This window comes from Paramormyrops kingsleyae, chromosome 4 (genome assembly GCF_048594095.1).
Source record: "Paramormyrops kingsleyae isolate MSU_618 chromosome 4, PKINGS_0.4, whole genome shotgun sequence".
In the NCBI taxonomy this organism is placed as follows: Eukaryota; Metazoa; Chordata; class Actinopteri; order Osteoglossiformes; family Mormyridae; genus Paramormyrops; species Paramormyrops kingsleyae.
In genome coordinates, this window is record NC_132800.1 from 40852353 (window position 1) to 40974485 (window position 122133).

The 122133-nt window shown below is 42.3% G+C and overlaps 4 protein-coding genes, 1 long non-coding RNA gene and 2 other non-coding genes across 7 annotated transcripts; 6 read left to right on the top strand and 1 right to left on the bottom strand.

Moving 5' to 3' along the window:
• Window positions 1-4779: 4779 nt before the first annotated feature.
• On the top strand, window positions 4780-13864 carry gars1 (glycyl-tRNA synthetase 1). Its single transcript, XM_072711340.1, has 17 exons — window positions 4780-5080; window positions 5652-5753; window positions 7108-7210; window positions 7402-7543; window positions 7972-8060; window positions 9567-9643; window positions 9730-9875; window positions 10346-10495; window positions 11104-11266; window positions 11413-11577; window positions 11718-11830; window positions 11932-12072; window positions 12165-12250; window positions 12519-12628; window positions 12889-12982; window positions 13113-13303; window positions 13572-13864. Exons 1-17 carry the CDS (start codon window positions 4835-4837, stop codon window positions 13692-13694), a joined length of 2241 nt encoding a protein of 746 aa, XP_072567441.1. The 5' UTR covers window positions 4780-4834; the 3' UTR covers window positions 13695-13864.
• On the top strand, window positions 5977-6112 carry LOC111849752 (small nucleolar RNA SNORA84). Its single transcript, XR_002839628.1, has one exon. It is a non-coding gene; the product is annotated as a small nucleolar RNA SNORA84 (small nucleolar RNA).
• LOC111849751 (small nucleolar RNA SNORA84) lies at window positions 7729-7864 on the top strand. The gene has a single exon (XR_002839627.2). It is a non-coding gene; the product is annotated as a small nucleolar RNA SNORA84 (small nucleolar RNA).
• Window positions 13865-15687: 1823 nt separating the features above from the next.
• LOC111849725 (protein-cysteine N-palmitoyltransferase HHAT-like protein) lies at window positions 15688-32176 on the top strand. Its single transcript, XM_023822838.2, has 12 exons — window positions 15688-15902; window positions 21041-21180; window positions 23266-23333; window positions 24616-24729; window positions 25401-25595; window positions 25831-26040; window positions 29809-29980; window positions 30287-30431; window positions 30861-30896; window positions 31054-31255; window positions 31443-31584; window positions 31723-32176. The coding sequence occupies exons 2-12, from the start codon at window positions 21075-21077 to the stop codon at window positions 31866-31868; spliced, it is 1536 nt and encodes a 511-aa protein (XP_023678606.2). The 5' UTR covers window positions 15688-15902; window positions 21041-21074; the 3' UTR covers window positions 31869-32176.
• A 1570-nt stretch (window positions 32177-33746) lies between these two features.
• On the top strand, window positions 33747-39915 carry LOC111849728 (kelch-like protein 40a). The gene is made up of 6 exons (XM_023822840.2): window positions 33747-35041; window positions 35793-35953; window positions 36356-36463; window positions 36683-36868; window positions 37076-37225; window positions 38638-39915. The coding sequence occupies exons 1-6, from the start codon at window positions 33929-33931 to the stop codon at window positions 38747-38749; spliced, it is 1830 nt and encodes a 609-aa protein (XP_023678608.2). The 5' UTR covers window positions 33747-33928; the 3' UTR covers window positions 38750-39915.
• Window positions 39916-45249: 5334 nt separating this feature from the next.
• Window positions 45250-80722, bottom strand: zbtb47a (zinc finger and BTB domain containing 47a). Its single transcript, XM_023822836.2, has 6 exons — window positions 80345-80722; window positions 52309-53673; window positions 51404-51551; window positions 48348-48463; window positions 47652-47796; window positions 45250-47553 (listed from the first exon to the last, which is right to left on the bottom strand). The coding sequence occupies exons 1-6, from the start codon at window positions 80345-80347 to the stop codon at window positions 47138-47140; spliced, it is 2193 nt and encodes a 730-aa protein (XP_023678604.1). The 5' UTR covers window positions 80348-80722; the 3' UTR covers window positions 45250-47137.
• On the top strand, window positions 79725-83571 carry LOC111849722 (uncharacterized). The gene is made up of 3 exons (XR_002839622.2): window positions 79725-80258; window positions 82902-82969; window positions 83197-83571. It is a non-coding gene; the product is annotated as an uncharacterized lncRNA (long non-coding RNA).
• The last annotated feature ends 38562 nt before the right edge of the window (window positions 83572-122133 follow it).

Genomic DNA, 122133 nt, shown 5'->3' on the forward strand with positions numbered 1-122133 from the left:
AGACTGAGTCATCTGAAGACCAAGGGGATCAGCAGGAATCTAGCTGAGAGATTCCTGTGATTGCAGCACCTGGACAGACAGTTGCAGGGGTGCAATGTAGGGGTGAAGTCTCTGCATTTTGTACCACAATAACGACCCTTATTTTTTACAGCTTTTGCTAATTTGGTGATATAAATCACACCATTTTCTATCTGAATGACATATGGCTCTTTATTAATGCCCTGCTTCCATTTTGAGGGTCTTGTATTTTGTCATAGCCTTACTATAATGTGCTTTCACTCTCCCAACATCAAGGAGCATGTACCCATTGGCTTCGAAGTTGCATAGCAGGTGAGAAAAGAGGACCAAAATAGCATTGAGTTCTCACATTTACCCAAACATGGCAATTCGAACCACAAAGCCAACTCTCCAAAAGGGTCGGACAAGCATTTGCCTGCGCCAATTCTGACGAGAGTCAACTTGGGGAATCCCTGAAGAGCTCGGCCTCCCGCTAGCCGAAGGCAGAGCGAGGGACTCAGCCATCTGAGGAAAGGAAATGGGCAGACAGGCCTTATCTGTCTGCTTTGACCAATTACGCTTTCAGTCAGGAGAAACAGTGTTTTACAACATTGGTGTGACATCATGTACTAGTTTAGTAGATTGACTCCTAACCAACCTTTATTGCCATGTCAGTAACTCAGTTACTGTACTTTGGTATTCCTCTACATAAGAAAATGTTCCACCACATAATAAGCTGACACTATATCCACATCTGCAGTGTTTATGCTATAAATTGAGACCAAATCAGTTCTCTGTGGGATCTGAAGCCACTCATGAGAGACGCCAGGCTCCTGTCGTGCTGGTGAAGGGCGAAGCGAGGGAGGCTTGCTGTTGCCGTGCCCTCTCCAAGGCCTGCCAGGCCCGAATAGTTGGCCCGCGCAGCCGCACTGAATTCTGAGAAACAAGGATGTTGAAAGTACGAGAGGCCAGATTAGAGGGTACACATATACTGATGTTTGTTTTGTTGCCGGGTAATTGGCAGGCGCTGCCAGACATTTTTTAGGCAAAGTGCTGCCACCTGCTGGCGAAAAAAAATTATGGCAAGAAAAACACATAAGATGCGAGGCTTGCGCTGTATGCAAAGACCGTTTCAAGGTTCTCTCCTTTCCAAAAGTGAGTCATCCATCAAACAGCAGATAGCAGCATACTTGCTAATTAAGGGTTTTTCATGGGGGTTTTCCGTTGTGAAGGTAATTTTAAGGAGAGGGGTATGTAATGATTCTGGAGAGTGACCTAAGGTGCACAGCTTTGAAACAACCCAAACACACACACATACACAGAGGTTTGTAATGATATCTTTGTGGGGACTCTCCATTCATTTCTATGGAGAAAACTGTAATCCCAACATGACGCCCTTAACCCCTACCCAGCCCTAACCTTAATCATAAGTAGCAAAAAGAAAAGAAAAAAAACAAACAAAATACAAGACTTTTGACATTTTAAGTTTTTTGATTGCTGTTACAGAATTTTAAACAACTGAGTTTTCCCTTGTGGGAACAGAAAAAATGGTCCCCAGAAGGTCAAAATAGGTTTTTATCACATTGTGGGGCAATTCAGTATGATACTGAGCAGTATAATAGAATCAAACATTAACAGAACTGGTCTTAATTGGATTTTTTGTTGTTTGTTTGTTTATCACACTGTTCTCTGTAAACTCTGGGGAAGGTGGCTGTTTCTGAGGTGCTGGAACCAAAACATATGGCACCAGCAGCCAAATCATTCAAAATCACTTTAATTAACAGTAAATGAACCTCTTGATCCTGTCTGCATGTGGTATGTATTCAATAGCAGCCAAATGATTCTCTGTTTGGAGGTTCAGACTTAACAAGCAGGTATACCTTAAACACAGGCCACTGAACGTGTATATATACACTATATGGACAAAAGTATTGGGACATCTAGCCATACACCTATTGGAAATTCAATAGGCATCAGTATGGAGTTGGTCCCCCCTTTGCAGCTATAACAGCTGCCACTCTTCTGGGAAGGCTTTCCACAAGATTATGGAATATTTGCCCATTCACCCAGAAGAGCATTTGCGAGGTCAGGCACTGATGTTGTACGTGAAGGCCTGGCTTGCAGTCTTTGCTCTAATTCATCCCAAAGGTGTTCGATGGGGTTGAGGTCAGGGCTCTGTGCAGGTCAGTCAAGTTCTTCCACATGGATCTTGCTTTGTGCACTGGGGCATAGTCATGCTGGAACATAAAAGGGCCTTCCCCAAACTGTTTCCACAAATTTGGAAGGATAGAATTGTCCAAAATGACTTGGTATGCTGAAGCATTAAGAGTTCCCTTCACTGGAGCTAAGGGGTCTACCCCAACCCCTGAACCCCATACCATAATCCCCCCTCCACCAAGCTTTACACTTGGCACAATGCAGTCAGGCAGGTAATGTTCTCCTGGCGTCTGCCAAACCCAGACTTGTCCATCAAACTGTCAGAGAGAGAAGCGTGAATCATCACTCCACAAAACATGTTTCCACTGCTCCAGAATCAATAATACCAATAATACCACTTGCAGCTGACCATGGAATATCTAGCAGGGAAGAAATTTTATGAAAATTGTCATAGGATGCAAAGGTGGCATCCTATGACAGTACCATGCTTGAATTCACTGGGTCTTCAGAACGACTCATCCTTTCACAAATGTTTGTAAACCTGACTGTATGGCTAGGTGCTTGATTTTATACGCCTGTGGCTATGGGTCTGAATGAAACACCTGAATTCAATGATTAAGAGGTTTGTCCCAATACTTTTGTCCATATAGTGCACATGCAGTGATATTGCTGATAAACAGTATATCAACAACCATGTGGAAATGTGTGAATGCTAATTACTGCAAACCATTACACATCACATTATGGCATAGCAGACACTGGGAAGGACACTGGATGGACAGTGCAACATCACTTAAAAAACAATACCTCCTTTTTCTAGGCGAAATATTAAATGACAAACAACTTCTTTCACTGGTGTCCTCAGCTCCTTTATATATTATGCTAATACAGGTAAATTAGGCTTCTTATTAATTAATGTACAGTTTGCCTCACTTGTCTGTTGCTTTGGCCAAAAGCTTCTGCTAGGCCTAGATAAGTGTGATGTACTTGCTCATAATTAAACATAGAAGTACATACAAGTCAATGTATTTTACATAAACTAGTAAACATTTATCATTAATAAATATGCGTGATGCATTATATGAAAAAAAAAACAGTAACGTAGATAGTGTTAGTTAATCAGTGTAAACCAGTGGTTTGCATCATTTTCAACATGTAGACTATTTAAAAATAATTACAGCTTTAATTACAGTCCCCATTAAGGAGGACATGTGCCTATTGTTTAATGTCTTTTCTATTATTCTGTACATCTAAGACTGGTGGGTTATTAAATTGTAGCTGTAGTAGTAAAATAGTTGATATTTATTATTACTTGCACTTTTTCCCACAACCCACTATCCATATTACATATTGTATATGGTTGTACATAGGCACTACTGTTGTATTTAGTATTTTATCTTATTTTATTTTTTTGTATTCTTATTCTTGTATTTTTATATATTTGTACTCTTTTCAGGCTATCTGTCTAGAGCTGTGGTAACGCACAAATTTCCCCACTGTGGGATCAATAAAGTCCTATCTTATCTTATCTTATCTTATCTTAGGGGACACAGACCTCATATTCCCTGCACCAGTATATAGGGACAGGCAGCAGGTGGAAACGAAGCCCTGCACAGCTACAGGGCATCAGCTTTATGTGGGATCAGGTGCAGTCAGCATGTAGAAAACAGCAGCATCCATTAACTGTGAAAGTGACTCAGGCTTTCATCTGTGCTCGGGTTACCTTACTGTCACTCTGATACCTTGTCCTTCTCTTGTGTTTGTTCCTGGGCCTTAAATGATTAATAAAAACTTTCAAATTTCATTCAGATTCCTTTCGTTGGTTCCTGAGTTGGACGTTTTTTGGAACTGTTTACCGAATTAGGACTGTGGAGAGATACAGTTTGTCCTCAGAAGCACAGTGGCCTCATCCTGAACAGGCACCAGTCTATCGCTACTACATACTGTACATTCATTCCTCCATACAGACCCTATAGGGCTATTTAAAGTCACCAATACAACTAAAATGTGGGTGAACTTAGAGAGAAAACTCAAGTATCAAGGGAGATACCTACAGGAAGATGGGGACTTTCCAGAAACTCCAGACAGACATGCAACCTGCATGCCTTGTTAAGGGAGTGGATGGATACTACCCAGTGCTACCCAATGTGCCACTGCCCTGGAGAAATCAAATTTTCTACTTGTATTAGGTTTAAATATGTCAAAAGTTGTTATATATAAGATGCAGAGATGTTATAAAATTTAAAAAATTATTGACTTTGTATAAAATTTTGTACTCAATGTTTGTATGCAATCAAATCCCTGTTATCTAACAATACTAACATATTTATTCCTGGAGTCAGATATTATTTTAACAAATTAATTATCGATAATCATGATATAGATGGATTCTGTTGTATATTTTGTTAGCATGTATTTTGTTTACGTACGCTTATGAAGTGGCTAAAATCGGTTAAAGTTAAACTAAATATGTTCTCCACCTGTTATTTAAAAAAAATTAAATTTCTTAAATGATTCATGGACACGGACTCTTGTGAGTCGGTCTTTTATAACGAATCTGCGAAATTGCACCGAGAGGTAACGCCACCGAGTTGCGAATGTACCGATGCGGAGCCGCCTGTGTCTTTACCTATTGCCGGAGATTTCATCATTCAGGCCCGTCCCGGCTCACCGGCGGTCCATGCTTCTTAGAGCACTACCCACCTTGCTAAGATCCGGCTCCGAGGCGACCGCCCTCCTGTTCACATCGGGGCTCCGAGCCGCACTAAACTCGCTCTGTCCGCCACCATTCCGGCTCCTCTCTACGTCCGTGCGCCTGTCAAAGAGGAAAAAGACAAATCTTTGGCTGCAGCTATCAGAAGGACGCAATATGGACGGCAGTATCGAGGAGGTGCTGGCTCCACTGAGGGTGGCCGTGAAAGAACAGGTGATTATTTTAGCGTAGCTACATATTAGGATATACAGCCACGCTTGCGCCGGTTTTACTTTAGGATCTGGAGAGTAAGTTGAATTTGCATTGTTATAGAGTGATTCTTTAGCTAGCCTTCTGGTGATGGTGTAGTGTCGCTGTCGTTGTCATTTGCCTTGCTGGTAGTTCATTACCGATCTAAACCAGCTTTTTTAATCTGAATGAGATTGCATAGCATATGGAATCCGGGAGACGATTCAGATGGTAGTTGGGTTGTGCAGATGGATGCTTTCTGATCACTCTTTGTGCTTTAGATAGCAGCGATTACGTATTTGCTGGTAGCGCAGCGCTTCTCGGTTCCGGGCCGGTTTGCATGGTGCCACGTTTGAGCTTCGCTGGGGGCTGCGGCGGCGTAATTGTTTCACTGTCAGAGCAGAAAGTGGATTGGTTGGATCTGGAAACAGCAGTATAAAGACACCCCCCAATTTAACTTTCGGTTACACACATGCCCCCCATTTAAATAGCGACTACTTCCCTTTCTAAAAACTTGAGGCATTTTAAGAACAGGAGCTCCGTTCATATTTTTTAGGGTGACTTGGTGCGTCGAATGAAGGAGGAAAACGCACCCGATGTAGACATCAGCAAAGCAGTGGCGGAGCTGAAGGCTCGCAAGAAGATGCTGGAGGCCAAGGTAAGCACCTCAAATCCTGCCCCCTCGTGGCACGAACTAGGTAAAGCATTTTGGTAAGATCTCTATAAATTTCCGGTGTTTGTTGCATACCTCAAGTCTGCAAGTTTCGTGGCCCTCGGTGAGACACTGATATATTCAGAACTTTCATTTTCAGCTTTCGATTTGACGTCGCATGCAATGTTGCACGTCTGGTTCTGCATCTTAGTTCCTCTGTTGAGACCGTGCCCTGTGGTTCCTGGAAACTGCAGCGTAGTGCAGTGCTTCAGGTTATTTGAAAGGGCCGACATCACCCCTGGGACAATTGCATGGGGCCTGTCATACTCCCGATCAGCCCCCACAGCCCAGTTACAGGCACATGCTCCTAGTGCATGCCTGTGAACGTGCATTACCAGCTTGCAGCACCTCCTACAGACCTCGCCCTACTCTAGCATTTGCTAAATTAATCCACTTAGGTTAGACTACCAGATAATGAATTGAAAAGACAAAGGCAGTTCATCTGGATTTCTGGTTTTTATCAGTGTTTAGTTTGTCAAGTTCTTGTTTTGTTTTTCTTTTCTATAATAAGTTGTTTTACTGACCAAATCATTTTGGATATGATACTGTTGATATCATGTTGGCAAGTAGAGGTCAACCAGTATTGGGTTTTTAGTGGCCGATGCTGATTTTTCCTTTTTCGTTTGTTTTTGGGGGCAGGGGGTGGTTTTAGCAGAGAAATAACAAATGAGTAGCATAATTGCTTAACTTTAAATATCTGTTTAACATTAATTACATACAAAAACAACAATAATTTAACTCTAAATATTAATCAGACTTTAAACAAGGGTATGCAGCATTCTAAAAGAACACGTTCGCTGCTATGTCTAGTGTTTCATGATTCCATTTCTGACAAAAGTAACAAAACAATGTTTAAAAATTGAGATGGTTCCAGCTTTGTGGCAAAGTTATTCATCAAATGAAAGTGATATAAGCGGTGGGAATTTAGAACTTTTACTTTTGGTTGAAGGTGTTGATAATCCACACGGCATTACTGGGGAAACGAGTGCTCGTGCAGCCGTCACAATATCAGCCACTAAAAACCCAATACTGGTTGACCTCTACTTGCCAACATTTTATCAACAGTATCATATCCAAAATGATTTTGTTTGATTAAGCGGCCGATGCCGATTGCCTGAAAATGCTTAAGATTTCAGGAATTTTTTTCTGGCCAATCAATCGGTCGACCGCTTGACAAGTTTTTGAGCTCCGTGTTTGAGTCTAATGTCTGAAAACATGCTAGCAATTCAAAATTCGAGGACCTTTTAAGTAAGCCTGAAGCACGGAGGCCTTTGAGTTTGAGTTCACTCTGTAAATGCAGGAACTGGCGCTGCAGCCTAAAGATGATATCATTGATCGAACCAAGATGGAGGACACTCTGAAGAGGCGCTTCTTTTACGACCAGGCCTTTGCCATATACGGGGGTAAGGCGGCAGACTGGGGCTCCGCTCTCCTAGGAAATTTTGTATATTAATTACATTACAGCAGTGGTAGCCACGGGAACACTTGCGTACATGAACAGTGGAAGGGTCCCTTGTGCTCAGTATCGCATACAGCTATGACATCAGTTGGGGATCCCTCCAGAGTGGGCGTGACTGGTGACTCTTCTTCCCAGGCGTCAGTGGGCTGTACGACTTTGGACCTGTAGGGTGCGCTCTAAAGAACAACATTCTCCAGGCGTGGAGGCAGCATTTCATCCAAGAGGAGCAGATCCTGGAGATCGACTGCACTATGCTGACCCCAGAGCCTGTCCTGAAGTAAGTTCAATGTCTGCTTCAGTAACTCTTATGGTGAGTCTCACTTTGACGGTAAAGTGGTTACTAAAACCATAATGCACGTTTTTGTAAGCTCGACCTGTAGCATGTGATGTTGACTGCCCATTGCTATGGGATTAGTGTAATTCCCTTGTCGTTAGCATACAGAATGTCTTAATGTGTTACTTGCCTGGTGGTTCCTGGAATCAGCTGTGAGGTGCTGAAATCTGGGGTGTTTAAACAGGCACATATTAACCCTCCGATTATATGCATGAAGGTTGTCTCTCCCCATACAGCCTCCATAGCCCGGTCTCAGGGACAGGATAGCTGTTAGCTGGTTAGTTAATCTGGTAGCTAGCTGCCACCCTGGCCTGGGATGCTCGTATTGGTCATACGGTCAGTGGTGGACCTTGGTGTTCTGTGTCCCGTAGGACCTCCGGTCATGTGGACAAGTTTGCAGACTACATGGTGAAAGACGTCAAGAGCGGGGAGTGTTTCCGAGCTGACCACCTTCTGAAAGGTATGTCCAGTGCTATGATGGCAAGCTGCTTTCTTCTGGAATTATAGGTCTAAGGTGGGAAGAACCTTATGTATAATTTGAAGATGCCACCCTCATGTTGACAAAAGAACCAGTCTTTCATTGTCCTGCCCTCATTGGAATGGGTAAAAATGGCTGTTTGAGGTCTTTCCAGAAGGCCTTTGATGTTGTCCCCCACAAACGGCTCATGCTAAAGCTTAAAGCTGCAGGGATTTTAGGAACTGTGGCAGCTTGGATCGAAAACTGGCTAACTGACAGGAAGCAGCGAGTAGTTATTAGAGGCACAATGTCACAGTGGGCCTCCGTTCATAGTGGGGTACTGCAGGGTTCAATTTTAGGACCACTATTGTTCCTAATTTACATTAATAATATTGACACAAATACAAACAGTAAACTGGTTAAATTTGCAGACGACACCAAGGTGGGCGGTGTAGCTGATACTGACCTAGCAGCAGAGAGGCTTCAATGGGATCTGGATTTAATTAGCGAATGGGCTGATACTTGGCAGATGAAATTTAACACAGATAAATGTAAGGTAATCCATGCAGGGAGCAGAAATATAAAGTACAGATATTTTATGGGTTCCACTGAAATAAAGGTAGCTGATTACGAGAAAGATCTCGGTATGTATGTTGATGCTTCCATGTCCCACTCTCGCCAATGTGGGGAAGCAATAAAAAAGGCCAACAGAATGTTGGGTTATATCTCTAGGTGTGTGGAGTTTAAGTCAAGGGAGGTGATGTTACACTTATATAATTCCTTGGTAAGACCCCACCTAGAATACTGTGTACAGGTTTGGTCACCATACCTCAAGAAGGACATTGCTGCCTTAGAAAAGGTGCAATGAAGAGCTACGAGAATGATTCCTGCTCTTAGAGGAATGTCTTATGAGGAGAGGTTAGCGGAACTGAATCTGTTTAGACTTCAGCAAAGGAGACTAAGGGGGGATATGATTCAGGTCTATAAGATTCTAACGGGTCTGGATGCTGTTCAGCCAAATGACTATTTCAATATTAGTCTAAATACTAGAACTCGTGCCCATAAGTGGAAATTAGTGGGAGAACATTTTAAAACAAATTTGAGGAAGCACTTCTTTACACAGCGTGTAGTTAGAGTATGGAATAGTCTTCCTGCTAGTGTAGCGGAAGCTAAAACCATGGGTTTCTTTAAATCAGAGCTAGATAAGATTTTAACAACTCTGAGCTATTAGTTAAGTTCTCCCCAAACGAGCTTGATGGGCCGAATGGCCTCCTCTCGTTTGTAAATTTCTTATGTTCTTATGTAGTCACCTGTTTTGATCTGTTTGTTACTTAAGGGTATAGAAATAGGCCACCAAAGTCTAAGAGGTGCCACAGATCTTCAGGGAATGTTCTTTTTATGACTTTAAATGCTTTGACTTTATTAACATACATCTTCTAAGTAGCTACGTAGCCATACTTCCAGGTTCTAATTTTGTTTTTTTTTTTTTTTTTTTTTTTTTAATCTAAGCTCACCTTCAGAAACTCATGTCAGACAAGAAATGTTCTGCAGAGAAGAAGGTTGAAATGGATCATGTCATCACTAAGGTCAGGGTCTTGGTGTTGCTGATCTCCATGGCAACACAGTTGTCTTCCCTCTGCCCCATACACTGACACCTGTTCTTGTTCCCCAGATGGACAATTACACTCAGCAGGAGCTAGCGGACCTCTTTGTGAAATATAACGTCAAGTCCCCCATCACGGGGAATGACCTTACTGCTCCCATCTCCTTTAACCTGATGTTCCAGACCTCCATCGGGCCGGGGGGGAATATGCCAGGGTAGGAACCACCATCTTACTTTGAATGATGCAGGAGAACAGTAACTAGGGCTTGTCTGTAAGGAGATGACCAGTAACTACAAACTGAAATACGATGTAAAGCAGGGGTGGGGAACCTGATCCATGGAAAACCGGTGTGGATTTTTAGGGTGACCCCCTCCATCAGCCAATAATAAAGCAGTGGTTTTCAACTCCAGTCCTGGGGACCCACTGTTATTGTCTGATAGAGAGGCCATCCCAAAAACCCGCACCGGCTCTCCATGGATCAGGTTCATCAACCCCTGCTGTAAGTTATTGCACATATTTGGCCAAAGATTACCCACGTCAATGTACAAACTCCTTGATATGGTAGTGAAATATGACTTATCATAGTCTTGGTAAATGGTGATGTCTGGAGACCTTGTGGTTTTTTTTCCGGAGGGCCTGGTGTTTGCCTCCCTAGTGAGACCTTCCTCCTTTCCTTCCCTGTAGCTACCTAAGGCCCGAGACAGCTCAGGGAATTTTCCTGAACTTCAAGCGCTTGCTGGAGTTCAACCAGGGCAAGCTGCCCTTTGCCGCCGCCCAGATCGGGAATTCCTTCCGGAATGAGATCTCGCCCCGCTCGGGCCTCATCCGGGTCAGGTGAGCCTGGGGGCCACGTTCCTGGGGTGGTGATCGAAGAGAGCAGATATAGTGAAGAGGCATGTGGCAGCCATCACACTGTGTACAGGGGAAGAACACGTTCAATCGGGTATTTACACAAGCTTGAAATTGCAGAGACTCCAGTAGGGACTGTATGCTAAATGATATTTCCCAAGGAAATATTTCAGAGTGAATTTCAGCTGTATTAAATGTATAAACTGGAACTTCTTACTCTGGATCAGAATGTTAAGTCTTTCTTTGAGATTCCAAGTCAGTATTTCTCAATCTGGTTCTCGGGGCCCCCAAGACTGCATTTGTGCTGCATCCCAGCCCCCCGGTAGGGATTTGGGAGGGAGCAAAAATGAACTGTCTGGCAGGGAGCTGAGAGGGAACTAAAACATGGACTATCTGAGGGTCCCTGAGGACCGGGTTGAGAAACACTTGTTTTTGTTACCTTTAACATATTGGATATCTACAAGGTGAATTCTGTGGATATATTAAAAGACGATTGTCATTGGTGTTTTATTTGCTGTCAGCATCTTTAATGAAGGAACTGAAAAGCAGGATTGTAGTTGTGGATTTTCACCGTGCCCTTTTCTAACACGCAGGGAGTTCACCATGGCAGAAATTGAGCACTTTGTTGACCCCAACGAGAAGGTCCACCCCAAGTTCCAGAATGTGGCCGATCTGGACGTTATGCTGTACTCATCCAAAGCACAGACCAGCGGCCAGTCAGCCCAACTGATGAGGCTAGGGGATGCGGTGGAGCAGGTATGGGGGGCTGGAGGGCAGGGTTAGTACCACAGGAAGCAGGAAGCCCAAGCCCTGTGGGAGGAGAAGGGTACATCTGTTATGAATGAACGTGCTCCTGAGATTCTACAGAGGTTAAACTGAGTCAGAACCCATCTGTGCCTTAGGGGGTCATCAACAACTCCGTCCTGGGCTACTTCATTGGAAGGATCTACCTGTACCTGATCAAAGTGGGTGTGGCCAAAGACAAGCTACGATTCCGGCAGCACATGGACAACGAGATGGCCCACTATGCCTGCGACTGCTGGGATGCTGAGACCAAAACCTCCTACGTAGGTCTCCCCTGAGCCCAAGGCTAGTCAGATGACTGGCAGAACCTCCTAATGTGGAGCCAAAAGCTAAACAGCTTGTGGTGTTGATTCTAAGGAATATATGACCTTAAGGCTTCACTGTACCTCTTGTTTTGGGACAGGGCTGGATTGAAATCGTAGGGTGTGCCGACCGCTCCTGCTATGACCTGAAGTGCCACGCCCGGGCCACCAAGGTGCCCCTTGTTGCCGAGAAGCCCCTCAAAGAACCTATATCCTTCCCAAACCTGACCGTTTAAAGCACGAACGCTGCTCTCTGTAGGCCATTTCTCAGCCATCTTGACCTGGGGCACTGACCTTAACGGCGCCGCACAAAACTGTAAACGTGGTCCAGTTCGAGCCCAACAAGGGTGCCATCGGCAAGGCTTACAAGAAGGATGCCAAGCTGGTGATGGAGTACCTGGCCGTGTGTGACGAGTGCTACATCACGGAGCAGGAGAACATCCTAAATGAGGAGGGGTGAGCCTCACCGAAGAGCCCGACAGTCGCAGTTCTCTATTTTGGTCTCTGGCCATATAAACAATCACTCTGTTATATCAAACTGCTCACAGTGAATTCACCATCGAGACGGAAGGAAAAACATTCAAGCTGACCAATGACATGGTTAGTGTGAAGAGGTTCCAAAAGACTCTGCATGGTAAGGGAACAAATCTTTTCTAACTGTTGGTAAAGGTCGCATCTCTTATTAAAGCTCCTTCCCTACTGAATTAGTGAGTCTGGGGCTCTGACATGGCGATGAGTCATTGTCCATATCTGATAAGCGTCATTGGGTCAATCTGCTTATCATATTCAGTCCTTCGTACCAGTAACATATATTTTAATAACGGAATAACTTGATAAGCACTTATCAAGAAGATCTGCTGTACTCTATATCCTTTTAAGTGGTCACTGACTTTCACCTACAGTGGAGGAAATCGTTCCCAATGTCATCGAACCGTCCTTTGGCATCGGAAGAATTATGTACTCTATTTTTGAACATACGTTCCGCGTCCGAGAAGGTGACGAGCAAAGGACGGTAAGTATCCTTGGAGAAACAGAATCTATATTCATCTTCTCCATCCATACACGCACATCTGACAACACTGGTATCGTGAAAGTAAATGTTCCTAACAGTTAATTTAACATCCGGGATCCTGAAGATGATCAGTTGAATCAGCATTAATCTTGGTTCACGTTGTACTTGACCTGATGGTTTTCCCACCACGGTCATGATCTTCTTGGTCATGCCTGTCCCTCCATGCCTGCTGTGACGGCCTCTCTCTCTCTCTCCTGCAGTTCTTCAGCTTCCCTGCCACGGTTGCCCCTTACAAATGCTCCGTCCTCCCACTCAGCCAGAACCAGGAGTTCATGCCTTTCGTCCGAGAGTTGTGTAAGAGCGTGTTTCACGGCTGCCTGTTGCACGAATGCCATACACGTTCCTGGTTTCAACAATGAAAATCGGGAAGATGAAGGCAAGCTGATTAAATCATCGTTTTTTTTTTGGTGTCATCTTGTCACAGCTGATGCTTTGACCAAAAATGGAGTGTCTCACAAGGTGGACGACTCCTCGGGCTCTATCGGGAGACGCTACGCCAGGACGGATGAGATAGGCGTCGCGTTCGGCCTCACAATTGACTTTGACACGGTTAACAAGACGCCACACACAGCCACTCTGAGGGACCGTGACTCCATGCGGCAGATCAGGGCAGAGGTATGACATAAGGGCTTTTTTAATGTGGTATCCAGCTGTCACCATGGACACTGTAAAAGTTTTTATCCATCCATCCATCCTATCAACTGTCCATCCATCAATCATCTTCTAACTGCTTATCTGTTATCATGCTTTTTGATGCAATGTGTTTTTTTCAAACCTTCTTTTTTAAGTTTCTGATTTTTGACCCCCAAACAGTCACAGTTGTGAATCATTTAGGCTTTGAGATTTTATCTGTACAAAATTCCTTCTCCTCTCGTCTCTGCAGGTGTCCGAACTGCCCGGGATCATACGAGACCTCGCCAATGGGGTCACCACGTGGGCCGACGTCGAGAACAGTTACCCCATCTTTGAGGGCCAGGAGACAGGCAAAAAGGACAGTGAGGAGTAAAACCGTCAACTGTGGGGGCCCGTCATTTTGGGGCCCTCACTGCAAGCGGTTGATGTTTATATTCATATCAAAGGGAACAATCTTATCCCAGCTGTGAAGGCCAGCCTTCCCTGCCTCATCTCATGCCTGCCCTCACCACTGTCAGAATAAAATGAATCATTGATATGTAATTGTGCTTTGTATCTAATAAACTTCCTACCCCCCCCCCCCCCCCCCCGTCTACCTGTGAATGGAAATAGGGAGTTAAGAGGCTTTTTTTTAAACCTTAAATTGGTTCAAGGCATCGAGGTTGGATAAGGGTACAGGGGTGTTCCAATTCCAGAACTTCAGCTCCTCCATACAACTGGATATTTTAGGATATTTTGGATAATGGTATCTCCTTACCCTAAGTGCTAACTTAATGACTCTAAAAGTACATGTTATGACTCACATTTCACCTCTACTGATCAATTAGTGACTCATTAATTTAGGCAATTTATCGTGTACTGATTGTGACACTTAATAGGTATCATGCCTATTACTTTTCCTGCAGTGGTTTACTGTAAGAGTAAGTTTCACTGCAGCTTTACATAATGAATTATAAAATATTGGTGTTTTTACCTCTGCCACCAAATACACTGCGGAAGGGCTGGTTGTGTCCTGGGTCTGTTCTGTGATGGGCTGACTGCTGCTGCTGAAATGAATAGTGACAGAGGCCATAACCACACCAAATAATGACAGAAATACGCCACATAGTTTAAAATATTAAGGAGTCTAACTGCACCATCTTATTCTGAAAGATAGCACAGATCTGGATCTTTTGGTGGGGCAAAGACAGGTCCATCAGTCCAACTTCCAATCCTGGACATGTGGGTAGGGCCTGAATTCTCTCCCAGAACAGGGCACAAGGCTGGTGTACAACCTAGCCAGGATGCAACTCAGTGATGTGCACATGCACACTCACATGCTGAAAGTTTAGTATTAAGTAGGTACTCTCAGGGGACAGTGTGGTGGCGCAGTGGTTAACGCTGTTGCCTCACACCTCTGGGATCTGTATTCAGTTCACTGCCAGGGCTCCGTATGTGTGGAGTTCGTACATTTTCCCTATTATTGAGGGGCTTCCTCCAGATCCTCTTCCCAGTCTAAATACCTGCTAAGGTGAATTCTTGGTGACCATAGGTTCTGGGATAGGCTCTGGACCCCAGCATAGGAAAATACTGTCAGGTCGATGTCCTGGCAACCATAAAGAAAGCATTCCTCCTGAATGTTGCATATCCAATCTAGATTTGCATAAGCCACTTAAGTATGCTGTAGATGGCTACAATCAGCTTGATGATCAGGATCTGTCGCCCTCTACTGGCTGACTCTAGTTAACTCAAGCGAAGGGGCACTGCAAGAGATTTTGGGCCCCATGAAAGCATATCATAACCCAGAGCAATACAATTATCTTACTATTTTTTTAAATCGCCTTAAAAACATCATGGACAATAGCTTGGTTTTATAGTCTAAAGTACCTTTACAGAAAATTCCATTCTATTATCCTGTACCAGTAACTATACCTGGCAGTCTGGTAATGAGTAACGCAAACCAGTTCATGCTGGTTGAGACCGGTCCATAATGACTAATGGTTTCAAATGGACGTCTACTGGGGTCAGTATTGGAAACAGTGTGTCCATCGATTGCACCAGTACAGTTCCGATCGTTATCTCTGCTTTGAAATACCATTTTGAATGAATTTAAGTATTTATGCAGCACTTTAGCTACAAATCCATCCATCACTCATCTTGGACGGGGTTGACTGGCAGGTCAAGGATGTACAGTGCTGAGAAAGCTTTCTTCATATTGATCCCGTCCAGAATTAATCGGTGGCTGCAAATAATCTCCTTATAATATATATATGTATATATATAAACGTTGCATCTCAAAGCGCTTTGCTGCCGGCGCTGGTTTTGACTGACAGTTTCGGAACCACCCCTCACTGCAGTGCTGGTCAAAATATAAAAATATCTCTTGTAACACCCGCTCCTCAGTGCACTCAACATCCTCACCGGCGCCCGGTGTCTTTCACGGCGTACCCCATCGGCACGGCATTGAAAACAACGGGACGGATGCTTTAAACAGAGGTCTTGTTTTTAAAAAAAAAAAAAAATTCTATTTTTTTTTTTAAAGAAGGGTAGCACATATAAACTGCTCTGCTGTGCTCCAAGACATCTTCACTGCTGATTCAAGGTCAGTATAACAAGTGCCGCTCATCTATACTGTAATTTACAGTATATATCAACATGCATTGTATAAATCACATGCAACAAAAACATTCCGGAAGGTACCGCTAAGCTGCACTATTTGCATTTCAAATCAGTCCTACTTAGCATGTATCACACTTCAGCTGGCACCATTGATTTCTCGGGGTGCTGACGGAAAGCCTGCCAGCATACTCTTAATTTTCTTAACCCTTTTTCTGCACTCCGCGCAGCTTGGAGCATAGATCGGATCAAAAGTGAGCAGAGCCTGGCGTATTTGTGAGCGGCCGCTCATTGGCATTTTGTGACGGTGCCGCCGCTTCTCCCTACGAAGCCATCCCCTCATACATCCCGGATCACATAGCGCTGCAGCAGCTGTACCTCGGAGGGCAACTGCGAAGTCTAAAATAGGAAGAGGTGGTACTGCGCAGCTGACTTGGCGATTTCTGGGGGGTCGGAGGTGTCGCGGTCCTATTTAAGTAACTGTACAAGTATCCTGTCATTCCTGGTGGCAGACATTGAAATGTCACATCGAAAAGTAAATACCGAGCTGCATTATAGGATTTTACGGATTCTCCTTGCTTATAGCAGCTTTTAGATGTTGGCTATGATGATGGTGATTCGTAGGATGGGAAATTAGTCTCAATGCTTTTTTTCCACACGCATGCTTAGTTAGCAGAACACGTTAAAGTTATTAGTAAAGATCAGTAATAAGTAGATAAAAAGAAAAGTTTCTTTGACTGTTCCATTATTAACAATGTGCTTTTTAGTTATTTCACATTTTCCATTTAGGAATTTAAATTAATACTTTCGGCTACAACTCAGAGTGTGAAGTGGCGCAGCTATAAAGGGATAATATTTATAGAACAAAAAATGACTTGCTAGTTCATAATAACACAGAATGCTGATACTGGTGCTGCTGATTCAGTAACAGAGCAAATCCAGAACTAAAAGTGGAGCCCTGAACTATGGTCTCGCTTACTTTACTTTCCTTGAGTCTTCGGTTTGGGTCCGGTACAGAACGGCACAAAATACAGCTGCAAAATTAATCTCACTTGTAAATTTGTAACAACTATACATGGCAGCCTTGCAAACTGTGCCTTGCGTAACGGGACAGTAATTACGTTGTGTTTCGTCAGACTATCAGATGCGATAAAACAGAAACGCCTGCGGATTCAGATGAGTGTGAACACATTTTAAGCACTTGAAAGGTCCTGCGAGAATCACTCAGCCCTTATATACCTCAAGCTGCAATCATACAGCATAAACTCTTGCTAAATCTCATTTCCACCTGACTTGTGCAGGATGTCTTGCAGGCGCCTGCCTCATGAGCAAAAGCAAAAAGAACATTAAACTTTGTTTTCCTTCTGTGATACATTCACAGTGATGAATCACTGAGCGCCCGGCTCTAGGAAGTTTGTCACTCCCCCCAGAGAGCAATGATGGTTTCGGGAATATGATTGAACTCCCATCGAACACCATTAGAAAGAAAATTAGCCAGTGTGGATTGGGATTGTGTAATCCGGCCCCAAGTGCCGCGCCGCTTATCCCCTCTGCCTTGTGTTTTGGCGTAAGGGACTGGACACGGGTCTGAATCTCAGATGTTTTATTGCTCAAGCGCTGAAATAATAAAACAAAACATGAGATGTGAGCAGAGCGTCCCGTACACCTGGCTCCCCTCCGGCCACGTTAGGAGAGGTTTTTTTCCCCTTACCTTTTTGCACTTTTAACATAACAAAATAAAAAAGACAATCTGGTTAAATAATTTCAGGTACAAACAAAAAAATAAAATAATGAATTGAGTTAAATCACTTGAAATTCTTATATAACAAATGCAAACATTAACATACATATTTACCTACACATACATAAAAAACATATAATTATCCAAAACCTTTTTATAATTACTACATGTCTATCAAATATTTAATAGGTACACATTAATCAATAGCTCAATTCTTTTGCTAGACAAAACAGACAGAGCCCCAGTTCAACTTTCATTCGAATACAGCAAATACACTTCCAGCAGGTTTTACGTTATTGAAACAAAAACTTCCCCATACCTGAAATAATAAAACAAAACATGAACTGTGTGAGCAGAGCGTCCCGTACATCCGGCTCCCCTGATGAAAGAGCGAAACGCACGTCATGAACGTGGAACCGCACCGTCTCCTTAGCATGCCAGTAAGCTAGTACGATAATATGCTATCGTGATTTATGAAAAGCTATGTTAACTAGGGGTGTCGTAAAAGGAGATAAAGTCAGGACAATTCCAAAGGCCCCTGACTGACTGCGGCCCTAAGAATTCTGGCACATTATTGAATTGGTCTGGGTTTGGGCCAGATATGATATGCCAGTGTGGGGCCCAAAATCTCTAGTGGCTCCCCCCACCATAACATCGAACTGTAATTTCAAGTAAAAGAGCGGCATGTCTTGTGTACAATATGATTATTGGAAATAAAAAGTCAAATTTCAGAAAGTTTCAGGTTTTGTAAAATGGGGTTGTTATGAAGCTTTTAAATGTAAAGTGGTAACACTTTACTTAAAGCAGTCATATAAATTCATTATACATACCTTCATAATACATTATGATGCATTCATAAAACATCTTCTTACTTAAACTCAAAGCGACAGGTATTTTAGGAACTGTAGCGACCTGGATTGATAACTGGTTAACAGATAGGAAGCAGCGAATAGTTATAAGAGGCACAATGTCACAGTGGGCCTGCGTTCATAGTGGGGTACCGCAGGGTTCAATTTTAGGACCACTATTGTTCCTAATTTACATAAATGATATAGACACCGATATATACAGTAAACTGGTGAAATTTGCAGATGACACCAAGGTGGGTGGTGTAGCAGATACTGAACTAGCGGCTCAGCAGCTACAGCGGGATCTTGATTTAATTAGTGACTGGGCCGATACCTGGCAAATTAAATTTAACATAGACAAATGTAAGGTACTCCATGTAGGGAGCAGAAATATAAAGTACAGGTATTTTATGGGACCTACTGAAATAAAGGTAGCTGATTATGAGAAAGACCTTGGTGTGTATGTTGATGCTTCCATGTCTCATTCTCGCCAGTGCGGGGAAGCAATAAAAAAGGCCAATAGGATGTTGGGGTATATCTCCAGGTGTGTGGAGTTTAAGTCAAGGGAGATAATGCTAAGATTATACAATTCCTTGGTGAGACCTCACCTAGAATATTGTGTGCAGGTTTGGTCACCATATCTTAAAAAGGACATTGCGGCCTTAGAAAAGGTGCAGCGTAGGGCCACAAGAATGATTCCTGGTCTTAGAGGAATGTCATACGAGGAAAGGTTAGTTGAGCTAAATCTGTTCAGCCTCAAGCAAAGGAGACTGAGGGGGGACATGATCCAGGTCTATAAGATTCTAACAGGTTTGGATGCTGTTCAACCGAATAGTTACTTCAGCATTAGTTCAAATACAAGAACTCCTGGCCATAGGTGGAAATTAGCGGGAGAACATTTCAAAGTGGATTTAAGGAAGCACTTCTTTACACAGCGTCAGAGCATGTGAGCGGAGTGGAGCGGTGAGAATTTCCGCTCCTCGCTCACTAGGCTGTTGACTCCGCCCGCTCCTCCGCTCTAATTCGAACTACGCCGCTCCGCTCAACACCGCTCCTCGCTTCACTAAAATTTCCTCCCGCTCCAGTGAAATCGCTCCACGCTCGCTCCAATTTAAAAGAGGGACAAATAATCTGCATGCCTAACAAATGTCACCTTAAAACGAAGCCTTATATCATAAAGACATATGAGCAACGGCAACATTGCCACTCAGAAAATATTTATTTTTAAGCAACATATATAGGCAACAACGGACACGCTTGGCAATGGGATTCCACACAAAAATAGGCTTAAAAATAAAGGAATCAATGGTCTTAATAGTCTAGAGAATATACAGGCTAAGCATCTACGTTTTAAATTCCTCAATTTTTTCTGTTGATGCTGCTGCTGCGTCTCTATAAAATAAAATTTCACGTAACAGCGTTACGTGAAATTTAAAACATCCTATTAGACCTACTTTGAATGACAAAACGAATTTATTTGATTACCAATATTTACCAATATAGGCTTATATACTTTAATTTATAGACTTGATATACTACAACCATATAAAACTTGCTCACGTTTTGCTCTGGCTTCCGTCTGTTCGCATAAAACACTCGTGTTTCTGAGAAAAATGATTGCAAAGTGAATCTTTACTCACACTGAAACAGTTTCACCACCTTGTTATTCTTGCTCTACATTATTGTCATCTATACGTTTGATAAGAATATTACACTTGTATGATATCTATCAGTTTCCTTTGTGAAATACTTTGCGAATTCCATCTCGGCCAATTTCTGTAATAGTCTTGATAATTGTACAGATGAATTCTGAGTAGATTTGGGCACGCCTCAGAATCTTAGTGTGAGCGATATCGGAGCGAAATTGGAGCGAGACAGAGCGACCGCTCCAGCCTTAATTAAAAAAAACCGCTCCGCGCTCTGACTAAATTCTGACCGCTCCGCTCCTCGCTCACGCTCCGCTTCGCTCACATGCTCTGCACAGCGTGTAGTCAGAGTATGGAATAGTCTTCCTGATAACGTAGTGCAAGCTGAATCCTTGGGTTCCTTTAAATCAGAGCTAGATAAGATTTTAACAACTCTGAGCTATTAGTTAAGTTCTGCCCAAGCGAGCTCAAATGGCCGAATGGCCTCCTCTCGTTTGTATAGTTCTTATGTTCTTATATTGTAAACATGGCTAAGAATATTTATAAAAAGGCATAACACATTATAGCCATGTATAGCCATTATGCTTTATGAATGCTCTATGAAGCTCTATGAAATACCTTCATAATGCATTATAATGCTCAGTATAAGCATTAAGGATGCTTTGTACTGCATTATGAATGTACTTCTAGTACATTATAGATGAGCTTCATAGAGCATTCATAATGCATAATAAACATGGCTTTTTATAAATAGTTATAACCGTGTTTATGAATGCATTATGAAGTTATCTATAATGCATTATACATGAGTGTTTTAAATAAAGTGTTACCTGTAAGTTAAATGCATATAAATTCTCATGGTGATCTCCCACTGGCCATGCATTCACAGGTTCCCACAGTGCCCCTGGTGTTAAAACTTCAGAATGGGGATCAAGGCTGCACTCCCCAAGTATGAGCTGTACCTGTACACCGCCGTGCTCTACATGGCCTTGTTCTGGGCTGCCAGCTGGATCCTGGAGGCGTCCAGCGGTGAGTGGTCCTAAGAACCTGCTAGATGTCTGGGCACCTGACAGGGGGGGTGTGTCCATCCAAGGGTGACCAATCAGAATGGTTTATTTAAATACAACACAGTGCACTAAATGTAACATATACATGCAGTGGCCAGTTTATAGGGTACACTTGCAAACTGCTTTGCCAAGTAGAGAATCATGTGACTGCATCTAAACACATACAGACAAGAAGCCTAGGCTTGGTTGGGTGTTTGAGTGACTAAGATGCCTTATCTAAGCCAGTGTTTCACAACCCAGTCCATGGGGAACCCCAGACAGTTCACGTTTTTGCTCCCTCCCAGCTCCCAGCCAATCGGGAACACTGAATACCTGGTACAGGTGTGCTGGGAGCTGAGAGGAAGCAAAAACATGGACTATCCCATGGGACTGGATTGGGAAACACTGATCTAAGCCGTTTTGAATTTTGATTGTTGAGACCGGATGTGGTGGTTAGAGCATCTCAGGAACAGCCACCTTCCGAATTTCGCACACTGGGTCTGGAGATACAGAGAATAGTGTGATGAACAAACAAATAGTATCCAGGTTGTTCTGTGGGTGAATAAATCGTGTTAATGAGCTAACAGGAAGGCCACATGTGGGAAAATAACAGCGAAGTCCAATGGTGGTGCGGAGAAAGGCTTCTCTGAATGCCCAACTCAGCTACTAGTTTTGGAAGCAAATAGGGGTCCTATCCGGTATTAGCTAGACGTACTTAATAAAGTGGCTGCAGAGTTTATATGATTATATACAGATAAATAAAATGGTCTTGAGAGAGCTGACTTTGAGGGCCTTGGTTAGTCAGGCTATAGGATGCATTTGATATGAAAATCAAATGATAAGCACGACTCATATCAACCAAAGTGTGTGCAGGGATTACCGATTGCAGAGCTGATTGCAGTGTGACAGGAGAGGATGTTTGCAAAGGACCAGGCACCGCTCTGCTAGGGCCAGGATATCATCTGGAAGGGACTGAAATACAAAGCATTGACAGTTTCTTTCTGATCTTATAATTAATAGAGAAAAATATTGTAATGAGTCACCTGCTTGTGACACTATGAGCTCAGTTGAGATTTCAGGCTGCACCTTACTGGAGTTAATGGGAATGGAGTGTTGCCGTATGAATGGGATTTTTGCAAGTATTTTTACATTTTATGTTAGGGCTCGATGGTGAGCCTGCAGTCAGACAGGCACTGGTAGATCTTATCAATGTAGGGTGACCTTGTATTCAGGCTGATTTCTCGGGGGACGTTAGTTTCGGATTTAACTACTGTGCTACTTTGGTTCACTTCCACATCAGGGACACATTTTTTGCTTGCCGGTGCTGCTCCTCAGCCTGATCCGTCATTCCTGGTTCTTAGTTTGCATTAGAATTGGGGTATGAATAATCTGAAGCAAAAAGATGATTATAGCATTTGAAAGTTCACCGTGTTAGATTTAACTGTTTTAATGGCCACATGATGAGGATATACAAGACTGTTCGACAACAGTGTAAACAGACTATAAGAGCTCAGTACTGTTTGCTTATCTGGTCTGACTATTTCGTTATGTTCCTTAAAGAAGGAACAAATATTTAGCATAATTTCTAAAGTTTTCAAAGTCCTGTCTGTAGAAAACAGCACTCAGAAATATAATACTTCTTTTTCAGGGTGTGAAAACAGTTGTGTTTTTAACTATTTTTGTAGTTATGCAGTTTCTCTACTCATGAAGTATATGCTTACTATTGGTTAATGTTTGCCAATAACTATACTGACTTATGTTAGGGAACCATTATATTAAAGTATGTATCACACAAAGATTTTCTCTTTAGAGCCTGAAGTTGGTGAATTTTCCCAGAATGCTTTGCAGCACATAAGGGAAAAGCTAGAGTAAGTGTAAGAGGCATGTGAGAAATGTAGCAGAGATCGGGTGTCCGTATTAATAAACTTGGCTGGGGGGGCGGGGCAGGGCGGAGGACCAAATGTAAAAAGCTCCCATCTACTTCATAAAAATTGACACCCTGCCATACAGATACAGATACTGTTGAATATAAATGCTGTATATTAAGGCTTCCTCTGTTAACTTTCAGAACACGTGAACAGGAAGACCTTCCGGGAGAATGTGAAGCCAGGATGGCATTACTTTGGCAGGAAGATGGTGAGCCAAGAGCAGCAGTGGGCGTGACCATGCACTGTCAATCACTGCCTGGGAATGAGAAGCAGCTTACACCAGTCGGGGACTGGCGGCACGCGATGACCCTGCCCACCGCCCGCCGATTAGCTACTCTTCTCCCATTACTGACCTCTAATCATGATGACATCCCTATGCATGGCTTGCATTACTGTACAGGACATTTTTAACAGGTTCCTTAAAACAGGGGTTCCCAAACTTTTCAGCTCACGACCCCCAAAATAACTGTGCCAGTGACTCGTGACCCCCACTGTCCTCAGAAGTGGTTAAAATATACAAATGTTGCGCGCAACGTGCACATGCGCGAATAGGCCTATCCAAACATGAGCATGACAACACAAAAGAACACAATGGTCTAACAACCATATAATTTTTTTAATAGTAATTTACTCATTTGTTTAATTTCAACAAAATATCCTATCCAAACAAGAGTATGACACCACAAAAGAACACAATGCTCTAACAACCATATAACTTTTTTTTAAATTGTTATTTACTCATTCATTTCATTTCAACAAAAATAATATCCTAAGCATAAAGCGATGAAAATTACCTACACGTTATGTGCACATGTCAGAATGTTTAACATGGTGCTGTAAATTCTGCTGCAACTGACGCTATTGATGTGTCGTTAATCTGTCGTAATCACCTCAGGGGTCGCGATCAAACGGAAAGAAATTTGAAAGGCTGATGGATTTTTAATTTGCATATTTTTTTAAATGTAACTATTAACTACTAGTTTTTATCTTTTGTTAGTTATGGATAAAATGTTAATATAAAATGTTAAAATGTTGATAAAATGTTATTTCTAATAGTTAAAAAAAAAAAATATTTGATTTCTTGGAAATCATCTCGCGACCCCCCCCCCCCTCAATGTCTCACGACCCCTACTTTGGGAACCACTGCCTTAAAAGACCTATAAAAATCCTTTCTTTTTTTTTGGAAATCTCAGATTTTATTGCCGCAGGACTGATTTTACACAAGAGTCTGATTAAAGGAATGAACATGGGAAGGAAAGGGGACAATGGATTATCGGAGTTTCTAAATTGAGCTGATTTCTCATTCTTTGTTCCATTTCAAATGCATTTGCACACCAGGTCCTGATGAAGCTCAGGGGTTTTTAATGATTGAACTTTCTTTTATAGCTATGGGATTTTTCAAATCAATTTCGTTATTACAGTCAAAAACTACGCAATTACCGTTTTCCCTTTTATCGTGGTCTAACCCTGTCAATTCTATTTCACTGTAGGACGCAGCAGATTTTGAATGGGTAATGTGGTTCACCAAGTTTCGCAACTACATCCTCTTCGCCTTGTCCGGTCATGTGATCTTCGCAAAGATCTGCTCTATGCTGTCACCAAAGGTGGGTGCAAGGGCACTTTTGAGGTGACACCCTGTTAGACTGATGATTCGTGGACACGATTTACAGGAAGCGGCTCTGTGTAATACAGCTGCGTATGTGTTACATACCATTAAAAACCTCAGAAATTCCCCCAATGTTACACATAAAGAACAGAAACTCATATGAGACAGCAGCATCTTTGCATGTTTGTGTTAAAGGCATCTTTATTTATTTTTATCTTGCTGTCGAGGAAGATTGGTATTGATGGACGGAAGGTAACCTCCTAATCACACCTATGTTCATTTAGAAATCCGCCCCAGTGTAATGAAATTTAATTTCTAAATATTTCTCCGAATAAGAATGTCATTATTTCATAAAACGTCTGTCTTTTTCAATAACATGAGAAAAGCTTCAATAATCAAAAATCATAACAATATTGTCAGCTTTCTATCACATTTATGTGACACATTGGGTCGCTTTACTATTTCCATTTACTGTACATTAAAAATGTCCAGATGATATTTAGCATGACATTCAAGAAATGCAATAATTAGTGAAGGATCGATGGATGGTTGGATGGATGGATGGATGGATGGAGTAGTGTAAACAGAAGCTACATTGTTTCCACAATAAAGCAGCTAATTAGCATGGCAGTGAGTAACATGATAATGATGTCGCTCCTCCTCTTACAGCGCAGATCGCTAATTTACATGATCTATGGAGTATGTGCTGTCTTTGTAACCATGGGCTGGAGCTACGTCACCCTGGTGGTGTCTCACTGTGTGCTGCTCTACACGGTGTCCCTCGTCAAGCGCAAGTGGCTCTGCTTTGTGGCGGGTCTCACCAGCCTGGCCACCTTCAAGATGGAGCCTCTCGTGACCTGGCAGGTGGGTCACATGTGTACGGACGCCTGACTCGCTGTGAGCTTTGGGCTCTGAGAATCCGGGCAGGGCCATGGCGGGGTAGGTAGGTCCTGTGACAGAAACATCACTTTGATGTTCCAAGCTTTCCAGACGAGAGAGAGACCTCATACTATGTCACACTGGTATCATACTGATTTTTCACACTTTCTGAAACCTGGCTTGTGTACTAACCCATTGCCTTTGCTTCGATGTCCTACAGTCCGGATTCGTCACAGGAACTTTCGAGCTTCAGGATATCCTCTTCTATGGCGGTTGTGGGTTCAGTATCATGCGATGCATGAGCTTTGGCTTGGAGAACTGTGAGAGGAAGAACGGGAACTACAGCTTCCTGGACCTGCTCAAGTATAACTTCTACCTCCCTTTCTTCTACTTTGGACCTATCATGACCTTTGATCAATTCCACCTTCAGGTGAACCTCGAGCCCACAGGCATCTTTTCCATTAAAACTTGCCACTGGTTTAATGCCTACATTAAACCAGTGTCACGAAGAGTCTTGGATAAAATTTACAAAAAATACAGATACCGGATATTTACATACACTTCAGAAAAAAATACAAAAACTTTTTTTTCTTTAGGGTCCAACATTAAATCAGAGTAAACTTTTTCTGTTTCAGATCAATAAATATTAACATATTTTTTGCATTTGTTAAATGTCAGAATAGAGAGAGAGAGAGAATTTTATTATTTTATTATTTATTACTTTCATCAGTCAAACATTTACACACACTTCATTAGTATTTGGTAGAATTGCTCTGAAACTGTTTCACTTGGGCCAAACGTTTTGGGTATCCTTCCACAAACTTTCTACAATAGTTTGCTGGAATTTTGGCCCACTCCTCTTGACAGAACTGGTGTAACTGGGTCAGGTTTGTAGGCCTTCTTTTCAGTGCCGCCCACAAATTTTCTATGGGATAGCGATCAGGGCTTTGTGATGGCCACTCCAATACCTTGACTTTGTTGTCCTTAAGCCACTTTGTCACTAATTTGGAGGTATGCTTGGGATCATTGTCCATTTGGAAGACCCATTTGCGCCCAAGTTTCAACTTCCTGCCTGATGTCTTCAGATGTTGCTTCAATATATCCACATAATTTTCTTTTCTCATGATGCCATCTATTTTGTGAAGTGCACCAGTCCCTTCTGCAGCAAAGCAGCCCCACAACATTATACTGCCACCCCCATACTTCACAGTTGGGATCAGTGGCGTGCACAGACATTTTGGGGGGCAAGTGCTCCAGGGGGAAAAAAGGGCACTTTTTGCATATGTGGAAAACCTTTTCTTTTTATAATAAAAAAACGCACAGGTTAAATGCAATTTGACTTTTATTTCAAAACATTCTCTAAAAATAGACCAAAATGTATGAGAACGAATAAGACTGACTGTGGTCATTACAAGAACAGGGCAGAATGGTCGTTTTCACAGGCAATTGGGAACTGCCTATTTTTCCTTTAGCAAATTAATGTGTTAATGTTGCCAATATGTTACACCAAAAAAAATTAACATGTCTAACCAGTGCTTCTTAAAACTTTTAACATGCACCCCCAACACCGTACCCTTCAAACTACCAATAACAACGTCACTGTTCTGTCACAATCAGGTCACAACACAGTGCGTAAATGTCTGCGAGCATCGCTGAGTCAGTAACAACCAGTTAGGCTAAAGACTGCATCTTTAGACAGTTGGACGGTGTTCTAACTTTCTCACAGGAGACACCTACTAAAGACAGTCAAAGACATTAATTTCAATCTTACCAAAGTAGGACAGTAGTTGACGTTAGTTATGGAAAGGCTAATCCACAAAAACGGAGAAACGTCCATAATTCTATTATTCATAATCATGTCAAGGTTTTAGGTTTTTCTGCAGTTCCATCTCTAAAAAGTGTGATGTCTTCCCGTCACTGACTTCAGTTTGAAAACTTTGTATTTATTCACAGATTTCCGTGAGATCATCCTAAAATTTGTAACGAAAAATGGGCTCAAAAGAGCCCTCTGCCTAACGGCATGTAGCCTATAGCATAACGTGATATTTTCAATAGTGTATGCAAAAAGGTCGGAATTGATGGAGAGTGGGGTTGCCTAAATGGTTTAGATTACATTTTAAATGTGTCGTTTTTTTGTTTATCCATATGGATGGATGGAGGGGGCAAGCTGGCAAAGTTTGTCATGTGCAGTTTCTGACAGGCTACTTCACAACAAAACAATTGCAGGTTGGTCTTAGAGGGCAAACAGAATAATTTCACTCGATTCATGGGTTACCTGACTGGTTGGGAAGGGAAAGAGCTGCCGTGTTGTCCGCCGTGGCTCCCAGTCGCTATAGTTAGCCTACTATGCCTACTCCAAGTAGTCCTATGTCATGCCGCTGCTACACGCCTCACAACAAATGAACTGCAAGCGTGTTCACGTGACACGGTGACAGTGAAAAAGCGACAGGGTTCGGGTGTCTTTGAAGAAGGGGCACAAATCAAGCCATTATTTTCACACCTTTTTAAATCGCGCAGCTTTAAAAAAAAAAAAAAATCACGTCTTTCAAAAGGGCACTTTTTTGGACTGAGGGCAAAAGGGCAAGTGCTTCAGCACCACCTCGTCTCTATCTGTGCACGCCAGTGGTTGGGATGGTGTTCTGAGGCTTCAAAGCTTCCCCCTTTTTCTTCCAAATATAACGTTTATCATTATGGCCGAACACTTCAATTTTTGTTTCATAAGACCACAGGACATGTCTCCAGAAATTAAGAGCTTTGTCCCCATGTGCAGTTGCAATCTGTAGTCTGGCTTTTTTTATGATGGTTTTGAAGTAATGGCTTCTCCTCCCAGAGTAACCTTTCAGCTCATGTCAGTACAGGACTCGTTTTCCTGTGGATAATGACACTGTCTTACCAATTTCAGCCAGCATCTTCACAAGGTCTTTTGCTGTTGTCCTGGGGTCGATTCGCACATTTCGCACCAAAAAACATTCCTCTCTGGGACTCAGAATCTGTCTCCTTCCTGAGCGGTATGAGGGTTGTACATTCCCATGTTTTTTTTTATACTTATTATTATCTTATTATACATATTATTGTCTGAACGGACGAATGTGGGACCTTCAGGCATCTGGAAATTGTACCTAAGGATGAGCCACACTTGTTGCACAGGTCTTTTCCCGATGTCTTGGTTGATTTCTCTTGATTTTCCCATAATGTCAAAGAAAGAGGCTCTGTGTTTGAGGTGTGCCTTTACATGCATCCACAGGTGTGCCACATATTAACTGAAATGGAACCAATTAACCTATCAGAAGCTTCTTAAGCTCAGAATGGAATCATCTGGAGTTTTCTTTTTGTTTAAATAAACAATAAACGTAGTGTATGTATACTTCTGACTTTGATGAAAGTGAAAAAAAAATACAGAATAATTCTCTCTATTCTGACATTTAACAAATGCAACAATATGTTAATATTTATTGATCTAAAACAGAACAAGTTTACTCTGATTTAATGCTTGACAGTAAAGAAAAAAAAGTTTTGTGTTTTTTTCTGAAGTGTATGTAAATATCTGGTTTCAACTGTATAGCAATATTTTTTTATAAAACATTACATGTACAGGAAGTCCCCAGGTTATGAACAAGATCCGTTCCCTAAGTCCGTCTTTAAGTCAGATTTTTAAATGAAGTGAAAATGATTAGTTGTCATTATTGACACACCACAGCAGACAACAACAAAATATGTCCTCTCTTGGGGCTGGTACCTTACTCAGGGTACCTCAGTTGTACCTTGCTGGTCAGGGATTAGAACAAAACAACCTTTCAAGCGCAAGCACACTGCCCTAACCATCAGGCCACCACTGCCCAGCATTTCCAGCTAACTCAGACTAATAATAAGAATATTGTACATAATAATAACAATAATAATACAAGTGGTACTGTACTGTACCTCGAGCCGACAGACCATTGAAGCTGTGCAATGTTTTCACGAGCGTTACAAAGTAGTGCATGTGTTCACTATTATGATCCATTCTATTTAAGCCAAATTTTTTTATATAATACGCTTTATGGCAGCATGCTTGTAAATATAAGCTGTCCGTATGTCAGATGTTCTTAACCTAGGGACTGCTCATATAGTAAATTTAATTTTTGATCAAAATGCTCACAAATGAAACAGGCTGTTGTCGTCACCCTCCTGTTGTCTTGTTTGCATGTGATTCCTGCAGGCTAACAATCCTGACTTGACCCGTAAGCAGTGGGAGATGTGGAACATCACCAAGCAGGCTCTGGTGCACTTGGGGGTCATTGTGGTGGTGGATGTCTTCTTCCACTTCTTGTACATCTTGACCATACCTTCTGACATGAAACTGGTGAAGCAGCTGTCAGACTGGTCCCTTGGTCAGTCACTGTCACAGTCACGGTCACGGTCACGCGGGTACACATTTCTGGTGGCCTTCCTATCATACAGAGAAAAGACAAAGCCACAAATTGCAACTATGAATAACAGAATTTCCACAGTACTGAAAAACAAAGCAATATAATTAATACATTGTGGAGAAAAATGATTACCCATAAACCACAAGTAGACTCAACAATTACACAAAATTCATTCTATCAGTGATGTTTATGCAAGGATTTATTGACACAATATTGATTAAACAGTGACCAGCTCACTTTCTAATTTTGTTCTCCTTAAATGCCTAGCTGGCTTGGCGTACTCTAACCTGGTGTATGACTGGGTGAAAGCGGCTGTGATGTTTGGTGTTATAAACACGGTCTCTAGACTCGATCATCTCGACCCTCCCAAGCCGCCCAAATGCATCACGATGCTATATGTTTTCGCTGAAACGTAAGTAAACACCAACAAGTTTGAACCAAGCCAATTGTTTAGAGGTCATGATAGTTTAACTACACAAAAATCAACTTAATTATCACTTGTGCATTTCTAACTCATTTTGAATCATCTGCAACATGTCTGTAGAATTCAACACAATCCAGGGAAACACAAATTAACTAGGAATTATATGAGAAAATTGATCCCATCTCAGACAATTCCTTCTATCCATCCATCCATCCATCAATCCCAGGCAGCAAAGGTACACCCAGTATGTGATACCAATCCTTTGCAGGACATAGACACACAAACAGCAATTTAAGGATTGTGGGGGCGACTGGGCCAGTCGCATTCCCACTTATAATTAAAGAATTTGGTTTAAGACTAAAAGCTTCCTCTGTGCAATGTGATGAAAGTAGAACTAATTCTCTGTTTTGTTTACAGGCATTTTGACAGAGGAATAAATGACTGGCTTTGCAAGTGAGTCCTCAGGCTTGCCCTGAAGTGATCCCTCTCCACATAGTCTAAAGCCCACAAACTCACTCTGTAGTACATATTTAAACGTCTTATGCGATATGAGGAGTATATATATAAATTGGAGCTGCAGGTTGAGTGACGGCCTTATCCTCAACCACAGATACGTCTACGACTACCTGGGCAAGAACCATGACAGCATCTTCAGAGAGCTCCTGGCCACAGTCAGCACCTTTGCCATCACCACCCTGTGGCTGGGACCCTGTGAGATCGTCTATATCTGGTCTTTCTTCAACTGCTTCGGCCTCAACTTTGAGCTGTGGGTGGCCAAGTTCTTCTCTCTTAGGCCCTTTTCCACCATAGAGGTAAGGTGGCCAACCTCAAGCTCCATAGACATATTCTTCTGAGAACAACTGTGAATATAGACCATAAAGAATGATGATGCAGTACATTTATTTGTTCTTCAGCATGGAGTGTAACCTTCAGGGCCATTGCAATGACTACCTTTGGAAGAGAGTCTAGAGACTCATGGTGGAATTCTTATGCTCACAGGGTGCTATGTCTGAGGCCATGTCTCGTAGGATCAGGGGCATCTTCAACGCTGCTAACTTCTGGCAAATCATCCTGTACAACGTCCTGTCCCTTAACAGTCTGGAGTTCGCCAAGCTTGTGGGCACAAGATTGGTCCTCAAAGGTAAGGCCACAACGTGATAAAGCCTTTTTGTTTGCTGGGTGGGTGGAGGGGCACGGAAAGCAGGTGGGGCCACCTGAACTACATGGGCCTTTTTAAAAGGTAAGGAAGGGCCACTTACAGCCATGCTGTTCCCATCAGGCTTCCCGGTGTCCACCCTGTCTGTGCTGTTCGTCACCTACTGTGGGATACAGCTGATTAAAGAGCGGGAGAGGAAGCTTGCCTTGGAGGAGGAAGCTGCGGAGGCCGACGCCCTGAAGGAGGAAGCTAAGGAGAAAACCGAGTAAAAACGGCCAGGCTCCCCAAGCACCCCTAGGTGTGGACTCCCTCGCACCTCCTCCTGGGAGCTCCGCCCAAAGCCTCCGCCTCTGCTCATGGTATTACTTTCAAGAGGTGAATGACCCCAAAGTGCACTTGCTGTAGATAAACGCCACAGGCTCATCTAACACACCTGTTTACTGATTTAAATACCCCCCCCCCCAACCCAACACAGAAATGAAATCTGGTTGGTTTTATATACCTACCAAGTTCTATTTAAATATATTATGTACATGAGAGAATAAAACAGATTAATATATTAAAGACTTAAAAAATGTCCAGTTGTGTCTGTATTCTGTTTGCCATCAATGTTTAAACTCAAAAATCCCTGAAAAAAAGCCTGAGTACTATTATTATGCTGTACATTGACAATGCAAAGAAATCTAAAGAAAAAAAAGGCCTTGGAATATCTTTGGCTGCCTAGGTAAGACACACACTACCCCCCAGTTCATCCAGTAACAGTTTATTATAGCTAATTCCTACATTTGTAAGGCTTCCTACAGTGTTATCCGTTGTTAGCGAGTCCTCAGTCCTCCATCACGCTGTCTGACCTTTAATCTAAGTGACGTGAGCATGCAGTCTGGGGAAGAACAGCCCACAGCTAAACACCGTGTGATCAGATCTGATTACCACAGAGGTCAACAGATACGTTCATAGTCTCCCCATCATCCTTTGTGGCTTCACCACATGTGGTGAGCAATGCCAACACTCTGACCCAGTGGTCTGCGTTTGCCCCAGAACAGTGACAGACCTGACTAAACACTACAAGAGTGGGCTTTGTATCTGCCGTAGTACCTGGAGTCTGTATCACAAAGCTGGTTTTTTGGGTTAGTAGGATAGCATGTTAAATTTAAGGTAGTCTGGACTAAATGTAAGTGAACGAAGATGAAGTCCCTTTAAACTGGAGTACCTTAAATCTGACAAGTTAACCAACAAATCTGGTTTCTGATACAAACCCCTGGTATGGGGAAACAGGCAGAAGTACACAGACCCTTTTGTCTAAGTTATAGGGTTGCTTCCATGTTTGATCGGGGCATGGACATGATCTGGCAGGAAAATTCATTATATAGTTACATCTTCAATCACCAAAATGCACCAAATTAATGGACCTAATGGGTTGTACAATGAATCACAAAAGAATCACACCTGAGACACCGTATCACAAAACAAGAACAAATCACATCCGTGCAGAAAAACAGCTATAACTATAAACAAATATGTAATCAGCTAACCAAATATCAGAATCACTATATGTATATTTACCTCGAAACACCAGATAAGTCATGGCATGGAACTTAAATGGACAAATACACATGAAATTCCTTGATAAATTCCTTTTCCTTTCACAAAGAACAATACGGCTTTTACACAAAAAGAAAAAAAAGAATCCTTTTGCTAATTTATAAATGAGAATAGTCGATTTGATCCATCATAAATCCTCTCATTTAGCTTCGCATAAAATTCTGTAGTGCTAATTGCATTGCTCACGCTTTAATATAACGCATTTTCAAATATCCAGTCACATCATTATTTTACACTGAGTCACATCATACAGAATATTGGGCCAATTAATACACCCCCACACGTGGAGGGTGGTCATTAGTGCATAGAGGGGGACACCAGAATTAGATTGTGATGTCATGGGCTCCCCGTGGGAGGCCCCCTTTGTGTAGATGATCTCAGTGAAGCGACTGAGAGAGGAGCAGGGGGGAGGTGATCTTTCTGAAGACAAGAGCACCCTGATGGGCGGGGAGCTGGGGTGTCATGTTTCACATGCACCAATATGGATGTCACTGACTTTTTTTTTTTTAACTGAAGGTCTATAAATAAAACCCCTGTTGGAGTTTGAAAGGTTGAAACAGCTGATGAGATTAGTACCTCTGGGCTCGGGGGGCAAAATCCCGCTTAAGCCTTCTTCTTCTTTCTGCGTAGGGCTTTGACTGGGCTACTGCTGTGCAGTGGAGAGCTATCGGGAGGTCCACCATTATCCTTTTAAATCAAGCGAATTAAAATCAGCTTAATTTTTAAGATGGCACTGACAATAAATCCAATGGAGGAACCACGGATGTACCAGCAGACGCTGCTTCAGGATGGGCTCTGTGACCTTTTGGAGAATGATAAGTTTGTGGATTGTGTTCTAAAGATCAAGGACAGTGAGTTTCCTTGTCATCGGTTGGTACTGGCAGCCTGCAGCCCTTACTTCAAGGCCATGTTCCTGTCAGACCTAGAAGAGAGCAAGAAGCGGGAGATTGTTCTGGAGGATGTAGAACCAAGCATCATGGGAATAGTTCTCAGATACATCTACACCTCAGACATCAACCTCATGGAAGAAAACGTACAGGACATCTTCAGCGTGGCCAATATGTTCCAGATTCCATCACTGTTTACTGTCTGCGTCTCCTTCCTCAAGCAGAGACTGGGCCTGAGCAACTGCCTAGCCATATTCCGACTGGGTTTGCTCCTAGACTGCCCCCAGTTGGCCATTGATGCCCGGGACTTCATTTGCGATCGCTATCAATTGATAGTTCGGGACGATGACTTCCACCAGCTGGGCCCAGTTGAGCTGGCTGCTATCATTACGTGTGACTCCCTCAATGTGGATAAAGAGGAGGTGGTCTTTGAGTCAATACTGAGTTGGGTGGGCCATGATAAGGAGGACAGGCTTAAGGACCTGCCAGACCTCCTTGAGTGTGTACGCTTTCGTTTGATACCCCTCGACTACTTCTCCAAAAAGGTGGAGAAACACCAGTGGATAAAGTCCAACCCAGAGATCATCAAGAAGTTGGAGCTAGTCAAGGATGCGTACAAGGGAAAACTACCTGAGGTGAAAATGTCCAAGGGCAAGACGTCTGACACTAGTGGAGGTGAGAGAGGATATGATGAGGAGGGCCTGCTCCCAGGGATCCTCAATGACAACCTACGGTTCGGCATGTTCCTCAAAACCTTGATGCTGATGATCAGCGACACTGGAGCGGTGGCCTACGACCCAGCAGGGAACGAATGCTACATCGCCTCTACATCCACAAAGATACCAAAGAACCACTGCAGCCTGCTGACTAAGGAGAACCAGATTTTCGTGGCCGGGGGGCTTTTTTACAATGAGGGAGACAAAGACGAACCAATCAGCTCCTATTTCTTACAGGTATGCCATCATTAGAGAGTATTTTTATGAAAAAAAAAGCTGTTTATAGATGTATTCTATGTGTGTAGACTGAGTCTGCTTAGATTTATAATCCCCACAAACAGAAGTGTATATTTGCTTTTATCATGTTAACTAATGTTTTCTTTTTAAATCCAAGCCTTTGTTTTGGTGAGTCAGTGTGCAATTTTGATAACTTAATAAGTTACGATGAAACGCAATGAAGTTATCTGATAATAAAGACATTCTAATCCATCCATCCATCCATCCATCCATCCATCCATCCATCATCTGCCGCTTGTCTGGGGTTCGGGTCGTGGGGGTAGCAGCTTCAGTAGAGGCACCCAGACCTCCCTCTCCCCAGCTAACCCCACATTCTAATTCTAACTCTAATTCCTTGCAGAATTCTGATTAGGGCAGGTCTAAATTTTAAGGTAGTCTAAACACCTACCAATGGCTGACAATGCTACATTTGACTCACTTGATAGAATAACAGGAGTTATATTCAGTTTTATTTGTTAATAATAAAAATGTATATCCCAAACCAAGAGATAAATGACAATTGCAACACAACAAGGATCAATAATTGGCTCCTGATGCCCCTGTCACCCTGACTGGGAAGAAGTGTAAACCCTGATCAAGATTACAAAACTATTGTATTTTCTTGTTATGGTAGAATATTGTAAAAGTCGTACTCTTTTTAGGGGAAAAATCATGACCCCATGAAATGTGACCTGACCCTGTTGTCGCACAGTTTGACCCCGTGAGCTCCGAATGGTTGGGGATGCCCTCTCTTCCCTCCCCCCGCTGCCTCTTCGGAATGGCCGAGGCAGCGAACTCCATCTTCGTTGTTGGTGGCAAGGAGCTGAAAGAGGGAGAGCACAGCCTGGACTCGGTCATGATCTACGATCGACAGTGAGTGGACCTGCCATAGCCCTGCACTCAAAGCGCGTCACTGATTGGCCCTGACTGGCCGGCGATGAATCAGAATGACGAATCAGAATGACAACCTCAATCAACGTAAACTGGAACTATTCTGATGATTACTTCCAGGATTACATGCTCCTTAACACAGCTAATAAAAAGCATGTAGCAGTACAGAGAATTCCTAATTCCTCAAACATCAACATGTCAATAGTTTAAACGGGAAAGCACACAACTGGCCACTTTAAGATCAGCACTTTGACATTTTTTTTTTTATCAGGGCTAAAATAACATCTATGAACAAAGATCAAATATCTAAGATTAAAAAGTAGTGAGGTCAATATCATTTCACAATGCTGTCACTGACATTTTTTATGGATTTCCTGCTTTCAGGTCCTTCAAGTGGGGGGATTCGGACCCACTTCCATACTCAGTGTACGGTCATGGTACTGTGTCACATGACGGGCTAGTCTATGTCATCGGAGGAAAAGGAGAAGGGAAGTAAGTCTGCTTATGATTCTGGCATAAGGGACAGAAATGGACACTTTTCCTGCATGATAATGTAAAAATGTTACAATATTGCTTTGGATTAAAATTCAAAAATGTGAAATCCAACCAGAACCTTAAGACATACATATAAAGCTTCAAACAAACCCATCATTTGAGAATCTCTGTTTTGACCCTTGAAATAATGACTTTACTCATCTCACCAATGCGTAGAAAATGCATGAGAAGGGTGTGCGTCTACAATCCAATGAAGTTTGAGTGGAAGGATCTGGCCCCCCTGAAGACTGCCCGCTCATTGTTCGGTGTAGCGGTGCATCAGGGCAAGATCTATGTGATAGCTGGAGTCACGGACTCAGGCCTGACAAACACAGCGGAGGTCTATGACATCGCCAAAAACAAGTGAGTCAGGATGTTTGGGGGCAGGTGAAAAGCAGCTTGGCTCAAAGATCTAACATGATTACCGTGTCCTAGAGCAAGACTTCCAGGGTGTACCTAAGGTGCAGGAGGGCATCGTGTCATCTGGGAGTAGAGGGCAACTCTGAGTCTGATGGCTCAAGCAACAGACCAGAAGGAAGCTCTGATGACCAAGAGCTACATGTGTTCCAGGTGGTCCGACTTCATAGAGTTCCCGCAGGAACGCAGCTCCCTGAACCTGGCATCCTTGGATGGCTCTCTCTATGCGGTGGGTGGCTTTGCCCTGATGCCCACCGAGAACAATGAGGAATACAAACCCACCGAAATGAACGACATCTGGAAGTGAGTCACATGGTCATTCAATAAGTTCCCCCATTGGCTATAGGATTAACCTGTATTTACCACATCACCTGGCTTGGCTGTTACAGGTTTGCTTTAATAGGGTATAGATTTGTTTTGATGGATTTAGGGGAGACATGGCTGTCCTACTTACCTGGGATCATTTAACTTATTTTTAACTCTACCCCCATCTCTCTGCATGTGGAACTGCATCTTGACAGCTACTTCAAACTGGCAATTATTACCTAGAACAGTGTTTCCCAATCCAGTCTTCAGGGACCCGCAGACAGTTCACGTTTTTACTCCGGGAGCTGGGAGGGAGCAAAAATGTGGACTGTCTGGCAGGGAGCTGGGAGGAAGCAAAATTGTGCACCATCTGTCGGTCCCCATAGACCAGCTTGGGAAACACCGATCTAGAGAACAGGGGTCAGACTCCAGTCCTGGAGGGCCAGAGCCCTGCACATTTTTGGGTTGCCCCTCGTTTAACACACCTGATTCGACTTCTTGTGCTAATTACCACATAGCTGTTGAACTGAATCATTTGCGGTGGAACAAGGAAAGAACTAAGCTACACAGGGCTGCGGCCCTCCAGGACTGCAGTTTGACACCTCTGATCTAGAGCATTCATCCTGTTGTCCATTGTCGAGTCATGTAAGCCATACCAATACCTACTATGATAGTCAATTCAGAGTCTTAAAGAAAAACATTCTGGACTTGACATTTTATAAGAATTCTCTTTGGAACTGTGGTAAAAGCAAAAAACAAGCAGAGACTTCTCCAACAGGCCAGAGTTTTGTCCATATAAAATGAAAATTGCTTAGCCTTTGCAAGTCAAATGTTCCACATCTCTCAGTCTAATGGTACTGTAACCACTTAATACCCCTCATAGCACCTTGCATACCCTGGTTCCCAAGTGTAATGGAACAACAAGCAAATCCAACCTCATTCCCACTTGGCACACATGTGTAAAAGGGAATAAGGCCCAGTCCCACTTTTCATGTGCAAAAACAAAAACAACCCAGGAACATGATTAGCTCTGCTAATTACTAGGCTTATATCAGTTGCTGCAGGAGGACAAACACTCATTCAGAGAAAAAAATTACAAGGAAAATCTTACTTTGGATTTACAAAACCTTCCAGTCAACACAGAAAAAGCCACAGTTTGGTGAAATGCATTATTCTCCTCACTGCTTTGCCCTGATCCATATAAATTTCATGATATGCTATTTAGTTACATTTTGTGCATAACTGGAATAAGAGGGCAGAATGCATTTTAATTACAAATCCATCATTTCATAGTCATTTAGCCCAGCTTTCATGTTTGCATTGATACTCAAGTTCACATTAATGTTTATTTTTCTAAACTAAAACATTGCATAAGTGCTAACTATACTATAATGAATGACATATTACAGATATGATGAAGAGGAGGAGAACTGGAATGGGATTCTGAGAGAAATTCAGTTTGCGTCAGGTGCAACCATACTGGGAGCTCGTCTCAACACCCAACGCCTCACAAAGATGTAATCACCACAGTGCCCCCTACTGTCAGACTAAAGTGCTCTCTTAAAACCCAGACCAGTGGATTGCCTTTAATTGGCCATCGGATCGATCAGAATCTGTTCACTGGGCACCACTGATGAGGGAGTGTGACTCCAGCACCACCAATGATTTCTGAACAAAATCCCAGCAACGTCACCCACTGTCATCAGACTTTATGCAGTGTGCCACAGCCTCATCCCAGTAAAGGCTGTGACCCCCCCCCACTTTCCAGTCATGCTTTGAGATTCACCTGTCTACTGATTTAAAAAGCAGAATGGTGCCAGAGGAATAAATGGGAGTGATACACCACAGAGGTGAGGAAGGGAACAGTTCTGCTGAGGGTTATGGGTAAAAATAAAGTGCCCAATTAAAGCCCTTTTAATAAATCAGGCCGCTAACTGCCTGATAGCAGCAAGCGCTACACAACAACATACGAATCCAATTCACAGAGTCAAAGTATTTTAGTATGTAGTCAGACAATGATGAAAGCACCAATCGAAGTAATATTTCTCAAGCAGTTAAACGGGTGACAGTTTCTCACAGCAACTATGGGTGACAAAATTTCATGTTCAAATCAGACATCACTTGGTGTTAAAAGTGACTCTACATGACTCCCTACCTTTGGTAAAAGTACAAGGCATTTGGTAAAGAAAGATTTGTATTTCTTTATCCCATTTTATCAGTGAATTATATTATAATTAAATGTTATAATTAAAGACTATTAAAGCCAATGATACAATCCAACAGAAGACAACTTTTCCAAATTAGCCAGCAGAGGGAGCCACAATATACTGCATGAGTGACTTAAGGAGTTTTTTTCCATATAAAGAAGCACTATTATCATATACTTTTCTATCTATTGTAGATGTTATTAAAAAGATGTTTTTTTTTTGTTTTTGTTTTTTTTTACTTTTTTACCCTTAGTAAATCTTTCACATTGTGTATATGGATTGCATATGTTTGTTAATTTAGCATTACAGTAGTCTGAGCAATATATCCTGAGGAGTAGGGACAGAACAGGCAAGGCAGGCAATTGCCTGGGCCCCCTGCACTGGGTCGATTACATTTTACACTGCAACGACAAATATGCCTTATTTGTGTATTCTGTTTTTCCACAGTAAAGTGAAAATAAATGAATTGTATTTATTAAATTGTCTTTGTTGGTATTATTAATCTAGACCTCCCACTAAAATAATGGTCATAAATTTTACCATGTTGGGTGGGGTGCGTTGGGGGCCCCCAGTGTTCCATGAATCTCCTCTGAGTATATCAGTGTAATATCTGAACAGAGCGATGTAGCTAATGGGAGCTGCTTTTGTTATTGGTTGTGAAGGATATTTTCAAGCAGACACTCTCAGGTTAAACCTTCAATGCTACAGCCGAAAAGAATCTTTAAACTCACACTCCAATCCTTATAGTTTCAACATCTAAAACTACACAAGGCAATCAATCATAATGCTGTAAATCACTTGTAGTCTGACTGCTGTATTCTCCTGCAGATATACGTCCTGTCTTGCAGTATTCTGCTTCACTGTGTGTAATTAAAATTCATTGGGAGATGTTTACACGTATCGTCCCAAAACCCCTGTTACCTGCCAATGCTAATCCTTGCCCGTTAACAGTTGTGTGAGACAACAGGACTGAATGCCAAGCCTCCATAACAGGATGCCTACTAATGGACTCGACAAGGCTAATCAATTCAGGAGCAAAGACCTGCTGCTTAATGACAGCACATATAACTCACATCACAGTCCCCTTCAAGGGGATCCCCATCAGCCAATGAGAATTAGACACGCTTACCTGCACAGTTCCCAAGGAAGACCTGCTGGCTAGGAGCTGGCTTTGAACACCTTGACTGCAGAAGAGAATCAGAGAGACACATGGGGGGTGGGGGGAGAGAATATGGGGAGAATATGCTTCTGATTGGATAACTCAAGAAGGCGAAGATTTGGTGAGTGACTGATCATAAGTGGTGCAGGAAGATTCCAACAAACTCGCATGGTTCATTACACCAACAACCGGAAAGTTCATATCTCAGATGTACGGTTCTCCTGCGTGAATACAGGACGGAGGCGTGCAGTACAGGTCAGACACATCCTAACACATCAAAATGTGTGCCTTCAAACATAAATATCTCCAATTTATTTGGTATTTACTGTATGCAGAAACGTTTGATTTCTGCCTTTTTCCACATTAAATCACCACAGGACAAATTCAGTTTGGAATAATATATATCTATATTGTTTAATATTGAAATGATCCGTTTCTCTCTTTCCATGTTACAGACAATATATACTAGCCAATACAAGAGATGACATAGAATACAGACTAATAATAGCACCCCTAGACACGATTGTCCTTGTATTGGTTTTTAACTTTCAGCTTATACAACCACAACAGTTACTGTCTACGTGTATGCTATGTACAACAGCGTTAACTTAGACACTGGGCTTACATAGTAAAGCATAGAATCAGCAATACAGATGACTCACACACATATGATTGGCTTAATAGATCTGGACAGAAAGATGGGAGGCCATTAGAGGTTACCTTTGAAACCCATTAGTGCTACAAAACAAGATGTTTTATCTGCAGTCTGGATTAAAAAATGAAGAACACTGAAAAAAATAACAATATACAGAAGACGCTTTTCCCTCCTCAGAGGAAGACTAAACAGGAAGGAATTGAAAAGATGTTCAGGCCTAACTTAGAAGTACCCAAAGTGGTTTAGCGCCTAGCGAACGGTTTAGCGTACATAGTCCTGCAGCAATCCAGTGCTCCGTAGTCACAGCTCTGCATCCATAGCCCAGGAGATTTATAAACAGTACATTAAACCAACACAACGACAAGGCCCAGATGCTTTTTAGTACTTGGCTCGACCACCCTCTTGAAAACTCATTATTCATAATCTTAAATATGCGATACTTGTGGCAATTTTTCCAATGACAAAAACGTATATCAGATACACAAGTATTTTAACTGCTTGAAAAGAAAGGAAGACCATTAATTTTTTAACCAATCCTTTTCATTCTCCGAAAACAATTAGACTTTTACATAAGCTCATGTCATGTTTATAGCGATATCAAAAACACACTGCCTACACAAAGATACATGTTATATAAAGTGCCTAGAAATGATTTAAATAGTGCTCTAGCTGAAGCTTTTTGGTCTTCATCTTATTGTACCAATTGCTCAGTGTCAATATTTCCAGAACAATCTCACTCTTTCAAGTGTAATGCGGGCAAGACAGAGCGTGAATTTTAATGATATTCCCTACAGCCGTTGCTCAGCAGGAGGAGAGATTAGGCCGGCACTGACTCTCACATCCACATCACCCCGCGCACATCACTTCGGATGGCAGCTGCTCAGTGTATCTGCGAAATAGCTCCGAGCAGACCTCCCCACCAACGACTGTGAGGGGTCACTTTCAGTACAAGACAGGAATATGTACTGTAACGGCTTTCTGAGACGATTTTAAGCCATTAAGACGAAATGCTTCATGACGGGGGAAAACGCAAACCAAAGGGGAGCCCCCCCCCCCCCGCATCACTGTAACAGCAGCAGTACTTCTCCATGCACAATGAGTAACAGTAAGGATCTCTTAAGCTACATCTTCTCGATACAGAAACGGGGACCGTTTAGAGCGGATCTCCCAGCGGACGCTCCCGCGGCCCTTTGCGGACCAGACATTCGCATTCTCCACTCAGCCAAAACACTTCAGACTGGCAAGACACAGACACCCATAGCACCATCTCAGAAGAGCTTAATTAGCTGTTTCTTTATGCAAAACACCTACCAGCGTCCCTTATGGTACACTTGTATGAATACCTTGTCTTCGGCTGTACAAGGTAGCGGATTTAAAATGCATAAATCTTTGATAAAGAACAACATGGATATTCTGTTAAATTATGCATATCACGAGGGGTTCTCTAATTGGGAAATGAAAAAAGCCCTGTAAACCTTATGGTATATTAAAAATGGAAGAGAACTGCTTTTACAACATTATATATAAAAAAGCTCAGCGGATCCGAAAAGCTGGGCTGCCAATACAGATTTAAACGTTTATTTGAAAGGCATTGCCACGATAGAATTAAAAGTTCCTGCTGATGTTATTAAACTTAGCGAATATAAAACGTAACTTTGCTGACAAGCAAAAGAACAAAAGATGCCACGATACATTTTGTCTTCTATACTGAAAATGGTCTGTCCAATTTGAGACAACTATGCTATATTAATGTAGCAATTCTGGGGTCTGAATACAGCAAAGAGATACTATTTAATACAAATGCATTATTAAAAACTCAGCTGTGCCAAGCAACAGAAACGCAGCTTTCTGCAGTTATCACTTCTGAGCCCGAGTTGTGCTGACATCGTGAACCACTAGGGGGCAGAGTTGCTCCGTGGGTTAAAGTGCGGATGCTCCCCTCCGGACCGGACTGTAATGGAGCGGAACCGGCGGTGCTCCGCCCGCTGACCCCGAGTGACAGCAGCAAATCGCCGCCGGGGACCACAGACTTAACAGGCTTATAAAAAGGCATCAAAGACCGAGTCACCATCAATACAGTGCTGAACTCCAGGCCTGTCCTTCCCAGCCTGAAACACGCATGAGAGCAGCTAACGAACAAGCTATCCAATACTGAAAGTCACTTGAAAAACAGACAGAAAGAGGGAAGCTAAAAGAAAAAAAACTTTTGGTTTCAGTACACAACAAAGTTACTGCTATCTCACGCAACTGTTATCGTACTTCACATGTAAGTCCCCATCACTAACACGCAATTATTACTAGGGAATAAGGTGCTTATGCAAATTGTGTAACTAATACAACAGCTTATCCGAATACAAAAAAGCTTATCTACTATTCCCATAAATTTTAAAGTTTCATTAGTACCTTTAAATAAATGAAATACATACACACACCAGCTCTCAGGCGCGCGCGCGCACGCACCCACACACACTGCAACTGAGACACTAAAAATACTGCATCAAAACTACAGAAAGGCTCGCTTTTCAACGCATTTAAACATTTTCCGATTTCTAATGCACTCCCTCAATACAGCCCCAAACTTGGCGTTAAGTTTGAATCATAATATCATAATCCCCAAAATATTTAAACATTGACTATCGCGGTGTCCTAAAAGTGCCTGAATCAATTCAACCGTACAACAAAAAATTGCACTTAAATACATGTGTTATACATGTGTTAATAGTAAGTATTTGAGTATTATAACACGTGAGACAAACAATATACAAAAATACAAATTTCACAAGATTGCTGGGCAGTACAACTTTTCTGACCGATTTTCAGATGCAGTGACACCCCAAAATAACAAAGCAATTTCTAAATGCCATTTTTAATATTTACGGGAATAATTTATACTGACAATCACTGACACGACATGACTCACGCATACCATGGAAATTCGGCTCATAGTTGTGTCCTGTTGTCCTTAAGTATCAAAATGCATTTCTTGGTAGTAAGGAGTCAAAATCAAAAGAAAACCTATAGTCATTTGAAATCCATATCCAGTGATAATGTATATATACATTCTTCATATATAAATTTGTCATATATAATTATAAATTCTTTCACATTTAGGTGACGAACAGCAAACATTTCCTAGAGAAAGTGAATTTCTCATGGTATGTAAGAAAAAAAATTAGACTGGAATGACACAAAACTTTATAAGTTTTAGTGGAATACTCGCAGCTAATTACATTTTACTTGTAATAACATGTCATATTCATTTCTGTATAAACTTACAAATTTCTGCACTTATGGCCACTGATGATAATTACCAATTTCAGGGCCAAATATAGCAAAAATATTTTAGCTTTTACAAGCTTTAATACGAATAACCTTACACTGTCCCTGAACCACCTGGCTGTTAGTTTATCACTAATGGGTGATATCTCCCAAACTGCAGGGACCAAAGTACACAGACCACAACCAAAATCCATTAAGAAGCAGTAATCCCACACCGACACGAACGATGCATTAAGTGCTCTCCTCTTCACAGAATATTTTCATAAATTTAAAGTTGGTCGTATTTCATATTAAGCTTTGTTATGATATAGATTATAATATAAATTCCAAACAGCAGCCAAAGACATCTTGGAAAAACAGATCAACAGCAGAATCATTTTTACTAACAAAACCGACAGGGCAATTATAAGTAATGAATGTAAGCTCGGATTTAGTAATTCGTGGAAATTTCTGTTTCTACAGACCTGTCTTAAGGGAAAGGCAATCTCCTATATTTAACAGTGTGGTTTATAAAGCAATTCACACAAAATATGATCCATTCTAAACTTTAGAATCTAAGGAAATGTATTACTTTATGGCAGAGGTGGGTAGTTCAGGTCCAGAGAATAAAAGTCCAGAACAAGATTTTGTTTCAACCAACCAGTTGAGTACTCCGTGACTGTGACTCTTTATACTCAACTGGTTGGTTGAAACAAAATCTTGTTCTGGACTTTTACTCTCTGGACCTGAACTACCCACCTTTGCTTTATGGATATTAAAAACAAAAACACAGATTTTTTTCTACACGACTAAAATGTTAAGCGATACTAAATTAAGAACACTTTATAAACAAGAAGCCGTGCAACATCCTTAGGACTTAAAACATGATCTTGGGAAACAAAATATGTAACATAATAGATCAGGGCTATTTAAATCTCAGCCTTCATGGTCCGAGTCCTGCTGATTTTCCAGCCTCCCTTTACATGCGAGCCAGATGTGAAGCCTCTGGCCAATAAGAATCAGTAATTATTAAACTAACTACCTGCAAGAATGGAAAACAAGGCCTGGATTTGGAATCGAGGGCCAGATTTGAAGAGCCCTGGAACAGATAATACACCCCCCCCCATCCTGCGGCAAAGGTAATAGGCCTACTAATTAACCCCAGGGATTTCGTATCTCTGCCAGCTGGCTAAAGTGCCGTTAAACTTCACTGCATCGACATACAAATTTCAAAAGTAAGAGAAGCACACATGTTACGCTTGTAAGAGCATAAGATGTCAGGGTCAATGCTATTTATTTCTTACTTACAACTTCAAGGTTAAATAAGAACCGATTATCTTACAGACACACTGGCATCTTTATTGTCCGATTTAAATAAAAGGGTATCAAGCCCTTTAGGAAATAAAACTCTCTTTAAGTGTTACAGCCACGTAAAGGTTTTAAAAAGTGCCAAGTTGATTAACAAATTAAAAAAAAGGAACAATTGCTTAACATAAGCCAAGAAAAAAAGATAAACGTCAGCCTGGCTATGGTTGGAAGCTCGACTAGCTTGGCGCGGTTAAGCTTCAGCTACCAAAGACAGCTGAGTAAAGTGGCTGCAGTAAATAACTGCTTTTTACAAACCCCCATGGATCATAGTGCTACACTGAACCGGTCACAAACGCAATTCTGTCCTCCGTTCTCTTTCCCGGTTACTTACACTGTGATACCCCGAAAAAAACGTCAAGCCTACAAGCAAGAAACAGTCCTACAGCCAACAAATCAGAACTAAAGTAAAAAAATACGCCAAATAAGTGACGTGTCTGTATGGGGTATTTAAAGGGTACTGAATAATAATTAATAAAAACTGTACTGTCCAGCAAGGTAAGCACATATTATCTAGTTATTGCAATTTAATACAAAATATAGTAAAGTACTGCTTTGTCTTTAATAACTGGAGCAAAAGATTAGGCGATATAGTTTCAGTACCAAAACTGAAATAGACACAAATCCATTTGTTGCACATTGATGCTGCTGCACTTCGACTGTTTGCGTACATGGCTGGCTGAACCACAAAGGACAAGTTGAGTGTTTCTGTCCATTAGGAAAAACATTTACCCAAAAACAACCAGAACACTTTTTTTTGGCAGAAACCAATCAGACCAAACGGGGGGAAGAGGAAGACGTATCTTTGCGGGCTTGTGTGCTGGAGGCCAAGGCTTGCGTAGGCGTCAACAGGAAGGAAACACAAACGAAAACTCAAAAAATATGGTCTCCATCTTGTTTTCCATTCATTCAAAGAAAAATCCCTGTTACCAGGATGACTGACACAAAAAAAGCTGACCAGAGAATGGCATTAAACTATAGCTTATATTTGTGGGTTAAAAAAGAAAAGGGACGATGCTGAAAAAAGGATTAAAGATCTGATTATTTCAATATATTTTCTATAAAAGTTGGTATGTATATGTTTGTATATGTGATATATTCTCAGGGCAGGTGTCACAAATGCAAGTGGGACCCCTGATGGGGAAAATGTCACTTGATGATTTTCAGTTTGATTTTCGTGTTTTTCACGATCCCTTAATGCAAATAATCAAAGAGGAGATCCAGATTTGAATTAGTGAGAAAAACATTAAGAAAAAATGGATTTATTAATTGTCGTTTGAGTTAATCCTTCCTGCAGGGAACAGGGGCGGCAAAGGGGGCAAGTGAGATGGAGGGGGGAGGCCTGCCATCGGGTGGAAGGGGAGGGAGAGAGGGGCTGCGTGGCGGGCCTCCCCAGTTGTCATGGGCGAGATGACCGGCACCACCTGATTGGCCACCACATCAGAGCCGGAGACCGGAGAGGCAGGGCCCAGGCCCAGCAGGCCTGCCTCTGAGGTGGTGGGGTTGCTGACCCGGAAGCATTTCTCCTTGTGAGCCTTGAGCATGTTGGAAAAGCGGAAGCGCTGGCCACACACATCACAGGGGTATGGCTTTTCGCCCGTGTGGGTCCGCCGGTGCCGCTTCATGTTGGGCCGGCTGGTGAAGCTCTTCCCACAGATCTCGCAGATGTACGGCTTCTCGCCTACAGCGGAGAGGGAGGGGTGGGGGGGGTGAGCGGCGGCGAGGTGGGCCCTGATGGATCCCCCCCCCCCAACACACGCGGGACACCCAGCATCTTACCCGTGTGGGTCTTCATGTGCTCGTCAAAGTACTGCTTCATGTTGAAGTCCTTGCCACACCACTGGCACATGAACTGCTTGTGTCCAATGTGGATGCTCATGTGGGACCGCAGCTGGTACTTGTACTGGAAGCGCTCGCTGCAGTTCTGGGTGGGGGGGGTGGAGAGGGAGATGTTGAATTGGGAAGCTCCGGCGGGAAGTGGGGGGGGGATGACAATCGGACACCCTGAGACAGCATGGGGCCTTCAGGGGATTGGGATGTCATTAAAACGACCCCTTCCACATTCAGGAGACCCAATGATGCTATCATCCAAGTGCAAAATAGTTAAGGATTTACAGTTTTAATGAATTTTTATGTAGAAGCATGACTTTATATAAAATATACATGAGGAGTGGGGTTTACAAAACCATATTAAAAATTGACTGGTACCCAGGGCCAGATTTAGGGGGGTGGGGGCCCCTGGGCTCAAGTCATTATTGGGGCCCTACTTGCAGCATAACATACTGCTGAAACAATCAGGAAAAAAAAAGTTGGGGCCCCGTACAACTCGGGGCCTGGGCTACACCCTGGGTTATCTAGTGCGCAAGTCTGGCCTTGACAGCTGATGTAGGAAACCTCCATATACTCAGTGAAGTCATGGAAATTATTTGGGAAGGGGTTTTCTTTGTGAATGTGTGTAGGGGGCGGAGGCCTCACCTCGCATTTAAAGGGCTTCTCCCCCGAGTGCTGCAGTGAGTGCACCTTCAGGGACATGCTGCGCTTGAAGGACTTCCCACACGTCTCGCACGTGAACGGCATGTCCTTGGTGTGAGCTGGGAACACAGAAACGGCATTTAGTGACATGCTAGCGGACCGAGGGGACCGAACGCTGGTGGGGTAACGTTTGGAGACCACATTCTGTAACGGGAAACACAGTGGGATGAACTTCATTTGGGCCGATATGCAGGCATGTTGAACTGATCCCAGAACACAGTCTGTGTAGTTTACATTTCCCATCGTCTTCAGAAGGTGTTATAATAAAAATGATTAAAATATGTTGTTGTATTGACAGTCTGTCTTTTTTGTTTGTCGGGAGCCTGTTTGGTCCTTCATTTCACCATTGAAAAATGATACAATGAGGGACCACTTTAAACATCCATTTAAAAATTAACCATACAGTTAATACAATATAATTAAAAATCTAAAATCTCAACATGGCCTACTACACACCTAAGGCAAATGTGGGCATTTTAATTTGATAGTCTAATTCAGTCAGAGTGTTTGATTAAATACACATTCTTTACTTTATATTCATACTATTTACATAAAACATAATTTGCAGATAACATAAATATATGAAATTGTTTTAAAAATGAAATCCGTAAAATAATTGCATAATTATAATAATGGAAATGGCACAGAAATATTAAATAATTTACAAAAAAATAAACCAATGTAATTTCCTAACCCCTTACCCTGCAGTACCCCTGATACTGGATATTTCCAAAACATGCTCACTCGTTCAATTAATTAAATTTATTCATGCGAAATATGCAGACTGAAGGTGGTGGGGGGGGGGGGGGGGCGTAGGGTTGCGGGAAATATGGGAGAAGGATAAAGACGACGCTCGAGTTAAACGAAAAACATGACCAGCAATACATTAGGCCTCACGGCAAAGGAGAAGTGTGCTTTAACATGTTGGTGTCACAGGAGAGCAGATGTGACAGATTGGTTGGTTAGCAGTGAAGGTTCTAGACTAACTGGGGGGCCAGACTGGGGCCAGTTGTTCTGTTCGGGGGGGGCAGATGCATTTGACCTTAATGTCCTCCAAGTGTTACTTACACTAGATTGTTAGCATTAAGAAGCATAAGTTATTTATGGAATACTTTTTATACATTTTACAGTTTTTACAAATATGTAACTCACTTTGATTTTTTGTTTACACTGTCTTGCTTCCACAAGCTTGATTATTTTTTTCTGTCGTTAACTTTGCTTTTCACCAACTGAAGCAGCTGGATGACCCGGCGCCCCGGAGAATCCGTCAAGAAAATATGCTTACGTTAGTGTTTCGGCTGTTCTCAGCGCACAACTTTTAGCCCAAATATATAAATATAAATAATAATAATAATAATAATAATAAACTAATAAAATACATTTATTTCAGTCCCAAGTAGCTTAGGGGGCCGGGGGGGAGGGAGGGGGGGCATGCATGTTGTCACAGAGGCACTGGCCCCCTTCCCCCCCAGAACCTCCCCTGTTGGTTAGGAATAAACCCATTTGCGGCCGTAGGCAGTTCCTTCCGCGCAGCGCGCAGATATTTAATTACCATATTAATGTCAAAACCGCTGCAGCGACGGTAAGACGAAATGGCTTATTAGGAGTGAAAAGAAAACCAGCCGGGACTCACTTAGTGTGGCAGCGATACAAGACATTTACAATGAGCCCACCAAATGGAGTCCAAAGGAAGAGCTCTAATTTGACAGGGATGCCTCTTAAACACATATACATTCAGAGAGCGTTTTAGCAGTGCTGGAACTGGGCTGCTGGCGGCCAGCCTGCTGCCATCTAGTGGCAGAAAGCTGCTAAAGCAGGCCTTCATGCTCCCGGGGAACTGCGTGGGAGATATCAGTCCGGTGGTGACCCAGGAGTGGCCAGGTCCGGAAACACGGTCCGAGGAACATCAAGCTGGCCATTTTGTAGAAGGGTGGGACAGACCCCGTGCGACGATTATGGACTGGAAATAAAGTCCGGTCGGTTTGGTTTTCTCATCAGCGACGGGAACACTAAGCAGCTGCAGATAACCAAATCACAGAGCTTGTTTTTCGAATCCAACTCTAATATCATTCCTCTGAGGTGTTTCCTCCCATTGCTACTGCACAGTCAAGTACAAATCTGTGATTAATTAAATCATTTGAATTTCTAATGAGCGAGTAGAGAGAAAACAAAGCTATTTGTCGTCCCTCTGGCTTGACTGAAGACAGCAAAAAACCAGGGGGGGGGGGGGGGGGAGTGAGCATGTTCATATATCTGCCTGCGAAAGGAAGCCTATTGCTGCTGATGCTGATGAACACAGTAGCGCTACACACCACATATATGCCAGTGATTCAGAAGGCATGGAGGAGCCAGGTTATCAAGTGGCTGATCCTTAGCGGAGCGGAGCAGAATGACGGAATGGCACCGCACTCCCCCAAGACATTTGTTTTCTCTGAACATTCACGGCCCATGCAGCCCGGGTATTCATTTTGCGTAACCTATTTCTGTCACAGGCGCTGCTCTCCATGCAGAATCCGCCTCGAGACGAGCCGGCTTCCGAGCTGGTAATACGCAAAACATCCGTATTTGCAGGTTCACCGGCGAATACGACCTCAGATAAAACCCTGCAGGACACGGAGGAGCTGATTTACGATTGGGCCGCACGTACAGGGAGGATTACTGTAGCGATCAAAGGAAACGCAGATGTCCTTTTTTCTGCCAAGACGGCGAATCACCTGATGATTAAGAAACATCTTCATATTAAAGAAATCTAAGCGAACCTGATTAATACATTGGAAAAAATTAGACAAGGCAAGGACATGCTAAAAATTGACCTTTATAAAAAGCTTTATTATTCAGTTGTTTCAGAAATATAGAGAGTCTAGAAGGAACCCATTAAACATACCCTGTAGTGAAAGCTATTGATGACAATAAGAGGACAAAGCTGGACGAATATGCCCAAAATGTCCATCCTAGTCAATGTAAAGACACCGGTCTTCAGTTTTAATGACCATACTCACCAACCATGTGCTTCCTGACATGCGCCATCGTGTAGAACTTCTTCTCGCAGATCTCACAGGAGAACTTCTTCTCTGCATAGCCGTGGACGATCTTGTTGTGCTCGTGGAGAGACCACAGCTTCTTAAAGGCCTTGCCACAGGTGACACACTGGAGGCCCAAGAGAAGCAGCATGAGCCACAAAAAACGATGTGTCGTATTCGCCACACCTGATCTGACTTTTGGGGGCTCATCACTGAAAATAACTATACCTTCCAAGTCAATGCCTTCCCCTTTAAGAATTTGGTAATTAAACTCGCATTACAGTATTTCAAAATCAATACCAATTAACAGCAGCGACTCAGGTTCCAAAAACATGCCACTTGGTGACATTAATGCCGACCAAAGACAACCAGCGATACAGCAACCTTAATTCATACTAATTTCAGTTATGATTGCTTTAAGCTTTCTTAAATCAAGGAATTCACGAAGGCTTAAGGTACCAGACTCCAGAGAAACCCATTCGCTTTTGGGAGTTTCACTTACACAAAAATGTTCTAAGGACAGAACGAAAAATGATTGGTTGAGAGAGACAACCAATTAGATTGTAGAGGAGGTGGGTCCAAGCAACTACAGGAGGTGGGACTAATACATCTGGTTGCTTGGATCCACCTTCTCTCTCTGAACTAGTCATTTTTCGTTCTGCCCTCAGAACATTTTTGTTTAAGTAGAACTCTGATGAGCAACCTATTCCCCCAATTATGGTTCAAACTCAGTTTTAAGTTTGTGTCTGGTATGAGAGATTTGTGACTAACTGTATCTAGCACCAACATATAAAAATATCTAAACCTGCCTACGGCTTGTGAGGAATCCCATTGTCGGACCCCAGCTCTCCCCCAATACCAGACATCTTTCTCACTCAGGGTACCTGGATAGTCTTCTCGCAGTCGGTCTGACGGTGCAGTAGCAGCTCGCTCTCCAGGAGGAAGCGTTTGCCACACTTGTCACAGATCTGCATGCGATTGTGTGTGACATTCATGTGCTTCTCCAGGTACCAGCGGTTGTTGAAGACACGTGGGCACTTCATGCAGGGGAAGTGCTGCTTCTCTTCCAGCTTGACCTTCTGGCCTAGACCCTCCTGGTCTTTCTTTGTCTTGCGCCCCCGACCTTTGCTTGCCCTCATGGTTATGCTCAGAGTCTGCTGAGAGGAGACGGTCGCCGTGGTGTCTCTAGAGGCCCTGGTCTGTCGCCGAGGCCTCTCAATCTTCGCCTCTGGAATGTTGTGGCCATCTTCCTCCGGCTCCTCCTCATCCTCCTCCTCGCTAGAGTCCCCCAGGTCCTCTTCCTCACTCTGATACTCCTCATCTTCCTCCTCCTCCAGTTCTGCATCTTCATCCTCCTCCTCGTTCTCTTCCTCCTCATTGCCCTCCTCCTCCTCCTCCTCATCTTCTTCCATTTCCTGCTCCTTGCCACGACTTCGGCCTAGTATAGCAGCAGACTCTTTTGAGGTGGTCTTGCCTTCAGTGCCCTTGGAAACATTCAGCGTTTGATTGTTAAGGTTGACTTCCACAATGATCTGCTCTCGATTGAAGGACGAATGGCTGTCAGAGTCCTCCAAGTCCTGCACAATGCTCTCGATCTTGCAAAGGCGCCCAGCACCCTCACCACCCTCCTCCTTCTTGAAGTATTGCTTAGGTTGAATGGGGTGTGGCTTCCCTGTGCAGTCTTCTACACGTACAGAGTAAGGGTTGTTACCCTCTCGGGCATAGAGTTTAGTGTGGAGGGGGTCCAACTCTTGCTTGATCTCCCGATAGAACTGGGAGGGGGCATTTCCACGCCCATCATGCTTGGCCATGTCAGCACTGAGGACCAAGGAGCGACTGCTGATGAGATCTTGGCAGGAGGTGGCGATGTCGCTCATCTGGAGCACGGCAGCAGCGTTGAGCACGTCCTGCACGTTGCAGGCGTTGACCAACAGCTTGGAGGTGTAGATAAAGTTAAGGATCTGCTGCAGGCCCTGTGAGGTGATGGCCTCTAGTGACAGCTCCACCCGCTGGAGCTGTTTGTTCTGGGTGAAGAGCGAATGGAAGAACTGGCTGTACGCTGCCAACACGCCCTTGTGGGCTTGGAAGGTGTTCTTCTGACGCACCAGCACTATGTCCACATCACACAGGTTGGGCTGAAACAGACGCTGCTCGTTCAATCTGTCCATCAAACACGTGAAATGGAGGGCAACATCCTCCACCAGTGAGAACTCTGTGGAAGGGTAGTCAGTCGTCTTTTCCACTATCAGCTGCAAGAGGAAGGGAGAGACCATCAGGAAAACACCAAGAAATACATAGTGGGCATGGCCCTCAACGCCATCTATAAACACCAGCCAATTAACACACTGTAGACAATGGTTGGGCAACCCTGATCCTGGAGTGCTGATTTCCAGCAAAGTTTCTTTCCCACCTGGTCTCTGATGAACCACACCTGATCTCAGGCCGATAGTAAATCATCAGGTAGGATATAAAACCTACTGGATACCAACACTCCAGGATCAGGGTTGTCTGCACCTGCTGTAGACATTAGTACTCATCAACAGTGAAATCCCAGTGATGACGTCAAATCAAAGTGGGCACCTCCCATACCAGAGGCTATTCTTCCGATGGGAGGCATATTCTCCTCTGAAAGAAGCTGACCAAGCAAAGGCTTCAAATGACAGCATGATCAGCACATTCCCAAACTCGACATCGCCAAAGCGCTGCGCTGTCCTTTCTAACGAACACCTAAGGCGCTCTAACAATCCGGTTTATGATATAATACCAAAATGGATATTAATCTACATCTTAAAATGTTAACCTGAGAAGGACAATTGAGTAATAAAAAAAGCTGCGAAGCTCCCCAGCAGCTGAATGCTCGTCATCCGCAGTGTAGCGGCACACGTTAGCATATTGCTAAATAGCTTAAACAGCTTAAAACATCAAAACTACAAAACCAAGCTGCCCCCAGTTGACAACTTCGAATGATGTAACCTTTTAATATTTTAATCTCTTGAAATAATTCATGAACACATGTCCTTCATGAATATAGAGCACGCAGGCCAGAGGTTTCTGTGCTCCAAACACCAGTCACCCTGAGAATAACTTTTTCTTTGTTTTACCTTAAGGCTTCAGTTTAATTATGCAACTTATTACCAACGTCGTCTGCATATCGTTTGCCGCGGCACTGCGGCTCTGCCCGAGTGAGACGGTTATTAATGCAAGTCACTTTCTCCTGTCATTCAATACAGCGCAAGCCAGGGACATCGACTCGCAGACTAGCCTAAAACGCACACAAGGAGAGGGAGAATTTATAAGTTCCGTAACCAAGGAAACTAAAGAAAGCAAGCTTAACACTTGGGATTGTAACGGCAGGGCCTGATTCTCAAGATCATTTCCCTACCTGAATGTAAATGTCAGAATCTCTGCTTGTCTGGAGCGTGGAGATGAAAGCCCTGGAGCAATGCACTCAATCAGGAGACCGTGCATTTATTTACAATGGCAGCAGCAAACAAGCCGCCGGGAGATTAAGCAACATGGCTGTAATAAAAGGTGCCATTTTCCAAAACGCCAAATCAGTCAGCGATTCTCTTCAAGTGTCGTAATCTTTTAAATTCATATTAATCTGTACAAAATGGAGGGTCTGTTCCAAGGATGTTGACGCAGTTCTCTGGAAAGTCCTTTTTTGTGTTAAGGACAGATTAGAACAAGATGGCAAGATATCCATCTCACTTTTGCAGCATTGATTACATTTTGAGAAGCTAATCTGACAAGGTGTAGATTTTCGTATATTATCGCAGATCTTAAATCAACACAGAGGACACATTTGAATGTTTGCCCTGAGCACTTTTTGTGAAAAACGAGCATAACTGTACTTGAAAACAGGTGACATCCGTTAAATATAGTTTATATTAGAATTAATATCATCACCTTTGAAGTCCAGTGTGACACAACAAAAAAAACTGAAATGAACACCAATAACCCCAATGAAAAAAATATTCCTTTGTGATCAACACCCTTTATAAAACACTTATTCCTGAGACAATGAGACACCCATCAGACATCTCTAAACCAGTGGACACAAGAGGCCCTGCCCCCCCCCCAAATCTGCTCATTGCTTTCTGCTCTGCGTAAAACGTCCCGTGCCTAGCTTAATGTTCTCCACTCCTCAATCCTTTCGGGATGACCGCTTCAACCAGGTCCCCTCTAATGCTCCTTCCTGCTTTCTCTCCGAGGTGTCACTCCCAGACTCTGTCACGTGACTCGCAATGGCACCTTCACATTATATGTCACATTCCCAACAATAACAGCTTGTCTCTTTGGGCCATGCAAATTTAAACTACACGTACAGTAACAGTCAAAAGTCTGAACATATCTACTGAAAAACATTTGTTTCTTCAATTAGATAACAACCCCAAGCACACATTGAGGTTATGTAGTAAATATTATATTTTTAAACAATGAGAATGCTGTGACAGATGACCTGGCCCCCAATCTCTCGACCTAAACCCTACAGAGCTGGTTTGGGATGAGCTGGATCAAAGAGTAAGAGCAAAATAGCCAACCTGTGCCCAGAGCTTGTGGAATCTCCTTCAGGACTGTAGGAGAAGCATTCCAGGTGGCTACATCTGGAAGCTGGTTGAAAGAACGCCAAGAGTCTGCAATGCTGTCATCAAAGCAAAAGGGGCTGTCTTGAAGGGTCTAACACTGGAGAACACTTTTGAGATATTGAACACCTTTGAGATACTGAACACTTCTCCAGGTCATTGCAATATATGATATGCATTACTTCACTGTCTTGAGGCATTTTACTATAAGATGAATAACCAAACTGTAATAAAGAAAAGCATTGTGTCCAGATATTTGTCTGGTGCTGTATATGAAATACTGTATTAAACTTACAGGTGCATGAATACACACACAAGAAAAAACAACTTATTTCCTCTTATTAACTTCCACTACTCTAGTGACAAAACATATGGTATTTCCATAACTCTCTAATAGATGATCCAGCCAAAGTCTTGCCACAGCATAAAAAAAATTGTAATCTCCAGAACAACACATCCTTACAATGCAGGATGAGCCACGCTCTGATTTTAAGTCATTTTATGGTCCTACTTACCGAGGGGCTTTAATGTTAAGTCCAGAGCAAAGCATTACGGTACTGAAGCCTCGCTGCCTGGCTACATGTAAATCCACTACGGAGGAAGACAAATCTGTAGCAAAAGTTGGGCTCATCCTACTGCACGGAAACAGATCTTTATACCAAGCCTCGGAAAGGCCTGTGGAAAGCAGAGGAGGCACAGGGGTCCAATCTGCACAGCCTCTCACTGGGTACAACATCTGCTCACCAGCCCAGAAGCATGGAGACTGGGGTTTCACAGGGGAACACCACGCTGAACTGTCAGTTAGTCATCAAACATGGAACCAAGGCTTCCAGCTCCCTTGTAGCACTTCACAGAAAATGCAGAAAAAAAAAACATATGCACCGCACTTTGATGCCTGACAAAAAAATAAAAACAGCTGGAAAAGACCTCTGCTTCCCTCGCCTGGGTTTGAATCTACAGCCCCAATACTCTGCTTCTTAGGATGCCTTTAAAAAACGTAGAGGATGCCAGACGACCCTTGGAAAAGCAGGGAAAAATAGATACCAGACTTCATAGCATAATAAACATGCAGACTGTTTGGATAGCTGGAGCACACGCTGAATTGGACCATGGGATTTAAATGCAGGAGTGACCGTGAAGTCCAGAAAAGCTTCATCCCATTCAGAAGGACCCTTTTATCTAAACTGGCCAGCTTGGCACCATCTCAGCGACGCTACGTCAAGAACATACTGCTTTTGGCCTCTGTTTTTATGTGGCGCTTGGACAGGACATTGAGGAAGACGTAGGCCGTAAAAAGTCAACGTGTCTGAGACAGGCGACTCCAGCAGAGTGCGTCCCGAGGCGCAGATACGCAGAAAGCAGGCAGGGCTCCCACGTAAATCGAGGAATATGAAAAATGAACAGCACAGCATCTACATTTCAAACTCGACCAGCTGCGGGAGGTGCACTGTAAACCATGTGACTGCGAAGCATGATTAACAGGCCGACAACCTTCTAGGTCATAAACTGGGACTGGAATACAGGTCCTGAAAGTCTAACGATACCACAGCCGGTCCAAGACACATGGACCTCAAGAAAACAGGATGGTTAGGGAACGTTTCTGATTTTTGCGCGCCAGAATCTTGCTCAACAACAGTAAGTTCACAAAAAGGATCAGGATGGGTGTTAGCAGAGAGCAAAACATAATGGAAAAAGGATGTACTTATAGAAAGTTAATTTAATATGCCATTTTTTAATATGCTTTGGCAGTAATGATAAAAATGCAGTATTACTTAAATCACCTTAATGTAAAAACACTGTCGGCGGCACTAACATTATGTGCTATCTGGATGTTCTTTTCAACATCTAATTTTTTTGTGCTGTCCCATATCTGAAAAATCTGTCACTATGGTTGCACGAGTGACAAGGTAAAGCTTCCCCCTTTCCTTGGTGCGAGGCCAAAAACGCTCTCTTTCGCAGCCACGGAAACAGCATGGCGCCGAATGAAGACGCGCTGCGTCGATGGTGATTCAGAGATCTCGGATTCACACAGAGTTCCTATAAACCCCGTCCAACGACATGTGCGTACCAAACAGGGAATCAAAGGAAGTATTCAGATCAATCCTCCCCAGCAAAATAGATGTACTATCTGTTATTTCTTCCTGTTCTCCACTGCAAATCTTTCCACTGGAGAGAGAGAGAGATGTTTACACATCTTCCCCAGTGAAATGAAAAGAAAAAGTTCCTTTACCTGTAACTTATAACGATGGCTAATCTTCATATTTTATTTAATATGACAGGATCAGCACTTGCTCCCACATGTGACCACATAAATTTGGAATAATAAACTACAGATGCCAACAAAAAAAAAACACATAACGAGATAAAAGGGGAACTTCTCTTCCTTTTGTACACCTGGGTGACACCTGAACACCTACACACTTGAGGCCATGCGGAAAGGAGAGCAAGATGTTATGGCAGCAGGCTGAACCATATTTAGAAATAAAGCCACTTTGTAGGTAACAACAGTGACCAAAAACGTTTTACTTCAGTGCTCCCACAACTTTAAAGTTTGAAAAAAAGAAATGCAGTGTGCAGGACTAATTAATGTGGCTACAAAAGCGTTGGTGACTTGAGACTAGACATGTACTTCAGCGCTGATGACTCAACCACAAAACTGTATTATTTTCTCATGCCGAGTCAATGTCTCTCCCTGAAAACCACAAACACATGCTCTGTCACCAAACAACAGGTTTATTTATACTAAACTAGCGGTCATGACTAAAACAGGATTAAGTTTTGAATTGACTAAAAGCGTCTGGTGCATGCTGACAGATCTGTTGTGATATAAAATGACGTTTTTCAAGGTTGTCACTGATCCTCATGGAAAGATCGTGACAGTCTATGGCAGGGGTGGGCAGTCTTATCCAGAATGGGCTGCTGTAAATGCGGATTGTCTCTGCAACTCCTCAGTCCTGACACCTGGGTTTGAACAGCTGACCTAAAGGTTATCCCAGAATCCTTCAAACACACTGGCCCTTTGGGGAAATGATCACCCACCCCTGTTGTAGGGCACTGGAGTAATTGACAGGTAAGTCATGGATATCGGACTTGTTACAGGTGTTTGGGGTGGGGGGGGGGGGTTTGCGGGGGATGAAGATCTGCCCTCACGCAGTCTTTCAGACAGGTTGTAGTTTCTATAGCAATACTTTAGGCCCCCTGTCCACAGTGTAATTACTGTTTGAGGCCAATAGGGGGCCCTCAAACCTCAGAGCCTCCATGCAAATGTGCGGTTTGAATGGCGCTAAACATCGCCCCTACCCTCAGATGGGCTCACAGAGCAACCACGGTACAACAGAGCATATCTAGGACCCCAGCGTGCAACACCAACATCACCCATTACTAGTGCAATAGCGTAGTGTCTGACAAATTCCAGTGGACATGATTTTGCGGCCATTCTCAGTAAAACCAATGTGCTTCCTTTACATAGATAACAGAGAGCGAGGTTCATTTTCCTTGCTCCAGCTAATTCTGCTGCTTGCAATAATGGAGGGGAATTTTAAAAGGCCCTGACAAGAGAAACCCTTAAAAGTCGATCCTTGTTCAAGTGCAGCACACGCAGTGAGCCACCTAAAACCGCTATAACAGCACCGTCACTTTAAGGGACCAATTTCCTGGGCCAGCATATTGTTAATGAGCAAGGCAATCAGCCCGACCCTGCATCCATAAGCAATGAAGAGAACTGCAAACCAAATGCATTTCATATTAATGAAAAAAACCCATGTCAATTGAAATTTAATCAGAATAACATTTATAACCAATCAGAGCATCAAACCTTCCTAATTACTCCCCTTCTTGTCCCAACGGGTCCCGGAAGGTAGGTGCATTGATTTGAGAAAAGACTGGCCCAAAATGCTTCAGATTCAACTTATTATGCTGGAAAATATACATTAAATTTTTTTTCATGAAAATAAAGTACAGGGTGTCCATAAAGTCTCTTTGCAATTTGAAACATTTATTACAAAGGCATACAGATATGTGGTAATTATTATAAAATGAGGCATATATTATTAAGTTTTTTTGCCTCATTTAATACACCTCTATATGGGCACCATTAGTTGCACAAAGAACATCAAGATGGTACTGGATTCCTTGCCATGTTCGCTGTAGCAAATACCCTCATCAATGGTGGCAATGGCATCAGTGATCCTCTGCTTTAGATTAGTGATGTCCCATACCTTTGTTTGCAATGTCATTAAAAATTGATAAACACTGAGTACATAGAACAAATCTGATGAAGATATCTCAACAACTGCATTTGTAATTCATTTCTGAAATTGTAAAGAGACTTTATAGACACCCTGTATATTTCTTTTTACGAACCTTTGCTATGTCTTTCAAAAGGACCTTATCCAAAGAATTTGTTGAAATGCAATGTGATTTTACAGCATTCCTCAGTTAAAATATAAGTTTTACAGGGGATATGTAGCAAAATCCTGCAATCAGTGCTGTGTAAATGAAAGTGAGGTTCCCATTTATTGGGTAGCCCAACAGCCATATCCCAAAAAACCTTAAAGATAATAACTGGAAAATGTTAGAGTCTTCATTTGGCATCAGAAAAAAATGTTTCTTTCAACTTAACCTGGGTATGTAGTTTCAAGCAGGCTGCTTCAGTTCTCTACATTAGAAGGACAACAGCACTATTAAGGACTTTGCATTCCTTGATTGAAAACACAGGAATGCAAGAACAATTAACGTGTGAATGAGACACTGAGTTGATGGAGGGCGGTTCTGCTCTGGGTCTCAGTAAGAGGATATTCACCATGTGTGCCGTTTGTGTGTCCACACTGCCACAGGTGTAGCGTTTCTGCTTTGGAAACATCAAATCCTGTTACACACACACACACACACACACACACACACACACACGCACACAGCACCATACCGATCCCCTGAATCAGCAGTAACCTTCAGCAGGGACCTTGAGGTGGGCTCACACCTGGCAGCGGCACCGTGGTATAAAACAGAGAGCGGTGAGGGCTGCGGGGAGGAGAAAGTATACCCACGTTAACTGCTCGCGGCGTCCGGGTGCCCAGCCTCCCATTTGTTAGCAAAAGCCCCAGAACATGTGCTGGGATCGTGGAACCGTCACGCCGTGGGTCCGAAAGGCACCCATCAGACCCAGGATCAGGCCGTCCAGAGGAAGGAGGATCTGGAGCGGCGGGATACTGCTGTGTCGTATCCAGGGGAATTCGACAGCGTGAGGAACACCCGCTAACCGCTATGCACTATTAGGGAATCGCCGCAGCTTCACAGTGAGGTTTGTGGCAGCAGGATGGAGGCACATCTATCCGATCAAAACCAAATACAAAATACAGAAGTATTTACCAAAACATCACCGCGAGGGAAGGCACAGAATGAAGCCAAATGGATAATGACACAAAAATGACAATCCTTTCTCCAACAAGTCCAGCTGGGCTGGGGGGTTAACATATTATCAAATTCGGTCAAAGGCTCCATAGAGCGGGGGGAAGTTAGGATGATTCCGTGGGCCCTCAAGTGACAGGGACCCAAAAAAAAAATTATCAGAACAGTAACGGATTGGTCTGGGTTGGGGGACCAATATGATGTGCTTTCAGGGGGCCCAAAATCTCTGAACATGGTGACCTACATTAAAAATGCGTAGAACTTGGCAGTTATATAATTGCATGTTGACTTTGGGTGAGGGGCATCCACAGTTTTATATATGTAAAAAAAATGTTAAAACGGAAATGCAACAACTGATTTTTTTTCCACCGACAACAACATTTTTGCTGCAAGAATCGTGAGTTTTTTCAGTACATCATCGGATTAACCTGCTGTCACGCATGCCCCCTTAGGTACCAGGAGCGCACAGGTCACACACGCCCGTACTCATTCTCCCAAGCAGCTCCCCTATCCTGCCATGAAACAAACTTGAGCGATTTAGTCTACGAAGCACCATGTTTAATTACACTGCTGTACAGAGCTCCAGCTTTCACTTAGGGCTAAACAGAGCCCATTAAGCCCAATGAAGCACATGCCAGTACAGATGGCCCCCCACCCCCGCCGCTCAACATCCTGATTAGAGGGCAGCAAAATCACTGCATCTCTCCATTTGCTGGGAGATAAGGAGGAAAAGGCCTGATATATGTGTCTGAGAGGACCATGTAGCGGAAGACGGGCTTCAGAGAGCATGACCATGTTCTGGTCCACTAACCACCAAGCTAAGTCTTAAGGTGGCCAGATACTTCAAACAACATCCGGCCCAAACGAAATCGAATGAACTTCGACAAGAATAAAGTGTCACGTAAAACGACGTCGGCCTCTAGTCCATTCAATGTCATGGCACAACCCTAAAAGGCGCAGAAGAACAGAGCAGGGAAAGTGAACATATGGTGGGAAGTGTGCGAGTCATTTTAATAAAGGAGACAACAGCTCTTTTACGATGGAAGTTGCTCTCTTTATTAACAGCCACTATTGGTTTAATACTATCAGTGGCACAGACAAGGAAGCCAACAATTTGCAAGACACTCACGGTTACATGCTAACGGAAAAAAATGCATTAACTATTAACAGAGATACACTAACAAACGTATTAATCTACAATATTTGTGGTGGTGCAAAGCATGCTGGTCCTGTTGACCAATCCTGTGGTGTCACATTTATGTCAGCCAATCGTGGGCAGTGGGTGGGCCAATCATGGTGGAATCAGAACTAAAAAAAAAAGTTTCTCAGGCACCCTGCACAGACGGTGCGCCAAAATGGTGATCACTGTGGTAGTTATGCATTATGTGATGTCATATTGTCAAAATGATGTCGATTCTGCCAATTTTGTCTGAAGTACATAGCTACCTTTATACCATTAATGGACATAGTGCCTTCAAGGGAAAATAAATATTCTGAGAGGTTGATAGAATATGGGTGGGTCTGTCATTGCTTCACAAAGATTGAAATACCAAACAGAAAAATGGAAACTTCCAAGAAACTGGGAACTCATAACCGAGGAAGAATGATTTTGTATGCAATGTGGTTTTTTTTTCTTATAAGCTATAAGGCTTATAAGGAAAATGCGAGGCTTAGGACAGAAATTTTCTATGGCATTTGTTAACCAGATGCATGGCTGGACAATATACAGCCGCGGAAAAAATTAGAAGACCACTCTATATTTTTTAACAAATCTACATTCTTAATCCTGGATTAATTGTGGTTTTGCTGGCAGAAGGCTATGCTGAGAAGCAGGTTGCTTCCAGGTTCAAAATTTCTAAGACAGCAGTACACAAGAACAAGGTGAAGCAGGACACACTGGGTAGAGGTAGAGGGCAGAAGCAACTTTCTAATGCCAGAGATGACCGTTTACTTATCCAGCAATTTCTCATGAATGGTAGGATGACATGAAGTGACCTTCCAAAGGAATGGGAAACATTAAGTGCAGGTATGAAGTGCACTGCTAGGACAGGTCATATCAGGCTCCTAGAAGCAGGACTGAAGTCCCTTAAAGCAAAGAAGAAACCCTTCATTAATGAGAAGCAGGGAAGACCCAGGCTGCAGTTTGCAAACAAAATACATTAACTAGAGAGTGTTTTACAAAATCTTTAAAGGAAGTTTTGAGGCTCTGATTCTGCATGTCGCTTTGCTTCCCTTTCCCCCCCCCCCCCCGCCCCGCCCCGCCCCCGCCCATTATCTTCCACTGTCTATGGGGTAAGAGCAGCATAGAAAGGCCAGGGTCCACACACCTCAGAAGTTAAGTGTGTCTGATCTCGATGTCACTGCTGTTACAAGCCAAGAGACCTGACGGACCATAAGTCGGGACTTGAGCGAAGTGCCATGAGGAAAGAAAAATGTACTTGCCTGTAAGACGATAAAGACAATATGGATAGATGACACTGCGCCGTGACATTTTTCTTTAAACTCCATTCTGAAAGTGCTGATCTTTGTACTCATGCTTTGGACCAAGTTCAAAAGATATTTAAGGGCAGTTTTCAGACCCAAAATGCATGAAGAATACAAACTCTGAAGGAAAACTCCATAAAATGATACAAAAAAATACAGCTAGTGAAGAACACAGATGCTCATTAAAATCACATTGACATAGAACATCCAACAACTACAATGATCAATTATATGCTGTAATGACACTAATGGCGATTAGAAATAGAACACTAGATGGGACACACTTCTCAATCTTTCAATTCCGATGTTTCATACAGATCTATTGCTATAGGTGCATAAAAATCAAGCACCTTGCCATGCAGTTAGGTTTACAAACATTTGTGAAAGAATGGGTCATTCTGAAGAGCTCAGTGGATTCAAGTGTGGGACTGTCATAGGATGCCACCTTTGCAATAAGTCAGTTTATGAAATTTCTTCTCTGATAGATATTCCACAGTCAACTGCAAATGGTATCACTGCAAAGTGAAAGCGTTTAGGAACAATAGAAACTCAACCACAAAGTGGCAGACCACGTAAAGTAATAGAGCGGGGTCGCCGAGTGCTGAGGCCGTACTGTGTAAAAGTACTGTAGTTTACATTCTGTTGACTCAATAACTGCAGAGTTCCAAACTTTCTCTGGCATAAACTCCAGTGCAAAAACTGTGGGCCAGGAGCTTCATGGAATGGGCTTCCATGGCCAAACAGCTGTATGCAAGCCTCACATCACAAAGTGTAATGCCAAGCGTCGGATGGTATAAAGCACGCTGCCTCTGGGCTCTGGAGCAGTGGAAACGTGTTCTGTGGACAGATGAATCACACTTCCCTGTCTGATGGACAAGTCTAGGTTTGGTGAATGGCTGGAGAATGTTACCTGTCTGACTGCATTGTGCCAACTGTGAAGTTTGGTGGAGGAGGGATAATAGTATGGGTTTGTTTTTCAGGGGTTGGTCTAGGCCCCTTAGTTCCAGTGAAGGGAACTCAATGGTTCAGCATGCAAAGACATTTTGAACAATTCTATGCTTCCAACTTTGTGGGAACAGTTTGGGGAAGGTCCTTTTCCGTTCCAGCATGACTGTACCCCAGTGCACAAAGCAAGGTCCATAAAAATGTGGTTGGGTGAGTTTGGTGTGGAAGAACATGACTGGCTCACACAGAGCCCTGACCTCAACCCTATCAAACGTCTCTGGGGTGAACTAGAACAGAGATTGTGAGCCAGGGTTTCATGTTCAACATTGGTGCCTGACCTCACAAATGCTCTTCTGGATGATTCTTCTGGAAAAATTCAGACATACTCCAAAATCTTGTGGAAAGCCTTCCCAGAAGAGTGGCAGCTATTATAGAGGGGGGACCAACTCCAAATTGATGCTTATAGATTTAGAATGGGATGTCATAAAAGTTCCTATAGGTGTAATGGCCAGATGACCCAATAATACTTTTGCCCATATAGTGTATCTTCAATTATTATTATTTTATAGGAGTTCGGTCTAACTGAATTACTGAGGTGCTTTGGCCCCAGGAATGACCTGGCTGACATGTTACAGACTTAGATGTCATTAATCTTACTGATGTTACACGCTATAGACATACCACTGTTTTAGAAACGAGCCTGTAGACAGGTCTTCGGTTACAAACAAGTGACCCATTTATTCTACCAATCGACGTTCATCCAAAGGAACCATGGCGTGGCATCACAGTACAAAACACAGTGGCGGCAGCAACAATAACGTAGCGTAACATAGCGTAGCATAGCAGTCAAAAATCCTTTGCCCATTCGGGGTCTAACACCTAACCATAACATTCCCATTGACTGCCTATATACCTGTATGACCCAATTAATGACATGCACCACCCAGTGTACACAAAGAGAATTACAAACAAACCTCCCAGCAACATTTGGCTTCAACAATTATTACTTAATATTAATGTTCATCAGTAGATTTTTTTAAATTCCGAATAACCTACATAATTTACCAACATAAGCACTGGGATGCACAATATTCTCTGTTTTTTATGGTTTTTTTATTTTTCTTGTTCCAACTTTATTTGGCTCAGGTCCGCCTGTATAAGGAACCTTCGCCTGCCAATGCACGCCTGCTTACTTATGCGCCCCAAACGACCAAAAATTGCAGCAATCCTCCCAGCCGCAGCTGTTATTAGCCGAAGCCTTCCATATACCCAAGAACACCCAGCTAACATTGATAACATGTGCCTGAAATGCGAGACGGCCAACCTCAAAGTCTGACTGATTAAACTGGCTACTTTCAGCAGACTTTGAAGTCAAACGTAACGTTCAGCTCATAAATATTAATGGATCACAAAATGGCCTTTTCTGCCAATCAACTCCAGACACCTTCTTGATCAGCCCCTCACTGGGAATCAAAGGGGATTTTCCAGCCCAGCTCCACTCACCTGTCCTGATTTTGCAGAAGTGAGTGCAGCACCTTGAGATTTTGGGAAACAGTCTGAGCAGACAAAAAGGCTCACAGAAGTCAAACTAGACTGTGAGGTTGCCTTCTGTGCAATTAAAGCCTCAACCCCATAGGGAGAGAGTTATAAGCCCTATCATGCCGACTGAATTAAGAGATACTACAGAGACCACACAAAATAAGGAGTATATCAGGAACCTCATATATGGAGCCATGGTCTGAAGACTGCAGATTATTCTACTGGACAAGGTTTCGCTTTGGAGTTTTATTTACAGAAAAATTTTAGGAAGGCAGAAGGAAAAATGATTGGTTCAGACAGATAGCCAATCAGATTGTAGAGGAGGTGGGTCCAAGCAACTAGAGGAGGCAGGAACAAGACATCTGATTGGTTGGTCCTGCCTCCTCTAGTTGCTTGGACCCATCTCCTCTACAATCGAATTGGCTGTCTCTCTGAACCAATCATTTTTCCTTTTGCCTTCAGAACATTTTTGTGTAAGTACAACTCAATGAGCCAAGATATCGGGGCTGGTGGTGGATGGAACCATTACAAATTTTTTTGACCCTGTCATCAGCTGCATGGCCCTGGACACAAACTCATCAGAAGCATATGGACAAGCAGGTAAATGACACTGGGCTGGCTGAGCTGTGCATGTGAGATATGAGAGGTCAGCCATTTATATGTTAATCCAGCCAGGTGACCGGTTCTTATGGAACAACGGATGCAGACACCCTTAATGAATGCAAATGCATTCATTTAGCTTGGTCTCTAATGGTTTAACCTATGAAGTCTTTGAATAATATAACTGCTGGCAAGCCTCACTCACCAAGTCATCAAACAGAAATGCAAAGACATCCAGTGCTTTGCACTGAGTTTTCTGTGCGGCTTCACCTGTGATTAACAAACACTTTAATCCTGATGCGTAAAAGGCTGATGATTTTCAGTACTGTCTCCTCTCAATAGGTGGAGCTGTTGAGTACTAAATATTTTATAAGATTTGAAGGGGAATGTTAACTTGGCTACACTTCTACAATACCCAAAAAGGTAAGGCGACCTCACAATGTGGCCAGCAGTGAGTGCAGTGTTTAAAGATCTAGAGCAGCATTTCCCAAACCTCTACTGGGAGACTGCCTGGCAGGGAGCTGGGAGGGAGCAAAATGTGGACTGTCTGGCAGGGAGCTGGGAGGGAGCAAAATGTGGACTGCCTGGCAGGGAGCTGGGAGGGAGCAAAATGTGGACTGCCTGGCAGGGAGCTGGGAGGGAGCAAAATGTGGACTGCCTGGCAGGGAGCTGAGAGGGAGCAAAATGTGGACTGCCTGGCAGGGAGCTGGGAGGGAGCAAAATGTGGACTGCCTGGCAGGGAGCTGGGAGGGAGCAAAATGTGGACTGCCTGGCAGGGAGCTGGGAGGGAGCAAAATGTGGACTGCCTGGCAGGGAGCTGGGAGGGAGCAAAATGTGAACTGCCTGGCAGGGAGCTGGGAGGGAGCAAAATGTGGACTGCCTGGCAGGGAGCTGGGAGGGAGCAAAATGTGGACTGCCTGGCAGGGAGCTGGGAGGGAGCAAAATGTGGACTGCCTGGCAGGGACCTGGGAGGGAACAAAATGTGGACTGCCTGGCAGGGACCTGGGTGGGAACAAAATGTGGACTGCATGGGGGGGTCCCCAAGGTCCAAGGTTGGGAAACACTGATTTAGAAAATAAAAATCTGCAGTACCAGAACTGAAAAGGTGCCTGCCTCACAAGCCCAAGAAAAGCTACTACTACTGTTGAGAGCTTTTAAAAACTGAATAAGGCTTTCACTAAGAAAGCAGTGACAATGCAAGTCACATGACCTGGCTTTCTGTGCTTTGGATATTGTTATTTGTGGGGAGCCAGACACAAGTGCTGAACCCAAACTTCCTGACAGAAAGGCTGCTAGATTCATAAACTGCACAATAGGTCCTTAACCTGTCTCCTTTGTAAGAACCATCTGAATTAAGAGTTATATCTAGCTATACATGCCTTTACATGTATATTTTGTTCACGTTCAAAAAGGTTAACTAATAAACCTCAAAAACTAGCCATTCAATCTCTATCTGTTGATCAATTTCTTTGTCCCATTATAAAAAGTGCCATATTGGTCGGATTGGACCTTGGTGGTTTTTACGAACGAGAAAGTAATTACAAAAAATTATTAGGTGGGAAAAAAAAAACGTAGCATTAAATCTGTGTGATTTATGGAAACAGGCTCTGCAGAATGGCTATGTAAGAATCATAAAAATGTTTAGGACAGAGCTCATCATTTACAGCTCAAGAATTAAGTGATGTTTAAGCGTCTTTTTTTTCTTGAAAAGCAATTAATGAAGAAGCAGAAGGACCTTCTCAAAAAAAAAAAAAAAAACGGGACTTGATTAAAATTCAATCATCTCCAACTTGCTCAGAGCCAAATACAGCATGTACTGTAGGTCACACCTTTCACATAGCGCTGGCTGCCAGTCCTTGGTGAACTCAAGTTGTTCCCTGTACTTGGCACCGCTGCCCACCACAAGATTGTATTACAGTTAACACTGGCAGCTCGGATTCCCCCCTCCCCCGCTCCCACACCGTCCCCAAGCCTTCCTGAGACGCCTTTCCAACCCACAGCACAAAACAACACTATTGTTACCTGGCACGTTCCCATCAAAAAACGACACAAAGATCATTTCAAGGAAAAACTAATTAAGGAAACAAACCCCCCCCCCCTTCACCATGGCGGCCACGGCAAAGGCATGGAGCTACATTGCCTTTTTCACTCTGCCTACCACTGGACTCATCTGCTTGATAACAAATATGCAGCTAATGTAGGGCATTTTGACCGGCGCGCGGGCTGATCCAGGCCCCCCCGTGACTCCCAGTCAAAGTCAGTATAAAGGAGGATGAAAGGGGGGGGAAGGGTGGGGAGGCACTGGGGAAATATTAGCAACGTAAAACCGGCTGAGTGAAACAGCAGCCCAGTCTGGAGTGGAGCCTCGTTTGGCCGCACACGCTGCAAACCTAAAGCGGACTACATATTTCCTGAGCCCAGCTGAAGTCTGGGTGTGCCGCTTCTGCGGAGTAAATGGAATATGGAGGGAGGATTGGAGATCCACCAAGAAAGACGTGTGGGGAAAAGACTATGAAAGGTCAAACATTCACACATCTCAAATTACTGTTATCAAAACCTTAAAAAAAAAACGTTATTTAAAAGGAAGGCTGCAAATGGGTTGAAAAGTGAACATTACTCATTACAAGGTAGGTTCAAATCAATAGCATGTCGATGTAAGAAAAAACACAAAAGGTATTTCATCTTTACACAAGTGCTAAGATGAGAAACGCCAAGTCAGTCCATTATAATAACGCTTCATAAGACAAGCCCTGTTCCTGAACCAAACTGAACAAAGGAATGCTGATCAGAGCTCAATTTTCAACATGCTATTCAATCAAAGGTTATCCTGTGCAGTCTGCGCTCAAGAAAAGTCGAGCTGTTAATTCTACCGCCAATCAGAATAAGTAACTATCCAAGTATCTTCTGATTAGCATGCTGCTAATGTGCAACTAGCATGCAGACAACTGCGTGAACTCTGACGATGTATTAGGTCCGCTTGACTCAGGAGATCGGTTGCCTGATGCCCTCCGCATCATCATGCAGCGCAAGAAAACATATTCTGCGCAGTGCACAATAATCACAAGAAGTCCCAACAGAACCAGAGGTCCTCCACAGTCCGGAGCGTCTCGTAAACGAACAGCCAGACAGCATATGTGCGGAGAGTGCCGAGGCAGTCACTGCTGCAGCAAGAACTCCTGCAAGATTTAACCGTCCTGAGCGAACAGTCACAGAACCTCAGAGACAAACTGGTGCCATGCTGGAGGAGGTAGAACCCAAGAGCGACTCACAAAACAGGCTCAAGGGGAATCAATTATCAAGACATGCACAGAAATCCCTTTTTATTTCAAATCAGGGCAACCAACGTAAACATCCCGAGCTTAAACGTACACTTTAAACCTTAAAAATATTTTCTATATTGGAACATCTCTCTCTCTCTCTCTCTCTCTCTCTCTATATATATATATATATATATATAAAAATTCTTTTTTTTTTTACTTTTAGTTTATTGTAATATTTTTTACTTGTTGACTTATTCTTCTTAACTCCTTAATTCTATTTTTGATTTGCATGTTCAGGGCAGATTTCACTACATGTTGTACTTGTATAACTATGTATATGACAGATAAAGTATCTTGAATCTTGAATCTTTAAAACATGTTTGAAAGCCAATGGGTGGGAACACAACTTGCCAGGCCAATCCTAATGCAACCACTCCCCGCTGGAAAATTACATAATCGCTTAAATTTTCTTCTAAATCTTCAGGACCTGACAAATTCTGGCTGAAGTTGCTGCCTTATAACAATGCCAAGAGGCGATGGCCCCTGTTATTTTAGTCAAACCGTCATTTGTCTTATTTTGAGGCAAATAAGATTTGGCTTCATTTAGTCACTGAAGTGAATACTCTGTCCTGAAGTAAATCTGACTCAACTCCTCTGGAACCTCTTGGAAACCAACCAGCATCTCCTCTCATCAGATCTATAATGAATCACTCTAACCTTTTTATCATCCTCGTCCTCTGCAGACCACAGGAAATTCAGACTTGTGTATATTATGTTTCACGTATTATCCTTACATTTCGCAAATAAAGGGATTAGTATGGGGAAGTCGGGCTGCACTTATGATAAGCCCAGAGATGTCATGGAGGGAGGTTCGAAATGGAGTGACATCGTCATCAGCAATGCATGATGGTCTAGCAGCTCATCTATCTTCCAGATGATCACATCTTTGAGCCCTATAAAAGTAAGATTGGCTGCAGGTGCCTCCTGTGACTGGCGACCGTCAGCTTTGAGGTCATGTTCATACTCTCTGAGGCACCACTACCTTCAAGTTCAAGCTGTGTTCTCATCCTCCACAGTACCTCCTGGCCTGTACATTAGGGCCAGTAATCTGATCAGCGACAGACATACTTCACCTGTGGCTGCATGCTGGCTTGGTTGGTTATTGGCAGAGGTGGAGATTTCAAGTCCAGAGAGTACGAATCCAGACCAAGATTTTGTTTCAACCAACCAGTTGAGTCCTCTGTGTCTGTGACTCTTTATACTGAACTGGTTGGTTGAAACAAAATCTTGATCTGGATTTGTACTCCCTGGACTTGAAATCAGTGGAACCTCAATTTATGATATTTAAACAACAATGCTTTGCGTGTCAGCAACTGGCAACCACCCTTTTCCTTCTGAAGGCAACTCAGGGTTGCACCAGGCATCGGATCTCATTTCATTACACGTCACCAGGGAAAGGTGTCACTGCGCAACTAACACTTTCAATTTATGCGACGCCATCCTTTTACGTGACTGAAATTCGGTGCACACCTCATTAACGATTCATTTTTGGTAATTTAATTCATTTAGTGCTGTTTGTCAGTCATAAACTGCAGCAAAGGGCAAACGGGAAGATTCGCTGGAAAAACGAGGTGTATTGCTTCAAGGTTAAAATAAAGACCACGTCCACACTGTGATCTCTTGAACAGCCTGTATACCACAGGCTGTTCATCCTCTGTTGCAATAATTACTTTCATGGAAACCACGGTAGCAGAAAATTGTTGCCCAATCAAAACAACTCAATGCAAGGGAGTTGGAAGTATAAGTAATAATTTAGGATTAAACAGAAGTCAATAAGCACCAAATTTATGTGCTTTTGTAATTATTACTGATAGCATGTTGAAGACCCCACTAAGAAAAATTAAAAAAATTCAGAAAACAAAGACAATTCGGCCCAAAGAGCTGCAATAGCAAATCGCATGAAAGAAGCGTTGTACTGGGAAACTGGCTGGACCCAGAGACGTCGGCAGTGTGACGCATCGCGGCCCAATGAAGGAAGAGGTCCCGGAGGAGAGCGCATCTACACTTCGCAATGCTCTCACCCCTAATCACCACTGGAAACACAACAGCTATAACTCCACCAACGCCATGAATTCCCAGTTTGACATTTCTCCATCAAGTTTTCAGACTGAAGTGCCACAAATATTGATGAGTCTCGAGATGGTCAGAAAAAAACATCATACATAAAAAATTGTGGGGCAACATATTATTCCTCAGAGCCGCTGGTCCAAACACAACGCTCAGAGTGTAGGCATCTACCACTGTTTGCTGCTGAAAATAAACCACAGAGAAACATTAACCTTGATCCATTTACACTAAGATCAGATCAACACTGCAAGCTCTGCTGAACGGTTGTGGGGGGGGTGGGAGGGTTGAGGTGTCAGTGGAAGCCACGCAAGGAGACTGGCACAGGCCCTGTAATATGAACTGGTCAAAACTTGATTTCATCATAAAATATAATCTGTTCACCCTGCCTATAAACAGCCATCTGCACTTTGGAAATGCAGCAGGAGTCTGAGGCAAGCATTTGCCAGTAGAAAAAAGATTAGGAAAAAAAAACACTTAATTTTTCATGTATCAAAATGTCTGCTTTCTCCATATAGTAAGATGGATATTAATTCAGAACAGACTGAGCAAACACACATTTTGTCATAATTTATGAAAATTAGCCTGTAATACTCTCCGTTCAATGAGGCATTGAATTTGTATTACCAAAAATGCATTGCATCCATTGTGGGACCTGAAGTTACTATAAAGACAACAACTACATATCACTCCTCTTGACTCCATCCCAGTACATCCACAGTTTTGGAGAAAAACTGGGGCCAAGCTCCCCTATTCCTTCAAATGGACTTTTTGTTGCACCCTGAAGGAAGACCTAAACCAGCCTTCCCCTTTTCAGTAAAATCTCAGAAAAACTAAAAGTGAAAAATGCTGCAACTCATTTTATATACATATCAAATGAGCAATTAAATAATGGAACTTGTGGGGGGGGAACAGGCCTGCACCTGTTTTGTTTTACGTCTAGTCATCTAATAAGAATCACAACCCCCCCTGGCCCTTGTTTTAAATAAAAACTTGAATAAATCTCCTGCCTGTGGGGGGGGGGGGGCAGCACTTCTGCTCTTCCAGGCAACCCAGGCTCAAGTAGGAATAAAAGCAGGAATATCCAAAGGCCATGCAGATAAATCTGAAGTAGGGCAAACTTCACACACAAATGCTAAAACAAGATATTTTCAGACTTCTCTGACACAACAGAATATAAGACCAGATAAAACAAAGTTCATTCTGTCCTCTCTAGCTCAAGAACAATGCAGGAGTTAGGGCTTAATTCAGACAGTGGCAAACAACACACCTGTGTCTCAAGTGTGAGGGGAAAAAAATGTCACTGTATTATTTTGGCTTTTAAATTTTATATATATATATATAAAAATAAAAATATAACACTGAAAGGTTTGCTCTCCAAGGGAGAAACAATCAGTCTTAGTCAGAAGCTGGTGTCCACTGTAGGATTGTTCAAACGAGACAGAACAAGGGAAGCTTCCTTTATCATTTATTGAATGTTACTTTATTGAAAACACTCAGCTATACAATCCACTGTACAGAACAAAGTAATGGAAGCAGCTCTGCCTGTTGTAGCTGTCCGTCACTTTAGCTCTGAGAAACCACATGGGCCGATTCGACCGCATCGGACAACCCAACAAACAGGAGAATCAGTGATAGGAAGACAGTCGACACACAAAGGGGCAAAATGTGGTCATTTTGCAGTCCACGAAGCCGGAAACAGCTTGCCCGTTCTTCAGCTTGACCTGCCCTTCTCCACCAGCTGACCCCGCGGTCCAGAACAAGTTGCGGGAGGTGAAAAGCGGAGATGTGCCTACAGTCATGGACTGGGCTGCTCTCCTCGTTAGCGGAAATCTCAAGGATGTCCGGCCTGTGAGCACAGCCAGGGAATTGGCTTTGGAAGCCGTTAGCGATGCGGATCAACAATTCGGATAGACTGGTGTCGTGTGAAGGAAGGCAACGAGAGCAGCCCACCCACACACACACACACACACACACACACACACACATACACAGCCAACCACCCTTCAGCTATAATCTACGAGGAACACATTGCAAACAACAAATGCCTTGTTATTTTCTAATATATAAATGCATAACACCTGCAGTTCACTTACAGCACTTTATGAATTTTGTTATATACATGAGATTAAAACAAATAATCATTATCAAATTAGATGAGTCAATTTTTGGAGAAAATCTGCACGCATTCTCTCATTGGCAGAATAAAGATGTATCTGTAGCATGTAATTAAATAAGTCGAAATTTTAACTTAAAACAACAATGTGACTTCCGATGTTTATTTAGCCAATGTTTTAGTTACCCTGACAAGAACACAGCACAACTACCCAACATTCCTGATTGTACAATTCGATCATTTGAAGAGATTAGAGATCTTTTCCTGGCCAAGGAGTTATGAGCAACACAGGACAACATTTTGGACCTGAAGCGGAGGACCCCCAGTTACCCCCCAACATTAATCAGACACATACTATGATTTTTTACTTTCTTGTTCCTCAGGCAACAAAGAATAGGTTTGAGATTCTGCCTTTTGAACCCGACTCCGATGCGCTTGACACTGTATCCCAGCCAAGCCAAACACTGAGAAGAACTGGGCGCCCCAGCGACACATTTGTATGAAAACAAATCCATCTGCAACTGCCCACATGCTAAAATTACGGCATGCACAGAAAGACGATTACCGAAATAGACATTGAGCAACATCTTGAACTCGAATAACAATTTTAATATAAGGATTTATTCCAACTTAGTTTATTCATCTGACATGGCGTGATTTTCAAATTTCAATCAGTCAAAAAAGACAATACAGACTAACGATTCTATCACCCAATAAAAACAAACACACAAAAATGTGATTATTCCAAGAATAAATAATAATAGCGTTTACAAAAAAAAAAACACAGGGTATCAGAGACACCGTGTGTAGAACCCCATTCCACTGCAGTCTGACCTCTTCCGGAAGTTCCGAAAGTTCCCTGCGAATTGATAACATCTCCCTGACACCTGAGTATGACCCGGAAATCTGCTGTTCCCTCATTTTAATATGGTATTTTGACAGTGATTTTAAAAAGCAACACTATTCTGTAATAAACCTGATCAAATTTAACAGGGACTGAGGGGTAATTCCAAACTAAAATATTGCGATATACGGTACGTCCGCCATACTGCCTACCCAGCACCCCCCTCCCTGACATCAATATGCCAAAGGTGGGATATCTGCCACTGTATCCATGGCACGAGTGCGCGCCCACACACACACACACACACGCACGCACATGTAGGGTAAACATATCCTTATGGGGACCACTCATTCATTTCAATGGGAAAAATGCTAACGCTAACTATGATAACCTTAACCCCCACCCTGCCCTAACCATAACCATAAGTAACCTAACAAAATACAAGATTTTTGTTACATAAAAATACATTTTTAGTTTTTTCATACCTGTAGCAGTCACCGATTTTTATAAAATAGAGTTTTCCCTTATGGGGACCAGGAAACCGGTCCCCATAAGGGAAAGAAAACGGATATTTATCACGTTATGGGGACATTATGTCTCCCTAAGGATAGGTAAACCCGCTCGCACACACACGCACGCACACACACACACGCACACAAACACACACAGTCAGGAGGAGGAATTTAACTGCAACCACAGAGGCATGATGCTACAGTGCAACCACTAAGCAGTTTGCACTTTATCAAGCTTCCATACACCCTACAGTTCCCAGTAAGCATTGTACCACTGCTTAGACTCATTTATTCATTTACCTAGTAACACAAATTCATACGAAACTTAGGGGCATACAAACAAGAGAAGGTTCAAAGAATGCGCTGGTATCTTAAATCTTTTTTTGTTTTAATCTCCAGATATTCAGCCTACAAATATGTTAACAGGAGACTGATTGAAAAACAAAACTATTCCTCAAGCTAAACACAATACATTTGGAAGGATCTAACATCGGATGATGGATGCAAAGAATTTTACTGGGGAAGTTTTTTTTTTTTTCGTTTAATGCACCTATCTTTCCCATCTGGCGATTGCCACCTCATCAAACAAAAAAAAATCTGCACTGTGTGATTCCATCGGCGGCGCTGCCAAAAAAAAAAAAGACTTCAAGTGTTTCTGAATCAAACCTTTGTTCCATAAACTTCAAATGTAAATTGATGGCCTTGGAAATTTAGGATATTAAAAAATATACTTAAAGACTTAATTAACTGATCAGTTGGAGCACTGAATGACATTTTTTTTAAATTTATTTTTAGCATTTGTCCGACTTCCTACTCGAACCATTGTAATATAAATAAATATAACAATGAAATGTTGACTATAAAACAAGCATTTAGGCCAAATTATTAATTATATTCTTCCATCCATCCATCCATCATTGGAGAACATTACAAAGAAAGAAAGAAAGAAAGAAAGAAAGAAAGAAAGAAAGAAAGAAAGAAAAAGGCAAGAGATGAAGAAGTTTTTAGGTTAGGATTTTAAAAACTATTGATAGTTGGGGATAATCTCACATGCAATGGTCTGGGATCCCACAACCACTTTTATACATAAGAAAATGCCACCTCGGACTCACTACAGAAAACTCACAGTGAAATTGTTTTGGACAATCAATAAAAACAATTTCCACTCTATAATGTCTAACCCAAGGCTGTCAAACTTGGGCTGTGTATCTGCTGATAGAACTCATTAGCCTGATTTAACCGGTCCAATTACTAGTTAATTATCTGTATAGCTTCTTCCATTTCCTACAAAACAAAACATTAAAATACGCCACAAAATATGCACAGCAGCCACAGCCCTCATAAGAAACTGGAAGCCAGTCGAAGGTCCGTTGATAACAGGTCAGCTGGTTGAAGTTCCAAGATGGACCCTTCATTTGTACAGTTAATTGACGACGAATTCTGAACTGCTACTATAAAAGGCTGCTATATCAATAAAAAAAAAGGCTGCTATATCACTGAAAAAAATCATCTGTTACTTTTCATTATGGATAGAACTTCAGAAAGGTTAAAAAAGGAACAAGGAGTTGGACACCCTTGATCTGAATTAACTACTGACATAACATCTATGGAATAAACTGACAGTGCCTGGAGAGGAGCCAGCAACTGGTGGCTAGATAGGAAGAAATCTCATAAACTGGAACACATTTTCATTGCCTTTTGCCACAAGTAAGGGGCTCCTTTCAGGATCAAATTTACAGTAAGAGTCTCAAACCAGTTCCTTAAAAGCTCAGTCGCTGTAGATCATTTCAAAACACCAAAAAAAAAAAAAAAAAAAGAGAGAGAGACTGCATTCAGATCGAAAGAAAAACATCTGTTTTCATAAAAGAGAAACCACAGTATTCAACACTGTTTATCACATGAGAGGAAATACTACGATTTTCTCAACAGATGCTTAAAATTCATTGCAAACACACTTGCAGTTGCATTAGACTGAAACAGACCAATACAGTGTTCACCTTAACTGACTGCATAGAGGACTATGTAAGCTGTGGAACAGCTGATTGGTTATTTAAAAATGAAAAGGACCCTTTCTGGTCTACAGTGTTAGGAGGCACAATATCCGCACGGATCAGCTCCTAAAAAATAATGCCGATTGCCGAGCTTTCTCTAGCTCACAGATGACCCACATATTAACTTGAGGCTCCAGATGTGAATGGGATTCCGGATTATTCTGTTACGCCACCCAGCTGCAAAATTCTTCACGTTGAGTCGTCCCGGGATGACCTCACTTGTCCAGCTTCCTTCTCTGCGAGGCAGCGGGATTTAAAAATGAACCTCGTTAAAACATATTACTAAATTATCCCATTTCTGAATGGGCACATCTACCTCAACAAGGATTCCCAGCTCTATTATGAAAGGATCAATAATGAAAGATAAAAGAGCAACCTGATTCTCTGTCATTTCTCGAGGCGCGCGCACACAGAACAGTGCTCTCTTTGATGTGCCCTGCCATTCTCATGCTATAAATTGGTTTTGGCAAACAGTGTCACCTGATTAGCATTCCAAATGGGGACGATTGAATCACTTTGCTTAGGGCTACTGTTGTAGCAAATGGGAAACCATAACTCTATTCTACAAGCATCACGTCTATGAAGCAAACCCCTTCCAAATCCCAGAGATCAGGTGAAACTAGTATACATTAATAGGGTCCCAACTCTTTAACCTTATCCTGAAGCCTAACACACACAAAAAGTAAAAGAACTTGAAATCAAACCTTACCGACCGAAAGACGAGTCTGACAAGAAGATTTAGCTTTTATATAGCTGGCAAGGCACCGTAACTATTTACCGTTCAGCAAGCCTACAAAAACAGAAGGATTAAATGGCTCACTGACACACAGCATAACATTAAACAGTTGCCATTAAGTGGTGGACTTAAGTCTGATCCAAGTCCCGTGCTTAAACAGGTAATCCAGGTGTGTTAGCTCCTTAAACTATTTACATACTTGTTTTGGGTTTTCCCGTGGTTATCAGTCACATCACGGTTCGTGCCAAAAGGTCAATACGAGATTAATCTTGAACGGCTAAATATAACGATTTTGTGCGTTATCAGAGAAACAGCTGTTAACTTAGACATGAAATCTGACTCATACTTTATCTACAGCGAAGCCAATGCAAACTGCTACACCAACATAATAGCACATTTTCACACCTCAGCTACTGCAAGCGCAGCCTAAGCGGCGAAAAAGCTGCCGGCCAGTATGCGGTTAGCCACTATGCTGCAGTGCACGCAGAAAGCGGCCCTTCGGCACCACCAAAGCCGGCCTACGACTGTAAATGGCAGCTTACAAGCAGCTATAGTTCCAGACAATAAATCCAACCACAGATAAGTCACAGGGGATAATTCAGACAAATACAATGCAATTGTGTTAGACTGAAACTGAATTGACATTTAAAGGCAGGAAAGGTTCATAACGATTAACGATCATGCCAAAACTCCAAAACTAACAGACTATATTTTCCACTATAAAGTAAGAAGCCCAACTGCTGGATGTAGGGGTAAAAATGAACGTGAGACAGATTAAAAATCCACTAGAATAAGTACTTTCAACAATTAATTTAGCCATTCAGACTTCTGATATTAGTGTGGCTTTACACAATATAGATTAATTTTCAGTAAAGCGTGGGGAAAAAATACTTATTTATTGCATTAAAGGACGAAAGCCACGCGCGTCAAGTACGTTGTTTTAATATTTAGGGAATTGATATAAAGAAGGCAGCGGTGACACCTTTAAATTGGCGCACGGGAGCGCGGAGACGTGCCCGCCCTGCTCCAGCCGGCGGAGCTCCGTAATCTGACACATTGTTGCGATGGAGCGCCGCTCAGACGCAGCAAATGCCAGGAGCCGCCGCGTCACCGTGGCCCTTTAAATGAACTCCGATGACAGGCAGCAGTAGTACCAGGTGTATATTTAACAATGACCTCCTCTAAGTTACATTTCACAAACGTATATACACGTATATGTGCATCTCTGCGCCCAAGTGTCTTTCAACAAGTCACGGTGAAGGAAAAAATCTGCTCAAGTTTTAATTCTTTGTAATAATTTAAAGTATTAAGAAAGAACACAACGTAGACAAAAATATAACGGCAAAGATCGAGGGAAAAAAAAACATTAGCTAAGTTTGACCGATCCGCATAAAAAATGCACAGGTCACGACCTTAGCTTGAGCATCCCATCATGAAGGAATTTAACTCTTTGCAACAACGCCGACAGACCTGATCTCACATCCTAGTCATCAATCACACGTTAGTATCTACGTCTTCGCTCAATGCAAGTTGTGAACTTCATGGTTTAACCGCAAATGCATCGCGAAAACTGAAACGTCCGATGTCACGCAACGCTGATGCATGCAATAACATCCCGAAGATCATTTCAGGTAAGTTTCAAAGGCCTAACTAGCCCAAATTTGCAAAGATCAAAAGGTAAAAGAAAATAAACAGGCAAAAAAATGCAGCGCTCTACCATTTTGATCCAAGGTTTTCTCTTGCGAAGGAGTCCCTATTCCCCTTCTTCTGTATCGGACTTCTCCTCTCCATTAAAATGCTTAATGCTGTATTTTCACATTTCTTACGTCTCTTTTATTCTTCACATCAGTCCTTTTTTCGCCATGTTAGCGTTTAGAAAAAGACAAAAATGCAGAGACTGCCTTTGCAGAAGAAACTGGTGATTGGAGCTCTGGGATCATATGGGCGTTTTGTCTGAGTCTTTAAAGGGACAGGGACGCTATAGTTTACGAGCCTCTAAATCGGTGGAGCGCATTTCATTGTATCTTACATTTTATGACAAATAATTGACATTACATTAGTCTTCTTGTCGTGCGATCGTAATGCACCTAGATGAACACGTTGTGATCAAGGAAAAAAGAATCTGAACAGCATCTAACAATCCGGTAGCTTTTACTCCGTTGGATGTGTTGCATATGCTGATTAAATGCCCTTGAAAATATCGTACCTTCAGCCGGATAGTATTTCAAAACACAGCTTAGAACATGTTTTATTGCTAAAGTTGTATTTTCCATGTTGCATCATTGCACGCATCTTACAGCGCCAGGAAAACATCAGCTAATTATGTTGTGTTAATTTGAACAGTCTTTACTTGCAAACAGGGCGTCATTGTATTTTCCAATAACATATTTGTAATTCTCCCAGGTTACATTGAACCTCACGAACATCTGTTTTATCAGTATTAAGATTATAGCCTGATGAGTGTACTGCAATTAAACCCCAAGTAGGGTTTGAAAAACTTTCTTAGCCGCACATGTTCAGATATTAGGGCTTTTTTACTGTTCAAATCCTAATAGCCTTTGGCTTACTTTACTTAATAGTGGCAACACATTAATGTACTATCTATAAATTCTCTGCTGGATGATCATAAACAACTGACCATGATTAACGGGTTTAATGCTATCATGCGTGCGACCCACACGGTTACAGCTTTCAGCACCGTGGTTAAATGTCCGTGTGTTTTAAATATAAGGGCCGCTGTATTATTGTCTTCCCTGCTGTTCACTAGCATAAAACATTGTGACCAGTTAATTTATGTGATGTTTAGTTCATTACCTTGTGTTTTCGTCCAGTTTACCATATACAGCACGACTTTATAATTAACGTATTTATTGAGCTGGGGTTTCAATGGCGCGATCAGTGTCGTTCCGCCTTCAGTGATATGGGGCCTTTTCCCGAGCGTAAAATAATCACGGCATCCCTTTGGAGAGGCACCGTTAATCTGTACCTTAACCACTACACCACCTGCGGACCTTAATATTGCCTGGTATAAAAACGAAGAAGGGAATTTAAATCTTGCCTGAGGTGTGTAGACTATAATCGTGTAAAAAGACAAATGGTCTAATTAAGTCGCTGGACTTCAGCTAAAACATGAACCGTGCAACGAGAATAGACTTTAAATAATCAGCACAACAGCAGTTTATGTAAATATTGCCAGACCATTGCTAAAAATTAAATTAGCTTGCATAATTATTAATAATTCAATTATTTTGTTTCCACCCTTGCCGTAGAAAAAAAGCGTTTGGGATAGTCATTAGAAACTCATACATTATTATCTTTATTACAACTTCATACGCATTAACCCAGAAAAAGAATATTGGTCTGTTTAATGAAATGGATTCAAATACATCTCTTCATAGTTCCCGTGTTACACGGTTTATTAGACGGAAGACAGGGGACTTCTTAAGTTGTTACAGTTGTTAAATACTGTATATATTTGCTGTTTTAACAAATTCCAGGCCAAATGTCTACGTGCGGCGAAAGAATCTGGCGTGTTTTCGGCATAATTTATTTTTAATACTAAAGTGCTTTGAAGAGAAGCATCATTTCCTGAGAATGTAATTATACATGCTGTACATTTAACGCTTAGTAAGAGCCAATGGGATATAACTTAATAGAAACAAAGCACGTATTGCATTTATTTATAAGAACGTCTAAATTGAGGGGATCAGATGTAAGTGGCTCGTTTAAAGTCATGCTTAAACTGAATCGCTGAACTCGACAACCTGAGAAAACCCTACGGACTTAATCTGGGGGGCTGTTCAGCGACGGATATAGCTGGAGGCGACGCATCCGCTCTGCTATGCCTATCTGGTTTAAGACAAATTAATACCGTAGCGATCGTCCCCAGCTGTACCCAAAACAAAAAGTTCAACATGACCTCGGTCCACGACAGCCGCTCTGTCTCTTTTCCCTGCAGTACGGCTCGGGGAGAGCGGCCTGTGGCCAGAGGAGCGTCTTCACTGCTCCCGAGTCAATGGAGGATCGGGTTACATGGCCAGCTCTAATATCAGCCCCTCTCGCTTGATTAGATCCATTGTAACAGTAGCACTGAATGCGGCGCTTTTCAGCAGGCCCGCTTTCCATACATCTCATAATATGTAAAATACACATATAGAAGCTTTTAGCCAGCTATATTTTATGTTACACCGGAAAACATTCAATGCAAGTACTTTGTTTTGTCCGCTTGGGTTTTTGAGTGAGAGTTCGCAAGCGGCGTGCCCTGTGCTTTCCAGGATATGCTCCAGGCTAACCAAGCAGTCATGGATGAAAGACGGATGGATCAGACCCTCTATATTGGCAGGTAACTGTCCTGTGCACTTCCGACAAAGTTAAAAAAATTAACCTCTTGTTTCCCTGCCCCGTGAAAGACGCAGTACGTTGAATCATCTTCGCAACTCACATTTAGTGGGATCAAGCCAGCAATATTAAGTGAGAACGACTGTTACATCATTGCAGGTGCCAAATCAAATGATTAAAAACCCTTGGAAAAGAGAAGAAATGTTTTTTTTTTTTGTTTTTTTGTCCTAGGTGATATGTGGTCCCTTATAATACCACATCATGCTGGATGTCTGCATCAGGATCACTGGCTCACTGTACCCCTGTGCTGAAAACACAAAATTGCCCAAAGTGTGTGATGATGATGATGATGATGATGTGTGTACGGGGGTGGGGGGGGTGCATTTTTAACCTTGTGGGGACATTTTTGTAAAAATTCTGTGACTGCAATCAAAATAAAAAAAAAACTAAAAATGCCAAAAGCGTTTTGTTTGGTTACCCGTGGTTAAGGTTATGGATGGGTAGGGGTTAAGGTCGTCATGTTGGGATTAGGGTTTTTCCCATAGAATTGAATGGAGAGTCCCTACAAAGATATGAATATAAATGTGTGTGTGTGTGTGTGTTTGTGTTTGTCCAGCACTGGACAGCCATTCCACCCTGGGTGTCTCCCTGCCCTGTCGTGTGTCGTGTGCTGCATCCTGCCTGGGATAGGCTCCAAACTCTCTGCTTTTGTACTGGCTGAGCACTTGGAAGATGGTTGCAGGGATAACTGGATTGCTGTATGTGGCCCCAATGCATTTACCTTTGTTTTCATAATCTTTATTTTTAGATGCTAACTTCACTATTTTGTTTTACTGCCTTGCTTTTGACTTTTGCTGTGTTTTACCTGAAGTCCCTCTTCGATGTGTTTTAGTAGTTATTTTTCCATCCGTGGATTAATCTCTTGTGTTATTTTTAGTGCAGTTAACAGAATTAAATGGCATTGTATGTAAAGTCCTTGGGTCTGTGTTCCTAAAACACACACCACTTAATTTGTAGGTCAGTTTTTCCCAAATGTTTGAGGGAGGCTGGAGCCACAGTCGGGTTATATAATGCATTAGACTCTAATGGCGAGCTGCCATCATAGATAACAGACGGGACAATGCACAGAGTATCTCCCGTGACTTTTATGTAACAGTGGGAACAAAGTCTGTGACTGCTGTTCTTTTGGTTTGACATAGCTGCCAATGAAAAAAGTGCTCAATGAGAAAGTCTAAGGATGGGCTAATTGAATTTGGTTTCCATTGTCAGCACTAATTGAATAAAAAAAGACTGCAAATGTATTGTGCCATTGTTAAACATTTTTCTTGAATATGTCTGTTCCGCTCTTACCCGGGATTTACTGTATATATTTGACATAATTTGAAGCATCTACACAAATTAGCTGCTGATAGGAACAGATAAAAATCCACATGGTAGATATGTGTAACCGAAAATTAATGAATTACGACACAACCCTTATTATATGGGAGATAATACAATTAAAATATAAGGATTCACTATTTTATAGACATCTCAACCAAATTATGTGGACCTTAGTGAATGTTTAGTTAAGGAAGTGGCTTTTCCGATGTCTTAAATTCATTTCAATTTATTTCTATGTAGCACCTTACACAACAGAGTCACCCCCAAGGCGCTTTACAGGGGTGTGTTAAATCAGGCATTTAAATAATTTAACATTAACATTACACATGAATCAAACTCAAAATTTAAGCACATTATATGCTAAATGATTGCTGGGAATTTTCATCCATCCATCCATCTTCTGTACCTGCTTGTCAGATTCAGGGTCGCAGGGGGTCAAGAAACAAACTGTGAGGCTGCAAGCACATGGCAGGGATCAACCCAGGATCAGACTGCTGGCGATTTGTCTTCAGAAAATGTTATTGTCAATATAATGTAATCCAAGCAGCCTCAGTTTACACTGTAGGCCCAGGCACGCCTCTCCAGAGCCAAGCTAACATTAGTGTCTTCTTGTAATATTTTCTACATTCACTCTTAGTGTCAGTGTCAATGGTAAATTCGGCATGCAAAGAGATGTAGAACTGAGGTCTCTTCAGTTGGTTTATTTAAATGTTCTTTTTTATTTCATTTGGGGTGGGTGGGGGGGGGTAATCCATCCTGAACGAGGGTAATGTTTCACAACAATTAGTATTTGACAGATTTGCGTAATATTGCAGTCATTGATTCTTTTAATTATGTTCTTCATGTAATTGAGATTCTGAATGCACCAATAAAACATAGCCACAAAAAATATTTAATTGGTTGATTATCATTGTAACATAGTAATATTATGTGAAACTGCTTGTCCTGTTCAGGGTTGCAGGGGGTCTGGAGCCTATCCTGGAGGATTCAACTCAGGATGGGGCACCAACCCATTACAGGATAATAATAATAATAATAATAATAATAATAATAACAACAAGGGTTCATGGAAATTGTCTTTTAGTGAGCAAAAGAGCACCAAAAAAGATCATTATTACAGTCAACATTTCTTGAATGCTCATGTTTAAATGGGACCTTGCGGTATTGTTTTAACCATCATTTGACCCAGAGGCACCAAATCCAATGATGCCTGTACTTCCAAAACATGCTGAACGCTCCCTCTAGTGGATCATTTTCTTATTGCGCTCACATGTACTGTACTACAACTGCTTTCTTGACATTTTGCATATCTGTTACACTTTTTTTTTTTTTTTTAATTGTCTGACGCTTATTTGTTCAACTTTTCAAAGCTCTATAATATAGAGATAGTATGAATGCATATATACTCTTAGAAATGACAGGAGCAATATACAAGTGAAGACAACATTTTGTTTGATTGATCAAGGATTTAAAAGCCAATCTGTAGCTGAAGAACTACAAGGTAGAAAAGACAACATTTCCCAACTGCACATGGCTGCAAACTTCACGTGATAGAATAATTAAAGCTTAGGAAAATGCCTTTAAATTTTCTTCTAAAATGAAGCAATTAATAACTTTAATCAATAATTATGTAAAACTCACCCCCTGTGACTGGGTTAAATGGTCAGCAGATGGATTAAAATAATAGTAGTAAAACAGTAGTAGTTTTATTTAATTAAAGGTCAAATGAAAGACTAAATAAGTATAGATCTTAATTTTATGTAATTAAGCACCTGATCAATCAGTTTTGTTGTTCAATATTTATGAAAATTCATTTATTCATAAGCACTTCAATACAGGACAGGACAGGATCTCCCCAGGCAGCATGTAGTAGGAGACTGGGGTGCAGCCCGAACATCCCTTCAGTACATCACAGATGAAAGATACCAGTTAGCCTAATCATGCAAGGATGCCTGTGTGACAGAGAGGACACGCAAACTCCATACACAGAAAGAATTGGGATTCGAACCCACAACCCTGTGAGCAATAGTGCTATATACTGAGTCATCATGCCCTCAACAGGGTAATAGTTTTCATCAAGACACAGTTACACCTTTGCTAATGGTCAGAATTATGAAACTTTAATCATGCTATTTATTTAATCACTTAACCAGTTCAATCAAAGCTAATTATTTAGGGTCTAAAAAGAAATAAAATACAGTAAAGTGATTTGCCAGGATTGTAATAGGAAACAACTAAAAACAATTAAGATCATCATAGTTATATTAAGAATAATGTCATACTCAACGGGGAAGCAAATTAAGTCAAAAAGCATCCAATCCATTTTGAAATTTTAGCATTTTTACAAAATTAGCATACAGGAGAGTTATTTATGACAAAGCATTACAATACATAGTTTCACCATTAAGGTTTATGCTTTGTTTATTCTTAATAATTACCTTTCACAGTGGAGAGACCAGCTCTGCAGGGGGAAAAAAACACGACAGCCTTTCCTGGAGAATCACTCGAAAACATTATGGGCATGAACTTACTAATTGCTTTGTCAGGATAAAGATAGTTTTGTTCTTAAAAGTACAGTACTCATAATCCAAGGTGTGCTTGTCATTTCATTCTTCTTGTGATAATTCGAGTCATCATCTGGTGTAGTCCTTCACAACAGGGGTGTCCCACTTGTCATTTTCACTGGGACAAACTCAGGACCAGCTGTTGTTTGGGTATATTTTATTGCACTCCGACGCCTCTTAAGCACACCCCATATGTCCTTAGAACACATCTAAGCCTCCCCAACCTGTAACAAATAAAAAAAAACCCTCAAACTTCACATCCCACTTATCTTACATATCATTATTATTAAAATCATTTTAAATTTTATCTTTGCAGTTCGTGGTTATTACCATCACTTATGCTTGGATAAGGATTTGTGTCTATTTTCAGATGTATTTTTTTGTTGCTGAAAGCACAGTATATAAGGGCAGCATATTTCAATATATATACACCCTCATGAAAGGTGAACAGATACTCCAGCACCCCCTATAAATCTGAAATATGTACATTTCTGAGGATTAAGGTACCCATATCATGCATAAACCTGTAACACACTACCTTTATATCTCACATTTTTATTTATACAGTCTCATTATGGTGGGAGTCATAACACAAAAAAATATTAGGTACAATACTTAAAACAATTTTGAAATGTAATAGTTTGTAATGTTTTGTAGTCGAACTGTCAAGCGTGTATTTAACAAAAAAAACTACTAACTACTTTCTAACTACTGCAGTGCATGATGGGTATGATATTTGGAGGCTGCATACATTTCATCACCTGTAACTGCTGCAACTGGCGTAGGCAGGTGTGAATTTGGAAGGGGGGGGGCAGGCTCCATTTTTACCCCAGGGCCCAATGTACAGTTGTTCCGCCACTGACTCTAATATGAAAATATCAGTCAATCTGATTGTTGCTCTTCAATCACTAGGGTTCCAAAGCCGTCATTACATTAGTCAGAGATTGCTGCCCAGTAATTTTTGTGTGGTATGTTAGTAATATGTGGAGTAAAATGCTATGCATCCCACAGGCCGCTCCCTGTGAGTAAAAACATTATCACATAAGTTGCATATCATTGTAATTACTGTCCCAACTGATCCTCTTTGAAATGTACATTGCATTGGAGGCCACAATGGGTCTGGCCAGGTTAATATCTTTAGCCCTGTTCATCTGTGTCTGAGAATAAGAAGCCTGTGGGCATTTGTTTATCAATCAGCTTCATCTCCACCTCACAACACCCACTGTGAAGGAGCTGGTTTGGGACAGGCAGCGAGTGCCATCACCTTGCACATGCCAACCTGCGTTCTGCCTGAGGCCTCCTGGAGGACTGTGGACAGCCTGGGGGACACTAAAAAATCAACTCCACAAGGGCGCAGTAGGCAGTTCCTTTAGCACAGTGGTTCTCAACTTTTTTTGTACCGCGACCCAATTTTTACCTTGCCAGCTCAGTCGCAACCCAATATGAAGTAGGTTTATATTAATGCTGTGATCAAGCACGCAGTGCACTCTGCAATTTATGCCATTCGATCCCTATCATACAAATTTCATTGGGCGTGCCCGTGAATTTTAAATTAAGCATCTGTGGTTTGACTTCTTTGACTGGTTGAGTGTTCATTAGCTTAGTGCTAAGCATTTTCAGACATATATTTAACCTTTATATCGGTAAATTCTAGGATTGGGGCTGGGAAATATGACTGTGGATCAGCATAGGTACTTGCTGGTTTTAAAATGCTTACATTTCTGACGCTGCCTTTTGAGCCTTTCAGAACTGGTTGTGACCCAAATTTGGGTCGCAACCCATGAATAGAGGATCGCTGCTTTAGCGAACATCATGCTGGATGACACTTGTAGGCAAGGGTGTAACCATGGGCGTCATTAGGTCTGATTACTCGGGGCTATAGCCTTAAGTATTTTTAGCCTAGCCCCGATGCTGACTATTTTAGCCCTGATGCCAAGTATTTTAGACCCGATGCCAAACTTCCTTCAAAAAAAAAAAAAAATGTTCAAGCCCCAGGTAAACTTGACTTAACCCCTGGTCTTGCCATTACCTAGAAACCCCCCTCGGTATAACTTTGGTTTGAGGTGGGGTGTTTTGGTCTCCACTCATTTAGGGGGAAAATAATTATTGGGGGGATTGTATTGGCCAGTTTTGATTTATTGTGGGGGGGTTTACAATCCCACCCGTCCCCCCTGTAATTTATGTCCATGCTTGTAGATCCCCCCCCCCCGTCCCCCCCGTGACTAATTGACCCAAGTGTTTGCGACGGTGTAGAGAACATTATACAAATTTATGCAGAAAATTGTTGCGTGTGATCGGAGTGAGTTTAACGTAATGGTGAATTTGTTTCTTATCAGTGATATTATGAAACTATTCCCTACAGGAAACTGAAAGCTTATATTGACGTTGGATTTTTACGTGTTTATAGTTGTGGTGCGTTCTTTGCACCGCCAGAGGTCGCCAAAACACCACTGAGACCCTTTGATTACTCGAACTCCTGTGGAAACCTATATATTTTTAATAAGACCATTTTATAACGTGCTTTAGAATACCTTTTAGTTGCGGTCTTCGAATTAGTTGCATATTTATAATGAAGATCGTTTCATTTTTATGGTTTTTATAGTTGTCACACATGGTCCATAAAACATAAACTGAATATTAATATTTTACTTGTTGCCAGTAATCAGCGTCAGGTACCTCTGATCTAATACTATCTGATAAACACTCAAACCGAAAGGTCATTTCATGAATAGGAAATCGATTTTCATCTTCTAGTTGTAATCGCCGGGCTGAAACCCGCAGACATTGTTTCCGGAGGAGAGGAGGCTCAGTGCCTTACACGCCCCGTCTCCATCGCTCCTCCCTCCCACCACCCACGCAGAAACATGCATTACGGTGAGTCCGACACCTGCCGACATCCCGCTGCCCCGCCAAGTTCGCTTCTCGCACACTTTGTAATCCCTTCCCTTATTTTTATACAGCTGCTGTCACCTCTTTGACAGTCATATGTCACATGTTGACAGTCTTAAAAAAAGAATGAACTGTTTTAGCACAGGTTCACCTATCACTCTAATTTACTATCCTCCTGAGGGAGGATACACTGAATCATCATTATATTACATCTTAGATTACATAGTTATCATTATATCATATCATAGTTCCAGCCTTTGAAACATTACATCTCTTCGTTGTTGTTGTTTCAACATTATTTATTTTGAAAACTGGCATTAACTATTTTTAAAAAACAGATTTTATGTTGATTAATCAGGGATGGGACTACAGAATATTCCAGTATGGTTACCCCTACCGATTTGACTAAAGTGTCTGTTGTTGGATATCTTGTTAGACTGGTAATGTTTATAGTGATTTTTTATAGGTTTCAGTCGAAATTGTCCCCTTATATATACATTAGCCAAGTGACCTGGGTGGAAACATACAAGACGTTGCTGAGGGCAGAGTGGTCGATATAAGGAGGAGGGAAATGAGTACTTCAGTATTAAAAGCATCCCTCTCCAGAATCTGACTTCAGGCACCTTAATGCTCCGGGCAGACAGAGCAGGAAAGTCGTGTCACTTTTCTGATATCATTCAATCGTGTCCACAGAACTGTCAGGTCAGGAGTCCGAGCACACACACCATGTCGCATTAAACTCTCATTTCCCTACCGGGGTGTCTGGGAATCGTATAAACTGCCTACTTATTTTTTATTTATGTGTCGATGCTGGTGTGAAGCTTTACGGTGTGGTCACGCCTATATTGATTCCACTGCTGGCCTCATTTGATCTCTGAATACGAAATGCAGATCTGCAACACATATGGCACAATCATGCTCCTCCGTCTATATGTATTCAACAGGAGTAACACAAAACAGACTTCAGGGTAGTTGGCAGCCGCGAGAAAAACTCAATTTTGTTTCGCAGTAAACGACTTTGAATGTGCACGCGGTCGCCCATATATTCTAGGGTAAGATTAGCATGTTGCCAGGTGTGATGTATATTTTTTACACATGTGTAGATTATATATACATATGTAAAGGTTCAGGTGGAGATACCACAGTGCTGCCCGTTTGAGCAACTGGAAATGACATGTGCAAGCATTGGTGGAAATGCAAGACGGCATGGGCAATGTAATCGATTTTTTTTCTTCTCTGCCATTCGCAGGATGTGTTGAATGGCGATTGAGGTCATCTCAGACGCATTCAGAAGCCACGATTCAAGCATCCCGAAATTGTCCTCTGTGCTGATGGAGCAAATTGCGAGTGTTGATATAGGTTTGTCACCTGCAGGCCATCATTGTAGCATATGACACATAGACCAAGATCAATAGGTCATCGCAGAGCAATGTGGTAATTCCATGAAATGTCTGAGATTTTGGAAATCCAGGTTTATAGACCTGAGTGGAAACTACTTCTGGGGATTTTTCTAGAGCGTCAGCTTAAGGTGTGTGACGCCATGGAGGTGGCATATCAATGGGAGTTGCTGTGCCGTCGCAGACTACTGCTACCTGGCAGCAGTGCTTCAGTGAAACCAGAAAGGAGAAGAACCTCGAAGGTACTCAGGTACCACAGCAGTCACGGTTTCAAGGTCCAACAGAAAGAGAAAGGCTTCCTTAAAGCAAAGGTAACCAGCCCAAGCTCGGATAACTTTCCTGTCTTATGCAGAAACCCTTTACTCCATCCTGGGACTAAAACAGACAGCTGTCAGTTTAATCCAGGTCTTAGAGCTTCAAGAACTTGACTGTTATTCAGAAGCAATTCTAGGGACTCTGGGGGCCCTAGGCAAAAAAACTCAGTGGGGGCCTCCAATTTCCCCTCCCACGGCATGGTAAAATGTATTGCCTTTATTGTACTGTGAAGTATAAATGAATAATATTAACAAACAGAATTTCATAAACACAAGGCCTTTATTTTAACCTTAATGAGAAACAGAATACCCAAATAAAGTGGATATGTCATTGCAATGTACTATTTAATTGGCCCCCTTGGAGGCCCCCTCCCAGCTCGGGGCCCCAGGCCATTGTCTGTGTGGAAGTAAAATTGGACATTAGTAGGCCCCGGAGGGGAGGCATATTGGGTCTGTTATGTCTTAGGCCTTAGGTCAGAAGAGATTGTTTTGAATACTGTGTGACCTCGCTTTGTGATAGCTGCCTGCAGTTGGCTCCGCAGAAGCTCGGACCTTGGAGGGGCAGACAGTGGAGCAAAGGGGGGGAGAAACCATTGCAGGAAGAGACTCGAAGCCACCCCAACTGGTGCACAACGAGTTATAGCTTAATAGAATAGTAGTAGTCAATATATAATATGTTATATGCAATTGATCGCATCATGTTAATCATACTTATGTTAATCATACTAATCATATGTTAATATGTGTTAATCATTAATCAATGGAACACCCAAACATTAACAGTGATTCAATGTCATATAATTAATATCTATATACATATCTCATGTAGAGTCTAGAAGCCGAGGCTGTCTCCAGTACGTGCCGTACAATGGGTGAACTTTACCTTGCTACCAAAGTGAACCAATGGAGCAGGAGAATTGTGTTTGTTATACGTTTCAGCTTAGTTTGTTGATGTTTCATGACCAATCAGGACTTAGAAGTCCTGGTAGTTATGGTTTATCTACTGGTTGCTCTGTGTGCCGGGTGGGACTTGGTACCAAGTGCCAGAGTGTGATGGGAGCGCTTTGCTGAACTTGCTGGAATAAAAGAGATTTTCTTTACTCACCAAACTAAGAGGTCCAGACTTTTATTCTAAGTCCTTGATTTATAATTTTTCTACCACATCTGCCCTGCTTGTCCTGTTGCTGCTGTTATGCCACCAACATGACAGATAGGTAAGAGAGGTGAGTATTCTTCTCTTAAAGGTCGCTTCCTGGGATGATCTCATATAGGATGGGAACCTGTAGTATCAATATGAATGTGAAGGGACTTTGGCCACCAAAGTCACCAAGAAAATCTCTTTTGAGCTGGGTGCCACGGTGTATTTATAGAAGAGTTCCTGTGAAGGATTGCTCCTGCCTGATGCCTATATAACATCTGCTGGGCATGATAACATAGGCCTTCCCCGTCATGGTCCTTATAAATATATCACGGCTGCCAGGAGAGCTTGTAACAGTCGTCCATCTTCATAATCAACGCCTGGCGGAGAGCCTTCTTTAGCCCATGGGGTGAGACTGGTTGGTTCCAAATGGGCAACTCGTATGGAGACTCTGTGAGTACTGTGAGATTAGCTCAGTGATTATCCTCTCATTTTTTTTATCACTAAGGTAATTTCTTTGTCCAAAGTGACTGGTGACCTTTGCGCAGCTGAATGGCTTCACTAAAATGGGTTTGCTTGGCCACCACGCAACCATCCATCCATCCATCCATCCATCCATCCATCGAGCCTGCCGGCCAGCCAACTCCCTGGGATTTGACCCATTGGCAACCTTAAGGGGCAGCGTGTGGCTCAGTGGGCTAAGCCGTGTGCCTGTAATCACAAGGTCACTGGTTCAAACCCACCCTCAGCACGTCTGTGGGTCCTTGAGCAAGACCCTCAACCTCCAGCTCCCTTCACAGACAGCTTGCTCTACAAAGAGGGAGGCATAAAAAGAATTTCCCTACAGGGATTAATAAAAGTGTCAATTATTATTAAATGACAAGACTGTTTTCTTAAATACCCTGCTGCCCTGAATATGACACTATATTACTTAAATACTCCTAATAACCCACCCATAACCTACATCCTCTATAGGAAGCTGACATTTATAATTGGTCGGTCCATATTTGATTGCATCTATCTATCCATATTCATCTTCTTGTTCTAGAGTCTCTTATTAAATTGGAACCCAGTATATAATCAAATTTAACCCCAGATATAGATCTATAGGAGTTAGAGGGTCTATAGGAGAATCTCTGAACTTTTTCTTTTGGCAAATGTTAGAACGTGTTCCACACAAGTCATTCTTTGTCACACAGTCAATAATGTCTAGGTTAGGTACTGAACACCACCTAGCTATGAGACAAGCATTGACCTTTGCCTTTTGATCTTATACTGTATATCTATATCACAAGATGAATCTGTGACAATATTACCATAGTGGTCTTATTCTAAAGGCTGATCTACCCTGTGAGGTTGACATGAACTAATACATGCATCATTATACAATTAATACCCTTAAGAGTTGAGAGTCTCGAACATCTTCCGACATTCTTCAAGACTAGCTGTCACCCAGCATCACTTAATGTAAACTGTTAGCTGTACCAGTGTGTTGCTCATACTTGAAAATCTGCATTATTTATTTTTAAAAATTATGTAGGACTGTGAACGCACTCATATGCTTCTGTTTGAGGGAAGGTGTAGCAGATATAAGAAGGGAACAACAAGAAGACGGCCGTTTTGGAATAAGCACAGAAGCAAAGGAAAAGGGGCAATGGGTTTGGACGTTTTTCCCAGCGGCCAGAGAACAGAAAACTCAATTTATATAATGACTTGGAACAAGAATAAGAGGAGCTAAATGAATGGGTTTCATGCTGCCTTAGGGTGCCTACAGCCTGCCCACCCCCAACAACAATTCCTAATATAGGTCTAAGGCAGGGGTGGGCAATCTTATTCTTATTCTGTGTTTTTGGGATAAGTTTTAGGTCAGCTGTTCAAACCCAGGTGTGAGGACTTAGCCAATCAGTCCTCAAATTAGTAATCTAAGTTGCAGTAAAAACCCGCACACAGTGGCCCTTTCTGGATAAGATTACCGACCCCTGGTCTAAGGGGAAACAGTAGATGCTACTCCAGTTAAGCGTGGTTTGCAAACCAAGCTTCAGCATTAGATTTATCTGCCACAAAAATTCACCGGCTATAAGGCAGATGCTCTCCTGGGGCCAGACAGGCCACTTCTGATATTGTATTTTACTTTCCCGCCAGTTTATCAAATAAAAACGTCAAAGCTCTTAGACATTCATTTCCTAAAAATAATTATAAGATTTATCAATTCTAAAAAAGCTCTTGAATGTGTTAAAATGTATCTGATTGATATTTATTTCGTGCAACACTAATCGCTGGTGCTCGCACGTGTTTCGTGACCCGTGAGAAATAAGATCCTTACAAACGGCAAACCTGCAAATGAGCGATACAATGGTGTATACATCTCACTGTCATGCTTGACATGTGGTGTGCACCTAACCCTGAATTGCTTATTGCGCAGATCTATTTTCTGTGACCTATTCTTGACTAAATGTATGAGTATCTGTATACAATTCATTTTTGAAGAAATAAGAGAAAGCAGAAAGGACATCCTTGGCAAAGGTCAGTTTGAGAAAGTCAATCAATTTTCCAGTGCAAAGAAAATTGTTGATGGGTTTTGTGGGAATCCGTGTAAAAATACCCACTATGCGTTCAAAACAAGCTCTGTTTGCTTCAGATGTTCACGTTACATCTGAAGACAACATTTTGGAGAATTAACATTGTCTTTTTCATTCGTTCATCTTTCATACCTGCTTATCTACTACAAAGTTGTGTTGAGTCTATCCTAGGAATCATGGGGCATAAGACATGTGTGGGGTTCATTGTACACACGCACACACACACACGTTTGTGTTTATATCTTTGTGGGGACTCTCCATTCCTCCTCTCCTATGGGCAAAACCCTATTCACAACAATGACAAAATTAACCCTTATATAGCCCTAACCTTTACCCATAAGTAACCAAACAAAATACAAGGCTTTTCATATTTTTAGTTTGTTGATTGCAGTCACAGATTTTTTATAAAATTGAGTTTCCCTTTGTAGGGACCAAAAAAGATGAAAATAACAGGTTTTTATGACATTGTGAGGACGTTTGGTCCCCGCAATGTAATATATACATGACTCACACATACACACAATGCGGGCACTTTAGAGAAACCTATTCACTTACATTTTTTTCCTAGATTATGGAAGCAACACAAAGCACCAACATCACAGAACAAGCAAACTCCACACACACAGCGGTGGACCATTTTTTTTACAACAACGGTGAATCGTGGAGCATCTCCATAGATCCAGGAAGTGAGTAGTAAATACTAGCAGCGCAGTAGAGCTGCAGCAGAATAGACCATTTGTGATACATTTTTAAAGGGGAATGTTTCAAAAATTAGATTGTGTATTATCAGCACATCAGTATCAAACTGACTTTTGCATTAAAGCACGCTAGTAGATTACCCCCCACTAAATTAGTAAGTTTAGGGAAGATTAAAGTAACAAATTAGACTAGGATACTGGATGAAGTTATCAACATGTAACATTAACCACAAACAGCCTATTAACTGTAAATTCCGTCCACTTAATGCTATTTTGTCCAATGTTCACCCTCATCCTGCACATTGAGTCTTAACTCCGTGTGATTTGAAAGCCTTTGCCTGTCTCTTATTTTTAATAAACCAAACATTATAAGCTTCCTAGTGGTGTGGTCATTGTGAAGTGTAAATGCAGTGTTTGAATATGATTATCTCACATTATTTTTTTTAGTCGTAATCTTTAGCTATAGTGAGATTTCCCCTGCTGACTTGAGCCAACCATTTTTTCAGTCACACTTTAGTTGAGGGGACACAAACTGGGACATCGTTAGGCCTATTTTTTTTTTAGCCCTCCCAAATAAATGTGTATTTATTTGCTTAAGTAATGAATAGTTTGCCATCAGTAAAGACTCAGCCCACCTATCTTATCTTACCTATTCATCGCTAACCACACCCCTGGACACAAATAATGTACACTTACTTAATGCGCTAATTAATTAACTGGTAACTAAGTGTTAGCTACATATTGATCCCATGTTCGTTCATCATTAATCAATCATGACAGTTCATGTATTTCATGAAGAAACTACATTAGTTAATTATTAACTAATTTATTTAATTAACTAATTAGTTACTAATGTACTGTAGTTAACAACCATAAACAAAGTTACTGGTTAATTAATGCATTAAGTAAGCATGTACTAGTACATTATTTGTATCCCCTCAAGTAAAGTGTTACCATTTTTCTCCTCTCCATGTCACTGGGGAAACCGTACATTCATTACTCCTTTCTGAGGGGTGGGAGCATCCCCATGCAGCACAACAAAATCACAGCAGAATCATGCTATTTATGTTTCTGAGTTTATTAGTTCATTAATGATGAAGTCATTAAAATTACTTAGGCCCTCAGTTACCACGGGAATATCAAAACTAGCATGAATTAAGGACATGTTTATCTGAATTTTGAAACATTCCTTCCCTCTAAACATATCAATAAACATCAGGATATGATTGCTCTTGACTGTCATACAAGTTTAAGAACATAATTAAAACACCAGCAACATGCTCTTTAAACAATGTAAGCCTAAAATATGTCAACAAGGTAGGTCACCCTTGCTGTTACCGAATTTTACTTTTTAATAAACTACATACGCGTGCGCTATATAAAAACTGTAAATCAATGCATTTATTGACTATTAATTACCAACAAACGCAATTATGTCTCTCTGTATTTAATGCATTCAAACTGCCTGCCAAGCACTTCCTGGAACTCTCTGAAGTCTGCAAGAACCACATGACGAACAAGCATTTAGAACTTCTGTTTAACCTCATGTTTCTCAATGCCAAGAACACAACCAAGATCATACTAGCATTCTTAGCAGGAGCGGTCTTGCTAACTTGCCTCCCAAGAATGAACTTGGGGCACAATGAATCATGGGATTGGTCTCATTAGTGAGGATGCAATTAATGCATCCTTTGCATTTGTGGAGGGGCATGAATGACAGATATTTGATGGATATTTTTACCATCCTCTGTACTTCTTTGGAACTGGTCTTTGGCAAATGAAGATGACGTTAAATGGGTACGCAAGAACAGCCAAGCATGCGTATTGAAAAACGCTCTCTACATGGTTCTGACCAAAAGTCACTAAACTGTATAATGATGTAACACAATATACAATCACGACCTATTTGCATACATTGTGCTGCTTAATGGTATCCCATTCTCTGTGTTCTTGCAGGTTGGATTTGTTGCCAAGAGTGTGAGAAAGGTGTCAATCAGAGCAGAGTTGGCTGCTAGTCTGTATGCACAGGTCAGTTACCTTCACGCATCTGTTTGTAGTCATTTCTGGAGTAAAGGAATATCTACTATTTCGTAATTATACGAAAACATTACATGCTTGCATAGTTACTATTGCTGTGATTGCTTCAATTGTAATTTTGTATAAATAAATATACTTCACAGCATGCATAACTCATTAAAATTAAACAATAACATACGAGAAGGAGTGAGTTGTACGGCTGTGATTCGGACATAGGCACGAGGCCACAGGCCGAGTGAAGATAAGCACAGCCGTGATACATTGAAGTACAACCCCATGACTTCAAGTATGTTATTATTTTTATACAACAGTTCATCGAGTAGCATTTATAAGGTAACAGTAATAAGATATAGCACATTTTGCTTAATTGATTAAACATTTATGTGCAAAAAAAAAAAAAGTTCCCGTGACAGGCTATGGCATCCAAACGTTACGCATACCCGGCAAATTCAGTCTATAACTGATATCGTTTTGTCTAATATAATACTGTGCTGGCAGTGAACTACTAGACAGCTCATTAACGGAATAACTTTGCCTTTTTTTTTTAATTTTATTTTGCTAAAAACGAAAGATAGATTTGCTGGCCAGATTTACAAATAAATTAAAACCATGGCATAAAAGTTTTATTTACATAATTGATACCTTATTAATCCCCGTGGGGAAATTGTCTTTATGCCTCCCTCAACTTGCTCTTTGTAGAGTAAGTTGTCTGTGAAGGGCAGCCACCCATAGCGGCACCCAGGGAGCTAGGGGTTAAGGGCTTTGCTCAAGGAACCAAAGACGTGCTGAGGCTGGGTTTAAACCGGCGACCTTCTGATTACAGGCACAACCCACTGAGCCACATGCTGCCCCTTTACAAACACTTTACAAAAACACATTTAACAAGGCAGGCAAGTTACATACAAGATGAATAATATTCATTGAATAGATGTGCTTTTAACACAAGCTTAAAATGGATAACAGATATTCCTTACGGAGACTAAGAGGAAGAGGTTAGGAGCTGTTACACTAAATGCTCTGCCACCCATAGTTGATAACCTGTGCTTAGGTACAGTGAGTAAGTTTGCATCGGGTGATCTTAATGCACAGGCAGGAGTGTACGGAAAGAGTCTTATAAATAAAATATTTTGGCGCTCAAATAAATAAATCCAACAAAACTGAATACATACAGTATGCACCTTTACTTTAATCTCACTTCCACCTACGTTACGTGGGCAAGTTCTTAAAATTCACCAAACAAGAACCAGCCCAGCACTGGCTCTGTGTTGCTGGATAGGAGGCATTGTTACGGTTTAGATACACCTGTACAGCGGAGTAATACAGCTGATGTGAAATGTCCAAGTGCAGTTATACTCTGGGTGAATCTCAGTTTGAGTACCTGACAGCTTCAGCCTGACAGCTCCCTTCACCCCTGGTGTCTACCACCAGGTTCGTGGATTGCAACCGTGACACACACCAACAACCTTACAGCCACAGGTGTGCAGTCCTGGAACATGGTCCACTCAGACTCAATGTCCGCTGACTCTCTCAGGATGCAAGAGAAGTTCTGCCGGAGGTGGGAGTTGAAGATCTCCCAAACAGGGACCTCCGCCATGTGTTTCCAGCAAACCCTTACTATGCGTATGGATCTACCAGGTCTACCTGGCACCTTCTCCCACCATTGGATCCAGCTCACCACCAGGCGGTGATCAGTTAACAGCTCATCTCCACTCTTCACCTGAGTGTCCAAAACATGTGGACACAAATTAGACGATACGATTACAAAAACGATCATCTAACTGCCAGGTGCACTTATGAACACCCTTATGTTTGACTATGTTGGTCATTATACGAAACATTAACAAACTGTGGTTAGCACAGAAGTCCATTAACAGAGCACTGCACAGGATCCTATTGGGCAGGCCATTCCTCCAAATCACACCTTTCCAGGTTTCACTGTCGTCACCCACATGAGTATTAAAGTCCTCCAGCAGACCAATGGAGTCTCCAGGTGGAGGCTTTGAATGGAGTGCTGGATGGTGCCCCAAAGTGGCCAGATACTCTTAACTGGTGTTTGGTGCATAAGCATAGAGCCCATCTCCATACACTGTATTTCATTAATATTTTTTCCAAAAAATTCTCAAGTTCGTGAGAATGACATAAATTTTAATATTTTATGGTTTATCTGTCAGAGCACAGGACTGAGACCTATACAGTGTGATCCTTGCTAGCTTTTACTGGCAATGCCCCCTGGAGGGGAAAACACAGATACAAAGGAGGTAGGAAAATCAATGTTGAGGAAAATGCAGGATCCAGCATCCAGCAATTAGCAGCTTCATCAATCCAAAGGAGGCTGGGTTCAAAGCAGCAGTATGCAGACAGAACAGCAAGTCGGTACACAGCTAATCACACAGCCAGAAGAGCCCAAAAGGCACCAACTCAAAGGCAGTAATAGACTAACAATCTTGCACTGAGACAAACTCTGAGCAGGTTTAAGTACCCACAGAATACCAAGACACAAGTGGGACTAAAATCAAATGAATTAACCCAATGAGGTAATTAAGGAAATTAAACAACAGAGCAATCAATAATACTAACAATACATAAACTCAACTACACATGAAAACAGAGCTTAACTACATCCATCAAATTTCCTGAGAAACGCTAACTGAATAGTTTGATTTTAGTTGTGAATACTATTGTGTGCAACTTCACAACTGCAGCTCTCGCGTTGCTTACTGTACAACCAGGAAGAATTTCTATTGGTCTATAAAAGTATAACAATATAAATGGTATTGTCTTATATCTTGTTTTGAAAATATATCGATATACCAAGAACATTCATTATATAACCCAGCCCAAATAGTCGTCTCGTTTCATTGTTCCATTGAATTCCATTGTGCTTTTCAGCATGTTGACATATCGGCCACCGTGTTAATAATACACCAATATTCATACACTGCTCAAAAAAATTAACGGAACACTTTTTAATCACAGTATAGCATCAAGTCAATGAAATTTCTGGGATATTGACATGGTCAGTTAAGTAGCAGAGGGGGTTGTTAATCAGTTTCAGCTGCTTTGGTATTAATGAAATAAACAACAGGTGCACTAGAGGGGCAACAATGAGACGACCCCCAAAACAGGAATAGTTTAACAGGTGGAGGCCGCTGACATTTTTCCCTCCTTATCTTTTCTGACTGTTTTTTCACTAGTTTTGCATTTGGCTACAGTCAGTGTCACTACTGGTAGCATGAGGTGATACCTGCACCCTACAGAGGTTGCACAGCACAGTCCAACTCCTCCAGGATGGCGCATCAATACATGTCAATTGCCAGAAGGTTTGTTGTCTCCCAGCACAGTCTCAAGGGCATGGAGGTGATTCCAGGATACAGGCAGTTACTCAAGGAGAGCTGGACAGGGCCATAGAAGGTCCTTAACCCATCAGCAGGACCAGTATCTGCTCCTTTCTGCAAGGAGGAACAGAATGAGCACTGCCAGAGCCCTACAAAATGACCTCCAGCAGGCCAGTGGTGCGAATGTCTCTGACCAAACAATCAGAAACAGACTTCATGAGGGTGGCTTGAGGGCCCGATGTCCGCCCGGCACTGTGGACCTCGATTGGCATTTGCCGTACAATACCAGAATTGGCAGATCCGCCACTGACACCCTGAGCTTCTAACAGATGAGAGCAGGTTCACACTGAGCACATGTGACAGATGTAAAAGGGTCTGAAAAAGTTGTGGAGAACGTTATGCTGCATGTAACACTGTTCACTGTTGGTAGTGGGTCAGTGATGGTCTGGGGAGGCATATCCATGGATGGACGCACAGACCTCTACAGGCTAGACAACGACACCTTGACTGCCACTGGGTATCGGGATGAAATCCATGGACCCTTTGTCAGACCCTACGCTGGTGCAGTGGGTCCTGGGTTCTTTCTGGTGCGCGACAATGCCCGGCCTCATGTGGCGAGAGTATGCAAGCAGTAGTGTTGTAGTCAAGACCGCCTAAACCGAGACCAAGACATTGCCGAGACCGGAGGGTATTAAGACCAAGACACTGCCGAGACTTGAGGGTACCAAGACCAAGACCAAGTCCAAGACCAAGACCAAGACACACTAAGGCGAGACCAAGACCAAGACTGGTCGAGACCAAGACCGAAAACAGACTAGGGCTAGAATCGACATCACATTACCCAGATCAACTGTAGAGAAAAAAGGCATTGCTGTAAAGTGTCATTACTCGTTAAATCAAATTCATGTTATCTTTTCAATTATATTGTCCGTATGTCCATATGTCTCTCATTTAAAATCTCCCAGATGTCATAGTTACGAGACCTGATGGAAAATAATATTCTCAGCAATCCTCTCCTATAACCATTTTATCAGACCTCGTCAAGGGAAAGAGATGGGATGTACCAGAAAGATGTTCATATTAAGTCTCTTATACCAGGGACAGAGGCCTCGGGTAAGCTATGAATACAGCTATGTAATGATCCTTTGCTTTGAATTGAAGAGAATGAGCCTCCAGATTGACTTGCACCTCCAAGACCGTGCTTTCTAATCAATGTAAAATACCAAATTTATTTGAATTATAACTATGCTATAGACTTCGCGGACATTTTCGGACATTTTTTTGCCGATGTATGATACGATGTGTATGATGTTTGTGGACTGTGAAGCACTGGCAGTGTCCGTGGAGAAAATGTATAAAATGTAACGTTTTTGAAAAGGAATGCATCTGACTGGTTGCATTTGAATTGAGGCGCGTAATAAATAATGATACTGTTCTGTGAGGATGTGCAGTTCTCTTTTTTTCCCCATCCCATCGAGACCGCTATGTCCGAGACCAAGACAAGACCGAGACCAAATAGAGTCGAGACCAAGACAAGACCGAGACCACAAAAAATTGACCAAGACCGGTCTCGAGAACTACAACACTAGCAAGCAGTTCCTTTAGGCTGAAGGAACTAATAGCATTGACTGGCCCCCACGCTCGCCTGACCTAAATCCAATGGAATACCTCTGGGACATTATGTTTCAGTCCATCCGACGGCGCCAGGTTGCACCTTAGACTGTCCAGGAGCCAGTGGTGTAAAGTACTTGAGTAAATGGACTTCGTTACTGTACTTAAGTATTTTTTTGGCTACTTTGTACTTGTACTGAGTATCAAAAATATAAGCAACTTTTACTCTCTACTCCACTACATTTGTGACTGAATATATGTACTCTTTACTCCACTACATTTGAACGGACGCTTACCGTTACTCGCTACATTGTGATTGCGTGCGACAAGTCAGGATCTTTATCTACCACGGCTAATTTCTTCAAGTATGTCTGGCTGCAGCCTGCAGGAGGGCGGGGTTGGACATCCAACCCTGCCCACATCCAACCCGGCCCATTCGTACCGCGAAAGCCACGCCCTTGTCCAACACGTCTTAAAGCGGAAGCCAAAGCGAACTCGCAGAACGGAATCGTCAATTACTGCACAAAGATTTTACTGTGGGACCCGCATGGTTGTTTGTGGTTGTTTTGCTGCTGGTTAAACGTTTCCATCAGTTAGCTGACTATCTAGCCGACTCACTACCAAAACTATGGTAACTAGGTAAATACCTTCTTGCTGATAATATAGCTTCCATGTAGTTAACAAGACTTGACACTTAAAGACTTTGTGCGTCATCAGATATTACTGTCTGCTCAAACGACTGTTCAGCTTGCTTCCTATGGGTTACTAGTTATTAGCTAGTTAGCAAAGCCACTGTGGTAGCATCCATTAAGGCTGTGCGATATAGCAAAAATATTTTTATCATGATCATATCAAACGATATTGATAATTATCATGGTGTAATTCAAGTCATTATTTTATTACTATGAGTGCTCCATTTTTGCTTGAAATACCCTTAAGAATTGCCCTTAAGAATTGCCCTTAAAACACCATTAAAGTCAGCTCTGAATTTGTTTTTTTATTAGTTTTTTTTATTGTTTTACCTTTTTTTTGAACATTTGAGTTTGACTGAGACTGACTTTTTGTTCTATTTTCTTCTTCTGCCATTTTGAAACATTGAGATGTTCAATTTAATGTCTATATTAGGAAATAAAGCCTCATAAATAAATAGTTCCTTGTTTTCCACATTTCTTGGTGTTCTTTGAGCCTACATTCAGTACGAGTAAAATACTTAAGTTCTTTTAAAATTGGATACTTTATGACTTTTACTCAAGTCTTATTGGAATTGGTGACTTGTAACTTGTAATGGAGTAATTTATACAGTAAGGTATCTGTACTCTTACTCAAGTATGGTTTTCAGGTACTCTTTACACCTCTGCCAGGAGCTCAGTGATGCCCTGGTCCAGAACTGGGAGGAGATTGCCCAGGACACCATCCGGCTTCTCATTAGGAGGATGCCCCGACATTGTCAGGCATGCATGCAAGCACGTGGGTGCCATACAAACTACTGAGTACGATTTTGAGTTGCTGCAATGAAATTTCAGCAAAATAGACTAGCCTGCCGCATCATTTTTTCACTTTGATTTTCGGGGTCTCTTTGAATTCAGCCCTTTGTAGTTTGATAGTTTTCATTTCCATCAAACAATGTGGCATCCTTTAATTCCTAACACATTACCTAGTCCATATCAGTATAGATATCCAGCATGATTTTTCCCCCATTGAGATCTGATGTGTTTTCAAAGTGTTCCTTTAATTTTTTTGAGCAGTGTATATTCAGGTCATTGTTAATAATTTAATATTGTTTATAATAATATTGCTACTGGTTAATCAGGAGGACATCAAACACAGACTCGTCTGAAGTTTCAGGGTCAGGGGTTCCTGGCTGAACATGAGGTCAAAAGAAAGACAGGTGGTTCTTCTTCAGAGTCCCCTTGCATTGGTCTTGCATTGAAAGAAAATAACGTGGATTTATGATGTCTGCGATGTCATGTGATCAAAATGTCACCATATATAGTCAGTTCATTTGCACCACATCCATTTATTAACTAATAAAGAAAATGTATAGCGTGCTGTCAGGAAGGCTTGCTATCTCTGGGCACTCAATCTTCTCAATAGGGTCAGAGTGTGGGGAAAATATCTAGGACTATGGATGCTGAGGAGATTACCTACAAGCCACTAAAATGAAAACAATTGTTGGGAAGAGGTCAAGAAAACCAAGCAAGATCCAAATGGGAAGATGGATACACTGAGAAGGAAGCAGTTCATCCAGCACAAAATGAATTACTCACACCGTTCAGTGCATAATCATAGACACCGAATACCCATTAATCACCTACCATGCTGCATTGCTAAGCCCATGAAAAACAATGACTAATCTCTGTGTGTCTATTACAGCTTGACAGAACTATTCCTGCCCTGGCATGGGGGTGTTTTGTTTGCACAATTCAATATGCCACATAAGTCTGTGGCCACAGATAATGACTTGGAACCACAGAGGCTTCTGGCAGCCAGGAGGGTGGAGCTCTCATTTCCTTATCACAGTACTTCTATTTCATTCTTAAATATCTAGCTTTACACATGCAAACTCCATATTATGAGGTCAGCATCAGGTTGTGGTGAGCTGGGAGCGTATTCCAGGAAACCCACGGCTTTAAGAAACACTCTGGATGTATTGCCTGTCAATCACTGGGAACATGAATACACACAGACACAAACACACACACACAGGTTTGTAATTATATCTTAAATTTGTGGGGACTCTCCATTCATTTCTATGCGGAAAAATGTAATCCCAACATAATGACCTTAACCCCTAACCAGCCCTAACCTTAACCATAAGTAACCAAACAAAATACAGTATGACAATTCTGGCATTTTTTAGTTTTTTGATTACATTCACAGATCTTTGTGGGGACCTGAAAAACAACAGGTTTTTATTACATTGTGGGGAACATTTAGTCCCTACAATGTAATATAAATATAATCCGCACACACACACACACACACACAGCAGAGAATATTCCAATTCATATTTCTGAACTGTGAGCGGAAAAGTCCATATGAGGCGGACATCAAATGTATAAGGTTGGAGGCGTGAGGCAACCCCTAGCAAAACAAAAATATATTGAAATATATATGGACATTGTAATATATTTTTTGTCAAAAGTGTCTGCTCCAATATCCTGCAAAATATAATGGAAAATGTATTGAAAAATACATAATGAATAGCCCTTTTTCATACACACACACACACACACACACACACACACACACACACACATACATATATACACTCACCTAAAGGATTATTAGGGACACCATATTAATACGGTGTTTGACCCCCTTTCGCCTTCAGAACTGCCTTAATTCTACGTGGCATTGATTCAACAAGGTGCTGAAAGCATTCTTTAGAAATGTTGGCCCATATTGATAGGATAGCATCTCGCAGTTGATGGAGATTTGTGGGATGCACATCCAGGGCACGAAGCTCCCGTTCCACCACATCCCAAAGATGCTCTATTGGGTTGAGATCTGGTGACTGTGGGGGCCATTTTAGTACAGTGAACTCATTGTCATGTTCAAGAAACCAATTTGAAATGATTCGAGCTTTGTGACATGGTGCATTATCCTGCTGGAAGTAGCCATCAGAGGATGGGTACATGGTGGTCATAAAGGGATGGACATGGTCAGAAACAATGCTCAGGTAGGCCGTGGCATTTAAACGATGCCCAATTGGCACTAAGGGGCCTAAAGTGTGCCAAGAAAACATCCCCCACACCATTACACCACCACCACCAGCCTGCACAGTGGTAACAAGGCATGATGGATCCATGTTCTCATTCTGTTTACGCCAAATTCTGACTCTACCGTTTGAATGTCTCAACAGAAATCGAGACTCATCAGACCAGGCAACATTTTTCCAGTCTTCAACTGTCCAATTTTGGTGAGCTCGTGCAAATTGTAGCCTCTTTTTCCTATTTGTAGTGGAGATGAGTGCATGAGAACCCCCCCAGAAATAGTTTTTCTTTATCTTTTTTGTAAGTACTTGACGTTTTGTTTTCATGTTAAATGCATATATACCGATATCGCTTTAAAAATTGTATGTCAAACCCTCTTCTCTATCTTTTGGGGTTCTTTGTAAATATTGGGTCAGACATTTACGATAAAATGGCTTTTTGCTTTAAAAAGGTTGCTGAACTCTGATCTATACTTGGTTATATAACTAAGTAATATGTAATATTTAGCAGGTCAACATGCTGATCTTTTGTTGGGCTTGAGTTTTTCTTAAGTGATGAAGGGTTTCTGATGACCTTTGGACAATCTTTGTTAATTTTTGGTAATTGATTTCCAATAATAAATGCATACATTGTGGCGAGAGGAAAAAGGCAGGAGGCAGATGCTTAGTCCGTGAAAGGGACGATGCACTTTTTATTAACAACAAACAAACAAGAGAGAGCAAGATCCGGTTGCTGCCAAGATAACCAAAAACTGTAACCGGAAGTTGAACAAGCCTTCAGAATAAGAGCACATCTGCCCTGAGAATTCTGATTGCTTATGAACCCGCTACACAGGTCCCCCCAGAATTCACAGAGGCAGAGGATCCCACTTCTTAAGGGGTCTGATCACCCACCCTGACCTGCTCACAGTACCACCCACAGGAGCAGGAACAACTTGGGCTGGGGCCAGGGCCGGTGACGGGACTGAACCGCGCGGACGACCCCTACGAGGAAGCTGGCCGAGTGGCACTGGGGCATCTAAATCCAAATGGGCCGGCTTCAAACGGTCCACAGAAACATGGTCGGCCTTACCACCCATTTCCAAAACAAAAAACTTGTCCCCAGGCTGCAGCACACGAAAAGGCCCATCGTAGGAGGGGCGCAAAGGATCGCGATGGGCATCATGCCAAACAAACACAAATTGAGCATCCACCAGATTCGGGAGAATATGAGAACGTGGAAAACCATGATGTGACGTGGGTGTTGGACTAAAAGTAACCGCAGTGTCCCGAAAAACGGAGCGCTGCTGTGAGGCCGACCAAGGAAGTAACGCATCTGGCAAAAAGTCACCAGGTACCTGCAAGGGCTGTCCGTAGACTAACTCAGCAGAGGAAGCCTGCAGGTCGGCCTTCGGAGCGGTCCGCAAACCCAGCAAAACCCATGGCAACCTGTCAGACCAAGAAGCACCCTGAAGAGATGCACGAAGGGCAGCCTTCAGAGAGCGGTGAAAGCGCTCACACAACCCGTTAGCTTGCGGGTGATAAGCGGTGGTGTGGTGTAGAGTGATCCCTAGCTCACGGGCAAGTGCACCCCATAGCTCGGATGTGAACTGCGGTCCGCGGTCAGATGACACCAGGCGCCCCAAAATGAGAGACCCAGGAGTTGATGAAAGCCCGAGCCACATCTGCCGTTGCCGTGGAAGCTAATGGCACTACCTCCGGCCAGCGGGTTGTCCGATCAATGATCGTTAAAAGGTGCGTGTAACCACGGGATGGTGGCAACGGACCAACCAAATCCACGTGGACATGATCAAATCGACGCACCGGGACAGCAAAATGTGCCAGGGGAGCTTTGGTGTGCAGCTGGATCTTAGAGCGCTGTCAAGCAAGGCATGAAGCGGCCCAGTCATGTATGTCCTTTTTCAGCCCACGCCAAACAAACTTAGCTAAAAGCAGCTTCTGTGATGCCTTGCGGCCAGGGTGGAAAAGGCTATGGACAGCATTGAACACCCGGCGCCGCCAGCCATGCGGCACAACGGGCTGCGCAGTTCCTGTTGAGACATCACAAAGTAGTGACGCATCACCGAAGGGCACATCCTGGAGCTGCAGACCAGTGTCAGCAGACCGCAACCCCTGAATCTCACTGTCAGCTGCCTGGTCCGCTGCCATTAGTGCATAATCCACACCGAGGTGGACAGAACCAACCACTGAACGTGAAAGGCAGTCAGCCACCACATTGTGTTTGCCAGCAACATGATGGATGTCAGTGGTGAATTCAGAAATGAATGCGAGCTGACGCTGCTGACGTGCAGACCAAGGGTCCGAAATTTTACTTATGGCAGCCACCAATGGCTTGTGATCCACAAAAGCAGTGAATGGGCGCCCTTCTAACAGGAACCGGAAATGGCGCATAGCTAAGTACAGGCCTAGGAGCTCACGGTCAAAAGCGCTGTACTTGCGCTCACTCGGGGGCAACTGGCGACTGAAAAAGGCCAGCGGCTGCCATTCCTCCTTAACCAGTTGTTCATGTACTGCGCCCACAGCAACATTGGAAGCATCCGTGGTGATGGCGATGGGAGCATCTGGCAAGGGGTGAGCTAGCAACGTAGCATCTACCAAGGCCTGTTTAGCATTACGGAATGCTTGACACCGCTCCGGAGTCCACTCAACCATCGCCTTAGAAGAAACACCCTTAAGAGCAGGGGGCACATTATGCGGGCAGCCCCAGGGATGAAACGATGGTAAAAGTTAACCATTCCTAGAAACTCTTGCAAGGATTTGACCGTGACTGGCCGTGGGAAATCCCGAACAGCAGCAATTTTCTCTGGGAGAGGCACCGCCCCCTCTGAGGTAATGCGGTGGCCAAGAAAGTCAACAGAATGGACACCAAACTGACACTTGGTAACATTTACAATTAACCCGTGAGCACTAAGACGTGCAAACAATGCCCGAAGATGAATCAAATGCTCATCCAAACTGGTGCTGGCAACTAAAATCTAAATAAACAAACAGAAAAGGCATGTCCCGCACAACACTGTCCATCAAACGCTGGAAAGTTTGGGCGGCATTTTTGAGCCCAAAAGGCATCCGAAGAAATTCGAACAGACCAAAAGGTGTAACAACAGCGGTCTTAGGGATGTCCTGGGGGTGCACTGGAACCTGATGGTATCCCCTAACCAGGTCCACCTTAGAGAAAATGAGAGTGCCTGCCAAACAGGCAGAGAAATCCTGGATGTGTGGAACAGGGTATCGGTCAGGGGTAGTTGCATCATTAAGGCATCTATAGTCCCCACAGGGGCGCCAGCCACCCCCAGGCTTGGGCACCATATGGAGAGGAGAAGACCAGGGGCTGTCAGAACGCCGAACAATCCCCAAACGTTCCAATGTGGCAAACTCCTCCCAGGCAACAGCCAGTTTCTCAGGGTCTAGGCGCCTTGCTTTGGCATGCACTGGTGGGCCTGCTGTGGTTATGTGGTGCTCTACATCGTGTTTCGCCGAGGATGCAGAAAAGGTGGGTGTGGTGAGGGTGGGAAACTGTCAGGAGACACTGGAAAACATCAGCCGAAGCAGAAACACCAGACAGGTTGGAAGGGCCAGCCCCGCTGAGTGTGCAAAGGAAAGAGCAAAAAGTCTCTGCATTTATCAGGCGCTTATTTTTAACATCCACTAGCAAATTGTTGGCACACAAAAAAATCAGCCGCTAACAATGGAGTGGAAACAGAGGCCAAAACAAAAACCCATCGGAAACGCTGCCCGTGAAAACAGAGTTCTACTGGCCGATCCCAAAAAGTTTCAATCGAAGTGCCGTTAGCAGCCTCTAGGGGAAAACCACGCACTCCTGACTGCATGTCTAGCTGTGAGGCGGGGAGGACGCTCACCAAAGCGCCCGTGTCGCACAGAAAACACCGGCCAGAAACAGAGTCTTCAACGAATAGCAGGCTGCTTTGCCGTCCTGACGTTTCCCGGCGGCTTAGCGCGCATACCAAAATGGGCATGATAAAAACAATGACCGGAGTCACTCTGAGCTGCAGCAACGACACCAGGGGCAGAAAAAGTGAAATCAGCCGGTCCTCCCCTGTCCAGCACGGCGCAGGACTGCCGCCTGGCAATGTAAACTCTGTCCGCTTCTCTCGCCAACTCGCGGAAATCTGTAATTGGGGAGCTTGCTAGGGCTGAGCGAACGGGAGCCGGCATCCGCTGCATAAATAGCTCGCGAAAAATAAAACAGGGCTGATGTCTGCCCAGCAAAGACAGCATGTGGTTCATAAGTTCGGATGGCTTCTGATCTCCCAAGGAGGGCAAGGCGAGAAGCCGACGTGCCCGCTCCGGCTCTGACAACTCGAAAGTCGCTAGCAGCAGCGATTTAAAAGCCCCATACTTGCCGTCCGCTGGGGGATCCTGCAGAAAGCTCACCACCCGGGATGCCGTGGCGTTGTCCAGTGCAGAAACAACATAATAGTATTTCATGTCGTCCTGCGTGATGCCCCGGACGGCGAACTGGGCTTCAGCCTGTGCGAACCACACAGCGGCATTTTCACGCCAGAAGTCTGGCAGCTTTAAAGCCACAGCATTAGCTGTCATGCTAAGGGAAATCTCGAAACACGTACGAGGAGATGTCGGGGTCACCAATGTGGCGAGAGGAAAAAGGCAGGAGGCAGATGCTTAGTCTGTGAAAGGGACGATGCACTTTTTATTAAACAAACAAGAGAGAGCAAGATCTGGTTGCCGCCAAGATAACCAAAAACTGTAACCGGAAGTTGAACAAGCCTTCAGAATAAGAGCACATCTGCCCTGAGAATTCTGATTGCTTATGAACCCGCTACACAGGCCCCCCCAGAATTCACAGAGGCAGAGGATCCCACTTCTTAAGGGCTCTGATCACCCACCCTGACCTGCTCACAGTACCACAGAATTCTGATTGCTTATGAACCCGCTACAACATTTATTATACAAAAGAAACAAAGGGCCCAAAAGAACAGTCTGTTACCCTGTTTAACTCACTCCGATTTGTTCTATTGCTCCTTATTCTCTTTACCTCACTGTCTCAACTCACAAATTCTTGCGTTGGTTGTTTTTCTTATATCTGATATCCTGGCCCCTGGATGGTGATGCACAACAGCATCTGTGGAACAGAACAATAAGAAATAAACATTCACAAAAGACAGCAGGAAATATAACAATATCCATGATTTCTACATTAAATCATAAGCCAGCAGTCAGGCTGTGATAAAAGTTGGTAAACACAATTCAAGAGCCAGAAAATGACATTTTAACGTGGGAAAAACACTGCTTTTGGGAGATTTTTAAAGTTAGTCAGCCTCTAGATCAGGAGGAGTTTTTTTTTTTTTTGTTTTTTTTTCTTGAAGTGGGATTGTTAGGGCTGAGCGATATGTCAAAACATTTTAACAATTTTTCCATACAAAACGATATTGATAATTATGGCGGTATAAATCAATATTTTTGCTCAAAACTCCCTTAGAATTGCCCTTAAACAGATTCAGAAGATGGGAAGGGTGACAAATGGAGTCTCCAGATGGAGGCTTTGGATGGAGTGCTGGACGGTGCCCCAAAGTGGCCAGATATGCACCAAACACCAGTTCAGAGTAAGCATAGAGCCCATCTCCAGACACTGCATTTCACTGATATTTTCTGTAAAAGATTCTCAAGTTCATGAGAATAACAAATATTTTAATATCAGCTTAATGGTTTATCCTGTTAAGGAGTCTGATGGCAGTGGGGAAGAAGGAGTTGTTAAGTTGGGGGTTCTAGATTTCACACTTCTGTACCTCCGTCCTGAGGGCAGAAGTGGGAACAGTCCGTGTTGAGGGTGTGTGGGGTCTTTGAGGCTGCCTCCATCCTCAAAGACCCCACACACCGCACACAATGTCTATTGTATATATTTTCCAGGCAGGTTTTAGGCCTCTATGATGACATGCTGTTAAAAATGCTGTTTTTTTTTTGTTTTTTTTTTTTTAAACCTAAACAGTTCAACAAAGGCCACTAAAGAATACAAGCAGCATAAACAGTGTAGCATCTGGGACATGTGCATGATGGATCACACCTCAGTCTGGGGGAACACACACAGCTATAAAGTGAATTGGTACAGGGTGGTTAATTATTTACTTTAGATCATTAGAGAAGTATAGTGGGATGTAGGACGGAATGCAGAGCCAATTTGAGCTGCGGATTAAATGTCCTAGATTTCTAAATGAGCAAAGACAGGCTAGGAGTGAAGTAATTTATTCAGGACCATAAAAATTAGTCTTCGTGTTTTGGCACCTGTGTGGTGGAATGAACAAACTATCCGAACAGCTGAGTCATTGGTTGTCTTCAAATGATGACTAAAGCCCTACCTCTCTTGGAAGTACTTGGATTAGCACTTCCAGGATTATATTCTTATTTAAAAAATGAGTTCTCTTATTCAACCAGAATCTGAATGCATTCAATGATGGAGACTTCTAAACACTTACTGTATGTAAGTCGCTCTGGCTAAGGGCTTCTGCTAAATGCCGTAAATGTAAATGTCTTAAGCTTTTAAAAAAGGTGGCTAGGAACAGAACCAAGCCAATGTAAGGGTTAAGTGTTCACATCTCAATTCATATTTATTCTCTTTAGTGGCGTTTAATTATTCAGAAGAGACAGATAACACAGTGACATTGATGCTTAACTTTGGAAAGCTGGGGGAAGAGGGACAATCATTAAAGATACATCGCTTTCACAGTACATTGGCTGCCTGGCCACAGAATTTATTAAACCCCCTGCAGTCTCACAGTTTAAAATTTATTCGGTTCATTCGACTTACTTTGATCAAAGTTACCAAAACCTCTTTCGGCAGCAGAAAATCTGTAAACATTGCGATAGCATGTAATTGGACATGTTGGAGTGTGTCCCATTCCGTAGCTGGCATCCCTTTAAGTGCGCCTCCCTGCTGAAGGGCTGGCCCTAGATGCTCTGGTGCCCTAGGCAAGATTCATCCCACCCCCAGAGCGCCATAAAACTAATTTTGTCAATTCCATTGTATTAAAAACATCAATAGCACAGGGTGTCAGCTGTTAACTAGCTAGCTAGCATATTTCACAAGATAAGTAGAGCAAATAACTAATGTAACTGAATGATGTAATATAACTGTGGAATGCAACCCAGAGATATTTCTTCTGATTTTTTTCCCACTCTCTTTCACACCCCCTAATTAAATGGCTCCCTAGACGATCGCCTATGTGGCGCCCTGCACTTCCTAGGATAGGCTCCAGAGCCACTGTGACCCCGTACTGGATAGGTGGCTATAAAGTGCATGGATAGATAATAATCATAATCTGCTCCTGTACTCAGTTTTTTCATTTCATATTCACAATTGCAGGTTTTTCGTATATTGGGTGTTAACACATAGATAAAGTTATTCTAGAAGTCGTCTTGCACACAGCCATGTGCAAAAGAGAAATGAGAGATATAAAACACTCTATAGGAAGGAGTTCGTTAAAGCCAGTCCAGAGCAAAAGCATCAAAGCAGCGATTGACTGAGGATACAGTGTCTGTGGCGATGCTGTTGTACGCCTGAGCAGAGTGTCAGGCATAATCCAAAATCTCCTTAGCTGTGAAAGTGGGTGACATGAAAACTAAAGACTGTGAGTGTCACTTTCAACCAAGATAAGACCTCGCTTACCTAAGGCTGGAGGAACTTAGGATCAGGTCATTGTAAGCTCAGACCCACTGCTCACCGCCGCGGCACTTAGAGAAAGCTGTAAGCAGTAAGTACACCAGCATCACCCCTAACAGCACGAGTGGAGATGATGCTTTCTCGAATGACTTGTTTTGCCGCAGGTTAAACACTTTCAACAAAATAGTGATGTGATAGAGTTGGTACGAAAGACTAAACACCTTTGAATTTGCATAGCTGCCTCTGCTGGTGTTTCTGAGAACTAAATTGAGGTCGTGTCATTACACAGTATTGAGCTTAAGATTGCTTGAATGTTCTAATGCAGTGTATTACATATGTCATTCATCTGCATAACCTCTTAAATCCTCACCATGGCCGTGGTTGTATTAACATGCTAATACAAAAAGCATGATGGTGACTATGAGGATTACACCAACTCGAAGTCAAATAACCACCCCTGCCATTCCAATGTACTCCAATCTACCATAAAACAATACATGTGACTTGTGACCATTGTGGCACAACATCTCCTGTCTGAGATTGGTCAGGACCAGGAAGTCCAACACCGGCACCTTCTCTGCATGCATTCTGGCACCCACAGCGTCAGCGGGAGATGGGAGAGTGAGCGAGCGTGGACATCAAAAGTGACAGGCCAATAAAAAAGTTTGGGGGTGAGTGGGCTGGCGGCACAAAGCCAAGCCACACAGTTTGCTGTAAAATTTCACTCCCCCTCAATGTGTAATAAATCTGCGGAGGAGGTGCCTCTTTAACATGGTCACTCCACCTTCTATTCCTATAGGCCAGCCTCAGCTGCTCCCATTGCACTCAAGAGAAGGCAATGAAATCAACGGTATGGGTGCTGACCTGTGTAGGTTATTTGGGTGATTCTTGATGGATTGCGAATGGGTGGGGGTGTGGGGGGCAGGGGTTTCCAGGAAATGTCCAGAACAACGCACTCAAACCAGAGGAATTGAATGGCTAATGAATCAGAGCAAAAAAATTGTATGAATGAACCGTGCTGAACATGGCATTTTGCAAAAAAAATAATAATAAGTTTAGTAAGTGGCTAATTTACAATGCAAGACTAATTCAAATTCCGGTATAAATAACTCAGGAAGTCTTCAGCTGAGGAACTGTTTTGCATATTTTTCCCAGTTCTAAGCAATTTACCTGCCTCCCAAAGGTCAACTTACTGTGCAAGTCAGTAGCTCATACATCAGCCTAGCAAATGGTTGACTGAAATCATTACCGCACACAACCTTTCAGCTCCAGTGAGTGTGGACTTCTTCAAACGGGTGTTTGACTCATCCCTGCCGTTTCTTCAAGTGAACCACTCATCATCAATTAAAATCGTTGTCCCCCACCAGAATCAGAAGAGAATGTTCTTGCTAGTCAATTTGCGTCCATCATCCACAAAGTACCGCACATTTAATAAGCAGAAAAGCAGCATTTTGCATTAAGCAACATGAATGTTTTGCAGATAGTATGATAGTATGAATCTGCCAAAACATCAACCTTGTATTTGGATGTGATAGAAAAAAAGAGGTTTGAAGAATGGAGTTAATACGTTTTCATTCCAGCATCATTACTTTGCTGATTAGTAGGGTGATGTGCCGCTATGCTTGAGTTAGATGGATCAGTCCATTTGAGACACAAAGCTAATGTTTGAGAAATATATATGTAGGAGTTAGTCTGTATATACTGTTCACATCCACGCGAATACATTCCTCATTTCACAGCAGCCGTCAACCCGCCCCCCCCCCCCTCCCCCTCAGTAGTAACTGAGTTATTACTAAGTATCAGTGCCCCATCAAGTCGTGTTACCTTACTTCATTAATCATTATTTTTCTTTATATATTCTCCCCACATTAAAAAGAAAGGACTTCAGGTCTTCAGCCTGCCAACAGAGTTGATTCCATACTGCTGAAAATTACTGGCGGGTATCACATCTCCACATCATGATAGGTGAGATGGTGGGATGTGACATTTTGAAGACACAACAGAGGGGGGCTCTGGAGGTCAGATCAGTTTGTTTGTCAGCCATGGTATAACATTCCTGCGCAATTTGCTTCTGTGCAACGCTGAGAAAGGGGTCCAAAAGAGGCTTACAATCTGACAAGGAGCTGCGTTACAGTTTAACGGACAATTCTTAGGAGCCTTAGGTAACACGCAACAACAGAGTGCATTTAGAAGTACATGATCCATAGCACAGGCCCCTGGAACAGATTAACACCATGTCCGGCAGCTTACCTTTAGTGATGGTGGTCAAATTCAGAGGACAGGCTCTGCACTCCTGGGGGAGAACACTAAATATTAGGGATAACACTTGACATATGATGCCCATCTGCAAAGTAAATCCCCCGAGAGGCCCAGCTGCCATTTCCATGGTAACGGCCCAGCAGTGTCCCGCTCCGGTGCAGAGCGCTGGCAGAGATACCGTATCACAGCATTTGCATGCGTTCCTGGTGCCTTGGTGCTTGTCCAAGCTGAGCGATGCTTAAAAGCCCATTAAATGCCTGCGCCAGGCAGTTACCCATTTGTTGCGTGCAAATTTGTTCGGGGGTAATCTGTTAAGAAGCAGGGAAGGCTGTATTCTGGCCAAGCAGTGCTTCACTAAGATTTATGGTCTTCAGGGGCTTAACTTTTTACTCTACCTTATAAAATGGAGGGAAAATTGTTTTGCCCTCAACTACAAGCAATAATTACCTGAACTGTTTGGCCATCAGTATGTTTAATTAATCTTCCAATTAGTGTAATATTACAATTATTATTATTATACATATTTTTCCTCATCATTAGGATGTTAATTTCCTGTATAGTAAAAGTCTTGTATTATGCTGTTCTCTTTAATGAGAAACAGTTGTACAGCTACCAGCAGTTGCACACTAATATGACCGATGACATCAGAGGCTGGAACAGAAACCTGCTCACTCAGGCTACTTTCCATTGAGACAGGTCCCCCACCGATGGATCTGCACAAACATGCAAGCCAAGCAAAATTTCACCTGCCTAATTTCTAAAATGTTGTTTCCCAGGGAAATAAGCGTGACTGTTTTGCAAAACTGTCCGTAGACCTGTGTGTGTGGGTGGGTGGGTGTATGTGGGTGTGCAATTTCCTGCCTTATGCCTGTAGCTTCCAAGATAGGCTCTGGGTTCCCATGACCCTGCATAGGTCATGAGGGTATAGAAAATGGATGGATGGATGATTATTTTTTGACTGCTGATCCTAATCAATGAACATTAGCATTCAAACAGTCCTACCAGACAATTAAAGCACAACTTGGCATCCAGTAAATGCAGATGATTGTTGAAGTTAATATTTTGTGTTTCATCCATATCCTTTTGAATTTAACCTATATCAAGCTTTTGAAAGTATAGTATGAACAACTGCAATACAAATAAGCTGAAATTCAATAACCGATGAAAGAAAAAAAAAAAACTAGTGGATGCTGGATTGCAAATTAGGTTTAAATTTAAAGCCTCCTACTTCCCACAAGCCCTGAGCTCTCAGGTATCTCCGTGTCAGCTAACGGCACATTGAGAAGTCCCAGTCAGCTCTGCACCACCAGCTCCCCCATTTTCAACTCAAGTGAACTTTGATTGCAGTCACAATCCTTGCTTGTCTGATCCCCTGGGAACACCATTAAACATCAGGACACACACAGACACACACACATACACTTCTGTGCTCTTTTCCCTGCAGGTGCTAAACTTTGGCGAGAAGAATCACTTTAAGCTGCGTCTGAATAATGTACGCTATACTGGTACCGAAGGACAATGTTAGAAACCAGAAAAGGCAGAGAAACTACATATTTTTACTTTATTTCGATACTCTAGTATCTATTTAAGCACATAAAATTAAGTATTAAGTGAAGGACTTCCCACTGAAATTACCAGCTTTACTTTTCGCTGTATTTAACAGTCACATGAGATACTATTATTTATTTATTTATGCTGAATTAGAGATTTACCTCCTGAAAGCAGATCTAACAGATTTTCTCTAGAAGTATCAGAAGTTATAAGTTCCAAACACACTTCTAAACTATTCACATGGAGTAGCAGAGATTCATGTTTATGGTGTCACTCCACCTCTTGATTAATATGAATAATGGTGCCCCGTAATGATAAGGCTCATCTATAAGGATGGATGGTCCACTTTGCACTACAAGACTTTCCTATCAGACAAAGCAGGAGCAGAATACTAATGCTGAAAGCCTTCAGACAAACCCCAACCAAACCCACAGTCATTCAGATGTCACCAATTGCGATGTCCCCTCAGGACAACTTGTTACACCCCCCTCCAATAAAAAAAAGCAAAGTTTCTAAGGCATACAGTGTAGAGCAGGGGTGGCCAATCTTATCCGCAAAGGGCTGGTGTGTGTGCAGGTTTTTGGGGTAACCTGTAGGTCAGCTGTTCAAACCCAGGTGTGAGGACTCCTCAGCCAATCAGTCCTCTAATTAGTAATCTAATTAGGGAGCTACAGCAAAAACCCGCATACACACCGGCCCTTTCTGGGTAAGATTGGCCACCCCTGGTATAGAGAAAAAAAAAAAAAAAAAACTGTTCAGCAGAAACCTCTCAAAAGGCACAATTAAGATGTGAAAGAAACCAAAGAGACAGGTGTGAGTAAAACGACACCTTAGTGAGTACGAGCTGGTTTACTGCCATCAAATTGCCTCATTAATTTTCATGGTAATAAATCTGATGAAAGAATGCTTTCATATCAGGTCTGTATATGTTCGGAGTGAGAGGAAATCTGGTCACTCTGACATTTACATTAAATCACATAACTTACCAGAATCTTGTATAGTTAAAATTGTTTAACTGATCATATTTGCAATGGTGTCATTTTCCATATATTACATATCAAAATCAGCTCTTACAGGCCGAATATAAAGATAAATCTTATGAGTAATTCTAGCCATTAATTTTTCATGAGACTACGGTATAGTACATGTATATATCTCAGTTGCTGTCCCTGCCCACATACACCGACAGCCCTGATCAGAATAAGCCATTAAAAGATTAATGCATTCATGCATAACAGATTGTTTTTTTTAATAAAGGTAAACTGATAAATCACAGCCCTCAAGAAACGGCCTAGATACTCAGAGGTGGACCAAACACTCACAGTAACAGCACATCATAATTGCACTTACCTGACACTTTTATCCAAAGAGACTTAATGTACAGGGGGGGAATTACAATTTTTAATACATGCTCATTGGGATTGGAACCCATAATATTCAGGTTGTTAATATAATGCTCTACTTTTTTTAGCTACAAGAGCTGACAAATTCAATGCAGGTGACCCCACGTAATTTATGTAATGAGTCACTTGAAGTGAAGTAACTATGTAAGGTTTTACTGCCTTAACTTCCAAACTAGCATTAAGAACTCACCTCAGCCAGTCCTGATCATCTCCTTAACCCTACATCCACAGGACATGACCTTTCCACAGGTGACAGACAGCACACAATCTCATTACCTGAATCTCAATCAGGTGTGATTCCTTTGTTGCCGTGTCCAGTTAAACCAGGATCTGAGGGAACTTAACCTTTTAATTATAAGAACACTCCAAAATCCAATTCATGATCCAAGCAAGTTCTAATATGATCTGTCATAACTAAGACATAGGTGCTTTGGTTGGCCTTGTAACGTCCTGCCCGTCATGTCTGCCCAATCCTCCTGTCTTGTCTCTAATGTGACCCTGATGAGCCACGCTTGTTACTTGTTGTCTCCCATTAGTCTTTGTATTTAAGTTCCTGTTTGTCTCATCAGCCCCAGTCTGGTCATTACTGTCTTCCTCCTTGTTGTCTGTGCCCTTACCTGTACCAGTCCTCCCAATTTTGTTCCCCTGTGGTCCTGTTTGTTTTCTAGTACCTGTTTAGTTTTAATTTAATAATGCCCTTTTTGTTCTCCTTATGCCGGCCTTCAAGTTTGTTAGTCTTTCCATTCACAACAGGATTAAATATTATGAAAAAGTGAATAATTTAGTTGTTCATTTACTGTGAAAAATCCTATCACACATTGTGTATTTCTTTAAACATAATATGATAACTTAGAGTGAAAATAGAGAAGCAAATTAAGCAGTACCTAACTGATTTCCATATTCATTACATACATACGTATTTCTAAGCAAAGTCAGCATAGATGTTTTTTTAACTTAAAATATATTGGCATAACATTTTAGAATAATGGTTTAGCGTCAGTTTTCAATACTTTGCTGATGACAGTAAAATGATAAAAATCATATACCTGAAAGCTAAAACTGTCCCAAAAAATCAGGACATTAATTTCCACATATAGTACATTATATAAAGAGTTCTGCAAGCTATACTGAATTTCAAAATGCCACCAATATATAAAGATAATATACAAATATACAAATTAAAAAATCACACAATACTTAATTCACTAATTCATAATTTTATTAATGTTGTAATTTTCTCCCCACATATAATTTAAATGAAAATGTTAAATATAGTGTAACAATTGCTGTAAAATGAGGTCTCCCTGCTCTCCACTGGTCATTCTGGATGCCATCTGTTGACGAGTGGCTCTGCATGTCTGGAAGGTTCCGCTCTTCAAGGTTCAGGGCTTATTCTTCCTGGAACAAACAATCACCTGGTTTTGTAGTAATGAATCTCTGCTGGTCTGTTAAACCCCGTAGAAAAAACCCAGCTGTGCTTGCACATAGCACTCAGAAACGGAACGGCAGGCGTGAAATTGGGAGGGGCTCCAGAATGCTCCCTGTCCGGCCGTAATAGCACCGGCGCAGGATGATACATCTTTGTCGTGGATAAAGTGCCTGTGCTCCCTGCAAATGGACTCTCGATGGAACAGGGAAACACAATTGAAGACAAATATTTGGTTTGAAGGAAAATAGAAAGGAAAGATCACTTCAAAGCTTTTTTTTTTGTGCGCGATCAACTGTGTTGATTTTGATATTGGGGGGACACAACTATTTTTTTTTTTGGGGGGGGGGGTTCAAATAAAGCCAAATTAAACATTGGCAAGGTACTCGGGGTACCCTTGTCCTCTCATTTGCTAAAGCCCTGGCTGTGGAGGCCAGAAACAGGTAGCCGACATATAGCGCCAATAACAAAATATGGACACTTCACATATACAACAGGATTTTATTGCAAAATATCTATCCATGAGTTAAATAATTAAAAAGAAATGTCTTCTTTTTTCCCAGATGATAAGTTAGAAGGTAACACAGTGGTGGAACTAGCTAATGCTGAATGTAGAAATGTCAATAGATGCGCCATCTGTCAAGTTCGGAGACGGAGGCAAGCAGGGAAGCAGGAGCGCACGCCAGGACGTCAGGTAAACTGAGTTTAATTGCACGAAGACGGACAAGCACGGACACTACACTGACATTACAATGCACGATCTGGGGAACAAGGGGAGACGTGGACTGATATACAGAGAACAAGGCAAAAGAAACAGGAAACAGCTGGGCACAATTGGGGAAGTACACCTGGATAATGAGGGGTGTGGCACACACTAGGAGCGGACGGAGCGGATCGTGACACCATCAATCATCCCAAGAAGTGATTAATCATGAAAGTAAAATTATTCATTTTGCAGATAAAGTTGGCAGGATGACAGCATCTTCCAAAATATAAGCAAGCACCATCCTTTAGCACTCTTTGAGTTTTCTGTATTTCACAAATAATATTATGGTTAGGGGACTACGCCTGTGTTCTCTCAGGTGGGTGACAACTCCTGCATTATTCTTTTTTTTCATTACTGTATAATTATTCAAAACGCTTTGGAAAATATTGCTATATTTTTTCATTTGATAATTTTCCAGAAAAAAAGAAAGAACACATTATATAAACATAAACGCCAACTGAAAACAGAAA

Excerpts from the sequence above, each read along its gene's own strand:
- gars1 (XM_072711340.1), top strand. The coding sequence starts at position 4,835 with ATGCTTCTTAGAGCACTACCCACCTTGCTAAGATCCGGCTCCGAGGCG. Across the intron at positions 10,496-11,103 it reads TCGGGCCTCATCCGGGTCAG|GGAGTTCACCATGGCAGAAA; the intron begins GTGAGCCTGGGG and ends TCTAACACGCAG. Across the intron at positions 11,267-11,412 it reads TAGGGGATGCGGTGGAGCAG|GGGGTCATCAACAACTCCGT; the intron begins GTATGGGGGGCT and ends TCTGTGCCTTAG.
- LOC111849725 (XM_023822838.2), top strand. The coding sequence starts at position 21,075 with ATGGGGATCAAGGCTGCACTCCCCAAGTATGAGCTGTACCTGTACACC. Across the intron at positions 24,730-25,400 it reads GCTCTATGCTGTCACCAAAG|CGCAGATCGCTAATTTACAT; the intron begins GTGGGTGCAAGG and ends CTCCTCTTACAG. Across the intron at positions 31,585-31,722 it reads CACAAGATTGGTCCTCAAAG|GCTTCCCGGTGTCCACCCTG; the intron begins GTAAGGCCACAA and ends TGTTCCCATCAG.
- LOC111849728 (XM_023822840.2), top strand. The coding sequence starts at position 33,929 with ATGGCACTGACAATAAATCCAATGGAGGAACCACGGATGTACCAGCAG. Across the intron at positions 35,954-36,355 it reads GTCATGATCTACGATCGACA|GTCCTTCAAGTGGGGGGATT; the intron begins GTGAGTGGACCT and ends TCCTGCTTTCAG. Across the intron at positions 37,226-38,637 it reads GAAATGAACGACATCTGGAA|ATATGATGAAGAGGAGGAGA; the intron begins GTGAGTCACATG and ends GACATATTACAG.
- zbtb47a (XM_023822836.2), bottom strand. Across the intron at positions 51,552-52,308 it reads ACTGCGAGAAGACTATCCAG|TGTGTCACCTGTGGCAAGGC; the intron begins GTACCCTGAGTG and ends TTGGGCCTCCAG. Across the intron at positions 48,464-51,403 it reads TGTCAGGAAGCACATGGTTG|CTCACACCAAGGACATGCCG; the intron begins GTGAGTATGGTC and ends CTGTGTTCCCAG.